Raw genomic sequence first — 125,521 nt, forward strand, 5'->3', positions numbered from 1 at the left:
TAAAGCTGAAGTATATGTAACCTATTGCACCTACAGTAAAAAAAAGAAAGCATACCATTTATTTTCAAGGATTTTAAGTCCTTCCTTTTCTCTGGAGGCAGCAGAGGGCAGTCCCAACTTCTGCACTAAACGACGCGCATGTAATGTATTTTGAGTTCCATTCAGTGCATTAATACTGTGAGCTCAGGCTACATGATGACACCTCCCAGGGAATATGTCCATGGGCTCAGAAGAAGTAAGTCTAATGATACTGACTGTTTTTCAACCCAGAAAACTTGGGCCTACCAAAACATCTGGAAGAAGTGGCTGCAGGGACCAGTCTTTACAGCCGGGAGGGAGCCTACATAGCATTGGGTAAGTGCTTTTTGTGACTCTCTTTACCTAAACAAGCTTTTAACCCCTAAGGGAGCCCCAGAGTAACAGAGCATTTTATTTTCCCTAAAGATTGGCTTTAGGAGAAATAATGGGTGCAATAATTTGGACAGCAGTGACTATTATAATGTCCTCCTTTTAAAATGAACATGTGAAATTAGAAACATAAAAGCTGCCAATGCTGACTTGTTTTTTTTTTTTTTTTCAGCTAAAAACAGAATGAATAGGCAATAGTAACATATGGTGTTTCCACCAATAATTGCTTTCACATGTTCACTTTAACCACTTCCGGGCCGCTCACTGTGTATTTACATCGCTACTTTGACGGTAGGGATGATCGAACGATTCGGGTCAACCATCGGTTCTACCCGAACAGTGGGTGTTCGAAATTCGGCCTAATTCCGAACTTTTTGCTGTAAAAGTTCGGAACTCGGCCACCAGAACCGCCCAAAATGCAATGGGACAGGAACTGGGCTTTAAAAGCCCATGATTGGCCCAGAAACATCAGTAAAATGTGATTGGAGTGACTACGGGGTCCAGAGACCAATCAGGAGTGAATAAACCCTCCATACGCCCCCCCAGTATATAACATAGCCCCGCCAAAACTCTAGCACTGTAATACAGAGGCTGTGGAAGAGAGTGGAAGCATTTGTGTTTCTCCTGCTGCTTGTAAAGCTCCAGTGTCATTTTGCAATTATTAGTGTGAGGAAAGGGATATACAGTGTAGTTAGGGTACTATATACCACTATAGTTAGATTCAAAAATCTAGTTTTTGTAGGGATAGCTTTATGTATCAGGGTGATCATAGTGTAGTTTAGGGTGACCTGACTCTGCCATGTCAGGGTGGCCGTAGTGTAGTTTAAGGTGAACTGACTCTGCCATGTCAGGGTGATCATAGTGTAGTTTAGGGGGAACTGACGCTGCCATGTCAGGGTGACCGTAGTGTAGTTCAGGGTGAACTGACTCTGCCATGTCAGGGTGACCGTAGTGTAGTTTAGGGTGAACTGACTCTGCCATGTCAGGGTGACCGTAGTGTAGTTTAGGGTGAACTGACTCTGCCATGTCAGGGTGACCGTAGTGTAGTTTAGGGTGAACTGACTCTGCCATGTCAGGGTGACCGTAGTGTAGTTTAGGGTGAACTGACTCTGCCATGTCAGGGTAACCATAGTGTAGTTTAGGGTGAACTGACTCTGCCATGTCAGGGTGACCGTAGTGTAGTTAAGGCTCAACTGACTCTGCCATGTCAGGGTGACTGAACTCTGCCATGTCACGGTGACCCCACTATGCAGATTCTGGGTTAGGGGTATACACATATATATATATATCAAAAACTACAATTTTTAAGAACTTTTTTTTGCCTGATTCATAGTCCCTGGGGCATGACCCAGAACCCTAGGCACTTTTTAGGGGCATTTATTGGGTTTTAGGGTTTCAAAATGGTGTTTTTTGATTTCAGAAGTTTGGGTCCCATTGATTTCAATGGGGTTCTGGAATCCGAAGCAAACTTTCGGGAAATTCGGGTGTTCTGGTCGAACCAAACTTTTCAAAAGTTCGATCATCCCTATTTGACGGTAAATCCTGGGGCTATGGCAGTAGATAGCTGTCATAACCCGGGTATTTTCTTACATGGCAGGCGGTCCGCATTAACATAAAAGTGGTCCCAGCAGAGGATTCTCGACAGGTTCACTTTAATAGGCAGCGGGAGAGGTGCACCCCCCTCCCGCCACTTCCCGGTCATTTTCCCCGCTTACCGGAGCTGTCGGTAGTGGAGAAAATTATCAGATTCCCTGTGTGGATGGGCAGGAAGTTGAGTAAGTGCAAGATGGGCCCCACCCAACTCTATGAACTTGGAGGAACAGAGGGACGTCAAACATTTTTTGTTTATTGCTGTTAAGTGTAAATGTGAGATCTGCGGTCTTTTTGACCCCAGATATCACATTAAAGAGGACCTGTCCTGCTTATTTATATTACAAAGGATGTTTACATTCCTTGTAATAGGAATAAAAGTGATCCAAAAATTTTGCAGGCTGCAAAAATCTAGCTGCAGGCGCCGGACCAACGTAGAGCTAAAGGAGTAAATCTGCGGCGGGCGGTCCTTAAGCGGTTATAAAAAGTGTAATTTTTTCCAAAAAATTGCGTTTGCAAGACCCCTGCGCAAAAAAGATGTGACATAAAGTATTATAAAGATCACCATTTTATTCTCTAGGGTCTCTGCTAAAAAAATATATATAATGTTTGGGGGTTCTAAGTAATTTTCTAGCAAAAAATAGTGATTTTAACTTGTAAACAACAAGTGTCAGACATAGGCCTGGTCCTTAGGTTGTTAAAGGGAGGACATTATAATAGCCAATGCTGTCCAAATTATTGCGACCATTATTTCTCCTAAAGCCAATCTCTAGTGATAGGGTAAATGCTTAGTTGCAGTTGGGCTGCCCCTGCACTGCAAGGTTTACCTGCTCATTTAAGTCTAAAGAATTTGTAAAAGCAGCTTTACTCATTCAATCTTCCTCTTCCCTTCATGTCCAATGCAGTGCTGTAGGCTCTGCATTGGACTTGATGATCATCATTAGAGGATCTGTGACTTCCGGAACATAGGGAAGAAGTGGCTGCGGAGACCAGTCTTTCAGCCTACAGGGGCATATCATCAGGTAGGTAAAAGTGCTTTTTGTGACCTTCTATACCTAAACAAGGTTTTACTCCAAGAGAGAATTTTTCCCGGGAGTTTAGGTGTCTTGAAACCTGCTTAAAACTCCAAATTCTGAATGCTACCATTTGCCATCCACCTCCACAGACATAATGGCTCTCAGCACCCTTCTTTATTTATATATTTTTTTCTAAATCTTAGAGTACTAAGGACCATCAAATTATAAAAAGTACTAAAGAAGGTAGTCTGTTCTTAACTGTCGGGTGTTAAGTAAAGAGGTATTAATTTTGAAATTGAAAAAGATATTTCAAAGTAAGGTGGTCAGATGTTACAATTGTGTGGCCAAATCTGGATGTGCGGCATTCTCTGACGATTATTTTAATCATGCGAAGGAAACAACCTGCTGGAGGTCATTTTGTAGGACTCTGGCAGTGCTTATCCTGTTCCTCTTTGCACAAAGGAGCTCATACCGGTCTTTCTGATGGGTTAAAGTGGTAGTATACTATACTATACTATACTATACTATTATATATTATAATGAAAAAAAAAAAAAAAACCCTGCAAGACAAAGGCATAATGAGCTAGTATGCATCACATACTAGCTCATTATGAAAAACTTACCTTAGAACGAAGCCCCGACACCGCTGTGGGAGCGGACATGATCCCTCGGCGTCTCTTCCAGGTTCGGCGGCTCCGGCGCTGTGAGTGGCCAGAGCCGCGATGACGTCACTCCCACGCATGCGCGGGAGTAATTTTCCGGCAATTTTCGGGAAGGAACTCTGAAGGTCCGCCCATAGACACACTTCTAAACCTCGTCAGCGGCTGCATGCAGTGGTAATATCTCCTAAACCGTGCAAGTTTAGGAGATATTAATTGTACCTACAGGTAAGCCTTATTATAGGCTTACCTGTAGTTAAAAGTAAAAAAAAGCGGTATAATACTGCTTTAAGGACCTTCTATGGCCCTGTCCAGCTCTCCTAGAGTCACTGCCTGTCTCCTGGAATACCCTCCATTCTCTTGAGACTGTGCTGGGAGACACCGCAAACATTCTGGCATTGGCATGTATTGATGTGCCATCCTGGAAGAGTTGGACTGCCTGTGAAACCTCTATAGGGTCCAGGTATCTCCTCATCCTACCAGTAGTGACACTGACCCTAGCCAAATGCAAAACTAGAGAAAAACAGTCAGAAAAGATGAGTAGGGAAAAAAAAGTCAGTGGCCTCCATCTGTAAAACTACTCCTGTTTTGGAGGTCATATCATTGATGTCCATCTAGTGCACCTGTTAATTTCATGAACACCAAAGCAGCTGATACTGATTAAAACCCCCCCCCCCTCTTCTACTTAACTGACCAGGAGTTTAATTGACTTGATGTTATACTCTGATTTAAAATTGTTCCTTTAATTTTTTTGAGCAGTGTATATAGAATAAATGTATAGATAGGTAGATTTACAACGTAGAAAGTAATTTACTCATCATTTTCAGGTAGGAAATTCATATAGCTTCCGTATAAGTGCCAGTTTCAGGCAAACTATCTCTAAAACATTTTACCTAGTTACCTTAAAGGTAATTTGTCAAAGCAAAAAAGATAGAATTTTCTATTGCTGGCTTGTTTTTAAAGATGCATGCTTCAGGTCTATTATGCTCATCTTTCCTTCCCAGCCTATTAAGTCACTGATTGGGAAGGTTCAGTCCTGCCCTGGATCCTCTCTGCTGTCAAAGACCCCCAGCATGGACGTAATAGCCTGTAAGCTTGGCTGAAAGCTCAGCTATGTAAGCTGCCAGGTCTGTGAATTCTCTATATTCCTATGGAAAATCCATTAAAGAGCGCATGATACAGAATTTCTGTGTCCTTCACGTGTTCATGGATTCTCCACAAGAATTTTTGGAGAATTCTCTCATGCTGATGACAGCTCTCAGTCTGTCAGATATGTGCCATGGGTGGGGAAAAAGTACCCCTGGGCATACAGGAATATCTAGCAGGGACCTTGCCATATTCAACTTAGTATGGAGAAATATATTATTTCAAACTTTTCTGTTTAACCAGTATCCAGGAGTGGGGCTACAGAAACCAAAGTGTGCCAGCCAAGGAAAGAAAACATTGACGTTTTTGTGATTCATCCAATACTCACATCCTAAGCAAATTAGTATGTAGGGCAGGGATGTGAACAAAAAAAAAAAAAAAAACCAAGAGTCACGATCCTCCGGGGTCCCCAACCTGTTCACTTTTCCTAATAAATAATTTGGCAACTTGTGCTGATGATTCATTTCCGAGATTGGAATTTTGGGTGGAAGGGAAATGAATCAGCAGCACATTTACAGTATATGCAGTTTTTTTTACTGTATTTAAATCTGGCTTCTTGTACTGACCTCTGGCATGAATATGCCTACAACACTTCACACCAGGTATGGTTATCATTAGGTTTTGTACCAGATATAAGCTTGTCTATGTATAATGATGTGGCAAAAGATACACTGAAGGTTCAGTATATGTTGCAATAAATATAGTTTGGCATACTGTGTGTTGGCACCAGATATACACTATACAAACCCCAAACCCGCTCAGCCACGTATTTATAGACCTTACTTTGTGCACTGGTGCGCAGTCATTTTGGAACAGTAAGGGGACATTCCCAAACTGTTCCCACAAAGTTGGGAGCATGAAATTGTCAAGAATGTCTTGGTATGCTGATGCCTTAAGTGTTCTCTTTACTGGAACTAAGGGGCAAAGCCCAACTCCTGAAGAACAACCCCACACCATATTTCCCCCTCTGCCAAATGATTTGGACCAGTGCATAAAGCAAGGTCCATACAGACATGGATGAGCTAGTTTGGGGTGGAGGAACTTGACTGGCCTGCACAGAGTCCTGACCTCAACCTGATAGAAAACCTTTGGGATGAATTAGAGAGCAGACTGCGAGCCAGGCCTTCTATCCAACATCAGTGCCTGACCTCACAAATGTGCTTCTGGAAGAATGGTCAAACATTCCCATAGACACACTCATAAACCTTGCGGACAGCCTTCCCAGAAGAGTTGAAGCTGTTGTAGCTGCAAAGGGTGGGCCAACTCAATATTGAATCCTATGGACTAAGACTGGGATGCCATTAAAGTTCATGTGCATGTAAAGGCAGGAGTTCCAATACTTTTGGTAATATAGTGTATATTTATTACCTCTTTCACCTGACATGATTCTGTACATAATATTTTTAGAAACAGACAGGGTCGGGACGGGACATTTGTTTTGACATTAAACATGACATGTTAGATTTACAGCAGATCCAAGCTTAAATGATATCCATGTTTTTCATTTTGGTTAGATTAGTGAATTGTTAAAGTGGTTGTAAACCCTTACATATACCACTGAAGTGACTAGCCTCAAGTGATACACAGAGAAGGCAGAGGGTGGGGATCTGATGTCACACACTTTAAAGCATAAAGCTGAGTGTAATCTGAGACATGAGTGGACTGAATGGGCACACCCCGCTCTACGCTGTCTCTACAAAAGAGAGAGGAGAGAGCAGATAAGAACAAAACTATGTGCTTTAGATTGAGGCTAGTATACACTATAGAGGGATATGCTTTTTTCGGTTTTCATTTCAGAGCTTTCCAACCACTTTAAAACCACTTTTTTGTCATCTGCCATCCCATTTGAAATATTTCCCTTCACTTCCTGTCCTGTAGACACACCAGTTAGTGAGAGGAAAAAATCAGAAGTGAGGTAAATCCCAGACAGTGGTCACGGGAACACGTGTACCCACTTGAGATTTTCCTCTATGCCTGTTCTAACTTGAAAATGTGTATTTTTCCTGTTTTCTTAGTCCCTGTTTGTGGTCAACAGGAAACGGGAAACTCAGATAGCAGAAAAATCCAAAATAGTTTCCAACCCCGCCCTGACCACTCAAAACTCAAAATGTAAAATTTGACTGTCTAACATGGATTCATTAGCAGGCAGTTATTAAGATAAAACAATATATAACTCCTGAGAAAAAAGCACAGCATTTCCTCAGGGCCTGAGCAATCTCTATTCTTTGATCCTCACAGAAACCTACCAAGACTATGACTTCAGAGGCAATGCCTGCCCATTCCTGCCTTTGATAGGTGTATCATATGGTGTTATCAAGGGGCAGGGCCTAAATATTTCTATCATAGCTCAATAATAGTTTGCATCTTCACCAATATAGTGGCTGCCTTGCACCGATACAGAACTGAGAAGTGAACTATAAGTTGGCTTGGGCAAAACAGCAACTGCAAAATGCTTATTGTCAGTGCTACATCACCCACAGATGACTTGTCTTACACTTTTCAAAAGGCAAGGCTTGCTTGAGTCAAGGTTCACTTTAAAAGCAAAAATAACTCTGTACTTTACATTGTGCTTTGTCTTCCCACATGACACCAACCTTTTAAACTTACAGTAATGGTAAATAACATCCAACATCTTAACAGAAAGTCTGCACTTCCCATAAAACATACTTTGATGTGAGACTTTCATTAACATCAATAGCACAATGATCAATTCCTTCCCTCATGCCAAGGTGCCAGGTGTAATCCTGGATTCTGATCTCTCCTTTCACTCCCACATCCAGTTTCAATTCAAATATTGCCACCTTTACCTTTGTAACATCTCCAAATTATGTCCCTTCTTAACCAGCACGCGCCTTGACTACTGCAACTCTCACCTTGTTGGCCACATGTTACACAAGCTATCCATTCCCTTCAGTTTATCATAAATGCTGCTGCCAGACTAATCCACCTCACCAATCCTTTAGTGTCTGCCGCCCTTCTCTGCCAGTCCTTCCACTGGCTTCTGTTCGCCCATATAAAAATTCAAATGACTAACATACCAAGCCATCCACAACTCTGCCCTGGGCTAAATTGCCAACTTTGTCTCAAAAATTACCCAAACCATCTTCAACACTCCTCCCAAGACCCTTGAAGACCCATCTTATCCGGGAAATCTATCCTGCTTCATTCCAACAACTGAGCTTTTACTATCTCTATTAACTTATTGCCTCACAGCTACTACCTTTTGCATCATTTGCCCCTCCCTTTTAGACTGTAAATACTCATGAGCAGGGCCCACCTAATCTTGTTTTGAATTTTTTTGTAATTGCCCTATCTCCTTTCATTTTATGTAAAGCAAAGTTTGAACTGTTGACGCCATATAAATCCTGTATTATTAGAGTAATGAAACCAAAGATGATTTGAAAAGAGTAAAGCCTCGTACACACGCACAGATTGTTGGCCGACCGATCGGCCGTCTTTTGTCCAGTGTTTGTTAGTTGAAATGTGGACTTTTGTTGGCCAACAAAAAACAACTTCAGAAGTGATGTCATGTGATGGGTGACTTTCCGTGTGTTTTTACTTCTCTGAGCATGCCCAGTCTTGCTCATCTGATTTTTGTCTGCCGAAATCTGTACTGACTGAGGAACAATCGGCCGTTCTGTTGTTGGCCAACAAAAATTTTATAGCATGCACAACAGATTTTTTTCGGACGAAAAGTCGCAGTTGGTTGTCGGAAGCATCATACTAACAAGCCTACAATCGGCCGATCAGACGTTGGCCGACAATTTACGGCCAACAATCTGTGCGTGTGTACGGGGCTTAAGAAAGTGTTTGAACCCGTCAGGTCATTACTGCTTATGTGTCCTGGCTAGGGAGATTTTCCTTCTCTATATATCCCGATGATCATTACTGCAACAGAAATCGATGAGAAATCCAAAATGTAAGTTGTTATCAGCACCAGAAGTGAGGGTTTCAACTAGCAATTCCCTCTCACTTTGTAGAGAAATTCTTCCACTTTCTGCTGCACCTCCGGGGTGCAAAGTGTAGGGAAATCAGTCAACAAAACAGACAGCAAAAGATAAACCTTTAGCTTTTCCTTTGATGTGATCAGTGCCTATTTTTCCAAATATCCCTCCATTAAGTGGGAAATACAATCCTTTTTCCAAAAAAGATATTTGGCAAAAACAAAGTCTGTTTTGCCAAAACACAACTTTCTGATTACAATATCAGAATATCAGTTGTATTACCGCTTACTTTTAAAATTGACCATTTAAAAAAAAAAAAAAACAAACACCAAAAGAATGATAGAAATGAGTTTTATTTCATAAAAAGTTAAAAAATGAATATAGTACAAAAATAAAGTTTGTAGAGAACTTTGGTTGCATAACACAAAAGAACCAAGACAACAAAGGTATGTGAAATTTTAACATTCAGATAAGCAAATGGTTACAGCTTTATACCATTTTTGGAGGAAAACCATCACAAACTTTACCCTTTTTTTCCAATAAAAGCTAGAATCAGAAATGCACAACCATCTGTCGGATGTTAAAAAAATAATAAAACTTTTGGAATAAAGACTGTTTAAATTGTGTACTAAAATGTTCATAAAAATACTAAAATGTTGCAATTTGTGTCAGTTTTGTAAATTTTTATTTGCCAATTTTTAGTTATTTATTTTTAATAGTTTTGTAATTTGTGCCTTAAAAAAAGAAATACATTTTTTATATCTTTTGTATGTTTAGGCTATTTCTAAATCCCACTGTCAAAAACAATTAACATGACAGATGGGGTAAAACCAGAACTATGCAATTCCATCTTTATACTACAAAAAGTTGTATCAGTAGCATTGACTGATGAGAGTTCTGTAAAAGGGTTCAGTGGAGCAGTTCATTTAATATCTGTCAGCTAGAGATGTATACTGCTGACTGGATGGAGTCACATTGTTCTGTGTCTACACTGCACTCTAGACAGTGTATAGTGACCAAGTTAGCAACAAATGCATGGGAGGTTATTTAAAGTTCTGTACTGTCTTCTGCTGCTGCTCAAGGTGAGGAGTTCCGTGACATGGACAGACCCTGTTTAAGGACCACTCACTAATCTTAAATACAGATTCAGTTAGAACCGCCAATGAATATGCAAAGTTTTTGAATAGATAATATAGGATATGTAAAGGGAATGTATAGTGTTTTTCTTGCACACTTTAAAAACTTCCAGATCAATAGCTTTCTCAAACTTATTATACATCTCTGCCGTTAACTTTAACTAGGGACCACAAAAAGTCAGGATACAAAAACCGCTAAATGACTCCAGGATCACACCTACCCCCTCTTCCAGCAGAGACAGGACCTTCTAGCCAATCCAGCTACAAACAAGCCACCTACAAGCATGCAGGCAGTGCTAGACTTTCTATCTAGAAAGACCAGCAGTTTGTGCAAATATTTATGAATGCACTGACCACGTTCACACTGGGGCGACGCTACTTGCCGGGGCGACCTCACAGGTCGCGGTGCGCAGCTCGCACCGCGACCTCGGAGCGGCCGGCATGGACTTCATATCATTGAAGTCAATGCAGGTCGCTCCAGGTCGCCCCAAAGAAGCTCCGGACCCTTTTTCTAAGTCGGAGTGACTTGTGTCGCTCCTATTAGAACGGGTCCACAGCTACTCTATGGCAGGCGACCTGTCAGGCAACCAGGTCGCCTGACAGGTCGCCCCAGTGTGAACGGAGTAAATTAGATGTTTATGTGTAAAGATTATATAAAGAAATAAACACATTTTTAAAAAGATGTCAATTTTGAACTGTCAAATAAAAAAAATTACCATAAAGCATTAAGCTTTCCCTTTTAAATATCGTATAGCTGGAGCTCATATTTTCTAACACACAAAGGGTCCATGCACACCGGCATAAAAATCGCTGTCTTTACAGGAGTTTTGTGTTTTGCCCGTAAAAGCGGCTCAATGTTATCCAATGCACATTAGGACCTTTAAAGGCATATTTTAGTCTCAGCGCTTAAAAGCAGGAAAATAACCCTTCTGGTTTGTGTTTTTGATTGGAGTTTTCTGGCAGAAAAACACTAAACGCACCTAAACATGTGTACTAAAAAATTCTCTATATGAGTCAAGTGAACTGGCATTTTTTTAAGCCCAGTGTGCGTGGAGCCTAACAGTCATTTTGATAGATGCCTACAATGGCAGCTATCAGCCAAAGGATGTCCATTTGATAGATGCCTACAATGGCAACTATCAACCAAAGGATGTCCATTTGATAGATGCCTACAATGGCAGCTATCAGCCAAAGGATGTCCATCAAAGTTGACCAAATATCAAAAATCCCACTTTCTGTTTTCTTTGAACTGTCTAGCTTAAGTCAAGTTAACTTTTAAAGTTTAAAGAATGTAACCCTTGTGTACATATAAAACCTACATTAAAACCCACAGTTGATAGGCAGTGCACACATGTCCAAATACAAGGCCAAGCATTTTAGAACCACATTATTTCCACATATTTTTGTAAAGGGAATTGGTACAAAAAACAGGATCTGGGTCATATCTACGTATTTAACTCGTAAAAATATTCCATACCAAATGCCATTTTTTTACTTCTAAGCTCTCCCTTGGCTCAATGATTCAAGATCCTAAAAAAAAAGCAAAATGGGACCCAACAATTTTTTAGAACTCTTTGGAACTTTTATTTTTTTCACCTCTTATGGATGGCAGCAGAGCAGAGAAGGACAAAGTTATTTAATGACTGCTGATGGTAGAATTTGAGATGAAACAGTTGAACTCAAACCAGCCAAATTGGAGATTGGCAAGCGCTTTCATAAAAATGGGAAAAATTGTGAGTCAAATATTAAAAACAGAAACATAAAATAATGTTGCTGCAAAACATCTAAATAGCTAGGCAATTCTAGGGAAAACATTTTGTAACATTTCATACTTCTCAGTACCAAAACAGATGTTTGATGCAAGTTCATAAAAGGCTGTAATCCAAAGTGGTAGCAGCATCACACAAGTGAAAAACAATTTTTAATTTCATTGAATAAACTTTTCTTACTGAAATGTGAGAGACATTTGTTGGTTCTTCAGATAATCTAGGACCTATGAGCCTGTTCCAACACAACTGGAACAGAGACAACTATCAATGGTATACCATGTATTTTTAATGGAAGGAAAAGCTTGTTTTAATCAAAGAATGAAAATGCTTCACGTTTGTTAATGTTTAGACTGTTTTCCCTGATCACCCTCAACCCTAGCCTCACTATGATTAAACAGACCATACCAAACTCATTTTTGAACTGGAAGAATCAGAATAGCCCCACAAGCCAAGGAACTGCTATGTGGTACATATTAGTTTGTTGATAGGATATTGTTTTAAGCTCTAACCAGTGCACTCAAAATGCATACAAATATACCAAAAAAAAGCATTTTTGGAACTTATTATATCAATGATCATTACTAAAGTTTTGACTACTGCATTTTTTTTTTTTAAATATGAAGGATGCCATTGCTGAGTTCCTTGTTGCCCTTTGCAGACCATTTGCCATCATACTTTAATTCACTGATCTGAGACAAGCATGAATATCACAAAAGCTAGAGTACAGTCAGAACTCAATGCCTGCTTGTCCTTGGTTAGTGACTCAAAATAGGAAATATAGAGGACCTGCATGACAGCCAAGCAGTTTTAATTCACAGAATAAAAAAAATCAGCAAAGGCACTCTACACATTTCTCTGATGCTTCCTTCCATGTTACCATTCCTAGGCTGGTAACTGGTAGCTGAGTTGGACAAACATATTTACTGGTGCGTGTGGCACCTTTTGTGGACTTCTACCTGGTTGCTACCTCTTACAATTGGCCAGTAAATTTATTTAGTATGAAGCAGCTTTTCAAATTAACCATGTAAACTAATTTGCCACCAACCACCTTTATGTGTCACCTGTAAAAAAGGGTAAAGAATGTGATTCGATAATTTGTTTGCATCGGTCTCATGTGGCCCTTGAGAGCATGCTTCACTTTGGCACCATCAAAGAAGAGAAAATGCAATAAATAGGAAAAAAAAAACAGGAAACATTCATAACTGGACTGTAATAAATAGCAATAACTTAATTCTCAATAAATATCTCTTATATATTCATGTATTTGTGAGGATGCATGGCATCAAGTAGTCCTTTTGGCCTCATGGACCAATTACTAATGTACTGTCAAAGAAAAACAAAAAAGACAAATCTTCTGTAAACCCAAAATAACAATCTATATAACCTGTGTTGAGTGGTTGATCCATAAATGTTTGAAAACAGCCCTCAAAGAACAGACAGACCATAAATATAGACAGCCTTTCTAGGCCATACGTGAGTTCATTAGATATACGTTTTTTTTAATAATTAACCTGCTTATCTACAAGGCAATTTTAAAGGCTAATTCCACCCATAATGATTATTAAGAAAATGTGCATATTATTTTCTTTTGGGAAGCCTGCGAAGCATTTTATCTTCAATCAGTGGATTGAGGGTGAAATGCTCAGGCTTCTGCAGACTATTTTACCAGCTGCAGATCCTTAATGAAGGTACAGGCCCTCAGTTATGGGGCTGGAAGAAGTATCAATACAAAGGTCTACAAGGGTGGTGACGTCACCACACTTGTGCTCAATTTGGAAATATAGGTTTCTCTTCAGATGGGACTTGGAATTCTTTTCGTTCATAGATCCTGGGAATGAATGACGCGGCTATGCAGACAGAGGCTCGCACAGCCGCACTGAATTCCAATATTGACAGGAGCCTGTGTAAAGAAGAACCCCAGGGTTCTGTAAGGGGTGGGGGGTTTTCGGAGGTGGGTCCCTGCTAACTGACTATGTTAAGTGTTATGCCCTTATATGGCTGCAGCATGAAACAGGTTCTGAAAGGTGGACCCGCTTTTAAGGTTGCCTTTTGGCCTCTCTTGGGCTAGTTGACTGGCTGTCATGATTATCCAATGAGGTTAAATAAAGGTGTATAAGTGTTCTTTTAGAAAAATGAATGTGGTGGAACATTGTTCCCTTTGAATACCGAATCATTTGCAAGGGAAATAAAAAGAAAGATAAAAAAAAAGATTTTTGCTGCCAAATAACAGAATGAAAGTTCACCCTATTAGCTAAGCTAAGTGAACATTCACTTTGCAAAGTGAAAATTCTCTTCTTGATTAGGTAATCAACCCAATTAAATGAATACAGTTGCTAACCCAGAACAAGTAGCCAGATTAATGATTAAAAAAAATGTATATTCATAATATAATTGTATACTTGTAAATTGCATATTCAACTAACAAGAATTAAGGAGGTCAGCAATAGCAGGTTTTCCCTCCATTACTGTTCTGGAGACGACCCAAAATGTAGGATTTTCTTTTAATTTCTCTTTTAATTATAACAGTAATCAGGACAGATAGAGAGGGTGAATCTCCTGGGGGCACAGACAGCATTAAGAACGTGAGGTGTTCTAATCCCTCTCCACTCTATACAAAATTAAATGTTTTGCTTTTAGGTATACTTTAAGTTGTGGAAGAGTTGTGAGCTACTTCTGAGGATGTTCTGAGACTCTACATGACAATTAATGGAGTTAATTTTCAGTTTGAATGTCTAGTATGCTAGAGGTGTCATTCTTTTATGGGATGTTTATTTGAATATAGTAAATTTAGTACCAACTACTTGGCTCTCATTTTTAAGATTTAAACAAGCATTGGAATGCTTAATCTCCACCTCTAAAGAACAGAATAAGATGGGTATCTACTAGGTTTTTCTAAAAATCTATAAAATGTGTACAGTTGAAAGTAGAGATTTCCTTTTTAAACAGACCTTTGTCTTGGAAAAATATTCACTCTAATGCTTTGTCTCCAAAAACAGGTCCAAATTATCCCCTGACAACTGTGGCATGGTGTAGCATACTTAAAATGCCTTTTTTAATTTTGATATTAGGTCTTAAGCTGGACATAGATGGATTGAAATGTGGCTGGTTCAGCAGGGACCAGATGAATTTCAATCCATGTATGGCCATACCCGTCGAATGGGAATGTTGGAGAACTTCTCGATTAAAGGAGGAGTCCCGCCTTCAGAATACGTCTCAGTGGGGAGGATTCCTCTATCCACTTAGCTTGTTTGAATAGAGGAATTCATTTGTTTTTTAAATCAGCCCGCTGGTCATCTATGGCCACCTTCATAGTATACTGATGACTAAGCAGTTAAAACAGCTACTGACAAAACAGTACTTCTGTCAACAGCACCATAGGGATTGTCATCAAGAGTCAACATGAACCTACTATAAGAGATAACTTGGTTGGAAAAATAAATCTGTACCTGCTAGGGAAAAAATCCTTAAAGTTTTGCTTCCTAGTGCAAATACATACTGATCCAACAATAAAAGATGGGGTCTATCATCCTGTAATACACTGCATGAATGTCCTGGTCAAACCTGCAGCATCTGCCCTTGATGTTCGTTTCACATGTGCCAGTCACATAAAAGATTATGGGGAAATCTATTTTAAAAAGAAAGGTCCAAGCTGAAGGCCTTGTAGGTCAACTTGATCAGGAGTTTCGAACGGCATATTACAGGATGGATAGACCAGTGGCAATTTATGCACTAAACACCTTTACCACTTGAATCATTTTCTCTAGGTAAATTAACTTGGATTTGCCCTTTTATCAGTAGCGCTTGGGGGATGTGGAAAGTTACACACTAGCCTAACCAAATCTAATAAATTTCATTGGCTGTTCTGGGTTACAGAATACCCTTAAAGTCCAAATTGATTATTAAAAAGCTTGAAATCCATGTACCCCTTGCCTGCTGGTCTGGGGTTAAAGAAGACAAATGACCTCACATGGCTATAAACTGGAGGTTTTCTATGGTTTACAGTTACAGTATTTGAAGAACTGTATTACCTAACGTTCTGTTATAAGGATGCCAATGGATTTAAAGTGAACTGAATTAACATGTACTATAATAGCAAATATTTTAATTCAACCCCAAAATACAGAGCTAATGGATTATGTAATACACTTGTTTGTTGTACAAAAAAACATACAGGAAAAAACCTGACATGCACGATGTATAAATGCCTGTGTTTAAAAGCTGGTTATTGACCTTTCCAGTCAACACTGCTGGTGAGTCATATATATAATGGTGAAAACACAATCCTCCTACAAGAGCGCATGACTGGGCGCCACGATTGCCATTTTTTCCCCCAGAGCCATTTCTAACTCTCACACTTGCAGGACAAATCCCTCAGCGGGTCACCAGGATGGCACCATGCCCAGCTCTCCTTGGTCCTCTTCTTCATCCTTAACCTCAGGATACTGTAAAGGGAATCTTGATCCCTGATCCCTTCCTTTGTGTTACATCAGGAATGCGACACACACTGCCAAGCGGCCTTCCACAAAATGAAAATCAAACACATCCACATTTCTTGGCGGAATGTTGTCTCAAGGTGTGGTAAACTAAATTGTCATCCAAGAAGGAGACATCATCATCGAATGCAATTGGCCTGCAACATGCTTGCTTTACCTTATCATTAACCAACTTTTTCTTGATAGTCAAATTTTTGAGAATTTGGTCATAAGTTGTCTCTGGGTTACTGCAGGAGCCACTGCAGTATCGAAATTTTAGTTCTTCCTTGGCTTCATATCCCAAACCCAAGTCTGTCACATTCAGGTGTATTTCCCGCAGGACACAGCCTTTGTTTTTACGCTTTTTATCTTTGCCTGATTTTTTACTGGAACTTTGAGTCTCTGCAGCAACGTGTCTCCCTCTGTCTCGCCGGGAGAGAGTTTGCTTGTTGGATGACCTTCGAAGTCTTTTTATGGTGTCTTGAATGAACTCCAACACATCGTCAACCTGATCTGGATAGTCATCAGGTATTTCAGCTGCAAAAAAAATCCAAAAACAGTAGATTAGAATATCATGTCAGAAAAGCAAAATAAATAAAATAGATAGAAAAAAGAGCAAGGCAACAGGTTCACTTAGCAGCTCCACCAACACATTCTTTTCCTGCTACTCTGTTCAAATGCAAAGAGCAAGACAAATGCTTTTGAGGTATAGGGGAGGTGGCGACTCACTCCCCTTCCTCCCACATGACAGTGCTGGTGCTAGGCAATTTTCCACTTAAGCACCCAGCACTGTAATTAGAGGCAGTGAACAAATGCTTAGCTCTATGAAACCCCAGGTTGTTAGTTACACAGGGTTTACTCTTACCCGTGCCAAAATAGAGATGGTGGAGCCACCAAAGTGAACCTGTTATTTTGCGCTGCACGGACCAAGCACAGAATTACTATGAGTGAAAAAGACTACAGTGTTCTGGGATATTAGATTCCTTCAACATGTAGCCAATGGTCCACATGGCAAATTTTCCACTTTGAGCAATTCCCAGTAGGATATATTATGCATAAACCGAAACTTGATCAAGATTTGTAAGTTTTTTGCACATTGGAGTTGATTGACTAAAACTGCAGAGTGCAAAATATGGTGCAGCTCTGCATAAAAACCAATCACCTTCAAGGTTTTATTGGTAAAGCTTAATTGAACAAGCCGAAGTTAGAAGTGGATTGGCTACCATGCACAGATGCACCAGATTTTGCACTTTCCAGTTTTAGTAAATCAACCCCTAGGTGCTTGTGTCATTGTTTCAGCTAAGCTTTGTGGAAAATATGAACAGAACTGATCTGACGATGCCTAAAAAAATGGTGTGCAGAAACCCAAGTCAATAAGCCAGGTAGTCTCATCCACAATGGATTATTCATTAATACCAAATATTCCAGCCAACATTGAAAAAATTGTTCAGCAGATTTGAGCTTTCAGTCTATCAAAAACGATTTACTGTGAGCGTGTTAAAAGGCATTTGTCAATGGACTTTTTTTCATAAGTAAACACTACTTCACAACACGAACGTTAATGATGTATCTTATGACCTTCATTGAAGTACCAGTGTACACCTCACCTGCATCACGGAATCATGCAGACTCCTCAACACGCAAGAAATGTCTTGACATTTCACAAATGTGCCCAGGCCAGGATTGTGTTTATTCCCTTTCTTTTGCCATGCTGTACATTGATTGGAACAACAATTATATGAGCTCTTATACCCCCCCCCCCCTCCCAGGATGTAGAAAAAATGGATTAATAAGACCTCACACATGATGCTTCAAGGAGGAAACTGGAGCACCATACAAGCATAGGTAGAATATAAAGAAGTTAAGCCATGATGTGTGGGTTGCAAGTTAACATCGCTAACTTAACCACCTTACTACCTTAAAGTGTTGCATTGTAATGTTTGGTTGTCAGAGAACAAAATTGAAGTGCAGCAGAGCAGGCAATTTTAATCATATACCAACCATAAGCAACAAGTTTAGAGTTGAGGTCAAATCACTCAGCATACAGCCCTGAAATGTTGTATTCGTTTTTATGCAATAAATGACATTACTGGCAAATGTTCTACGCTTGACAAAAGCGATGTAATGAAGACCACATGAGTACCATATGTTTGATGACTGATCCACATTGTGACTTATGGCTGTGTTTAAAATCTATCAATACATTCCATTAGAACAACTATATCAAGTGTTACTTGTGTTTTGCGACAAAGAGTGATGGGTCATTAAAATGTACCTGTCACAAATCTATAATGGAAAGTTACTCCCCCCCCCCCCCTCCCCCTCATTTCCAGGGCAGCCATCTATTCTAGCACAGGTCAGACACAATTTTTTGCCTGAAAAATCTGCTTAGAAGTGACTAGGTATGAACCTGACTGCACTAATCTTTTTTCCAAATGGCATATTTATAACACGCAAATTGTGATATTTATAGCTTGGTGGTGTGTAATTCAGCATATGCAAATGTAGATTTTACAGTAAACCTGATTTGCAGGGTTTCAAAAGTGTGGCTGATTTGGCACATTGGTGAGTAAGCGGGACCAAAAGAGAAAGGTTTTCCACAGGAATCAATCACTGATCGCTGGTAAAACCAATGATTCATTACTAGAAAAAGCTCATTTTGTGTGAGTGGTCAGGGGTGGCAACAGTAATATAGGCTGTATTATAAATATGGCAAATTTTGCTCTGGGCTGGATTGGTTTCTATTAATTACTGTACATTGAGCATCAAACATGAGGCTTACATCCTGTAACTATCCTGGTGCCATAGTTATTAAAATTTGGATAAGACAAATAACAAACCTCATCTAATAACTCATGCAAAAAATATGCATGGAGATTTTTTCATGAGTTTCCTTCCACAATCCAACTATATACTGGTAGGTTAAAACTGAAGTCCAGACAGATACAAAACAAAACCAATCCACATGCCTCAGGCCTTAGTTCTCTTTTCTACTACAGACATCCTCTTCCCAACAACTCCCCTCCTACACGCAAAAATGGTCCTCAGATCTTGGACTCGACTTGGACACATGTGATTGAAGTCATACAGTATATGGGAGACAGCTTAATCTTGCTCAACTTATACATTAGTGGTCAAGACCCTCCAAGTTTATGACATGATAGTATCTAGTCCCAAGTACAATCACCCACTATGTTCCAGGCTACTTCACTCTGTGCTTGTGCTTGTGCTTTCAGTGATCACTCAATGTTTCCCAAATTATTTTGGAACTATTAGATTCCCTGGTCTTTTTTGTTTTTTAACTCATCCTTCTAAATCTAAAACCCCCAAGCATTTTCAAACGTGGCTTATAATGCTGGTGCATGCCTTTACTGTGGCCAAACAGACAATTGTTAAAGCCTGGTAAACACCCACCCTCTCCTTGGTAGGGACCAAATCTAGGATTAACTTTGTTCTTTTACACAATACAATAGAGCCTAAACTTCATGATACAATGGACAAATTTCTTTGTGTTTGTGGATGTCACAATTCTTATCAGTGGGATTCAATCAAGATCTCCTGACTTTTTAGGGGGTGCAGGCCTGATGTTGCTTCCCCATTGGCCCTGCTACCACATACGACAACTCTTTTTTTCCTTGTTACTCTACTCCTGCTTTGCCTTAAGGCCCGTACACACAAGTGGAGATTCGGCCGGGAATTTTCGCCTGATGACTGATCTGCCGATTTTCGGCTTGTTGGTATGATGCTTCCGACAACCGACTCCGACTTTTCGGCCGAAAAAATCCTGGTGTGCAGGCTATAACATTTTTGTTGACCATCAAAACACGACCGATTTTCATCTCATTAGTACAGATTTCGATGGGGAAAAATCTTATGAGCAAGACTAGTCATGCTCAGAGATGAAAGAACACTTACAAAGCAATCCAACACATGACATCACTTCTGAAGTAGAATTCTGTCATGCGGGAAAATTCGTGTGCAGTCTAGAGCACATTCCAACCAACAGACACCACTCTGGACAAAAGACGGACAACCAGTCGGCGGAAATTCGTTGCATGTGTACGAGGCTTTACTTTCCTTCCCATCATTGTTCTTTGGTTGAAATTTTCATATCCTACCATATTTGTACATTGATTTATTACTTAAACTGAATAAGTTGATGACTGTGCCGCTTACACTAATTTTGACCTTAATGTTTTGTAGCCCAACCATTACCTTTAGGCCTTCATTATTTCTGTACAATAATAAACAAAACTCATTTTTTAAAGCCAACAGTATAAGCACTCTACCGGGGAGAGAGGGGCAACACTAGGATCAGATGTCCTGAATGCAATATACCAAAAATTATGATGACAGGAGCAGAGGTCAGAGGGATGAGTACATCGGTCTATTGCGGTTTAATTACAGGCTTGGGGCTGAAAAGTGACCACATTATATTTCCTAATTGCCATAGAAGACACTTGGTAGTGCTGTCTGCCCAAGTTACATGTTACATCTCAGAACTTGGACAGAAGTACAAATGCTTTTGATAGGTAGAACTGGTCCCATATAGGCATTTCATCCATGTATTTGGGCCTCCCACCATATTGGTTCTAGATGTGTATGGGGTTGTGGGGACATTAAATTGTCCTCTGGGACAGAGACTGGTGTAAATGCTGCTGTGTATTCCCCAAAATACTGCATATTACATTGTCACTGTACAAATATGAGAAATAAAAGATTCATCAAGTAAAATAGAATGCTGTCTGTTATCTCCCTGGTGCCCTGGTATTACTTTGCGTATTTCTATGCTTAGGTTATTCAGATTTCATTAGCTCTCCGGAACGACTCAGGAAATGCAGCCGACCAAGTCTCTGAATGACAGCAATGACAGAACAGGTGCACTGCAGTCAGATTTTTTGACAAGGCTGTGTAAAAGCCAACAGTAATGTACAGGGACACACAACAACAACCAGTTGTTGCAGCAGTTATCCTAAGGAAAGATCGTTTCTGGTACAGTTTTACTCTGTTTGAGCATGTCTGTACAGTTACAGGGCTTCAAGAAGTAGTAGAGTATTGTGCTGTGTTAACCATCATTTAGGCTACGTTCACATCTTGGCGTTGCTATTTACAGGAGTTTTTACAGGCATTTTTGTGCAGGCATTTTAAGGTTGACAAGTGAGCAATGGAAAAAAATAAAAATGCCTGTAATCTGCCCAAAAAGAAGCTCATGTACTTTTTTGAGCGTTGGGCGTTTTGCTTAAAATGTCAAAACGCTCAGATGTGAACAGGGGGCCATTGAAATCAATAGGTTTTGTCTTGTTGGGCGTTTTTTGAGCTGATCCTAGAGCAGAAAAACACCCCAAAAACGCCCCAAAATGCCTACATGTGAACGTAGCCTAAGGCTACGTTCACATGTCGGCGTAACGATCGCGGGCATAATCACCGCGATTCTGCCCGCGATCCGGAAATCATTGCAAATCGCGGGACGCCTGTGTGTTGCTCGTGATTTGCAATAGCACCCCAAACGCTATGCGATGTTGCCATGATTTCCAACTGCCGAATCGCGGTAACATCGCGCCAAAAAAATTCCGGGACGCATGATGCCCAAAAAAGGTACAAGAGCTTCTTTGGGGCGTCATCCGTCTTGCGATTTTTTTGCTCGATGTTACCGCGATTCGGCAGGCGGAAATCGCGGCAACATCGCACAGCATTTCGGGTGCTTTTGCAAATCACGGGCAACGCACAGGCGTCCCACGGTTTGCAATGATTTCCGGATTGCGGGCAGAATCGCGGTGATTCTGCCCGCGATCGCTACGCCAACATGTGAACGTAGCCTAATGCAGAAGGTTAGCAGTTCAAGTGATGCACTTTATTGTTTTACTAAATAAAAATACAAGCTTTCAAGATAGCTTTGATTCCTTCTTCAGGCTTAATACATTTAAATAAAAAAAATGTTTTACGTTATCCCAAAAGCTTGCATCTTTAAAAAAAGAATGTTTGCTAATAAAGGGTATCACTTAGGGCTCTTTCACACGGGCGTTCCGTATGTCCGTTTTTCATCCCATCCGTTTGCAGATGAAAAACGGACATAATGTATCTCTATGTAAATACGGATGTCATCGGATGATCATCCTCTGACATCCGTTTTTTTGTCAGTTCAGTTCAGTTCAGTTCAGTTTTTTTGAACGGAGGAGAACCCTATTTTTTCTTCCTTTCAAAAAACGGAACTGAAGCAAAAACGGATGTCAGTGGTGTCATCCGCAGACATCCGTATTTACATAGACATGCATTATGTCAGTTTTTCATCCGCAAACGGATGGGATGAAAAACGGACATACGGACCGGATGACACAAGTGTCATCCGTGTCCGTTACAAAAAAAAAAAAAAGGACCTGATCGGGCAAAAAAAAAAGGAACGCCGTGTGAAAGAGCCCTAAAAGACCAGGACAAAACAGAAATATACCCTTACATTGGGGTCCCTTGCATTGACAGGGTTACATGTGTATTATTTAATTATTTATTTCTAGGGGGTAGAGGAAGAGGCAGTATTAAGCCCTTTGCATATGGATGTAAACATTTACTGATGTTTATTAGACATGTGCAAAACGTAAAAATGTGTTTTGTTTCATTTCGGATAGGATTCATTATGTTGCTAATTTTGTTTTGTTAATTTGTTTCATTTTGTTTGGTTTCATTTAATCTCATTTAGTTTATTCATTTTATAATGAGTTCCAAATTTTCGGAACAATTCGAATCGGTTGAAAAATGATCAACCGATTCTGATTGAGTGTAAAGATAGCTGGTTGTTAAGCAGCAGTCCAGGAAGCAGACCACAATGTCCTTAACAACCAATGACTCATCAGCTGTCAGCAGGCTTCCCCACTGACAGCTGAAATGTAAACTAAAGAATTCCAGCAATGAAAAATTCAGAAAAAAAAGGCGAGGAAACGGGGGGGAGGGGTGGTAAGCTCATTAACATGGGGACATGAGCCTCTTCCACACAACCCTGGCCGGTGGTTGTGGGGGTCTGTGGGCGTGGACTTATTGCAATCTTGCAGTCCCCTCTAACAGGGGGGCCCCCAGATACCACAACCACCTATGTGAATGAGTAGGGGGTACTGCCAGGCTTTATGCTCGGATAAGGGTCTGGTATAGATTTTGGAGGGACCCCATGTGTGTTTTTTTATTTTGCCATGGGGTTCCCTTTAAAATCCATACCAGACCTAAGGATCTGGTATGGATTTTGTGGGGAACCCACTCAATTTTTTTAAGGTGGGTTTCATCTTAAAATCCTTTTTTTTTTTCAATGTAATGCTATTTTAAATAAAAAATGCTAAAAATACAAAACAAATTGGTCCATTGACGTAATATTGAGCCAATTTGTTTTCGGAATTTCGGAGTTCGTTTTGTATCTTCGGTATTCCTTTTGTTTTGTATATTCAGAAATCAGAATTGCTGGTTGTTAAGAAGTAGGCAGCTGCTGGTGTCCCTAACAACCATGACTCATCTGCTGTCAGCAGGATTCCTTGCTGATTTCAAAATGTAAACAAAACAAATGTAATTTAAAAAAAACCAAAAAAAAACAGTGTGGGGCTCCACCCCCAATCCATACCAGGACCTTTGGTTCTAGTATGAATCTTAAAGGAAACCCCATGTGCCAAAATAAAAAAAAAAACAGAATGGGGTCCCTCCCAAAATCCACGCCAGACCCTTATCCGAGCATAAAGCCTGGCAGGTTCAGGAAAGGGGGGGACCAGGGAGCGTCCCCCCTTCTGAACCATACCAGGCCACATGCCCTTAACATGGGGGGATGTTTTGGGGCATCTTTTTATCTGCCCCCCCACCCCAAAGCACCTTGTCCCCATTTTTTCTTCTCACAGCCTTAGCTGGTGGTTGTGGGGGTCTGCAGACGGAGGGCTTATCAGAATCTGGAAGCCTTCTTTATTAAGAGGGCCCCCAGATCCTGCCCCTCCATGTGAATGAGTGTGGGGTACATAGTACCCCAACCCATTCACCAAAAAAGTAAATGGCCCTTTCCTGGCCTGCCAGACTGCATGGTCGGATAAGGTTCTGGTATGGATTTTGGGGAATTTTTTTTTCTTAAATTTTGGCATGGGTTTCCCCTTAAAATCCATATCAGACCCAAATAGCTTGGTATGGATGGGGGGGGGGGGACCCTACACTGTTTTTCTTTTAAATTTTTCATTGCTGGCATTCTTTTGTTTACATTTCAGCAGCCAGTGGAGAAGCTCGTTGACAGCTGTTAAGTCATCCGTTGTTAAGGACGCGGTGGCCGGCATCCTGGCCTGCTCCTTGACAACCAGCGATGCTTCACACAGAATTTGAATCGGCTGATCATTTTTTAATCAATCTGAATTTGAATCATTCCAAAATTTGGAATTCATTAGAAAACAAATACACACAATGAAATAAATTAATTTCAACAAATTTGTTACTTCATTTGGAGATTTGGATACATCCGAATCTCCGATTAACCAAAAATTGGTCTGAATTTATATTTGGACTGAAACAAATTGTACATGTCTAATGTTTATACTATACAATATAGAATCTTGTTGACAGAAAGATCCTGAATAGGGCTACATTCACATGGCCGTAACATAACGTAAACGTTTTACTGATTAGCCAAGGAACAAAACGTCCTGCGTAAATAGACGATTTTTAATTCCTAAAAAATGTCCTGCTTTTTTTTTTTCCAATGGTGTACGTGTATACGCATGGCACAGAGACAGATTTTTTGGAATGTCTCCATTAAAAACAATGCAGCTGCATTCAGATCTGTAAATAAAAAAAAAATTATAAATGCATTTTTTTACTGAATGAGCCAAGGTGTTGACACGTGTCCCTGGACATATGTATCTATTAATATATGTGCGTGTTTAATTTTAAGGCAATTTCATAAATTCCTTTTTTGGCATATTAGATTCATGTCTTATGATACTTCAATTTTCTCTGGGATTTTACAGTGACTGTGACAAATGTAAGAAGTATTTATATACAATGTAGGAGATCCGATATAATGGAGAACATGGTGTACTGTGGCCACCCCAATTAAAGTGAATCTATAAAATACACCTGGAAGTGATAACAGACTGTTGCAGCTATGCAATGTAGCAATATACAATGTAGGAGATCCAGTATAATGGGGAACATGGTGTGCTGCTGCCACTCCAGTTGAAGTGGATCTATAGAGCATACCTGGAAGAGATTTTAGCCTGTTGCAGATATGCACAAGGTCCTCTGTTCCATGGGAAAGGTAACTGCAGTTGTAGATCTGTAGGGACCACTCTATGGCTTTTGTCATTCCATAGTCACAGTCCAGTCCCGAGGTGTGTGTCATCACCTGACAACTTTGCAAGTCAAATGAATGGATGATGATAGTTCAAATAATAGTCAGCTCACGTATCACCAGGAGCTTTCCTGTACACAGGCAGCATACAAATGCGGATCAAGTTATTTCCACGTCTTTTTCTTACTCAGTGGGGTTTATTATTAGAATAGAAAATTCATTTATGCCTGTGAACCTGTGCTCACTTCAAATACCCCACTGCATGCAAAGGATTAAAAACAAATTATGGGAAAAGTGTAAAAAAAAATGGTGGGGGGGGCATTTCTTTTGCACACGATTGGATGACTGAATTAAACTCAAGATTCACTGGGCTATGGGAACATTCTACTTTCTTTACAAATCAAATCAACAAGTCCAATTCATGACTTATTAAACCCTTTTGGGGGAAAAAACATAAATATAGCAGGATACTTTATATAGTTCCTTCCTTGCTGTCCCCTTTTTGTGTCATTTCAGCAACCTGAGCCATTCAAATTTCTGTGCATTGTATTTCCTTCTATAGGGTGGCTACACTGCCTTGGAGAGATTTCCTTAAACCCCAGCCTTGCCACCCTGACATGCATGTGTAGCCACCCTGTTGGCAGAGGTGTCTAGTAAATTTAGTTTGCTGGGTAATAGTTGCCCAGGCCAATTTGTAGTCTTTCCTATTTGGCTCTTCTCGGAGTTCAGGGTGTTTACTGTTCCTTGCTGCCGCCACTGGCGCTTAGGCAATAGTCATGGAGGCAGTAACAATCCTGGATTTATGAGTATTTATGTCCTTTCTGGCAACCACTAGTAGGTTCATGGCCAGAGGTGCATGCTGGCGGAGGATATAAATGTTTGGGAAGTGGCCTGGTGAGTTTTCTGCCCTGTGGAGTGTGGACTGGAGAGGTGTGTGTAGTGACTTGCGTTGAGTAGGCCAGGACCTGTTTGGGACCTAGCTCAGATTCCTCAAGCTACCCTGCTAGTTCAGGAGGGTAAAGCACCCAAGGGGGAGAGCTAAAGGATAGAAGTCTTGCTGGAGGGGGGAAGCGGTCCACCCTCAGAGAACCCAGGCACTCTCTTGGATGGAAGGGAAGTGTGGTGGAGTATTAAACCCATATTACTGGAGGAATCTGAGACCCTAACCCTCTCTCCCTGTGAATCAGAGCAATAAAACCAGAAACAGACAAAAATGACCGGCACCTATCATTGTTTCTTTCTTCACTGCAGCCATAAATCCACCCTGGGGTAATGTAAGACCACCTTTGCCTGGTGGTTTTCTTCCTTTCAGTCAGGAGGGGCATTATACACACTTCTGTCAGGGACTACATCTTGATGTGCTTAAGTTCTGTGTTGACATAGGTGGCAGCAAAGTCCTACATTCCAACACAAACTGACAAGCCTCCTGTTCAATAACTTGTCCAGCTACACAATGTATGGATACACAAAGCCTTCTAAAAGGAAGATATTTAACCACTTGCCGACTGCCGCACGACTATTTACGTCGGCAGTCAGCCCCTCACAGGCAGAGGGACGTAGTACTACGTCGCTAGCCTGGGAGGGTCTAGGGAGCGAGCGCGCGCCCCAGAGGCGCGCTCACGCACGGTCACGGACCCCCCGCGCGTGTGACCGGCAGACCCGATGTCCGCCGGTCACTCGGCGATGGTCGGTGCAGAGGGAGAAAGGCAGGCGGCTGATGTAAACAAGCCGCCTGTCATTCTCCCCTGTGTAGAAACAGTGATCATACGGTTCTACTATGTAGGACCGTTGATCACTGTTCCTACACCTCAAGCCACAGCCAATCACAGTTATAATCACGCCCCTAGGGACACACATAACCCCTCCCTCTCAAAAACGTTAACCCCTTCACTGCCAGTGTAATTTTACAGTAACAGTGCATATGTATAGCACTGATTACTGTACAAATGTCACTGGTAACCCCAAAAGTGTAAAAAATGTCAGTCAAGGGTCCGATCTGTCCGCCACAATGTCGCAGTCCCGCAAAAAAAATAAAATCGCAGATCGCCGCCATTATGCGTTAAAAAAAAAAAACAACAAAAATGACAAAAATCTTTCCCTTTGTTAGTAAACGCGATAACTTTTGCGCAAACCAATCAAAATACGCTTTTTGCGATTTTTTTTACCAAACATATGTAGCATAAAACAAATTGTCCGAAAATGTTAAAAAATGTAGATTTTTACATTTTTTTGGGGGGAATTTCATATAAAAAAAATTTGAAAAATATTGTTATTTTTGCAAAATTGACGCTCTTTTTTTGTTTATAGCGCATGATCAAAAAATTTTGCACAGGTGATCAAATACCGCCAAAAGAAAGCTCTGTTTGTGGGGAAAAAAAGGACGTCAATTTTGTTTGGGTACAGCGTCGCACGACCGCGCAATTGTCCGTTAAAGGACAGTGGACAAAGCCATGAAAATCACCTCTATGTCTACATGACCAACTTTGCATCTAAGACTGCTAATTTAATACACGCATGCAGTACAGATAAACCCTTGCTTTTGCATTGATGTAAGAACCAATACATTTTAGTATTCATTTCCCAGCAATTTGCAGAGTACATAAAATAAAGAACAGTTCTTCTCCTCCTCCAAGGATTACATATTGGAGCAATGTGACCAGAAGCCAAATAAATCCATATGTTTTATAATAGATAAATAAAGCAACAGAGCATCAGGATCACGACTCCACTAATGGCTGTATGTGGAGAACATACAGGTGCCATACAGACAATGGGGTTGGTTTTCAGACAGGAGAAGAGAATATTAATTTTACAAAGTGTATGTTAGCTTAGTGAATAGAGTAAAGCTGCGAATGCCCAATCGTGTTCAGGGGATAGTAGAATTTAAAAACAATAAAATAATGGAAATGAATGCAGCTTCATCTTATTCACTAAGTTAAACATTTACATAAAAAGGGATTTTTTCTCACCCATAATGCAGATAATAGAGTTGGATTTCTAAAGTTCTTTCCCCACTATCGGCAGGAGACACCTTTCACCGTGCATTACTCCTATTGAATGTTGTAGGTTTGAATGCAATGTATATTGTTTGGGCCAACTTTGTAAAAAAAAAAAAAAAAAAAAACCTTTTAAAGTGACAATAAACATGGAATTCTACTTTATTAATAAGGCACTTCTTGTGTGACTGATATTTTATTTAAATAGCTGTTAAAATAGACAAAATGTAACTGAGACCACCAATGGCTTCCTTTAGTATATACAGATCTAGTACATATAGATATACAGTTCTCTCCTCTGTATACAACTACAGAAGTATGAAAGAATCAGATTGTAAAAATGCGCAAGTCATTTGAAAAAAAGGACTAAGGCCCCTTTCACAACACATACGGTCCGTTCAGTTCATAAGTTCAGTCACATCAAAATGTATCCGTTTTTCATCTGTTTTTTCATCCGTTTTTTTTTACATCCACTACCAGTGCAAAAACAGATGAAAAACTGACCGTTTGTCCGTTTACATTCGTTTTTTTGTCCGATCCGTTTTTTTGACAGATGAAAAATAGGGCATTCATCCGTTCCAAAAAATGGACATTGACGGAAGTGGATGAAAACGGATGTTAACGGATGATCATTCGTTGTCATCCGTTTTTACCATAGAGATGCATTGATGTCCATTTTTCATCCATCAACGGCTTAGGCCCCTTTCACACACTCCGTCCGTTGGACGGAGTCCGTTTTTCTCAGCGTGGGGGATCGATCCGCTGATCCCTCGCTGAGCAGGAGGATGACAGCTGTGTCTCCGCGCTGTGTGCGGAGACACAGCTGTCAGTTCCCCATGCATCTCTAGGGGGGAAGTCAGATGGGAACTGACCGTCGGTCCGTTCTCATCCGATCCCATCCGATCCGATCCGCTGGACGGATGGAAAATAGGGTTTCCATCCGTCCAGATTTGACGGATCAGATCGGATGTCAGCGGACATGTCTCCGCTGACATCCGATGCCCCATAGGGATGCATGGGGGGACCATTCAGATCCGCCAAAAAAACTGACAGGCGGATCTGAACGGTCCGCCTGTGTGAAAGAGCCCTTAAGGTACATCCACAAATATGTGCCATTGCATTCAGGCATCAAGCTTGAAGCAAGTTGATTGCATACTGTATGCCTTCAGGGGCTTCCAAGTTGCTTAGAGAGATAATTTGCTCTTGTTGAGCTGCTTTTGCTTTTACAATGACTTGTCTTAGCATCACCTTTAATAATTTAAGTTAGTCAATAATGGGTATCACTTTAACTCCAAATGGTCTACATCGACTTGTATAAGGGGGAAAAGCAACTACGACACAAATGTAAGCCCATATTCATAAGCCCTATGTCGAAAAATGTCCCTTCTATCACATAAGGCTGCATGCCAATGTTTCCAATTCCATTGAAGAATATCTTTGTTCCGATGTAAATTGATGGTTATATGCCCTGATATGAAAAATATTTTTTCTTTTTAACATGTAATTGTGCTTGGCATGTACCTTCTGAAAATGAATAAAAATGTTTAAAAAATGTCTTTACTAAAAACACAATATTCTTGCTTTATAAAGGCGTGGAATGCTCTACCTGAGGTCGTGATGTTGAAATGAATGGCAGAAAAAGGGTTGTAGGATTTTCTTACATGGTATGCACAGTAATATATATATATATATATATATATATATATATATATATATATATATATATATATAAAAATAAAATTACAGTATGAAAATATTTTGATGCAGGAAATTGATCAGACTGACTGTGGGCTTGCTGCTTCAGTCGGAGAATTTTCCCATCATTTCTTGTCCCTTTGCCACTGTAACACGCCAACAAAAGAGACGCAGGCCGCCACGAGAACATGAGAGAGGTTCTAACCCTTTTAAAACTAATAAAGTTTTGGCTGGAATTGACCTTTCAGCCAACTTCACGGTGGTGCCCTGCCCTTTTCAGTGAAAGTGCCCCCTCTTCTTACTAGGCATGTGCACTGTGTTCCTATGGATGAGCTGTACTCATTGCAGCCATCCAGTGAAGTATGGATCACCCAAAATGAATGGGGCTACAAAAAACATGCGCAGTAAAGAGGACCTGGTGGGAAGTTTTTCATGGGAAGGCTGTATAGTGCCAGGTAGGGCCACACAGTGAAGATCGCATACACTTGAGGCTCGGTTCACATTTATGCGATGCGGGAAGGCTGCGAATTCGCAGCCTGTTCCCGCATCGCACACGCACCCCCGGCAGTTCACACTGCCATATGCGATCCGCTGGGGGTGTCAATGTAATCTTAACGACACCCCCAGTTTGATCGCATATCGCAGTGCGATCGTGCAGTTCGCACAGGAGCGGATCGCACAAGTGTGAACTGCTGTGCGATCCGATCCTGCTGCAAAAATGCCTCCTGTGCGTGTTTGCTGCGGGTGCGATGCGAATTTAGCCATACAGTTTGTATGGCTAAACTCGCACCGCACAGCCGATCGCATGTAATGTCGGAGCAGTGCGCTCCGACATTACATGCGAACCCCGCACACGCACAAGTGTGAACCGGGGCTGAGGGATGGGGGATTAATTATTGGACAACTGTACAAACGGTACGATTGTCCTTTAACCACTTAAGCCCCGGAAGATTTTACCTCCTTCCTGACCAGGGTTTTTTTTGCGATTTTGTACTGTGTTTAACGGACAATTGCGCGGTTGTGCGACGCTGTACCTAAACGAATTTGACTTCCTTTTTTCTCCACAAACAGAGCTTTTGGTGGTATTTGATCACCTGTGCGATTTTTTGATCATGCGCTATAAACAAAAAGAGCGTAAATTTTGCAAAAATAACAATATTTTTCACATTTTTTTATATGAAATTCCCCCCAAAAAAATGTAAAAATCTAAATTTTTTAACATTTTCGGCCAATTTGTTTTATGCTACATATGTTTGGTAAAAAAAAAAAAATCACAAAAAGCGTATTTTGAATGTTTGCGCAAAAGTTATCGCGTTTACTAACAAAGGGAAAGATTTTTGTAATTTTTGGTGTTTTTTATTTAACGAGTAAAGGCGGCGATCTGCGATTTTTTTTGCAGGACTACGACATTGCGGCAGACAGATCGGACCGTTGACTGACATTTTTGACACTTTTGGGGTTACCAGTGACATTACTGCAGTAATCAGTGCTATACATATGCACTGTTACTCTAAAAATGACACTGGCAGGGAAGGGGTTAACTGTATTGGAGAGGGAGGGGTTAAGTGTGTCCTAGGGGCGTGTTTCTAACTGTGATTGGACATGGCTACTAGTGTAAAAACAGAGATCAACGGTCCTACATAGTAGAACCGTCTGATCTCCATTTTTACACAAGGGAGAATGACAGGCGGCTTGTTTACATTAGCCGCCTGCCTTTCTCCCTTCCCGGCGAACGATCGCGAGTGACCGGAGGACATTGCGTCCGCCGGTCACAAGCACTGACTTGTTAGGGAACGAGCTGGGGCGCGCGCGCGCTCGCCTGCTATTGGCTTACAAGCCAGTGACAGGCTAGTGACGTACCGGTACGTCACTTTGCCTGGCCGGGGCTGACCGCCGCAGTATATGTACTTGCGGCGGTCGGCAAGTGGTTAAACAAAAATTACGTAAGGTACAGTTGTCCAAAAATTATGATTGGTCACAGTGGGTGACAACGCCACTTTTGTGATCTTTTTTTTTCTAAGCTTTTACTGAATAAGCCAGACAAAAGGAAAAACAAGTGGGAAAGCCTATTAGAATTCTCACAGGTTAATAATTAGAAGCGCAGTGGAGCTCCTCCTGGTATCTCAGCTGGAATTTCGCTGCTATTTCATGGAATTCCATCAACTGTCAGAGAATCACACAAATTAAAAATTGAAAGCCTAAAGCTGAGAACATACCTCAATATCATATGTCATCTTGTGCACAGTGATACAAGTTCATTCCATGTGTTGCTGAGGGAGGTATGCTATAATAGATATCACACTTCAGGTGCTGTCAGGGAACCCAGAAGAGCATCATGCATGGTGTATGTATTGCCATGATCACTTCATTAAACAATTGTTTGAATATTCTGATCAAATTTTGCAAATCTCAAATGTTTTTACTGCTATTTCGATTGCCTTCAACGCATTTAAAAACATCTAAAGGACTCAGATTTTTTGATTTTCTCCCTTCTGATGAAACAACAGGTCAAACTAGTAGTAATAGCCATCAACGTCTGATTACCATTCGTCTGTTTGACGGACTGCAAGTGATGGTAAAGTCTTGTGTTTTTTTAAAAATAATAAACATGTTTTACTTACCTCCTCTGTGCAGTTGGTTTTGCAGAGTGGCCCAGATCCTCCTCTTCTCGGGTCCCTCTTCACTGCTCCTGGCCCCTCCCTCCTGTTGAGTGCCCCCCACAGCAAGCAGCTTTCTGTGGGGGCACTCGAGATGAGCTGCAGCTCTGTGTGTCCATTCAGAGACATAGCTGCCGTTCGGCACACCCCCTCTTTCTCCTGATTGGCTAACTGACTTTGATTGACAGCAGCAGGAGCCAATGGTGCCACTGCTGTGTCTCAGCCAATCAGGAGAGAGAGTCCCAGGCGGCCAAGGGACTCGTGGACAATGCTGGATAGAGGTGGGGCTCAGGTAAGTATTAGGGGAGCTGGGGCGGCCGCTACACAGAGAAGGCTTTTTATCTTAACCACTTACCCCCTTCCTGACCAGGGGGTATTTTGCGATTCGGCTCTGCGCGGTCGTGCGACGCTGTATCTAAACGAATTTGGCGTCATTTTTTTCCCACAAACAGAGCTTTCTTTTGGTGGTATTTAATCACCTGTGCGATTTTTTGATCATGCACTATAAACAAAATAAGAGCGTAAATTTTGCAAAAAAATAGCAATATTTTTCACATTTTTTATATGAAATTCCCCCCCAAAAAAATGTAAAAATCAAAATTTTTTAACATTTTCGGCCAATTTGTTTTATGCTACCTATGTTTGGTAAAAAAAAAAAACGCAAAAAGCGTATTTTGATTGGTTTGCGCAAAAGCTATCGCGTTTACTAACAAAGGGAAAGATTTTTGTCATTTTTGTTGTTTTTTTAATGCGTAATGGCGGCGATCTGCGATTTTTTTTGCGGTACTGCGACATTGGGGCGGACAGATCGGACCCTTGACTGACATTTTTGACACTTTTGGGGTTACCAGTGACATTTCTACAGTAATCAGTGCTATACATATACACTGGCAGTGAAGGGGTTAACTTTTTTTGAAAGGGAGGGGCTATGTGTGTCCCTAGGGGCGTGCTTTCTACTGTGATTGGCTGTGGCTTCAGATGCATGAACAGTGATCAACGGTTCTACATAGTAGAACCGTATGATCATCCTTCATACACAGGGGAGAATGACAGGCAGCTTGTTTACACAAGCCGCCTGACTTTCTCCCTCTCCCCCGACGATCGCAGAGTGACCGGCAGACATCGGGTCCGCCGGTCACACGCGTGGGGGGGGGGGGGGTGCGTGACCGCGCCTCCGGCAGCGCATGCTCCCTAGACCCTCACAGGCTAGCGACGTAGACCTACGTCGCTTTGCCTGTGAGGGGCTGACTGCCGACGTAGATCTACGTTAGGCAGTCGGCAAATGGTTAATGCATAGAATGCATTAAGATTAAAAAAATTTTTTTTAACCACTTCTGGACCGAAAGGAATTACCCCCTTAATGACCGAGGCATTTTTTGCGATACGGCACTGCATTAAGTTATACTGCCAATTACGCGGTCGTGCAAAGCTGTACCCAGATAAAATTGATGTCTTTTTTCCCCACAAACAGAGCTTTCTTTTGGTAGTATTTGATCACCTCTGCAATTTTTAAGTTTTGCGCTATAAACAAAAAAAGAGCGACAATTCTGAAGAAAAAAAAAAATATTTTTTTTTTTACTTTCGGCTATATAACATTCCCAATAAAAAAAAATAAAAAAATCAATTTTTTCATAATTTTAGGCCAATATGTATTCTGCTACATATTTTTGGTAAAAAAAAAAATCCCAATAAGCGTATTTTGATTGGTTTGCGCAAAAGTTATCGTATTTCCAAATAGGGGAAAGATTTATGTCATTTGTATTTATTTATTTATTTTTTACTAGTATTAGCGGCGATCAGCGATTTTTAGCGGGACTGCGACATTGCCGTGCACAGATCAGACACCTAACTGACACTTTTGACACTTTTGGGGGACCAGTGACATTACTACAGTAATCAGTGCTAAAAATATGCACCGTTATTGTAATAATGACAATGGCAGGGAAGGGGTGAACACCAGGGGCGATCAAAGGGTTAAATGTGTCGCTAGGGGGTGCTTTCTAACTGTGGAGGGGGGTGGGCTTCCTGCATGAACTCAGAGACCTGTACAGGTACGTCGCTTCGCGGGAGGTGCCGGCTGGTTGCTCGGTTCTCCCGGTGGGAGGGGAGAACCAGGCAGAGCCTCGGAAGGTGGCAGGAGGGGGACGTCCCCTCCCACTCGCTGGGGTAACGACCCAGCAGCTCCTGAGCCGCATCAGTCATTACCACCTGAAAGCAGACCGCCGGCTCTACAAAATGGTACCGAGATGATGCCTCTAGCTGCAAGCATCACCGGTACAACCACTTCTTGCAGCCGACGTAGAGCTACGTGAGTTTGCGGGAAGTGGTTAAAGAGAATAGGTCACTATAGTCTAGGTATCACTTGGGTCCCCTACTGTATGTGATAGCAATAAAGTTAAAGTGATTAAAAAAATTGCCTTGTAAAACAACCCATTCCGTTTAAAATAGAAATTAAAGGAAAACATTTTTGTATAGATATAAAAAAAAAAAACATAAATAATTCCTTTTTTTTCCACCTTTTTTATAAGTGATCCTATTCCCTCTGTTCTCAGCTACATAGGAGCTGGGGGAGGAGAAGCAGCAGGACCCTAAACTTCCCAGTGAATGTCTGTGCAATGGGGGCGTGTCAGGACAAGTCTGATCATTGGAGGAGAGTACACCGAGTTCCCAGCATAGCTAGAGAACTGACCATGCTGTGCTCCCCTGCTTAGTGTGGTCAGTAAGCAGGACAGGAAACTTTCTCATACAAGTACATGGTACAGAAGTCACATATCAAGAAGTGTTGGGGAAACAAACACTTTAATTGTACTTAAACCACCTCAAAAAAAGATATGAGCCCCCTTGCCCCCACGTACACAATCACACACATTGGTGGCATCTACATATGAACATTTTGATGGCTGTTAAATATTGAAAAAGCGACTACATACTGCCACACATGCCGGAATGATTGCAATGATTTTAGGGCTCTTATTTATAGTTAACTGTAACCTGATGACCAGTTAATGCCTATAAAGCATCAGCTATGGAAAATGTAGGGTAGCGAAATTAAATTGCCTTTTAATGAACAATCACAATTCATAAAAAGGTTGACATGTTGGAAACCTATTTACTGGGCACAATCTCATCTTTTTTATTTTACCCACAAATTGGCTAAAATTTAATTTGTGTGCACTAAACCTAACTTTCATATACAGTATCCCACAAAAGTGAGTACACCCCTCACATTTTTGTAAATATTTTATTATATCTTTTCATGTGACAACACTGAAGAAATGACACTTTGCTACAATGTAAAGTAGTGAGTGTACAGCTTGTATAACAGTGTAAATTTGCTGTCCCCTCAAAATGAGTCAACACACAGCCATTAATGTCTAAACTGCTGGTAACAAAAGTGAGTGCACCCCTAAGTGAAAATGTCCAAATTGGGCCCAATTAGCCATTTTCCCTTGGGTGTCATGTGACTTGTTAGTGTTCCAAGGTCTCAGGTGTGAATGGGGAGCAGGTGTGTTAAATTTGGTGTTATCACTCTCACTCTCTCATACTGGTCACTGGAAGTTCAACATGGCACATCATGGTACTCTCCAAGTATCTGAAAAAAAATGGTTGCTCTACATAAAGATGGCCTAGGTTAGAAGAAGATTGCCAAGACCCTGAAACTGAGCTGCAGCACGGTGGCCAAGACCATACAGCCATTTAACAGGACAGGTTCCACTCAGAACAGGCCTCACCAATGGTTGACCAAAGAAGTTAAGTGCATGTGCTCAGCATCATATCCAGAGGTTGTCTTTGAGAAATAGACGTATGAGTGCTGCCAGCATTGCTGTAGAGGTTGAAGGGGTGGGGGTCAGCCTGTCAGTGCTCAGACCTTACACCGCACACTGCATCAAATTGATCTGCATGGCTGTCCTCCCTCCTTTAAAGATGATGCACAAGAAAGCCTGCAAACAGTTTTCTGAAGACAAGCAGACTAAGGACATAGATTACTAGAACCATGTCCTGTGGTCTGATGAGACCAAGATAAACATATTTGGTTCAGATGGTGTCAAGCGTGTGTGGCAACCAGGTGAGCAGTACAAAGACAAGTGTGTCTTACCTACAGTCAAGCATGGTGGTGGGAGTGTCATGGTCTGGGGCTGCATGAGTGCTGCCGGCAATGGGGATCTACAGTTCATTGAGGGAAACATGAATGCCAACATGTACTGTGACATACTGAAGCAGAGCATGATCCCCTCTCTTGGGAGACTGGGCTGCAGAGCAGTATTCCAACATGATAATAACCCCAAACACAAGACTACCACTGCCTTGCTAAAGAAGTTGAGGGTAAAGGTGATAGACTGGCCAAGCATGTCTCCAGACCTAAACCCTATTAAACATCTGTGGGGCATCCTCAAACGGAAGGTGGAGGAGCACAAAGTCTCTAACATCCACCAGCTTCATGATGTTGTCATGGAGGAGTGGAAGAGGACTCCAGTGGCAGCCTGTGAAGCTCTGGTGAACTCCATGCCCAAGTGGGTTAAGGAAGTGCTGGAAAATAATGGTGTCCACACAAAATATTGACACTTTGGGCTCAATTTGGACATTTTCACTTTTGTTGCCAGCGGTTTGGACATTAATAGCTGTGTGTTGAGTTATTTTGAGGGGACAGCAAATTTACACTGTTATACAAGCTGTACACTCACTACTTTACATTGTAGCAAAGTGTCATTTCTTCAGTGTTGTCACATGAAAAGATATAATAAATGATTTACTTTTGTGAGACACTGTACTTTCCACTAAAAAAAAATCATTGTGCTAATATGTGGCATTAAAAAAAAATTGAACTACCACCAGAATTTGTTGCAGAAATGTGAATATATACTGTTTGGGGATGTATTTAAAGTAATTCTAAAGGTTTTTTTTTTTAACAAACATGTTATACTTACCTGCTCTGTGCAATGAGCAGTCCCAATCTACTTCCTTTTGGGTCCCCCACTGGCAATCCTGGCTCCTCCCCTGTCCAGTGCCGTCAATAGCAGCCTCTTGCTATGGGGGCACTTGAGCAGGCTCGCTCCTGAGCTGTGCTCCTGTGAATGGACATTGTACATTCACACATGGAGCGCGGCTTGGCCCCACCTCCCGCTCTCTCCTAATTTGCTCACTGGCTGCGATTGACAATGGCTCTCACTGCTGTGTGAGCCAGTGAAAGAAGAGAGACACGGGAGAGCCAATGCTACAATGCACATCGCTGGATTGAGATGGGGCTTAGGTAAGTATAAGGAAGGGACAGGAAGCGCAGGGAAATTTCCCCAGTGGGACACAACTAAACTGAGAGGGGTTGAATCCCCTTCCTACTAGTAAAAAAAGGTTTTGCTGCTAGACATTTTAATTCTACACTGTTGTCTCCTTGCTGCATAGACTGAAAATTCTGCCTTTGCCTTTGTAGCCTCCTATAAAGGTGCTAGAGCAGGGATTCCCAAACTATGGCCCTCCAGTTGTTCACGAACTACAATTCCCATCATGCCTAGTCATATCTGTGAATGTCAGAGTTTTACAATGCCTCATGGGATGTGTAGTTCTGCAACAGCTGGAGGGCCGTAGTTTGGGAATCCATGTGCTAGAGAATACATCGTTTTTGGGTTTCTCTACATAACAGGGGAACTGTCAGGTGAATTTAAGTACTCTGCCTAACAGGGAGCAGTGATCCATTGATAGGGTCTGCTCGTGTGATCAGATGCTGCCCATATTGTTTGCCAGTTTCACACTGGTCCAGTAGGACAGAGCGTATTGGACAGTGAGAGGGAACCTGACAAATGGGAGCATGGGTGTAGATACAGCTCTGGTCATTGGCAGAGGAAAGTGCCTCAAGGCATGCTGGGTGACTATTTATACCAAAAGAGCATGTGTGCAGGGGTCTCATCTGGTGAGCAGGGTCCTGGAGGGAGGGGGCTGTTGCCTCTCCTCTGTACAGGTTGCCATGCAGCCTCAGGTGGTCGACCTAAGAGCCGGAGTTACAGAAGATGCAACCCTGATGTCCAGCAGGACTGACCGAGAAGGGGGATATACCTGGTAGGATATGCCTGGTAGGATCTGTGTCTGGTTGCTGCGAGTACAGATCTACATCTAGGGGCCTGTTCACTGAGGACCATCTCTTCATGCTAGTGAAGTCAGTGGATGGGTGCCAGTTAAAGAGGATATAGAGTAGAGTCCAGAAGAGTCAGTGTTCATTGAGTTTGCTGCCAGAGTGAGCAAAATACTTTTCTTCCAAACAAATGCAGTATGGTTAAGCAGAGGGTCTGTTATCCAGTTCAATTAGGCGAGGTCAAGTGTGAGTTGTCCTCTTTTGTGCATAGTTCAAGTTGGAGTATCCCACCTCAAGAAGGGATTACATTCTCCTATCTTTTGTGCATAGTTCAAGTTGGAGTATCCCACCTCAAGAAGGGATTACCTTCTCCTATCTTTTGTGCATAGTTCAAGTTGGAGTATCCCACTCCAAGAAGGGATTACATTCTCCTATCCAAGTTCTACCAATAATTACAAAAAACCAAATCCCTGATCATTGGATAACGAGTGGATGAGTGTGCACCTGACTGTGTAAAAATACTCAATCATCTGGCTGCAGTATAATCAGAGGGAGACCCTCTTCATGCTCAGCAACCCCTACGGGGGCAGTGCTACACCTCTTTCAACAACCTAACAAATACCAGAGGAAATATTTCACAGCATGGCCCAGGCTGGTGATTGAAGCGCCATGTTTGATGTACACAAATATTACAGAGCCCAATCAATAGAAAAATAAAGTCTGAAAAAAGCAAAAAAACTCATTTTGAGCCCAAACAAATCTGCTATTTTATAAACCGTAAACACTTTCTAAATCAGAAACACACGCCTCGGTTCCCCAGTACCATATGTGATGGAGATATAAAATGCAGTATGTTAAGAATGCATTGAAGGGAATGTTGTGTCTATAATTGCTGGAATAAGGAATCTGCTAAGTTAAAGGGAACCATAGCCATTGAATGTTTCTTTGATACACATCTGAAAACGATCAGCTTAGTTTAAACAATCTTATTAGTTTATTAATGTATTAAAAATTTGTTTCTTGGTTTGTTGGAAATGATCTATGGATGTGGGGGCAGCCATATTTTATTCTCTGATCCCACCGTTGTAAAGGGACTCTAAACTCTAGTTAAAAAAAAAAAAAACCCTCTATTGCTATTGGCCTCCCCAAATCTCCGAATTCTTTTTGCTGCTGCTCTGACTTCCTATTAGAGGGTAGCGAGGCTCATTCTCCATGGTCACACTGTATGTAGGAAGGTACCCACCCTCTTGCGGTCTCCTGAGATGGACTATGGGATTTGTAGTGTACATTGGGCAGGGCACATGACCGCAACTAATATGTTCTGCTCGTTAGGGATGATCGAACGGTTCGGGTCAACCATCGGTTCGACCCGAACATTGACTGTTCGAAATTCGGCCGAATTCCGAACTTTTTGCAGAAAAAGTTTGGAATTCGGCAACCAGAACTGACCAAAATGCAATGGGACAGGGACTGGGCTTTAAAAGCCCGTGATTGGACCAGAAACATCAGTAAAAGCCAATTGAGGGGGCAGGAGGATGCTAGGAATGTGATTGGAGTGACTAGGGGGTCCAGAGGCCAATCAGTAGTGAATACGCCCCCCAGAATGTAACATAGCCCTGCCAAATCTCTATCACTGTAATACAGGGGCTGTGGAAGAGAGTGGAAACAGTTCTGTTACTCCTGCTCCAAAAGTGTCATTTAGCAATTATTAGTGTGAGGAAAGGGATATGCAGTGTAGTTAGGGTACTATATACCACTATAGTTAGATTCAATAATCTAGTTTCTGTAGGGAAAGTGTTAAGTGTCAGGGTGACCGTAGTGTAGTTTAGGGTGAACTGACTCTGACTGCTATGCCAGGGTGACCAAACTCTTCCATGTCAGGGTGACCGCCATAGAAAAAAGATTGTTTGTCTTAGAATTGCAGTAGAGCAGGGATGGGACTCCGCTCCTTTCGCACCTGGGCGTTTTTATTTCAGGCGTTTATTGGGCTTTTTTGTGGACGTCTTTGGAGGCAGGCATGACATCTGAACTTCTGTGTAGGGGTATATATACACACACACATATATGTATATATACACATACACACATATAGGTGTGAAAGAAGCGGAACCCCATCCCTGCGCTAATGAAATTATTTGCAGGGATAGGGTTCCGCTCCTATCACACCTGTATGTGTGTATGTGTATATATACATATATGTGTGTGTGTGTGTGTGTATATATACCCCTATACAGAAGTTCAGATGTTATGCCGGCCTCCAAAGACGCCCAAAAAATGCCCAATAAACGCCTGCAACAACACACCTGGGCGTTTTGGTTGCAGGCGTTTCTTGTGCATTTTTTGGGCGTCTTTGGAGGCAGGCATGACATCTGAACTTCTGTATAGGGGTATATATACACACACACATATATGTATATATACACATACACACATATAGGTGTGAAAGTGGCGGAACCCCATCCCTGCGCTAATGAAATTATTTGCAGGGATAGGGTTCCGCTCCTATCACACCTGTATGTGTGTATATGTATATATACATATACGTGTGTGTATATATACCCCTATACAGAAGTTCAGATGTTATGCCTGCCTCCAAAGACGCCCAAAAAATGCCCAATAAACGCCTGCGCTAATGAAATTATTTGCAGGGAAGGGGTTCCACTCCTATCACACCTATATGTGTGTATATATACATATATGTGTGTGTCCCCCTTCAGCCCACTAATACTTACCTGAGGCTTTCTCTATCCAGTGATGTTTCACAAGAGGTTCAGCTATTCGGGGCTCTCCCTCCTCATTGACTGAGAAAGCAGCAGGAGCCATTGTCTCCCGCTGCTTTGAAAGTCAGTGAGCCAATAAGAAGAGGGTGTGGGGGCGGGGTCGGGCCCCGGCTCCATGTCTGAATGGACACACAGGGCAGCAGCAAGGCTTGGGTGCCCCCATAGCAAGCTGCTTGCTGTGAGGGCACTTGGCAAGGGGGGGGGGGGTTTAGGGGCCAGAAGCACCATAGGGGGACCTGAGAAGAGGAGGATCTGGGTTGCTCTGTGTAAAACCACTGCACAGAGCAGGTAAGTATGACATGTTTATTATTTTTAAACAAAAAAAAAATGAGACTTTTTAGTATTACTTTAACTATCTCTCTACACTATGGGAACTAAATCTGTGGTCACAGCATACACTTTCATTTTATAATATCAGCATTGTATTAACAATACAAACAATAGTTATTTTTGACAATCCAATATAAGCCTACTTGGAAAATATCCTTTAATATTGTCAGTGCTGCCTATCTGCTGGTCATCTTTTTCCCCAACTTCCTGGATTCCTGCATGTTTTGCAGCTTCTCCTCTGCTGTTAACTTTCAATTTCTAAGGACTACATATCCCATAGTACATTGCTGCCTGCAAACAGTGATTCCTGTACTGACCCCACCTCCTGAACTCCTTCTATCAGCACCTCTGTAGGTCAGAAGGCAGGCTCTGTGAAATGTGTGACACAGCAGTGCCTACTCACAGGCCATAGTGAATCCAGTCTTGGATCCAGCATCTCCCACCTATATTGCCTTCTAAGCAATAAAAAGCTTGAAGGAGTTTTATCGAAAACTAAAAGAAAATTCTTGGCTAGAGATAAAAAAAAAGTAAATGAGTGCCTGTTAACCTCTTTATGACCGCCCGCCGGAAATGTACTGCGGCAGGCAGCCGCTCCTGCGCAAACAGTCGTAACTGTACGTCGATCATGAGCAGGAGGCTATGGGCGAAGCCGATGCAGTGGGCAGGTGGCTCAGATTGCCGCCTGACACCCGCGACCATTCCCCACTGAGAGAGCTGTTGTAAACACAGCTGACCGTTCTTCTCCCTGGAATGATCATAGAGCCCATGTGATCCTTCTATATAGGAACACATTTCTCTATGGTCATTTTAAAAGCCACGCCCCCCCACAGTTAGAGTTACTGCCCTAGGCTCACATTTAACCCCTTGATCACGCACAATGTTAACCCCTTCCCTGCCAGTGTCATTATTACAGTAACAGTGCATATATTTAGCACCGATTACTGTAGTAATGTCACTGGTCCCTCAAAAGTGTCAAAAATATCAGTCAGGGGTCCGATCTGTCCGCCGCAAATGTCACAGTCCCTCAAAAAAATCACAGATTGCCGCCATTACTAGTAAAAAAACAAAAAACAAAAATGACATAAATCTTTCCCGTAGTTAGTAGACGCAATAAATTTTGCACAAACCAATCAAAATTCGCTTATCGCCTTTTTTTTTTTTTTTTTACCAAAAATATGTAGCAGAAAACAAATTGGCCTGAAATCTTAAAAAAATTAGATTTTTTAATTTTTTTGGGGAAACTTATATAGCAGAATGTGAAAAATATTGATTTTTTTCAGAATTGTTGCTCTTTTTTTGTGTATAGCGCAAAAAATAAAAATTGCACAGGTGATAAAATACCACCAAAAGAAAGCTATATTTGTGGGAAGAAAAGGAGGCAAATTTTGTTTGGGTAAAGAGTTGCACGACCGCGCAATTGTCAGTTAAAGTCACACAGGGCCAAGTTGAAAAAAAGTGGCCTGGTCATTAAGGGGGCAAATCCTTCCGGTCTTAAAGTGGTTAATATGTGCTGTGACTCTGGTTATTAGTATTTTTCAGTAATGAAGTTATTTTGTTTGGGTGTGATGTTTAAAGAAGAATTCCAGGATGGTATATTTTTACATAGTTTCATCAGTCCAGCTTGGACCAATGTAACTACAGTATGTATATACCGTACCTGTGGAATCCCTCTAGAAGTTGTAAATCACTGTACAGTCGTAGGCACCCCTACTTCAGTGATTTCCATTTGCTTCTGAGTCCCATGCCAAGCGACTGATTTGCTGCACCGTGAACACAGGAGGTCACCCATTTAGCATGGGTGCCATTTAGAGTTTTCTTTGCATTCTCCCAATGCATGCAAAACATTCTTGGATTAACAGCACTAGGTTGTTGGTTCAGATCCCGACCATAGCACTACCTGCATGGAGTTTGCAAGTTCTCCCTGTGCTTGTGTGGGTTTCCGGTCTCCTCCCACACTCCAAAGACATGTTGGTAGGATAACTGGCTCCTGTCTAAATTGGCCCTAGTATATGTATGCATAAATGTGAGTTAGGGATCTTAGATTGTAAGCTCCTTGAAGGCAGTGACTGATGTGAATGTACAATATACAGTTTTTGTAAAATGCTGTGTAAATGAATAGCGCTATATAAGTACCTGAAAAAAATAAAATAAAAAAAGTGGTCCAAGCTGGGCCAATGTAACTATGAAAAAACATCTACACCTGGAATTCTTCTAATATTAAAGTCTTTTTTTTTCTTTGTTTAAAAATAACAAACATGTTATACTTACCTGCTCTGTGTAATGGTTTTGCACAGAGCAGCCCCGATCCTCCTTTACTCGGGTCCCCCACCGCTGCTCCTGGCCCCTCCCTCCTGCCGAGTGCCCCCACAGTAAGCAGCTTGCCATGGAGGCACCCGAGTTGAGCCACTGCCCTGTGTCCATTCAGACATGGAGCCAGGGCTCAGCCCCGCCCCCTCTCTCCTCATTGGCTCAATTACTTTGATTGACAGCAGCAGGAGCCAATGGTGCCCGCTGCTGTGTCTTAGCCAACCAGAAGGGACAGCCCCAGACAGCCGATGCTCTCATGCACATCGCTGGATCCAGAAGGGCTCATGTAAGTATAAGGGGGGCTGCTGCACATAGAAGGTTTTTCTTTTTTTTTTTTTATCCTAATGCATAGAATGCATTAGGAAAAAAAAAAAACCTTCTGCCCTTAGAACCATTTTAATGTAACAAACTTAGTGGTCTGTGTTGTGAATTTCTTTGTTATAGAATTAACCTTCTTAGCGGTATTCCCGAGTGTGGCTCGGGGTTAAATTTCAGAGCCAAAAGCAGTAACCCCGAGCCACACTCGGGGTACCGCCAGAAGCATCGCTGGATCCTGTAAAAGAGGTTTCTTACCTTGTCACCGGGATCCAGCGATGTATCTCAGCGGTATGCGGCGGCGGATCTTCCTCCCGATCTTCTTCGTGCCCCGGCTTCCGTCTTCTGCGACGTGACATTCGCAGGGGGGTGGAACCGGCGGCAAATTCAAATGTAAAACACACCAAACACACTGATACCATTCAAAATAAAATAAATTCACATTACATTGCCCCCCAGTGCCCTTTCCTGCAGTTTTACTATACTTTTTATGTATGTATATATATATATATACACAAACACACACACAGTATGTATATATATATATATATATATATATATATATACAAACACACACACAGTGTATACATACATACATTAACTTTTTTATAGTCATTTATTATATTATATTTTATGATTTTGTGTCTCAAACTTTATCATACCCGAGATGTTATAAAGAAGAACACACAGTAAAAAAAAAAAAAATGTAAATACAGTAGTTGGTTTGGGCTGCTCATTCTCAAGAATTACATGCAAAATAATGGTACCGCTTTCAGCACCTAAAATCCGAAAGAATCATACCGCCAGGGAGGTTAAACGTTTCCAAATATTAGCTGGTAGATACTCCCGAGGAGGTACAAATTTATTTCCAGCTATTGGGTGGAAAATATTTCGGCTAATTGGTAAATTTGCACTACTGAGCGAGTACACCAAACCTAATATTATCCATATTCTCTGTATTTTTTCCTAATTTTTCAATCTCTCCTCTACTAAGAGAGCTGAAAAGACAGCCTAAGCCTCATGTCTTCAATCTTCAGCAGTCTTTATATTCCAAGCTTTAGCCCTAGAGCCATACGGAATTGTATGGTAAAAATAAATGAGGTCTCTGCAAAATATGAAGTTATTAAATATGGCAGTTATGCCAATGATGGAAGTGTTTGGAATTTGTTATGTATATATAATTCCCAAATGCCATGACACATGTCTATGTATTTGTGAATTATTTGCTGACCTCACAGGTGTATACATATTGATAGATGACACGAGTCTGTGCAGAGTGTAACATAAACCTGCCATTGATTATAATGGTAATAACAGTGAGAGTATCAGGTGACACCTTACTACTGCTCTTCTCAGTGACTCAACCAGCACAACTATTTCACTCAAAGCAAATCTGCAGAATTTAGACAACTCATTAACTAATGTGACTCACCATAGAAAATATAGTATCAGGGTCAGATCACAGTGACTTTTTACTGGTATGTTGTCTCATACGAAATGAGAAAATAAGCAGATCATTCAGTAAGCCACAAGAACCTTTTTTTAGAACAGGAATTAAAAAAAAAAAAATAGCAGATCTTTTGGTTAGCCAGTACAGTAGTACCTTTTTAGAATAAGGATGAGAAGTACTGCTTCTTCTAGATCAGGGGCAGACATACCATTTGTGGCGGACGTTCAACAGCACAAGGACCCTTAGGGAGTCAGGGGATGATTTATACTATCCATGGGGGTCCCCCAGGATTCTGTCCTGGGGCCAATCCTGTTTAATTTATTCATAAATGATCTAGAGGAGGGGATATCTAGTACAATCTCAGTATTTGCGGATGATACTAAACTAAGCATGCCAATATCTTCTATGCAGGATGTGGAAACCTTACAAGCGGACCTGAACAAAATAATGGGGTGGGCAACTACATGGCAGATGAGGTTTAATGTTGAAAAATGTAAAGTAATGCACTTGGGTGCCAGAAACCAGAAAGCAAGCTACTCACTAGGGGGGGAACCTCTGGGTGAGTCTAGGATGGAAAAGGACTTGGGGGTACTGGTAGACAACAGGCTTGGCAGTGGCATGCAATGCCAAGCCGCTGCAAGCAAAGCAAACAGAATACTGGGATGTATAAAAAAGGGGATTCACTCCAGAAATAAAGAGATTATTCTCCCGCTCTACAAGACTCTGGTCCGGCCACATCTGGAGTATGCTGTCCAGTTCTGGGCACCGGTCCTCAGGAAGGATGTGCTGGAACTGGAGAAAGTCCAGAGAAGGGCAAAAAAAAATAATTAGGGGAATGGAGGACATCAGTTATGAGGAAAGACTACAAGCACTGAACTTATTCTCTCTGGAGAAGAGACGATTGAGGGGGGGATATGATATCAATGTACAAATACTGTACTGGCAACCCTAGCATAAGGAACAAACTATTCAGAGAAAGGGAATACAATAAGACACATGGCCACTCACTAAAACTAGAGGAAAGGCGGTTTAACCTTAAAATACGTAGGGGGTTCTTCACTGTAAGAGCAGTAAGGATGTGGAATTCTCTTCCGCAAACAGACGTATCAGCAGGGAGCATTGATAGTTTCAAAAAGATATTAGATGGGCATCTTAAGGACCACAACATACAGGGGTATACAATGTACGGTTAAAAGTAGACACACACACACACACCATAGGTTGAACTGGATGGACTGCTCTTTTTTCAACCTCACTAACTATGTAACTATGGCCCAGGTGGGTGCTGAGATCTGGGTGGTGTTCATCCCCATAGCATACTATGGACAATGAGTGGGTTTAGGGCAACTTTCTCAACCATCTTATCACAGGGGAACTCTCAAAATAATTTTCACGGCTCGAGAAACACCTACCAAAATAATCTTGGATGAGATGGGAAAATGCTCCTTATAGTGGTGGCCAAGAGGAAGAATGAAATCCTGAGGCCCCATTCACACCTGAGCGTATCGTTTTTAGGTGTTTTTTGGGCTTTTTTCCTGGCGTTTTTTGGGGCTTTTTACAGGCGTTGTTTCTGGCTTTTTTTCAGGTGTTTTTTGCAGGTGTTTGGAGGCAGGTATTGACATCTAACAAAAACTCTGATAATCAGCCAAAAAAGAAGCTCATGTACTCTTTTGAGCTTCAGGCGTTTTGCTTCAGGAGACAAAACGCTCAGATGTGAACAGGGGCCATTGAAATTAAAGGGATTTTGCTTGTTGGGCATTTTGAGACTTTAGAGATGAGCGTTTCACGAGCTGAAATATGCTCAGGTGTGAACAGGGCCCTACAATGGTGGTCAGAATTTCACCCTTAAAAAGATAATTGGTGTGATACTGCTGGCTCTGGCTAGTGGCCTTGGCCCAGGAACTATGGAGGCACCATCAAGGAGGCCAATCAGCTACAGCTCAAAGAATCTCAGGCAAACTCTAAAAGAACCCTATGATTTCTTGGAAACCTGGTTGAAAATGGCTGGTTTGGGTATCATAAAAGCTACTCTTTATCTGCATGTGTCCCTTTATTTTTCCAACGTAAATAAGTATTTGTATTTGAGTAGTAATTGAATGGGGGGTCAAAAAATTGTTCATGCACAGGGCTCTTTTGTAACCTCCTCTGCCTAATAATGGTTTTCAGGTGAAAAACAAATTGGCTAGCTAAGAGTAGATAGAAAATAGAAGATAGATAATAACAGAGTGTGCAGGAGTCTACTAAAACACCCAGATATTATGCTCAAACCATATTCCTACTCCATGTGAGAAACATCAGGTCTTCTGGAAAAATAGAGGTTTTGATTAAGGTCCACGCTAATGCAGTGCAGGAAACATTGTGATCCCTGTGAGCGCTTTTAAATCGCACTGCCCTTGCAAGCCAAATGCAGGTCACTGGATTGCATGGTAAAAAATGACCGACCATGCCATCCAGTTGCAGTGTGGTTTCAAAATTGCTGCATGCGTGTCTCTGGTGCAATGCAGTGTGATTTAAGCCCATTCAAAATGAATGGGCTCAAATCGCACCACCCTGAATTGCATGTGAATTGAACAGGAATGTGGGGTGGTTCCTGTGCAAATCACATGTGGTTCATAATGTGAGCCTTAAGCCTCGTACACACTGCTAGTTTTTTCGTTCAACCCATCGGTTGAACGAAAAAAACACCCGACAGCTCAGAAGGAGCCGCTGTACTAGCTACCAAATGCTAGTACAGCAATCTCCCCTGCTGTACTATTGTGTTCTGACAGAGGAATGGCCCCCCCCACCAGATTACTCCGGTCAGCGCTCCCAGCCATTGGCTTAGAATGCTGATCAGGAGCCGATCGTCAGTCCTCTTTCGGTCATGCCCCGGCCATAGTACAGTACAAACAGGCCGAATGTCAGCCGATTTCTATAGTTTACTAGGCTTTAGGGTGATACCATTTATTGGCTAACTAGATAGATTTTAGTGCAAGCAATCTGAGTAAGCACAGTGTAACTGTGAAACGCGTTAACCGCTGTCATCGCTACTGTCCTGTGGTGTAGTCCTTGGGAATATCCAATAAATGGACTTTCATTTATTTTGCAGCCATTCCTTTCTACAAGCAATCAAGGCACACTGGCCTCTTCTTCATGCAAGATTAGGCCAGTGTGCCTTGAAAACTACAATCTAGCTAGCAGTAAATGTTATCACTCTAAATCTAAACTTCTACTTTTATCGAATGATAACATAATACAGAACTGTTCTTGTGACAAAATAGAAAATATTTTTTCGCAATTGCCCAGGTAAACCGAAAACTAACTTCACCAATTATCTATTTGTTTTTTTGACTTGCAAGTATTTAGGCTACGTTCACATCTTGGCATTTTTTTATGGGTGTTTTTTCAGGCGTTTTTACAGGCGTTTTTGTGCAGGCGTTTTTAGGTTGACTAGTGACCAATGGAAAAAAATAAAAACGCCTTTAATCTGCCCAAAAAGAAGCTCATGTACTTTTTTGAGCGTTGGGCGTTTTGCTTAAAACGTCAAAACGTTCAGATGTGAACAGGGGCCATTGAAATGAATAGGATTTGTCTTGTTGGGTGTTTTTTGAGCTGATCCTAGAGCAGAAAAACTCCCCAAAAACGTCCCAAAACGCCTACATATGAACTTAGCCTTAGGCTACATTCACACCTGAGCGTAGCGTTTTCGCGCGTTTTTTACCGCGATTTTTACCGCGATTTTACCGCGATTTACAGGCGTTTTTTGTGCAGGCGTTTTTTGATTGAATAGATACCAATGGAAAACGCCTGTAATCTGCCCAAAAAGAAGCTCATGTACTTTTTTGAGCGTTGGGCGTTTTGTATACAGCGTCAAAATGCTCAGATGTGAACAGGGGCCATTGAAATGAATAGGATTTGTCTTGTTGGGCGTTTTGAGAGCTGATCCTAGAGCAGAAAAACTCCCCAAAAACGCCCCAAAACGCCTAGATGTGAACGGAGCCTTATACTTTCTAAAAACTGCAGATAACATGCCTTATTAAATTGTATTTACATGTAGAATAGTGGATATTTTCCATCACTGGCAGTTTTTTTTTTAATCGAAACAGTCTGAATTGCAAAGCCCCTATTTGCAAAAAAAGAGGAGAGAGAAGACCAGAGGAGAAAGGACGAGAGAGCAATGTTTCTGAACCAACTAATCAAGGCTACCTACCAATTGTCTAGGTGAGGATCTATTGGATGGAGGTGATTACTTCAGGCAAAGCAGTACCTTGAAAGGGAATGGAAGTGGTCAAGTCAGGACAAGTAATGACCAATGCATCACAGTTATTACGTTTATATAATGTGAAGCAGAGGTGGCCGGGGCTGGTCTCCTGAGTGATGTCCAATCAGTTTCCGGAAGCAGGGCGGAGTGTTTCTTCTATTTAAGTAGGTCCGTGACACGCTATGCGATCCCCACTGAGGAAGTCCCGCCCATTCTGGACGCAACGCATACGGGGGACGTCACGTGACCTGTGGCCATCTTTAATCTTTCTCTGCTTGGACACGGACAGGCATGCATACTTGCAGGCTCTGCAATATCGCTGTATTTGATCAGTTCAAACGTGAGTGTATTACCTCATCTAATAAAGCTTTTATCAAAGTATATACAGAGAGCATTAGATTGTTTTCTCTCTTACATACTATGGGGATACTGCTTGGAGGATCCTTTTTGCTTACTGAGGTCTCCAGATATTAAGGAGGATCTAAGGCGTATACACCTGGCATACTGTGTTTCAAGGAGTGAAGGAGTGGAGGTGGTTTCCATTGTTTCCTTGTGGATATTACATGCTGTTTGACCCTGTAGGGTCACAAGGATAAGGTGAGAGGCAGAGAGTGATATGGTGGCAGGATCTCTGGAGCACCTGTTTCTGATTGTCACAGAATTGTTATCTGCTCTAGAACCATTGACCACTGGGATAGTCATCTCTTCCTTTTTCTACACTGGGACCTGAGTTCTTGGGACTTTCTTTCTGGAGCATGTTAATAACAATTATGATGCATCAATAGGATTGCGCTGCACTATCTTATAACATTATCTAGCTCTTGTGGGTTCTGATCATAGACCACAATGCTCTTCTCACCCTTCGGTGCTATAAAGTGCTCACTGTGGTGAAGCCATGTGCACTGAGAAAAAAAATTGCTGGTGTCATGAGATAATGCTTTTAATTTTATGCCATACATTTCTCCTTCTGAAATTTTTGTTTTATTTTTACAAAACAACTGATCTAGGACAGTTTACAGCCAACATTAGAAAAGCCAATTTTTAACAATGGACTGGAAACAGTAATCATAACACAAGTTCAATCTGGGTTTTTCGTGTAGAGATTACGTATGCCTCATTGGATTCCATGATATCGTCCTCTGTTTCTGTCTGAAATAAAAAAAGTCAGTCTTTTTTAATTTTTGTGGTTGGATCTTGGCACCCATCAAGGTCTATTCTTCTATTAGGAAAGCCACGTGTACGCTACAGATACAAGTACAAGTCAAACGTATGCAAACTGCACCTATACTGACTAAGTGATTAATCATTATGCTAAATCCTAATCCTATCCTAAATAAAGTGTGGTGACTGGTTCAAGCACTTCTCTTTCAGGGTCAACTGCAGCCTTGCCCACCTAAAATAAAGCTCAGCAATGAACCTGTAATAAAAGGGCTACAATCCTACACTTCTGGGATCCCCCGCCGGTGCTCTCTGGTCCTCCCCTTCACCATAGCACTCCTCTTGCTATGGGGGCACTCGTGCGGGCACGCTCCCGAGTCGGGCTGCATGCTTCCATAGACACATAGAACGCGGCTCAGCCTTGCCCCCTGCACCCTCCTCAAAGGATTTGATTGACAGCAGCAGGAGTCTATGGTCCCCGCTGCTGCCAGAGCTTTCAGTGAATACAAGAAGAGGAAAGAAGAGCTGCTGTAGACGGGAGAGCGCTGAATAGAGAGAATACTCAGGCAACTGTTTGAGGGGGCTGGGGGAGGTGCTATCAATAGGTTTTTTTTTTTACTTTAAAGTGGTTAAAAATGCAAAGGTTTTTTTTTTTTTTTTTACCCTAATGCATTCTCTGCATTAGGGTAAAAAAAGCTTCCAATATCCTCCCCTCCATCTCCCCTTTAAACACTTACCTAAGCCCTCTCTCGATCCAGCGCTGGGCCTGTTTGCAGCAGCTCTTCTCCCTTCTCTTTTCTCACAGGAATCACGGAAGCCAGTAATTACTTTCAGTCAAATCCTGTAAAGCGGGAGAGAGGGACGGGGGCCAAGCTGCACTGTATGTATCTATAGACACACACCCTGGCTCAGGAGCGAGCCTGCACTTGTGTCTCCATAACAGTTTGCTATGGTGGTGCACACAGAGGAGGAGGGGCCTAAAGTTCCAGCAGGGCACCCCAGAATAGGAGGTTCAGGGCCACTCTGTGCAAAACTATTGAGCAGGTAACTACAACACGTCTTATTTTAGAAAAAAAAAAGAATTTAGGCTTTACAACTGCTTTAATGCAAAAAATGCATTGAAGTGGAGCTCTACCCAAAAGGGGAAGCTCCGCTTGTTTGTACCCTCCACTGCCACATCTGGCCCTTTGTGGAGAGGAGGGGGAGCGGATACCTGTCAAAACCAGGTACCCGCTTCCACTACCAGGTAAGATTGCCGCACGGTGATCACGGGGATGTATGACATTTCGGGCCCCCCCCCCGCATTGCCTTCTGGGAGACGCACAGGTCCCAGAAGACAGCGGGACTACTCAGAAAGCCCAGCGGGACTCGCGCATGCGCAGTAGAAAACAGGCTGTAAAGGCTTCACTTCCTGTCTCCCTTAGATGGCGGCCCCTGCACCCAAAGCCGATTGATGAATTGGCTAGGGGTGCCAACATCGCGGGATCCCTGGACAGGTAATTTCCTTATATTAAAAGTCAGCAGCTACAGTGTTTGTAGCTGCTGACTTTTCATTTATTTATTTTCTTTTTACAGGCTGGAACTCCGCTTTAAGGTAAATCTTTTGCCTTTAGAACCACTTTAATGCCATTTTGAAGACAGTATTAGCAGTTCACCTAAGGCATCTGTACATATGCAGGTGTGCTCTAATCAACGCTGCTAACACACATCTCCTAAAGCTTATATAATCTGCAGTTTAGCTTTAGTTTTTAGATTGGTTGTGTGGCGATATATTGACTGCAGAATTGCAGTGGTATGCCTTGATGCCATGCAAGACTGCACAGCAGTTACAAAGGTATCTTTGAATTTGCATATGTCAAACAATAAAATAAGACAGTAGACAACCCTTCTGAAGACATACCAGCCCATGGCTAATTGATCTAATGCATCAAGGCACCCAGTAGAGATGAGTGCATTTGCCTTTCACAAGCTGGATCTCCAACAATCCACTTAACCGTTCACTATAGCCAGAATATGCATTAGGTTCCCACCCCCCACCCTTATAATGGAAGCCGATGTAAAAGACTAGCATTGGATTCCTCCACATTGGTGACCACCAGTCATCTAATGAAATCTACCTTTAATTTGGCCATAAACAGATTGAAATTTGACCAGTTCAGCAGGAACTGGATGAGTTTTGATCAATCTATTGGCAGACTGGTTGTACTGAAGTCAATCTATTTTGCTTTCCGATCAAAAACAGAACGTATTCTTGGCGATTTTAAAGTGTTTTCGCATTGAAGTCTTTTGAGGCCAAAAACACCTGCACAGTACACTCTAAAAAAGATGTACTTTTTGGAATGTAGGGTGACTACGCCTACAAATGTAAGTGAATGTAAATATATTCGCGCCAAACAAAAAAATTAAATACTAAAAGTGAATAAATATAGAACTGCTGCTGCTTCAAACCACCATGGGCCATACAATATGTGTAAAAAATTGTCGCAAAATGATGCGATCAACAGCGCATGTTCAAAACATAAGTACTCCATCAAATATAGCGAAAAATGTACACAACCACTAATCATAATAATAATATTAATAAAGAGCTCTGTGAAAATACAAAAATATGTGTTAATAAATATTAATAATTGATATTAGAAAACAATCGTGCAATAACAGTCCCCACAAAAAAGTCCAGCATTGACACCGTGCGGATTCCTTTAATTCTTCCACCATGTGAACACACTCCTTCAACGTTTTGCGATTCAGCCCGGAACACACGCTGAATCAGGCTCTTCCAGTGCGGCGTGACTCCCCTGTGCAGTGCTGGAAGCCGCGCGGGAGAACTTTTTAAGCTTGCGAGTCCATTTGTAAACCAATACTGTATATTTTATTTGCCCTATTGGGGCCCAGTTTTTTCTATCTTAAATAAACTGGCAAAATTTTAAATATTACACCATGAGGAGAATATCTTTTTTTATGTCCGTGGTTCCTGAGATACAAGCAGCCAGTGTATGGAAAGGACCCTCCGGGAGGATACAACAAGCATCCCATTTAGATCAAGGAGATCTTACAGGCTTATCTGGACCTCTACTTGCCATATGGTAAGAGGGGTCAATATCATCCGGTAAATGTGCATTTCTGCCATCTTTCTCAGCACGGAAGGTGTCACCATTACTGCTATTCAGAAGAATTTGCACTTTGCATTTTTGAAGGAGTGTGTTCACATGGTGGAAGATTTAAAGCATGGGTGTCCAACCTTTTGGCTTCTCTGGGCCACATTGAGTGTAGAGAAATTTTCTCGGGCCGCATATAAAATATATACTGTAGTTAAGGTATATAAGTAATAAAAACGCCGCCGTGCCCTTCCCATGCTACCGCGCCTCCCCCCCCCAGCACTAATTTAACACAACTAGTGGATGATCCCCTCCAAGGCTGCCTCTGTGGCCGTGCCCCCGACTTGACTTCCTTCCTCTCCAGCAAAAAAAAAAAAAAAAATTGTCAGGGGGCAGTGGGCCGCATGCGGCCCCCGGGCCGCAGGTTGGACATGCCTGATTTAAAGGGATCCGCATGGTGTCAATGCTGGACTTTTTTTGTGGGGACTGTTATTGCATGATTTTTTCATATCGATTATTAATATTTATTAACATTTATATACATCTTTTTGTATTTGCGCAGAGAACTTTTTTATTGTTATTATTACTATTATTATTATAAGTGGTTGTTTACATTTACACTATATTTGATGGAGTACTTATGTTTTGAACATGCGCTGTTGATCGCATAGTTTTGCAACAAAGTTTTACCCCTACAAATGTAAACCTTAACCATTAGAAAGAATGTGATTCTGCATGTTGAGTCAGACATAGGGAAAGGACCTGAAAACTGCGAATAGGGGCTCTGGATAAGGTGATAGAAGGGTGCTCAGATATTATTGGATAAAAGGTAAGTCCACACCAGTCATCTGTCTGTACTATACACAATAAGTTGTGTAGTTACAGAGCCAAATAGCAAGGATTTGCAGGGATCCTCCTGCTATCCTAAAAATAGGACTTAACCATTTGATTTTTGTTGGAAGTGTGACATTAAAATAATATCTCTAAGGCCACTTTCACACGTTCCGTGCTCTGCTCAGCAGAGAGGGAGGTGTCAGAGCCCCGCTGCTCTCTATGGGGAATCGGATGAAAGCAGACCACCTGTCTGCTCTCATCCGATCCGATCCCCAGGACGGATGGAAAATAGGGTTTCCATCCGTCCGGATTTCACAGACAGGATCGGATGCGGATGGCAGCGGGTGTCAGCGGACATGTCACCGCTGACATCTGCTGCTCCATAGGGCTGAATGGGGCATCCGATCAGATCTGCCTAAAAAACTGACAGGCGGATCTGATTGGAACGCCCGTGTGAAAGAGCCCTTAAGAAAGCATGCTGTGACTTACAGTGCTTAAGGCCCCTTTCACACTATCCGTCCGTCGGACGGATTCCATTTTTCTCAGCGGGGGATCGAGCCGCCGATCCCCCGCTGAGCAGGAGGATGACAGCTGTGCCTCCGCGCTATGTGACACAGCTGTCAGTTCCCCATGCATCTCTATGGGGGAAATCGGATGGGAACGGACCGTCGGTCCGTTCTCATCCGATCCCATCCGATCCGCTGGACGTATGGAAAATAGGGTTTCCATCCGTCCAGATTTGATGGATCGGATGTCAGCGGACATGTCTCCGCTGACATCCGATCCCCCATAGAGATGCATGGGGCATCCGTTCAGATCTGCCAAAAAAAATGGACAGGCGGATCTGAACGGTCCGCCTGTGTGAAAGGGGCCTTAGAGTAAAGACATTTGGGTTCCATATGGCCCTCCTTGGGCTAAGTTGCCTAGCAGAACAGTGAGCCAGTTTGGAGATTAGGGAGAAACCTCAAGTAAATAAAAAAGAAAAAGTCAACAGTTTATTCATGGCTGGAGTTCCACCACATCATATTGGTGGCACACAATAAGGTAGAACACATTGACTCCTCTGTTCTCCTACATCTGCTTTTCACTTACACATGAAAGAAGCCAACAAGTGTTTTTTATTTGCTGTAATTTTAGGTTTATGTTCCTGTGTGTGCAAGATGCCTTCTGAAAACAACAAGATCAGTTCCTCTGTTTTTTTTTATCTGCTGTGTATCATGCAATGGAATTCTTTGAACGTGATTACATTACACCATCCAAGCACACACCTATCCTTCTGTATCCAGCTCCTTTTACCTTGAAGGTAATGGCCAAGCATGATACCCCTTGGAAGACCTATTGTTTTAAGTCATGAGAAAAGTTCTAACTTTAGGACGCACTCGATAAAGCAATGAAAAAAGTATTTAAAAAAAAAGTAATGCCAGGATGATGTACACTGTACTCTACCACAGCAACCAATACAAGCACAATTTAGAAATGAGAGCAACGAAAGTTTCTGATTTGATGCTATAGCTTACTAAACGTCATGTTCAATTCGATTTCAACAATTTCAACAGTTGATTTAGGAGTTTCAGGAGTTGATTTACTAAAACTAAAAATGTGCGAAATCTGGTGCATGGTAGCCAATCAGCTTCTAACTTCAGCTTGTTCAATTAGGCTTTGATAAAAAAAACTGGAAACTGATTGGTTTTTGCACCAGATTTTGCACTCTTCAGTTTTAGTAAATCCACTCCTAAGTGAAAACCTATCCTAACATGGCTCCTGTTGGCAATTGAACTGTTCAAGTTGGTGTGACGCTGACTTTGCGTTGCCACACTGATTTAAAAAAGTCGTTCCTGCACTACTTTTGACGATTTTAGGTGTGACTTTCACGAACATCTGTAAATAAAGTCATACAGATTTCAGCCAATTCACACCTGAAGTCGCACTGCCATGTGGCTTTTAAATAGTGCGATTCAAAGTAAAGTAGCACAATTTCAAAGTTGGATTCAGTGTGAACCAGGGCTTAGTGTTGCGGACAAAAGATTTAGAAGAACGTGAAAACTAAAACTGAAAAAAGATATACAAAACTAATATACGTTTCCTTAAAACTGAAGCTTAGGTATGGCAATTGTTTCATAGTTACATTGGTCCAACTTGAACCAATGTAAGTAGATATGTGCCATACCTGTGGGATCCCTGTGGAAGCTGGAAATGATTGTAGTAGGCCCTGCTACTCTAAAGCCCCGTACACACGTACCGATGATTGTCGGCCGAACGGTCGGCCGTCTTTTGTCCAGGGCTGTCGTGTCTGTTGAAAACTGCAAAAGACTGCACACGAATTTTGTCGGCCAACAACAGCCGACTGCAGAAGTGATGCCATGTGATGGTTCACTTTCCTTGTCTTTTTTCTTTTCTGAGCATGCCCAGTCTTGCTAATCGGCGTGTCTGTCGGCCGAAATCTGTACTGACTGGCGAACAATCGGGCGTTCTGGTGACGGCCAACAAAAATTTTAATGACTGCACGACAGATTCTGTTCGGCCGAAAATGCGCTGTCGGCTGTCGGAAGCATCATACTAACAAGCCTACAATCGGCCGATCGGTCGTCGGCCGAATATTTACGGCTGACAATCGGTACGTGTGTACGGGGCTTAAGTCCCAGGTACCTTGCATGCAAAGGAGGTCACTGTCTCAGCATGGGTGACCTTTAGGGGGCACTTTGCATTTTCTCAATGAATGCAAAACGTTCTGATTGGACAAAGTGGAGAGGTACAGTGGTGGTGGTAATCCAATCAGAGAATGCTTCCCATTCATTGAGAAAATTCAAGCTGTTCCCTGAATGGTGCCCAAGCTGAGCATCCACCTGTGTTCACAATGCAATAGTACAGCTGCTTGGCATGGACATGAAAGTTAGTGGAGATCACTGCAGTAGCAGTGCCTTCTACAGTGATTTCCAGCTTCAACTGGGATCCCACTGGTATGACACATACATACATACATACATACTTACATTGGTCCAAGCAGGATGTAAAAATTGTCATACCCAAACAGCTTTAAAATCTCTAGATGGTATAACAAGCTTCACTTATTCACCTTGCTAGTGACCACCTAAAGCAAGAATCTTACACCCCTGTGTGCTCAGCATAAAGCTCGCTAAAAACATTAACATCTCATCATACAATCTTTGTATGATTAACTTTAAATTTACCAAAACTATATATGTAATATGAGGATCTACATAAACAGTCGAATCAATCTGCATCCAAACAGATAGGTCCCATCTACATAGTTGTTGGTAGATCCAAAGAAGCTTGTACAGTCATATTGTTATAAGTGTGGTGCTATATTGTATCTGAGCACCACAACATCACATGGCAGAAACAATGCATTTAGGCATCTAGACGCGGTGAAGACAGCTTGCTGAAGTTCAAATCGAGCATCAGAGTGGGGAAGAAAGAGGATTTAAGTGACTTTGAACGTGGCATGGTTGTTAGTGCCAGACGGGCTAGTCCGATTATTTAAAAAACTGCTAATCTACTGAGATTTTCATGCAAAACCATCTCTCGGGTTTAGATGGAATAGTCAGAAAATGAGAAAATATCCAATGAGCGGCAGTTGTGTGGATAAAAATGCCTTGTTGCTGACCATCTTAATCCCTTTATGACTACAGTGTACCCATCTTCTGATGGCTCCTTCCAGCAGGATAATGCACCATGTCACAAATCTCAATTCATCTCACCACTGGTTTCTTGAACATGACAATGAGGTCACTGTACTCCAATGGCCTCCACACTCACCAGATCTCAATCCAATAGAGCACCTTTGGGATGTGGTGGAATGCGAGATTTGCATCATGGATGTGCAGCCAACAAATGCTCTCATGTCAATTTGGACCAAAATCTCTGAGGAATATTTCCAACACCTTGTTGAATCTATGCCACAAAGAAGTAAGGCAGTTCTGAAGGCAAAGGGGGTCCAACCCAGTACAAGCAAGGTGTACCTGATAAAGTGGCCAGTGAGTGTATATGTATCCATGGGTTAGAGTGTATCAGGAGTTCATGCCATCTACAACTACAATACCACTGATAAGCTGTCACTGCAACAAGCTAATAAGACCAGATATCAATTCTCACCAAGAGCACTCCTGAGCCTAGAATAGCTATCTATTAACTGTCATTACTACAAACTCAGACATCAGTGTGTAATCCTACATTATAGGGGCAAAGCAGCAGAATCAGGCTATAGGCAGATAAAATCTAGACTATCTATTTTCAGAGGCTCATTTGTTGCCCCCAGACTATGTCAATGTTTCCTGCATATGGTTTGTTCTTTTCACCATCATTAACAGGTTGGGAAGTTCACCCAGCATACAGTAATATCTATCAAACACTGGAAAACGCAGTGGGAGCACTGTAACTGCAGGGAATGAGACATCTGGGCAACAGCTGTACAGATCACCAGATGTTCATACAGGGATGAGTGCAGCTCTGATCATGGATCATCTACTACTGCTCCCATTCTGCCGCTAACCTGTGCACGACATCTACTCATCATGTTCAGCCATTACACGCATATTATAGGAAACCAGTACTAAGACAAAGTGCTGGCTATTAGGCTGATAAAAAGAATTCCAGACTTTGTGTCAATGACCTGGAAGTAGAGTTCTCACTTTACTAAATTCATTTGCTACATGCTTGTTGGAGGTCAGTTACTCAGCGTAGTGAGAGCAGAGGCAGTCAGGTAATAAACATTTTCAGGTGTTTAACAAATCACCCCCATATTAGACTTTGTAAAGACCCTGTCAGGTGTCTAAAGTAGCCCTTCAACCTTTTTTTTTTTAACAGAGGAACCCCTAAAATAATTTTCAGGTCTCCGGAAACCATCACTAAAACCAATTTGTTGGGAGGGTAAAAAACGCTCCTTACATTGGCGTCAGTAGAAAGAATCCAACCCTTAGGCCCGTTTCACACGGGTGGATCAATCAGGTCCACCTGTCAGTTTTTTAGGAGGATCTGATCAGATCAGCCATTGCCCTCAATGGATGTCAACGGACATGTGTCCGTAGCAGGGCTGGTCCAAGACATTGTGCTGCCTGGGTCCGAGAATTAAATGCTGCCCCCCCTCCCCCCCAAAAAAAATCAAGCCCAACAAAAGGCCCTCCACATCCATTATTTTATATAAATATAACCTTTAGAAAATATTATATATACTGTTATCTTCTTCCATGACTCATTACCGGACCGGTTCACCAAACACCCGCTGTCTGTCTTCAGTCCTCCTGTCACTCCTGTGTCTGCAGTGCCCACCGCCCGAGAAGATCCAGCCTGCCGTGATGTCTGATGTCATTGCACACACCACGATCACTTGAGGGGCGTTCCCCAGAGGAGACACTCCCCCTCCTCAAACTCATCAGTTTGCCCAACGGGCGGCAGTATGAGATGGGGAAATGCCGTCCGTAATGCGCCACAAACTGATGACACACAAAACTGCTGTAAAAAAAATCTTGGGTGTCAATTTGCTGCCCCTCTCCAAGTGCTGCCTGGGTCCAATGGACCCAGTGGGACCCATGGTAGGGCCAGCCCTAGTCCGTAGACACCCGCTGACATCCGGTCTGATCCTGTCCACTAAAAACAGATGGATGGGGAATCTGTTCCGTATCCATCTGGCAGATCGGATAACATTCGGATGGAAATGGACAGGTAGTCTGTTTCCATCCAACCCGCCATAGAGGAAAGCAGGCTGTTTCCGTGTCCTGTCATCCACCCGCTCAGCAGAGATCAGTGGAGAAGATCACTTGCTCAGCAGGCGGATCCTTTGCCAGAGTCCGCCTGTCTGATAGGGGCCTTACAAACCTCTAAAAAGATAAACCGTGTCATCCTGCTGCAACTGCCAAGTGGAACTATGCAGGGACCTACTTCAGGAGAAACCTTTGCAACCCTGATTGAGAATAGCTGTTCTAAAGTTTTAAAAACTTTACTTTTTTGCAGTAGAACACTAAATACTCACCTCTCCTGGGGGGTTAATTCTCCTACCTCTCCTCCTTTTTAGAGTGGCATGCTCAGACACTTTTGAGTGTATCAGATCCCTGGGTCCTCCACCTACGCACTGATTCCTTCCTTCAAAACCCTATGTCACTGCTAAATTCTGCAGTGACATTGAGGAACACGCCACAACACAAAAAATACCCTGATTTACTTTATAATACCCTTCACTAGTGGAATATTGTCCTCCCGTGTACATTGGTTAGTAACTACAGTTAACTAAAACAGTAAATAACTCATAATTCATGGTAAACTCCAAATAGTTGGATGCTTGTCTCATACACTTACATAGTAGGTCAGGATGAAAAAACACCCCTATCCATTAAGTTCAAGAAAACTCATCCTCAAAAAGCATCCACAGAATCCTAAAACCACAGTTGATTCAAAGGAAGGCAAGTACCCTGGCAAATACCCTCATATTATGTAATTATTCCAACAGGCAAAAACAAATTCTTTCTGGTTTCCAAAGGCAATCCAATACTACATTCTACAATGTTTTTCCCTATAAATACAGTACTAGTAGCTATTTGTATTTTATGCATTTGAGACTCAACCAGTCCCCCTTTAAAACCATCAACAACGTAAGCCAGAATAGGTTCCTATGAAAAACTATTATTATTACATATTCACAACTCTTACAGTAAAAAATAAACCTGTCCACTTTGAAACTTCTTCTTCCTTTTGCAAAGGTTTTTTTTTTTTGTCTCTACAGACTATTTATACATATTTTTTGTGGCGGAATAAACTAATTCAGTTAATCTTTTCTCAACTCTAAGCTCCTCCACCTCACTTTACGACTAAGTGGAAGACTCCGTGAAACGCGTCAACCGCCGTGCTTTTTTCCCATGTCTCTGTCTGTTGTGGTTACATCTTGAATGTTTTTATCCCTGGATTTCAATAAATTTGGATTTTATAATTGCACATCTTCAACCAGTGGTGCGGCTTTCTGTTCTCTCAAGTTACCAACCTCAAAAGCCCAGGTATGTCAGATATTTATATATACTGTATATATATATATATATATATATATATATATATATATATATATATATATATATATATATATATATATATATATATATACACACACACATACATACACATATATATATATATATATATATATATATATATATATATATATATATATATATATATATATATTCCCAGTACAGGGTTGGGGAACCGTATAGTTACCAAAAGCTACCATAACATTATGTATTTTATAAAGCCTAAACATATTTTCAGTCTTTTTGAATTCAGTGCAAAGGCCCACCAATGTTATCCCCCCTTGGGGAGTTATCTAACGTTCTTTCAACAGTGAGAGGCCTGGGGGCACACAAATTCATAGAGATTGTATCAGACGCTGACCAGACGGGGGCACTGTAAGTGTAATGAGTGGGCCTCCTTACAATGGAAGTGATGATAGGAAACTCTGTATGTAGTACAGGGGGCAGGTAACGTGCTTTAGGGAGGCATTGCATTTCTGATATAAGAAAATACCATTGACATGGTGTAACAGTCATCAGTCATAGAAGGAAATTGCATACTGATTTTTTTTTTTTAATTTAAAAAATTGGAAAAAAATAAAAATAAAAAAGGAACTACAGACATCCTTCCAGCTGAAATTGGCATTGCTCTCGAACAGGAAAGTCAATTTAAAGTTTACTTCACTCTGTGCTGGTGTTCTAATTTTTACAAACATTGCATTTATATTTTCTTTATATCAATGCATATAGGACCAATTATATTTCATAGAACTATGTGTTGTTCTAGCCTTGTACACCAAATTCCTCATTGTAATTGTACAAAAAGGGCATCAAAGGCCTTTGCATTGGATCTGTTTTACTACTTATTATATCATAGTGGAGATGCCAGAGGCTAATCCAGAGCTACTCCATTTGTGCTGAGTAAGGAATATGACATGAAAGTGCCGAGGTCAAAGCCTTCTTCTTTGAGATTGATAAAGACTTCTTTCTTCTGCTCTTTTCACAGATTCTTAGTGTGAAAAAGGACACAGGGTTCCCCTTCCCATGGCAGCAAAGACAGGAGGAAACTGACACTGCTAACAGTATCACTTGGCCTCCCAGCCAAAAAAGAGATTGGATAACCAGGTCTCTGTCCTGTCCACCCTCATTCACATCCACTTAATCTAACACAATAGGAAGGGGTCAATACCAAGCAAGAGCGGAAACCTGAAGCCTATAAAGAGGAGACACACCTCTGCTGTATGAACCAATCAGATTCAACCTTCAGCCATGGCAAAGCATATTTTCGGTAGCCGCTTTGCCTAATATCTGACTGAAGTCACAGAATAAGATAGGCAGTCAGACAGACGTACCAGTAACTTCTATTTAAATAGTTGCACTCCCCCACCTCCCCCTTCTAGCAGTAATATTATGAGGCCACTATTTACTCTACACCGCAGTAACTCCACAGTGTGACCGGCATTTATGGCCTATTCATAAATGTAGACAGTAGGGTATCTTAGACTTGTGGTATCTCATGGAGTTCTCTCTGTTCAGAAGCAAGTGATGCGAAATACATCTGTAAAGCACACCAATGTGCCCTAAAAATGTTCAGTGCTTTTTCTTATAGTATTGGCTTGATTGCAACAGGCCATACTGCTGATTTATGGACCTCTAGGTTACTGCACTGCCCAACAGGCCCTAGAGTTTGTCTGCATTGCTCAGTACACTACATAGTCTTATCAGCCTTGTCAGGCATTAGTAGTACAAGGTACAGACCAATGTTTTCCAAACTGCGGCCTATGGGTCAGATGTGACCCTTTGCATGCCTTTATCCGGCCCTTGACAATTCCTCCCACAGATATGAAGCACTATTCCTCCCACTGATACAGACGATGGGGCATTATTCCTTCCACTGACACCAATGATGGGGGACTATTCCTCCCACTGACACCAATGTTGGGGCACCATTCCTCCCACTGACACCAATGATAGTGCACAATTGATACTGACTGTGGCGCACTATTCCTCCCACTGATACTGACAATGAGGCACTATTCCGCCCACTGATACTGACAATGAGGCACTATTCATTTCACGGACACCAATGATGGGGGACTATTCTTCCCATAGATACCGACGATGGGGCACTATTCCTTCAACTGATTCCAATGATGGGGCACTATTCCTTCCACTGACACCAATAATGGGGGACTATTCCTCCCACAGATATCAACAATGGGGCACTATTCCTTCACTGACACCAACGATGGGACATTATTCCTCCCACTGACACCAACGATGGGACATTATTCCTATCAATATTACCTAATATTGGGCACCATCCCTCCTCCTACTGGCCAGGGGCGCTATGTAATTTTTTTACTCTGACCACAGTCTGGCCCCCTAAAATCTGAAGGATGGTAAACTGGCCCTTTGTTTAAAAAGTTTTGAGACCCCTGGTATAGACCATAGGCAGACCATAGGTATATAATACACATTTGTAGTACAGTCACAATATATATGAATCATGGAATATTACAGTTAGTCAGAAAATCATGAAAGATATCAATAAAGAAACTGCAAAACAATTCCATTTCCTTTTTAAAATGTTCAAATTCAAATCAAAGTAGGGTAAGGCAAAGCAATATCTTAGGGATCTGTCTTTTAGTATAAGGCTGATTCAGATTCTACCATTCTCAACAGGCCAATAAACGGATGGCAATTAAAATATATCTAGTTAACTAGGATGCCTTGTACCAAGAAGTATATTTAAATATAATCATTACGTCCTTAAGTTAATGTTAATTCTGTCATAAAAAAATTAGATCATGCCTTAAAGAGTTTTGAGAAAATATATTTTAGAAGAAACAGTAGTAATCTAATTTTCTACACCACCCTTTGCAGAAAAGTGAAATCAGCATCAATTAGATTTATCAGGTTTTACTCAGGTCTTGCTTGTGCCCCAGGCTGCAAGGAAACACTAGATATGGATGGCTGTGGGAGAAGTCATAAAAGGCAAAAGAAGTCCGAGAACCACCAACTGGGCATCCAAAGTCAAATGTTTTAAAAAACAAAAAACAAACCAAAAACTTGACTTGAAGACCTGTTCTAAAAGAACTCATAATGTGAAGTCTTGCAGTACAGTCTTGGTTATGTGATATGATAACAGAATGAAAAGCCATACTTACAAAGGTTTTGCACATCTTGCTGGCCGTTTACGGCAGTTGGAAGCTCAGGAGCTGCTTCGTACATCCCCAAAGCCGTGTCCTCGTCCTCCAGCTGGGACTCTTGATTAAATCTCTTTTTACCAGCTAACCAGTGTGAGGGCAATGGAGTGTTGGACACAGAGCTCGACAGCAAAATGCAGACAGCCAGAACAGCCCATAACTTCATCTTAGAAAGACTTCCAAGAAAGGGACCTTATGGGAAACAAAAAACAGTAAAGAATATGACATTTCAAAGGATTTCAAATGAGTTTCTTATTTATATTAGGTTTGTTATTCTTCACCTATAATAGGATCAGAGGAAGTTGATATTGACCTTGCTTCCTTTAAAGTCGATGTTCATCCTAGAATTAAGCCTGGTACACACTGAGTTTCCTTCTGTCCAACCCAGTGGTTTGAATGAAAAAAAAAAACATTCAGTTCCAGTCGGAGCCGCTGTACTAAAAATCTGACGTTAGTACAGCAATCTCCCCAGCTGAGATGTTGTGTTCTGACAAAGGGGACTGAACCCCCCCCCCCGCCCGCCAGAACACTCGGGTCAGCGCTCTCAGCCATACACACGGGCCGAATGCTGGCCGGTTTTTATTGAACCAGTCGATGTTGCACGGCATTCGGCCCACGGGGCTTTACTCTATGAACTTTAAACAGCCATATAACACATGCACCTTGATAAATGCATAGTACCATGTTTGCTTCTGTCCATGGTTCGGTTGTCTAGCAATCAGCATTAGAAACTGGCAGTCATTTACCAGTGATATCATGCAATTCATGTTGTTCTTCAGCCCTCTCGTGCTATCTACAGTTTAAACAGCATCAGGGCCCACTAGAAGCTGTTCCTTTGCCATTACAAGCCATAGATGGCACGGGGGAAAGGGGAGAGTGACACCATTAGTTGCACAGGGTCACTGGTAAATGGCTGGCAGTTTCCAGTGCTGATTGCCGGACAACTGGAGCACAGACAAAAGTCTACTATAGTGCTATGAATTTATTAAAGTACATGTATAAATCAGAGATGCACAAAGGAGACAAACACCCATATACGAAAAAAAAAAAATAAATAAAAACTCTTCCTCATTCCATTTTGAATTAGGATTTAAGGTGTATGTCTGGTCAAAATAAAAAATCCAATGCAATGCATCTCTGCAGTACACAAAGATTATCCCCATGTTATAATAAAAATGCTGAATGTATAAAAACACACCTGTAGATCCTGCCAGAAATCCAGTGAGCTTTTACCTTCCTGCACACTCTGCCTCTGCTGCACTGTAATCCCAAGCAAGTGTTCATCAACTGGACTACAGAACACCTCCCCCATTCATTGAGCAGATGAGGAGAGGAACAATTGTTCTGCAGTGGAGAACTCCTACAAGGCTGACAACACTGCCTGGGATTTTAGTTTTGTCAGCTCAGACAGGAAGTTAGGAGGTTACAGAGTCTCTGGCAGGATCAGCAAATATGTTTATTTACTTGCAAATTTTTAAAGAGACAAAACATAAGGAAATGTGCATATATTGCATAAATGAAGTGAGTATGTTCTTTTTTATTGCCCTGGCATACAGCATATAAAGCACCAGTCTGACCTAACCCTACTCTGCAATGGTCTTAGAAACTGTGTTAAAGGATAGGTTTACCTTTAGTAACATATTACATGGTACCAAAACAATAAAAATAGTACAGCTCAAATGCCCCCCAAACGCGGCAGATGATTCGGCATGTGAATAGACTGGTACATGATTGCCAGGATTGGCTTGTCAGACTCTAGTAGACTTCCACAAAATGGTAGTTGTCTGCAGTGCTTTAAGTGGGCCGGTATGCACTGGTAAGCATACCGCCACCTCTCTGTGTGCCTTAGCGTACCAGTACGCTCATTTTGGACATCTGCCCCCTCAATTGCCCCCCCCCCCCAAGAATATTTCCCACTCCAGAGCCAGACCAGTCACCACCAGTGAGTCCCCCTGCTCCGGAGTCCCAGGCCAGGGGGGGGGGGGGCGCTCTGTGGGGACCCTGATGCGGGGAGGGGAGCGACAAAATTTATAGGCTATAATAGAGTACCGGCACCTCTTTTGGGCACTGGTTGTCTGCATATGCCAACTCAGTGTTGCATAAATGTGGATTGGATTGTTATAACATGCCTTTGGCTCCTGTTCACCTGTAGAGAATGCCTCAAATGCGCTTCGTCATTTTTGGAATCTCTACAATTAACCCCCAAAAAGAGTAGGAACAGGAGCTGAAGCCATCCTATACCTATCCTATTGACATTTATGCAACAGGCCACAGTTTTCTTGAAGAATGACATTGCATCCATCATTCAAAGAGTTCTGCGAGTGAGTGAATGAATAACAAGTTCTGTCTTCCACTGCGGCAGATGGCTTGTAGTTCTCAGTGAACTCCGAAGGGCACTGGTGAGCACCCCCAAAGTTCACATTGATTCCTCCTGGTCTTCAGTAACTTTCTGCCCATACAGGAGGTATGGGCAGACAGCTATACTGAGATTCTGCAGGATCCTGGCATTTACCCACCATCTGCTGATTGTGAGTCCAATGCCCTGCAGGCTCCTTAGAAAAAAAAAAAAAAAGCACATTTTACATGCAAAAAATCTGCATTTTTTTTCCTATAAATGTAAACTTATCTTTTAACACCTGTACAGTTAGCGCCCGGCAGGAAATGTACTTCAAACATACATACAACATCATCAGCCCTTTGAAGATAGTCATGTTTACACAGATTAATGGATTATTAGCAGTTTTTTTTATATTCATTTTATTTGTCAAGACCTCCACGATATTTGTAATGTTGCCTTATTCACTTGAACAAAGGGTTTACCTTCACCGAGATCTTTGCATTTCATCTGCTGTTGTCTCCCTCTTAAAATAAAACAATCACCTGACAATGGGCCCCACTCTCTACATGTGTGTGAACTTGCCTTGGTGTTTCAGGCTTGATAACTCTGCTAAGATTTGTACATAGGGCGGTCCGCGGAGTGATTGCATGTCTGGAAGAATGCAGTAAAAGCAAAGTTTACACTGCGAAAATACTCTGTGTGGGAAACGCAGGAGCCAAGTGTATGCAAAGCTAAAATAGTCAGTCATCCCTCTCGCTTGGTTAACCCTTTCCACCTCTGTACAGCGCTACAGTGCTTGATAGAAATGTAAACTTTTTCTAATGAATTTTCTCTTTTCTCTAATATGGTCTAGATAAAAAAAAAAATTGGAACCCAGCGAGTATACCGTTATACAGTATAACCATACAGGTTATGGATGGCTATTAGATTCCTTTAGTGCAGGGATCCTCAAACTACGGGCCTCCAGCTGTGGCGGAACTACACATCCCATGAGGCATTGTAAAACTCTGACATTTATTGACAAGACTAGGAATGATGGGAATTGTAGTTCCTGAACAACTGGAGGGCCATAGTTTGAAGACCCCTGGTATAGTGCCTTCTCACCATAACTCGTTGGGTCCGAAACCCTACTCCATAGTTACATAGTAGGTGAGGTTGAATAAAGACAATAGTCCATCCAGTTCAACCTGTGTAGGTGTATGTGGCTGTAATCATCTCACATACCCCTGAATGTTCTGATCCTTGAGATGTATGTCTAATAGTCTTTTGAAAGCCACCATACTACCTGCAGAAACCACCTCTTGTGGTAGAAAATTCCACAATCTTGTAGCCCTAACAGTAAAGAACCCCCCACGTTGCCTGAGGTTAAAACGCTTCTCCTCTGATCGCATTGTATGCCCCCGAGTCCTCATGCAATCCCTTCGACTGAACAGCTTTTTTTCTAAGCCTAGATCCCCATTGAGATATTTAAAAATTGCTATCATGTCCCCCCTCATAAAAGCCAAGGTTTCCATGCTTTGCACTGATGATGACCGAAAAGCCTGAAATAGCTGTATGAAGTTTGGAGTAAATGACTATATTATTAGGTTATACACCAATCAGTCATAACACTATGACCACCCACTATAACTCAACGAGGCATGGAATCCACTGGACCTCTAAAGGTTTTCTGTGGTATCTGGCACCAAGCTGTCAGTAGCAGATACTTTAACTCCTGTAAGTTACAAGGTGGGGCCTACATGAATCAAAATAGTTTTTCCATCATATCCCACAGATGCTCAATTGTAATGAGATCTGGATAATTTGGAGGCCAAGTCAACGCTTGTTGTGTTCCTCAAATTATTCTTGGATTTATCAGACCACTCCCCCTTCTTCCATTGCTCCGTGGTCCAGTTCTAATGCTCACATGCCTATTGTAGGAGCTTTTAGCTGTGGACACAGGTCAGCATGGGCACCCTGACCGGACTGCAGCTACGCAGCCCCATACGCAACAAACTGCGATACACTGTGGGGTTGATTTACTTAAACTATAAACTACAAAATCTCGTGCAACTCTGCATAGAAACCATTCAATTTCCAGCTTTTTTTGGTCAAAGCTTAATTGAACAAGCTGAAGTTAGAAGCTGATTGGCTACCATGCACGGCTACACCAGATTTTGCACTTGAGTTTTAGTAAATCACCCCCTGTGTGTTCTGACACCTTTCTATTACAACCAGTATTAGCTTTTTCAGCAATTTGAGCTGCAATATTTCATCTATTGGATCAGACTAGGCGGGCCAGCCTTAATTCCCCATGTGCATAAGTGAGCCTTGACCGCCCATGACCCTGTTGCCAGTTCACTGGTTTTCCTTCCTTGGACCATTTTTGGTAGGTCCTGTCCACGAACACTGCAGACTGGAAACGTTGCACAAGAGCTGCAGTTTTGGAGATGCTCTGACCCAGTCGTGTAACCATTACAGTTTGGCCCTTGTCAAAACTGCTTAAATCCTTATACATTTTTCTGCTTTCAACAAATCAATTTAAGGGACAACATGTTCACTTGCTGCCTAATATATCCTACAGATTTTTAGATGCAATTGTAATGAGCCCAAAATGTCCCCATGCTCTCTTCACCAGAACGTCAAACGCACCCTCAACAATCCTATTAGGTATCATTATGACTTTTGTAGCCAGGTGCTTGGCTAAGAATGGTGTGTGAGTTAAACACTGGCTGCAGCTGTTTTCTGTTACTGCTGCCCTGCAATGTTGAACTGGTTAAATGGCTGTGTGTGACTGGATGGTGAGCTGCAGTATCGATGGGACTGGTGAGCTGCTGCTGTGGGAATTTACTATCAGCTGCTAGAGAGTGAGCCCTTTTAGGAACTGAACATACAGCCATCTAGTAGCCTTGTTTACTGCCAGTGGGTGTGACTGGTACTGTACTCAAGTGAGCCAACAGTACAACTGTGCCCAAACGCTAACCGGCTGATAAGTTAGGAGTAAAGACTGTTCATTTACAGCTGCCACATAGAGATCTTCACCTTTTGCTTATGCTAAGTGGTACCTCTCAGGGGACATTGGACCATATCCTAGCCATTTTCCTAGAGTGCAGTCTAGACTAGGCATAGTATTATTATTCCCATTCAGTTATTGCTTACATGCGCTGTTTATTGCAGACTTTGCTGTTTCAGGAGTTAATCCCAGTCTAGTGGTACAAAACTTTATTCTAAGTTACTTTGGCATAGTGATTACACTGTCTAGCAGACTGTCTGAACCTACCTTCTGTGTGTTTATTTATTCTGAAACCACCATTTCCTGGTACTAATTCACAACCATGCTTGTGTTCTTTTAGGTACTTGCATTAACTTTCATTCTACAAGGTGTGTGAGAGAGACTGAGGTTGTTGTTGGATTTGCACAACAGAGAACACAAATTACTAAGCGGCAGCTACAGAGGGTAGCACTACAAATATATGCCGATTACTTGGTTTCATAAATAGTTTGTAAAGATGGGCTCAACACCCCCCCCCCCCCCTGTTTGGTTCCCACCAGAACTCTTGAACAGGGAAAAAGTTTGGCCCCGAACTGTGAACTCCATTAAAGTGGGACCTGAACGTGTAAAATCAAAGTCCCCATTTTGAAGGCTTATATGCAAGTTATTGGCCATAAAAAAGGTATTGGGGCCCAGGTATTGCCCTTGGGGACATGTCTCAATGCAAAATTTTTTTTTTAAACAATCGTTTTTAAAGGAGCAGTGATTTTAATGATGCTTAAAGTGAAAAAGAAAATGCCTTTAAATATAGTGCCTGGGGGTCCCTTTAGTCTGCCTGTAAAGTGGCACACCTGTACCATGTATAGAACCTGCTACAGCAAAAATTACATTTCTAAAGAAATCAAATCACATTTAAATTGACTTGCAGTTGCAATTGCTGGCTGGCAATATTAAAAAAAGGAAAAAACAGCGTGGGGTCTTCCCCAGTCCTCCTTGTTAAAAGGGGCTTCCAGATTCCGATAAACAACCTGCCCGCAGACCCCCACATGCTACTTTCAGAGTTGTCAGGAAGAGGCCCTTGGGGTGGGGGGGGGCAGAGTGCCCTCTTTCCTGAAGCACCCACCCCCCCATGTTGAGGGCATGTGGCCTGGTATGGTTCAGGAGTGGCCAGGGGGCTCGCTCATCTCCTCCCTTTCCTGGCCTGCCAGGCTGCCTGCTCGGATAAGGGTCTGGTATGGATTTTGGGGGGGGGGGCACATCATTTTTTTTTTTTTATTTTGGCTCCGCGGCCGGCTTCCTGGTCCCATTCCTTAACATAATTTTGACTGCGAACAGCCCAATGAACGCACAGAAAATTCAGGTATTCAGAGTACACCCGAACGGCAAAGTTTGGTCCAAACTTTTGCTCGGCCAGAACCATTCGCCCAACACTAATAGTTGGGAACTGAAAGAAAATGTGGAATTTATTATATTTATTTGGACAAATGACAAAAAACACAAACTAGCTACAACTAGTAGATTTTTGCTGTTTTTGTGCAATCAAAATATAACGTCAATCTCGAGGTCTGATTTTAGCCTGGAATCTTCGCAGTTTATCAGCCTGGTCAGTGACTATGAAACCGAGGCCAGCAACAGCTAACCTGAATTTGATTTGGTCTTCCCCTCTTGCAATCCTCTGTAGAACGGAGCTTAGACAGATTGAAACAGCACAATGAGCCAACCAATGTGCCGCAAGGCTCATTGGCCAACAAAGAATATGTTGATTGGAGGCAAGAGCAGAATGACAAAGATGAGCTCATCAGTGTCCTGCTTCTCCTTCCATTGTTCAGTCCAAGGCTGGGGGAGGGAAAAGACCTGTAGTTGTCATTTAACTGCAGCAAAGCAAAATCAAGTCTCCTGCCCTTCAGACAGGACTGTGATGGAGGCAGAGCTGTGTACATCTCAAGACTGGATGGACAGAAGTACAAATCCTGTGTCAGAAAACAGCTCCATCATATGTATTTCATGTGTGCATTTAGCCGTTTGCCTGGAGTTCATCTTTAATGCTCAGGGTCTCAGTTTCACCAGTCTTGCATCTTGCTGGCATTCGAGAGGCTTGTACAGGATGCCCCGGCTTGTGGTTTGTAAGAGGAGATGTTGAGTTAATCTCAGCTGAGCATGTCGCCGACAGAAAAATTAAACACAAGAGTGTTTAAACAAGTTATATACCTTTCCAACACATGACGAACGAACACAAGCTTCAGTTTGCTGCTACTATTTTAATCACACTGCCAGCCATGTAGGCTTAATGTATAGTATTCAGAACACGCTGTATACTCATGGGCAGATTTAGAGCGGAGGTTCATTAAACACTCTTTAAAAAACTCTTTGAACAACATATATAATGTAGTTTGTGACCAATGGGATGTCCAGTCACTACTTACCAACCAGCCAGCGACCAACCGAATGAACCTGTCTAACAGTATGCGTTAAAAGCAGGGGTTTAGTTGCACATATTTGCAAATACATGCGTAAGCTACAGACTACGGCAAAGCACCCTGATATCTGCAGACCCTAACTCTACATTCCGCTGAGCAGGCGGATGACAGCTCCGTCTCCGCTCTGTGTGCGGAGACGGAGCTGTCAGATTCCCCGCTGTTCTCTATGGGGAGATCGGATGAGAACGGACCACCTGTCTGTTCTCACCTGATCCCATCCGATCCGCCAGAAGGATGGAAAATAGGGTTTCCATCCGTCCGGATTTCACAGACAGGATCGGATCGGAAAGCAGCGGGTGTCAGCGGAGATGTCTCCGCTGACATCTGCTGCCCCATAGGGATGCATGGAGTATCCAATCCGGTCCGCCTGAAAAACTGACAGTCGGATCGGATCAGATCGGATCGGAATCGCCCATGTGAAACGACCCTTACAGTGAAACACAAATTCAGGCCTAACTCCAGCTAACACTTTGTAGGCAGTTACAGTAAAAAAAAAAAAAAAACCCTCTTGCTATATTCCATCTGTGCTCCTGCTATGTCGCCTCATTTTATGGTTTCTCATTGAGATTACAAGAGGCCATTTTAACACACACAGGATGAATTCACAAAGCTTTAAAGGGTAACTCCACTTTTGTGGGGAAAAAAATCAGCAATTAGGGAAAAAATATAGCGTATACCATTGCGACACAAATCATATTGTTATTGAATGTTAAAAAAATTTCCTTTTCACTTTGCAGCTGCTGTAATTTTCTGAAAATGCAATGCAATATGGCTACCTGGAGGTGTTCTGTACACAGAATGTATACTGACCACACCCCAGAAACATTTCCTGCTTGTGTGATTGGCTCACCAATTTCCCCAGAAGTCTGCACTGAGATGCAGGTCAGATTTCTGCCATCCTGAGCAAAAAAAAAAGTCATTTTTGGTGCAATACTCCCAATAGGAACACATCTAAAGGGATGCAGACCCAGCAGATTTCTTTATTAGAGCCCTGCAACTGCCACAGCTGATAGATAATTATGAGACCACTCCCATTAGACCCACTTAGCACAGAGGAACAAACAATGATTTCTTCAGAACATAAGGTAGAAATCTGCAACAAAGTTTGTTAAAATCCTTGCAATGTACAGAGATCACCCAGAGGGGATTTTTTTTTCTCAACAAAAGTGGAGTTACTCTTTAAAGTAGTTGTAAACCTCTGAAATGAAAAATTAACAGAGCAGGTTCTTCTATAGTGTGTACTTGCCTCAGTCCAAAGCACCTAGTGGGATTTATTTCTCCTCTCCCTATCCTCTGCTATCTGCATTAGTCACTCCTGACAGGTTATCCTGACACCACAGAATCCCAGGAGACGGCCCTGCCACCCTTTCTGCACACAGGTGAATAACTGCCCCAGTTGTGCAGGTTTCCCTATGAGACTGTGCAGAAGGGAGGGTGTCCATCCCATCCAATCAAGTCTCAGACTACACTCGGCTCTCTGCTGTGAAGTGTGTGCTCACCTGCTATCTGGAGCAAAAAAATACAGATTTTTGAGAAAAAAAATTAAAACTATATATATATATATATATATATATATATATATATATATATATATATATATATATATATATATATATATAGGAAAAAAGAAACACTTAGATCCATAACCACGTGGTCCCAGAAACCACCTGTGTTATGTCTCCTAATATGATTTTATAGGGTCTTGGACTCATAGTAATACAGGCAAGCATATATATAAAACAAGTTTTATTGAAAAAATGTTAAAAACATCACAAAACATTAACACAATATTCCATAGTCAAAGTTAGATGAACTGTGAGGTGCCTTGTAACCTGCTGTTTTTTTTCTTATATATGAATTTAAGATGTGGGTCTAGGACTCGGATAGAGTTGATACCTCTTGCTATATATATATATATATATATATATATATATATATATATATATATATATATACACACACATACACACACACACACACACATACATTATATATATATATATATATATACATACATACATACACTGCATATATAATATATATTTTTTTTTTTACTTTCTGCCATGAAACATACCCAATAAGTGTATACTAATTGGTTTACGTGAATGTTATAGCATCTACAAACTATTGTATATATTTATGGAATTTTCTTTTTCTTTTATACTAGTAATGGCGGTGATCAGCGACTTATAGCAGAACTTCGATATTGCAGCAGACAACCAAAACACCAACTGACACATTTGACACTTTGTGGGATCAAGTGACACTAATTCAGCGATCAGTGCTAAAATATGCACTGTCACTGTACTAATGACACTGATTGGGAAGAGGTTAAACATCTAGGGCGATCTAAGGGTTAACGGTGTGCCTAGCCAGTGTTTTTGTGTAGTGTGTGAGGTGTCTTTACTAGGGGAAGTGATTGATTTTATTCTCTGCTGCAGGAACACAAAATCCATACCCTACCCCCTGTATAATTAGAGATCTGCCTTGTTTACAAAGGCAGATCTCCATTCTATGTGTTTTACCGTCGATCAGTGGGTGCCGGTGGACATCCAGTGCCCGGCACCCGCAGATCAGCAGAAAGCAGCCTGCCGGGGCGGTGCGCGCACGTCCCCTGCAGGCGGGAGTACAGAATCTTGTATATATACTGTATATATTCACATGATTCTGCACAGGAGAGCCCTCCTGTGGCAGTAAATCTGCTATGGGGGGGGTCCTGAAGCAGTTAACACAAGGATAAGGCTCTTTAATTGAGCCATGAATCTCATTTTTAAGTCTTATTGGAAATAACTCATTTTGTTTAAAAGAGTATATTTATGCTGGTGTGCTAGCTTTGTGAGTTGAGCATATTATGCAGGCATGGTTCACTGTTATCCCTAGAAAGCCAATCCTGAGAAATGCCATGCAACCATCATTGGCGTGCATATAGACAGGGAGAGGCTGTAGGAGATCAGCAGTGCTAGTATCCAAAACATAATACAAAATAATAGTATTTGTCTATAATCCACAGTGGTTTAGCAAACATTGGGGTGGAATGTAGGCTCTAACGAGCAGGGCCCTCTGATTCTGTTACTGTATTAACCACTTCTGGACCGGAAGATTTTTTTGAAATGCTGTAATAATGACACTGGCGGGGAAGGGGTTAACATTGTGGGTGATCAAGGGGTTAAATGTAAGCCTAGGGGAGTGATTTATAACTGTGGGGGGCGTGGCTTCTGAAATGATCATAGAGACCTGTGATCCTATATAGAAGGATCACAGGGGCTCTGTGATCATTCCAGGGAGAATGGTCAGCTGTGTTTACAACAGCCGACCGTTCTTCTCTCTCAGTGGGGAACAATATTGGGTGTCAGGTTGTAATCAGTGCCGCCTGACCCGTGCATCGGCTTCCCCGCTGCCAAGTGGGGACAGGAGCGCACCGCCGGTGGCGCGCGCTCGCCCCCCTAGCTGCCTGCTTGCGACGGAAGTAGACCTATGTCGATTTGCGCAGCAGAGCCACATTGCCTCAGTAAATAGGCGGCGGCCAGTCGGCAACCGGTTAAAGTGTATTGTATTTGTACTGTCTACCCTCAAGCTGTAAAGCACTGCATAAACTGTTGGCGCTATCTAAATCCTGTAGAATAATACTATTAATAATAATAATTTACTTAAGGCAAATAGACGGTGCGCGTTGCACGTGCACTCATTTTTACCATAGCTTAGTAAAGGCGGTAAAGCTCCGCTGATTTCCATTGCTCATGTGATCTAGATTTTCCCTTTATATATTTATTACCAAAATTTCTTTTGAACCACCGTGTGCAACAAAATGTGACAGTCGACTATTTTCGGATAAATGATCCTGTTTTTCAAATAGTTAATTTCTGGTGCCGAAAATATTTCCATGAAATATTTTCAACATCTTATCCATGAAATGGAATGTACCCATTCATGGAAAAAAAATATTAATTTTAATTGGAAGCAATATGTGTTATTGGTGATAGAAGAGTGGGAAATAGTTGGAAAGTTCTTCATTACTGTCAAAAGAAAAGTATGAACACCAAATAGAATTCCATAAGCCTGGCCAGCACCAAGCCGCTCCTAATTCAGACATAGAAAATGGTCTCCCTGAGGCCGCAAATTCCTTTAAAAGAAATATACGTTGAAAAGCATTACTGAAGTCATTTATCCGTATTCAATAGCATTCATTACCCTACGTCATGATGAAAAAATACCCGTTCCTCTTTCCTTGGCCCCTGTGACATGGCTGTCAGTTTGTATAATAGACTGCGTGTGGTATGGCGGTCAATGATGGGCTGACCACACATACCTAGACTGAGGGGGGATCCAGATGTGTGGCCCTCGGCTTGGCTTCCTCATCAATTGCAGATTAAATGGCTGCTTGGTAATTTACCTGGATGTAAGTGAGAAAATCTGCCATCCCTATTAAAGCTGAACTCCAGGCAGACACAAAAGACACAAATGAATGCAGTTACAGTGGGTACGGAAAGTATTCAGACCCCCTTAAATTTTTCACTCTTTGTTATATTGCAGCCATTTGCTAAAATCATTTAAGTTCATTCTTCTTCCTCATGAATGTACACATAGCACCCCATACTGACAGAAAAACACAGAATTGTTGACATTGTTGCAGATTTATTAAAAAAGAAAAACCGAAATATCACATGGTCCTAAGTATTCAGACCCTTTGCTCAGTATTTAGTAGAAGCCCCCTTTTGATCTAATACAGCCAGGAGTCTTTTTGGGAAAGATGCAACAAGTCTTTCACACCTGGATTTGGGGATCCTCTGCCATTCCTCCTTGCAGATCCTCTCCAGTTCTGTCAGGTTGGATGGTAAACGTTGGTGGACAGCCATTTTTAGGTCTCTCCAGAGATGCTCAATTGGGTTTAAGTCAGGGCTCTGGCTGGGCCATTCAAGAACAGTCACGGAGTTGTTGTGAAGCCACTCCTTCGTTATTTTAGCTGTGTGCTTAGGGTCATTTTCTTGTTGGAAGGTAAACCTTCGGCCCAGTCTGAGGTCCAGAGCACTCTGGAGAAGGTTTTTGTCAAGGATATCCCTGTACTTGGCCGCATTCATCTTTCCCTCGATTGCAACCAGTCGTCCTGTCCCAGCAGCTGAAAAACACCCCCACAGCATGATGCTGCCACCACCATGCTTCACTGTTGGGACTGTATTGGACAGGTGATGAGCAGTGCCTGGTTTTCTCCACACATACCGCTTAGAATTAAGGCCAAAAAGTTTGATTTTGGTCTCATCAGACCAGAGAATCTTATTTCTCACCATTTTGGAGTCCTTCAGGTGTTTTTTTAGCAAACTCCATGCGGGCTTTCGTGTGTCTTACACTGAGGAGAGGCTTCCGTCGGGCCACTCTGTCATAAAGCCCCGACTGGTGGAGGGCTGCAGTGATGGTTGACTTTCTACAACTTTCTCCCATCTCCTGACTGCATCTCTGGAGCTCAGCCACAGTGATCTTTGGGTTCTTCTTTACCTCTCTCACCAAGGCTCTTCTCCCCCGATAGCTCAGTTTGGCCGGACGGCCAGCTCTAGGAAGGGTTCTGGTCGTCCCAAACGTCTTCCATTTGAGGATTATGGAGGCCACTGTGCTCTTAGGAACCTTAAGTGCAGCAGAAATCTTTTTGTAACCTTGGCCAGATCTGTGCCTTGCCACAATTCTGTCTCTGAGCTCTTCAGGCAGTTCCTTTGACCTCATGATTCTCATTTGCTCTGACATGCATTGTGATCTGGAAGGTCTTATATAGACAGGTGTGTGGCTTTCCTAATCAAGTCCAATCAGTATAATCAAACACAGCTGGACTCAAATGAAGGTGTAGAACCATCTCAAGGATGATCAGAAGAAATGGAAAGCACCTGAGTTAAATATATAAGTGTCACAGCAAAGGGTCTGAATACTTAGGACCATGTGATATTTCAGTTTTTCTTTTTTAATAAATGTGCAACAATGTCAACAATTCTGTGTTTTTCTGTCAGTATGGGGTGCTATGTGTACATTCATGAGGAAGAAGAATGAACTTAAATGATTTTAGCAAATGGCTGCAATATAACAAAGAGTGAAAAATTTAAGGGGGTCTGAATACTTTCCGTACCCACTGTATGCAAGCTTTAATTATTAAACAATTACCTTTAATTCTTTTTACTGCTGCTAGTGTAAGTAGCTGAACTGGACTTGCTAACCTCCCAACTTATTGTGATGGGAATGAGGGACACGTATTACCAAGGTATGTGGAAATAGGACACACCCCCTGCCACGCCCATTAAAAGGAGAAATATAGAAAAAAATGATTAGTTAAACCCACAAGTGCTTTTTTTTTTAACCACTATTATTCCTTTATGCTGGCCTTTGACATTTACAAATGCAATAATTTAGTTTAGCACTGGGAAACACTTTTTAAAAGATAAAAAGTGCATTATATATATATATATATATATATATACGTAACTATATAGATCAGACCAAAATGAAGGACAAATGAGTTGGAAAGAGGGAGAGAGGGACTTTGTTCCAAATCAGGGACAGTTCCTTGAAATCAGGAACAGTTGGGAGCTTTGGACTTGGTATCAGCCTTCTATAATGCCCTATACAGCAGCATCTGGACTAGGAGAGGGAGGGGCAGGACTCTGAGCCAATCAGATGTGCTCAATCCAAATGTGCTAACATAGAATATGCTGATAGGAGTAGAGATCAGAGAGTGCATATAGAACAGAAGTCTCCAAACTTTTTAAATAAAGGGCCAAGTTTACTGTTTTTCAGACTTTAGGGGGGCCGGAGTGTGGCCAACAGAAGTACAAAATGTTGTGACATCGGTGTGAGTAAATAACGCCCCATCTTTGAAATTGGGGGGGAGGAATAGTGTCCCATCATTGGTGTCAGTGGGAGGAATGGTACCCCATAGTTGGTACCTGGGGGGGAAGTGCCCCATTGTTGGCATCAGTGGAAATAACATTTCCTGATTGTTGGTGGAAGAAATAGTGACATAATCTTGGTGTCAGTGGGAGAAAAGGTGCCCCAAGGGACAAATAAAGATAAGCTAAGGGCCACAGTTTGGAGACCACTGTTCCAGGACATTGATTTAGATCAGGGGTCTTTCTTAATAAAGGGCCAGTTTACTGTCAGTGGAAGGAATAGTGCCCCATCCTTGGTGTCAGTGAGAAGAATAGTGCCCCATCATTGGTGTCAGTGGGAAGAATAGTGCCCCATCTTTGGTGTCAGTGGGAAGAATAGTGCCCCATCATTGGTGTCAGTGGGAAGAATAGTGCCCCATCATTGGTGTCAGTGGGAAGAATAGTGCCCCATCTTTGGTGTCAGTGGGAAGAATAGTGCCCCATCGTTGGAGTCAGTAGGAAGAATAGTGCTCCATCCTTGGTGTCAGTAGGAAGAATAGTGCCCCATCATTGGTGTCAGTAGGAAGAATAGTGTCCTGTCGTTGGTGTCAGTAGGAAGAATAGTGTCCCGTCGTTGGTGTCAGTAGGAAGAATAGTGTCCCGTCGTTGGTGTCAGTAGGAAGAATAGTGTCCCGTCGTTGGTGTCAGTAGGAAGAATAGTGTCCCGTCGTTGGTGTCAGTAGGAAGAATAGTGTCCCGTCGTTGGTGTCAGTAGGAAGAATAGTGTCCCGTCGTTGGTGTCAGTAGGAAGAATAGTGTCCCGTTGTTGGTGTCAGTAGGAAGAATAGTGTCCCGTCGTTGATGTCAGTAAGAAGAATAGTGTCCCATCATTGGTGTCAGTAGGAAGAATAGTGCCCCATTGTTGGTGTCAGTAAGAAGAATAGTGTCCCATCATTGGTGTCAGTAGGAAGAATAGTGCCCCATCGTTGGTGTTAGTAGGAAGAATAGTGTCCCGTCGTTGGTGTCAGTAAGAAGAATAGTGTCCCGTCGTTGGTGTTAGTAGGAAGAATAGTGCTCCATTGTTGGTCTCAGTAGGAAGAATAGTGTCCCGTCGTTGGTGTTAGTAGGAAGAATAGTTTCCCGTCGTTGGTGTTAGTAGGAAGAATAGTGTCCCGTCGTTGGTGTTAGTAGGAAGAATAGTGCTCCATTGTTGGTGTCAGTAGGAAGAATAGTGTCCCGTCGTTGGTGTTAGTAGGAAGAATAGTGTCCCGTCATTGGTGTTAGTAGGAAGAATAGTGCTCCATTGTTGGTCTCAGTAGGAAGAATAGTGTCCCGTCGTTGGTGTCAGTAGGAAGAATAGTGTCCCGTCGTTGGTGTCAGTAGGAAGAATAGTGTCCCGTCGTTGGTGTTAGTAGGAAGAATAGTGTCCCGTCGTTGGTGTCAGTAGGAAGAATATTGTCCCATCGTTGGTGTCAGTAGGAAGAATAGTGTCCCGTCGTTGGTGTCAGTAGGAAGAATAGTGTCCCGCCATTGGTGTCAGTAGGAAGAATAGTGTCCCGTCGTTGGTGTCAGTAGGAAGAATAGTGTCCCGTCATTGGTGTCAGTAGGAAGAATAGTGTCCCGTCGTTGGTGTCAGTAGGAAGAATAGTGTCCCGTCGTTGGTGTCAGTAGGAAGAATAGTGTCCCGTCGTTGGTGTCAGTAGGAAGAATAGTGCCCCATGATTGGTGTTAGTAGGAAGAATAGTGTCCCGTCGTTGGTGTTAGTAGGAAGAATAGTGCTCCATTGTTGGTCTCAGTAGGAAGAATAGTGTCCCGTCGTTGGTGTTAGTAGGAAGAATAGTGTCCCGTCGTTGGTGTTAGTAGGAAGAATAGTGTCCCGTTGTTGGTGTCAGTAGGAAGAATAGTGTCCCGTCGTTGATGTCAGTAAGAAGAATAGTGTCCCATCATTGGTGTCAGTAGGAAGAATAGTGCCCCATTGTTGGTGTCAGTAAGAAGAATAGTGTCCCATCATTGGTGTCAGTAGGAAGAATAGTGCCCCATCGTTGGTGTTAGTAGGAAGAATAGTGTCCCGTCGTTGGTGTCAGTAAGAAGAATAGTGTCCCGTCGTTGGTGTTAGTAGGAAGAATAGTGCTCCATTGTTGGTCTCAGTAGGAAGAATAGTGTCCCGTCGTTGGTGTTAGTAGGAAGAATAGTTTCCCGTCGTTGGTGTTAGTAGGAAGAATAGTGTCCCGTCGTTGGTGTTAGTAGGAAGAATAGTGCTCCATTGTTGGTGTCAGTAGGAAGAATAGTGTCCCGTCGTTGGTGTTAGTAGGAAGAATAGTGTCCCGTCATTGGTGTTAGTAGGAAGAATAGTGCTCCATTGTTGGTCTCAGTAGGAAGAATAGTGTCCCGTCGTTGGTGTCAGTAGGAAGAATAGTGTCCCGTCGTTGGTGTCAGTAGGAAGAATAGTGTCCCGTCGTTGGTGTTAGTAGGAAGAATAGTGTCCCGTCGTTGGTGTCAGTAGGAAGAATATTGTCCCATCGTTGGTGTCAGTAGGAAGAATAGTGTCCCGTCGTTGGTGTCAGTAGGAAGAATAGTGTCCCGCCATTGGTGTCAGTAGGAAGAATAGTGTCCCGTCGTTGGTGTCAGTAGGAAGAATAGTGTCCCGTCATTGGTGTCAGTAGGAAGAATAGTGTCCCGTCGTTGGTGTCAGTAGGAAGAATAGTGTCCCGTCGTTGGTGTCAGTAGGAAGAATAGTGTCCCGTCGTTGGTGTCAGTAGGAAGAATAGTGCCCCATGATTGGTGTTAGTAGGAAGAATAGTGTCCCGTCGTTGGTGTTAGTAGGAAGAATAGTGCTCCATTGTTGGTCTCAGTAGGAAGAATAGTGTCCCGTCGTTGGTGTTAGTAGGAAGAATAGTGTCCCGTCGTTGGTGTTAGTAGGAAGAATAGTGTCCCGTCATTGGTGTCAGTAGGAAGAATATTGTCCCATCGTTGGTGTCAGTAGGAAGAATAGTGCCCTATCGTTGCTGTCAGTAGGAAGAATATTGTCCCATCGTTGGTGTCAGTAGGAAGAATAGTGCCCCATCGTTGGTGTTAGTAGGAAGAATAGTGTCCCGTCGTTGGTGTTAGTAGGAAGAATAGTGCTCCATTGTTGGTCTCAGTAGGAAGAATAGTGCTCCATCGTTGGCGTTGGTGACAGTAGGAAGAATAGTGCTCCATCGTTGGTGACAGTAAGAAGAATAGTGTCCCGTCGTTGGTGTTAGTAGGATGAATAGTGTCTTGTATCAATGAGAGAAATAGTGCCCCACTGATATAGAAGATTGTGTCAGTCTTCTGCTTCTCCTTCATTGTCCAGTCAGCAGACTGGTAGCCCAAAGAGGATACCACTATATCCTGTCTACTGTCTATAGCGCCAACAGAGAAAGTGGTGTCATCTGCCTGGCTGTGCATTACAATGGGTGGTATAAATTCCAGAACCGGATTGAAAGAAATCTGGCAGGTAAATCTTTAAAGAGTAAAACTGCTACATAAACAGTATGTGGGTGCTGCTGCCTCCCTTTAGTTACAGGCCTTCTTTACTGACATTATTTATAGACAAGCCAACAAAGGCTCCATAAGAATACATTATTAATTCATTTTATACTGACCATGGAAAATGTCTATCCTGCTTCACTAATGATTGCAAATGGAATTCATTACTGGTTTATAAAGCATCAACATATTCTACAACACCATTTACATCAGTCTGCTGCAATGGAGCATAAATCCAACATCCTTACCTTTATTTGGGAGCCAGTAAACATTATGTTTGGGTAATAAATTGAGTATCCACAGCAAACCCACAATAAAAAATATAAATAAATAAAATCCTATGCAGATTGATACATTCATCATCTCTTCTGCATGTTGTATGTTCTCCCTATGTTTACATGGGTTTCCTTATGTGTTGTCCAGATTTATTCCAAAGTCCAAGGTCCCATTCACACCAGTGTGCAGAGGTGAGGTGCAAATTTTATGAATGCACATTATGGGGGTTCTTTCTGAATAGCACCCCAAATACTTTGGCCCCACTTCTTTAAACACTTAAGGACCAGAAGGTTTTACCCCCTTAATGACCAGGGCATTTTTTTTTTGCGATTCAGCACTGCGTTACTTTAACTGACAATTGTGCGGTCATGTGAAGCTGTACCCTTATTTCCCACAAATCGAGCTTTCTTTTGGTGGTATTTGATCGCCTCTGCGATTTTTATTTTTTTGCGCTATAAACAAAACAATGCCACAATTTAAAATAAAAAACAAACAAAAAAAAAAAAACAATATTTTTTACTTTATGCTATAGAACATTCCCAATAAAAAAAAAAATTAAAAATCTAAATTTTTCATCATTTTAGACCAATTTGTATTCTGCAACATATTTTTGATAAAAAAATCCCAATAATTGTATATTGATTGGTTGGCGCAAAAGTTATCACGTCTTACAAACTAGGGGAAAGATTTATGTCATTTTCATACATTTTTTTTTTCTACTAGTAATAGCGGCGATCAGCGATTTTTATCGTGACCGACATTGCGGCGGACAGATCGGACACCTAACTGACAGTTTTGGGGGGGGGGGGGCAGTGACATTACTTCAGTAATCAGTGCTAAATATATGCACTGTTACTGTACTAATGACACTGGCAGGGAAGGGGTTAACACCAGGGGCGATCATAGTGTTAAATGTATGCCTAGGGGGTGGGCTTATGGAATCAACATAGGGACCTGTGTTCCTAAATAGGAGGAACAAAGGAGCCCTGTGTTGATTGCTGACAGAACAACGGTCTGCAGTGTTTATAATGATGTTCTGTCTCCCTGGGGGGTGATCACAGGTGCCCGGCGACAATCGCGGCCGCGGGCCTCGCAAATCAGCTTCCCCTCTCGCGAATCGCAGTGCGTGAAGTATGGGTACGGTGATTCGCGCAGTATATCTGCAGCGGGTGGTCGGCAAGAGGTTAGAACTCATCAAAGTTAAAATGTAAACCTGGCCATCACACCAGTAAAATGCATTGTGGAAAATGCAAAGTTTTTGGTCATTGTGGCGCTTTAGGGTTTGTTCACACCATTATGGTTGCGCTGCATTAATCAATGCAAGGGCACATAAAAAGCGATTGTTGTCTGTGGTGCCCGGTTCACACCTTACATAGTGCTCTTCATAAAGGTCTGCAGTGCAACAATGCAAATTATCCACTGTAGTGCATCGAAATGTGTTGTTGTGCATAGAGTTGAATATAATGTTTCTTAAAAGAGAAGTGCGGGTTTTAAAAAAAAAAATACTCACCTAGGTGGATACAGCTTCAGAGCGATGCTGCATCTGTCCCCCGCTGCGATCAAATACTGCTAATCGATCAGTTCTCGGTCTCCACTGAGCAAAAAACTCTGCTCTGCCCCTTCAGAGCTCACTGGAGTGCCCGGCTGTGGAGGGGGTGGGAGAGGCTGGCTTAGTCTCCCAGTGGTGTGCTGAGAGGCTAAGCCAGCTGTCAGTCCAGGCATCTGGGTGCAGTGGTCCTCAACCCTGGCCTACAGGGCCCACTAACAGGCCAGATTTTAGGTATTACCTTGGGGAGATGCAGGCTAGAGTACTGCAATCACTGAGCAGCAAATGATATCACCTGGGATGTATTTCAGTTATCTTGCAAATCTGGCCTGTTAGTGGGCCCTGTAGGCCAGGGCTGAGGACCACTGTCTGGGTGGATCCTGACATTAAAGTCAGGATCTCTATTCCCTCTTTAGACAGGAAGGACTGGGAGGACTGCCTTGAGCAATGCCCTAAATTGGTAATCTCCTCCACAGATAAATTGATTTAGAGTAGATTATACTCCTGTAAGATTGCTTATCCAGAGACCCTCACTGTCCTCGCTGCCAGACTCAATTGGATTCCAACTTTCACATGTTCTGGGAGTGCCCTGCGATCCAAGTCTTTTGGGTGAAGGTTTTTGACTTTCTCAATATTGGACCTCGTCTGGCGGTCCCTGTGACTCCAGAGCTGGCCCTGCTTGGGATCCCTGATGATGCTCAAAGATCCCATCATAGCAAATTGTTGATATCTTACTTATTATTCTATGATAAGAAGGAAATTCTATGTAAATGGTCATCTCCCACCCTTCCCACTATATCATCCTGGGAGGCCATGACTGATGCTGTGCTGCCCCTTTATAAGTTGATGTATACCGTATCAATCGTGGATGTCCTTGTGAATTCCATAAGGTCTGCCAACCATGGATCTCCCAGTAGAGAGATCTTCCTAAGTACTGATAGTTGTGATTAGTCCCCTGGCTGTATTTGTAAACCTTGGTGTGAACCAGCCTAATGCAATACACATTGACGCGTGATGCAACACTTATTTATGCAAATGTGGTTTTCACTGCCTGGGCTGCTGTGAATGCATCTTAACTGCCGTTTGAGGAAAAAAATTGGTCTAGAACTGTTCCTCAGGGTAAGGACTGAAATGAACAGGAAAATAAAATTTTGTAACGTGCTACACTCTACATACATACATGTATTAGAGTCGGTTCACACTAGCGCGACTTGTCAGGCGACTTGTCAGCCTGACAAGTCGCGCTCCCTCGCGGTCCACTGACCACCACAGGACCCGTTCTAATAGGAGCGACACAAGTCGCTCCGACTTAGAAAAAGGGTCCTGTACTACTTCGGGGCGACCTCGAAGCGACTTGCATAGACTTCCATTATGTGAAGTCCCTGCAAGTCGCTCCGAAGTCACGGTGCATGGTAATGCACAAGTCGCCCCCGAAGTAGTAAGGAGTCGTGTCGCCTCAGTGTGAACCGGCTCTTAAAGGGCCAGTTAACCAAAAACAAAATGTTTAGTAGACAGCCAAGCCACCTAATGACTATGGGTGTTCAGTGGCAAGAGTTTCCAGATCTGCACTCATGCCAGTATAAGGGATACCCATTGTCTGTGTGATTTTTCTTTTATTTTACATTAGGTAGATAATAGCTGGAGGGATGGAAATACCCCAGGGGAGGTGAGAATGTCAAAAGGAACAGAACCAGAAACTTGTAGACAGGTGTAGACTTTCTCCACTGCAGGTGGTGCTCAACCGCAGCAGCATAGCAGTAGGAGAGGAAGTCAAGACAAACATGGTTCCTCTATGGTTTCCAGGGTCACTGGGAAAGCTATCTGATTGGATGCTGCCTGCCATGTTACTCTACCAGCTATCTTGGGTCAGGCAGAACCTATTTAAAGTGGTACTAAACCCTGGACTCTGCATTCATATCTGGTCTCCCACAGTACACAGAATGCAATTATTTTAGAAAATATAAACTGCTAAATATCTTTTCTCATCACAGTATCTAGCAGTCTTGTGACTTCTATCAGTGTCCAGCCCAGCACTGGTTAAAGCTTGTAGGAGCAGTTCTCATTCTCTCCTGATTGTCCCTTGAAGCTGCAGGACTCCTGACCCTCTGTCTAGACTGTGCTGATTGGCCTTGTGCTGATCACATGCACCCTCTCAAAAACAAAAACAAAAAAACCTCTAGTAATACACACCAAACTGAGCATGTGCAGAGTGCGTCCTAGGACTGTGTTCTATCAAGAGATGGATTGGGGACAGTAAAAGAAGTAGAGGATCAGAGAAGACAGAATCAAACAGCCTTTTTACACAATGCAGAGCATTAACTCCTAAAGTTCCACAGTGAGTATAACATGCATGCTTTTTTGCATATACAGACTATTTACTGTTGTGGGCTTAGTAACATTTTAAGGCCCTGGCTCCCTGGTTTTTTTGCGCACATTGGCATGTGGGTAGCATAGGGACAGGTCACCTGTCTGCCAAGGACAGTATAAGCAGCAGGGAAAGGTTCCAGATAAGAAGGTAAAGCTCTGGGCTCGCAATCTTCTTGGGCACCTTTCTGGTTGGGTACGAGATGGCCAGGCCGCATTCTGCCCCTCCAAACAGATGCTTTCAGTTTGGCTTATACCCGCTCTATTACATGCTGTTGGCATCTGTAAGTGTTCTGGGTTGGGCCTTCTCCCACTGGGATTGTTGTGAACTGTTTTTGCCTTACAATACAGGTTCTACTAATTGAACTTGGACTTGAGAGTTACTGCCCACCCCACGCTGCACCCCCCCGCACATTGAATAGATATTTTGTCACTGGGGTCCACCAAGTTGTACAAAAGGCTAGCAGAAGACAGGCCAAACTCCACCAAAGACTCAACGTAACTTCAGTGGCTTGCCCCTTTATTTATAAAATAGAATGCTGGCTAGAAAAAGACTAAGTAATTCTTCTTGAACTGCAAGGCAGGAGTACCAACCACCGAGTCATTGTGCTTTATAATAATGCTCACTAATTAATGGGGCAACAGTAAAAGATGGATGGTGATAGTACATACATGAAAAGTTTACAAAGAAAGGTGATAGAAAGTAGAATAAATTGTAGCTTGCTTGGCTTTCAGCTTATGTTATTTATTCCTGTTTATTACGTGAAGAAGAAAAAAAGCGGGCAGGTTGAATAAGGGGTCAGGTCGGGATCAGGGTGTGTATGTTTTCTGTTTTGAAACGGAATACGTTAATGAAAACCACTCACGCTGCTTCATTGACAAAGCAATCCCCCAGTGAGGGCTCCAGATTAGGATTCGGCACTTGTTACACATTTTCTTTGGCTGCTGTGCTTGCTGTGTGGCAAGACTCGTTGTATATAACCTCCGCTAATGTGAAATGAAGATTACAGTCCTCTTACCACACAGGCCTGAGCTTCAGCTGCTTGTGGTCTGGATAGGACAATCCAACTGGCCAGTGGCCACATAAGGAGCTCTTTCACGCTCCATAAATGCTACAGATTTTCCATCCTTATAACCCAGAAGCTATTAGGTACAACAAATATTCTGTATTCACTTTGATTTCTAAACTGTAATGTTCTATGGTAGCCTATTAAAAAGTCGAAAGGTTCTCATTTAACCAGGTTATGGTAGAGCTAGTAGTAGTCACATGCAGATGGACTTGTTTTTTGACGCTGAAGACGTTTCATAGCTTCCCCAAGCCACTTCTTCAGAGAGTCCCCGAGAAAAGGGAGTGTCTGGCGACGTAGGTCTACTTTGCTGCAGTACAGCTCTAGTGAGCAGTCGGCAAGTGGTTAAAGAACAAGTCCAGTTCAATGTCCAAAGAGAACCCTACTTTTCTCCATACTAGGTCACCCTACTGCCTATGAAATACATGAAAACTGTACTCTTACAGATTCAAGCCCAATATATGCCTTAAGGGGTGTGTAAACCCAAACAATGAATGCCTTTTATTTCCTCCTTTTTGTCTGCTAAACAGGGCTTTTTTTCTCAGAAAAAGGGTGCGGGAACTCAATCACAACCCCCCCCAAAAAAAAACTCCCTCCCCAAACTGGTCAAAATTTCACTAACAGTGGGAGGGTCTTAACCACTTAAGCCCCGGAGGATTTGGCTGCTGAAAGACCAGGGGGTATTTTGCAATTCGGCACTGCGTGACTTTAACGGACAATTGCGCGGTCGTGCGATGCTGTTCCTAAACAAATTTGACATCCTTTTTTTCCCACAAACAGAGCTTTCTTTTGGTGGTATTTGATCACCTGTGCGATTTTTTGATCATGCGCTATAAACAAAAAAAGGGAGTAAATTTTGCAAAAATAACAATATTTTTTCACATATTTTATATGAAATTTCCCCCCCAAAAAAATGTAAAAATCTAAATTTTTTAACATTTTCGGCCAATTTGTTTTATGCTACATATGTTTGGTAAAAAAAAAAAAAAAATCGCAAAAAGCGTATTTTGATTGGTTTGCGCAAAAGTTATCGCGTTTACTAACAAAGGGAAAGATTTTTGTCATTTTTGTTGTTTTTTTTTAACGCGTAATGGCGGCGATCTGCGATTTTTTTTGCGGTACTGCGACATTGGGGCGGACAGATCGGACCCTTGACTGACATTTTTGACACTTTTGGGGTTACCAGTGACATTTCTACAGTAAATCAGTGCTATACATATGCACTGTTACTGTAAAATTACACTGGCAGTGAAGGGGTTAACTTTATTTGAGAGGGAGGGGCTGTGTGTGTCCCTAGGGGGCGTGATTCTAACTGTGATTGGCTGTGGCTTGAGCTGTAGGAACAATGATCAACGGTCCTACATAGTAGAACCGTATGATCATTGTTTCTACACAGGGGAGAATGACAGGCGGCTTGTTTACACTAGCCGCCTGCCTTTCTCCCTCTCCCCCGACGATCGCTGAGTGACCGGCGGACATCGGGTTCGCCGGTCAAACGCGCGCGGGGGGGGGGGGGGCGGGGGTCTGTGACGCTCCCTCCCCAGAGCCTCACAGGCTAGTGACATACCGATACGCCACTCTGCCTGTGAGGGGCTGACCGCCGCAGTATATGTACTTGCGGCGGTCGGCAAGTGGTTAAAGGGCCATCAAGTACCAGGAGTGCATTATATACAGAGTGCAGAGTTTGGTGGGGTTACACACAGAGTGAAGAGTTCAGGGGTGCACTACACACAGAATGCAGAGCTCAGCCTTCTTCCACAGCTGCTTAGCTCTGCATCCCCCATCCACATCTCACTTTTACCCCTCTTCTTCTCTAGTACCTTTCCTCACACTGTAGATTGCTTTGCCTATCTCACTTGCAGGGAGATCATTCAGTGGGGTGGTCAGCATTCGCACTGCACCCCAGGCAGCGGCATCTCCTTTGTCCCCATACTGCACTTGGAAAACACAGGAAGCCAGACCTCTGTGTTTACACAAGTGATAGAGATGAGCAGGGAGCAGAGGGCCTGAGCCAAAGGTGGTGGAACTGAGTTCCACCATGTTCCAGCTGAAAAAAAGCCCTGCTGCTAAATATACCATTGAATATTTTTGGTTATAACTGCTTGATACTTGCAAACAATACCTATTGATTTTGCCAGAAATCTTGTGAGCTGATAACTTCCTGTGCCCTCAGCCTGTGCACAAGGAAAGGTTATGGAGATGAGGAAGTTGAGGACATATAGATAGGTCTGTGTTCTTTGTAATCCATCATAAAAGAAGTAGGCTGGGTTAACAATAAGTGCTTTAAAATTCAAAGGCAAAAATATGCTGTGCTGTCATGGTAGGTAGACACCATATTTCTGGCACATTAAAAGGTATCTTGCTGTACTTGCAGCATGTTTAAAGGGATAAAATATGGGGAAATGTGCAGGTACTGCAAAGATATACTAAATGTGCTTTTTTTGTCATTTTGCCCTGACATATGAATACATACATGAAATTTGTATTTTTGTCTGTACCAGGCCACTATACCTTTCACCCCACCAGAGTTGTATAAAGTACTCAAAACCCATACTTGAGTAAAAGTACAAGTGCTCAATCAAAAAGTGACTTGAGTAGAAGTACTAAAGTATTCAACATTTTTTGTACTTAAGCATTGCAAGTAGTTTTTTTAAAAATTTTGCTACTCAAGTACTGAAAGTAAAAGTACAAGTACTGTGTTATGTAGTTATTAAAGAAAGAAGTCAAAAGTTTGAACATCATATTGTTTTTTATCATTTCAAATGCAGCTTTTATTTATACATACAGTAGCATTTATTTTCGTATGCGCTGATAATACACATGTTTTGAGCTTCATGAAACCTGTAATCTACTGTTCTGGCAGTGGTAATTTTTATAATAGTAACGAGTAACTATGCAGCACAAAAAAAAAAAATTGGAGTAGAAGTATTGAAATCATCGAAAAAATGTAGTAAAGTAAAAGTGGAAATAGGAGAAAAAAATTCTACTCTAGGAAAGTACAGATACCGCCTTTCGGTACTTAAGTACAGTAGTGAAGTAGTTCTACTTAGTTACTATACATCTCTGCACCCTACTTACACTTTTGCCAATACTAGCCCACCAGTCCTAACCAAGAAATATCTGAAACATGCTCTTATACCCAAACTTTACCCCCGTGTCTTTTAGTACATACCCGGAACCTGAACTTTAGTCCATATCTGTCAATTATACCTCCCAAGAAGTATCTGGAACATGTGTTTTTGCCCATACTAGACCACCATACCTTCCAAGAAAATTCTAGAACCTATAATTTAGCTCACACTAGGCCTTTGTGGTTGATGCTAGTTAGCTTTATACCCTTAATCTGATGATATGCAAAAGTTAGTGGATATGTCAACTAACTGTAACCCTACACCAATTTAATGAGTCTATTTAGCCATTGAATTTAAAAGGGCATGCAGCTTTAACATGCATTCTTAATTGTGTATTTAATGCATTGTTATAGATCTTTCATACATTTTCCAGAATGAAAGGTAATTTGTGTGCAAATGCATTTGTATTTGTATTTAACATGTGACTATGAAAAGCTTGGTCTACCCTAAAGTGAAATTTTTAATTATACATAGAATCCCAATGGACTGAGCCAGCCTCGGCCTTTTAATTTTTCTGGCATACTCAGTGGAGGTCTCTCTGCCATAATACCCAACACTGAAATTTGGGTGATCCGACATCTTCGGGTTACATTTTCAATTAATATACTATAAAATAGGTAATCCAGCAGTGAGAGAGACACCCTTACAACGGCCACAGCTTCTGTCTAACATGGGAACTCATCACAGTGAAGATGGGAGAAAAATTGTCTAAAAACGATTGGTACAGGAAACTCCATAGCCTTTAATTGCAATTTAAGGAATATTAAAGCATGCCCTTAAACAGGGGTCTTCAAACTATGGCCCTCCAGTTGTTCAGGAACTACAATTCCCATCATGCCGAGTCATGTCTGTGAATGTCGGAGTTTCACAATGCCTCATGGGAGGTGTAGTTCCACAACAGCTGGAGGGCCGTAGTTTGAGGATCCCTGCCCTAAAATGTTTCTCAAGCTGAGACTATATATTTTTTAAGTGGTTTTGTATACAGTAATGAAGCGTTTTAAATGTTGTGTCCCAGTTAGGAAGATTCATCCCCTCCATTTGTCCTGGTGATCAAAGTCGCTGGGACTGAAAGTGTGGGAAAATCTAAAATTTTAAATTATCATTGAAACAGGGGAGAAGTTTTACAGTTGGATTGTCTTTTCCAGTGGCAACTTTCTAAGAGGGGATTTCCTCTTCTTGTCATATCTAAGGGAAAGGAAGTGTAGGGAAATCCCTGCAATAGAACACAGATGGCAAAAAACAAAATATGATGGGTTTTATCTATGCCAATGGTGCCCAACCTTTTGAAGAGAGGGCCATTTAGGCGACTTGGTAACTGGTCCTGGGCCACAATGAGCGGAGTGGGTGGATGACAGATCTGTGTCCACTCTGCAAATGCAGAGAAGACATGGACACAGCCCTCCAATCTGATCTGCCCAGACAGAAGGGGATGGATCCTCAACTGTTTTTTTTTTAGTAGTCCGGATTAGAAGTGGGCGGGTGTAAACGGACACAAGTTTGTTTACATCTGCAGCTCCGTAGAGGTAAATGGAGGGTCTAGTTGGGTCCACTTGAAAAAACAGAGAGACGGACCTGATCGGACAGATTGTGTGAAAGGGGCCTAAGGCTGCTTTCACACTGATGCGCTACCGGTTCACCGGCACCGCGGGTTCAGCGCAGTGCACCTGTGGCTTTCCTATGGGTTAGCTGCACTTTGCCATATTATATTCTGCAGATGTAGTGCATTTTTCGAAAGCACACCAAAACTACCACACTCAGAAAGCACATCAAACCTGCAGGTAATAACAGAAGTCTATGGCTTAGTGCAGGTAACTGTGGTGCACCTGTGGATCAGTTTGAAAGCAGTCTGGTAACCACTGCAGAAGAGATAAGCCCATATATATATATATATATATATATATATATATATATATATATATATATATATATATATATATATATATATATATATATATATACATATACACACATATATATATATATATATATATATATATATATATATATATATATATATATATATATATATATATATATACACATATACATATACACACACTGATTTTCCAGTTTACTTACCTTGTTCCTCCGGAATGATTGGCGGTGGTGGCGGCTTCCCCCTCAGGCTCCTTCATGTCCCTTCTCGGCGGCCGTCTCCTCCCCCCTTCTTGGCCAAAAGCATGCCTTCTCCCTTCCGCCAATCGGGAAACGGGTCTCGACCCGCTTCCTGATTGGCCGGGAGGAAAATCAGTGTGGCAATAGCGAATATTCATTAACTATTGTCACACAACTGGGTGGGCTCAGGGCGCAGTGCTCTGCGCCCCAAGCCCACTGTTTTTTGAAGCCTATTAGAGCCTCTGGCTCTAATCAGGTGCTTAAAAAAAAAACCCATTGGAATCCATGTGTCCAGCGCCCTGCATGTAGATTAGCGGGCAGATGCATGGATGGGGGGGGGGGGGTGGTGCCCCTGTGCCCCCAATGGACGGGCCGCCACTGAATAAACCTTTGTTTTTTTGTAATATTTTTTATTATAGAAGAAAAAGAGGGAAAAAGAAAACTATATGATATTTGTCACTGTTTTTGATAAAGTAAGGCTGGCCATACATGTTCAAATTATTTGTACAATTTTCCTTTAGATTTACCAAAAACCATATAATATAAAAACTGAACAACTTTTAATTGTGTCCAATTAGTGCAGGCCCTTGCACTTTATAGTTTGTTAATCTAAAAGAAAATTGTACAAGAGAATTGAACGTGTTTAGCCAGCCAAACGCATAAATATCTGGTCTGAAGAATGTAGTTGCAATTCTCCAGGTGCTCATCAGATATTTTGGTTCTAATTTTGCTCTTCGCGTGCTTCATCCTTGAAAATCGTTGCTCACAAATATACGTAGGTGCTGCCGAAAACCGATGACATGAATAAGGCGTGATTGTGAAGAGTGGGAGCTTATAAAAGTCTAGTAAAGAGACAATGTCAAGTTTTTATTCTGCCACATGTGCTTACTAAGTATATATATAAAAAAAAAATATTACATTTTTTAGGTAAGTTTATAGTTTTGTGTTGGACAACGTTCATCGTTTAGTCATCTTGGGCCAGATGCGACCCCCCCTGGGCCAAAGGACGGAAACCCCTGCCCTACTTTATTTAAAATAAAAAAATAAAAATTGTTATATACAGTATACTAAAAAAAATTGAATTGTGTGCCAATCAACTTCCAGGGGTTGGCCATCTTACTGCTTTAGCAAAAAATGTATTTTGCTTTTTATTTTCAATTCATTTTTATTGCAATTTCAAGGAAATGAACACGTACAGTGCAATGGGAACAATTCCAGAGAGAGGATGCACGGTATAACAAAATGAATAGTGTATGGAAGAGATACAAACCTCAGAAGTATAAAACAACAGAATATCAATGTGGAATCAAAGTCGGTAGCAGGACCATACTGGTTAACCTCTCACCCGGAGAGTTTCAGGTGATTGATAAAGTCCCATTTAACCGCTTGCCGACTGCGCACAGTATATTTACTGCGGCAGTCGGCCCCGGCCAGGCAGAGTGACGTAGGTCTACGTCGCTCGCCTGTCACTCCTTCCAGAGCCAATAGCGGGCGGGCGCGCGCCCGCCTCGGCTCGTTCACGGAGGAGTGCGGGAGTGTGACTGGCGGACCCGATGTCCGCCAGTCACACTACGATCGCCGGTACAGCGGGAGAAAGACAGAGCGGCTTATGTAAACAAGCCGCCTGTCAGTTCTCCCTGTGTAAAAGTGAAGATCAGACAGTTCTACTATGTAGAACTGTTGATCTTTGTTTTTACACTAGTAGACCTGTCCCTGCACAGTTAGAATCACGCCCCTAGGACACACTTAACCCCTCCCTGTCCAATACTGTTAACCCCTTCCCTGCCAGTGTCATTTTTGCAGTAACAGTGCATATATATAGCACTGATTACTGCAGTAATGTCACTGGTACCCCCAAAAGTGTCAAAAATGTCAGTCAAGGGTCCGATCTGTCCGCCGCAATGTCGCAGTACCGCAAAAAAAATCGCAGATCGCCGCCATTACTCGTTAAAAAAAAAAACACCAAAAATGACAAAAATCTTTCCCTTTGTTAGTAAACGCGATAACTTTTGCGCAAACCAATCAAAATACGCTTTTTGCGATTTTTTTTACCAAACATAGGTAGCGTAAAACAAATTGGCCGAAAATTTTAAAAAATTTTGATTTTTACATTTTTTTTGGGGGGAATTTCATATAAAAAAAAGTGAAAAATATTGTTGTTTTTGCAAAAATTACGCTCCTTTTTTGTTTATAGCGCGTGATCAAAAAATCGCACAGGTGATCAAATACCACCAAAAGAAAGCTCTGTTTGTGGGAAAAAAAGGACGTGAAATTCGTTTAGGTACAGCGTCGCACGACCGCGCGATTGTCCGATAAAGTCACGCAGTAAAAAATCGCAAAAAAACCCCTGGTCTTTTAGCAGGAAAATCCTCCGGTGGTAAAGTGGTTAAGGGGAAATTTGCATCATATCTTCTATCCCCTCCAGTGATATAGCAACCTTATTTTACTTTTTAAAGGTATTATACATCTCCAGTGCATGTTCTTCCAGCAGCTCTGTGCTGCACTTTCAGGATGAAGTACTCCAGTCTTGTTTAGTTACAAATGCCAAAATTGCTGCCAGGCTTAAATTCCACACTTACAGCAGAGCCACATGTTGCCTGAATATAAACAAGAGAAACACCTACCAATCACTAATACAATGACCCAAGGACTACTCAACTGGAACGACATTGCTCAGAAGTCAATTCATCTTTTTGCCATGAAATGGCTAAAGCTAATCTGTCATATGATAGGTGAGATCACAACCTTCTGCAGAGGGCTGAGACAGAACACAATTCTACTTTACATAAACTGAACAATTCTCAGTGGGAAATCATCAATTTTAGCAACCAACAGGCCAAACTCTACAGCAATCTTGACAGTAGCAAAGTTGGACCATACCATATTTCATTGGCAGTGGTGTTAACAGCTCACCTGTTGTAGTAATTAATGCAAATCTTTCTTAAAGTGCAACTGGAGAGAATGTATTTTTTATTGATAGGGTGGAGAATGATTACAACACCTGTCAGGTTTTTATTGGTGACAATGACCTTATTAGGCAGATTTGCCTTCTCTATTTGTTCTGGTGACCCTTATCACCAAAAGTAAACAAAAAAAAATAATAATTAAGTTGTCACTAGAACAAGAATAGAGGGAGATTTTCCTCACTGTTGTGGCCATGGGACAGGAAGAAAAGAGAAATCCCACCTATGCACAGCCATTCACCGAGAAGATCAGTGCACTGCTGTTTCCCCTCCCCTAGCTCTTATGCATCTGAGGACAGAGGGAATGTGATCACTTATAAAAAGGGGACAAATATTTATAATATATATATCTATACAAAAATGTTTTGCCTTTCGTTTCTATTTCAAACTGAATGGGTTGTTTTACAAAGTGGGGGTTTACAATCCCTTTAAGCCTAGGGTCACACTAGTGATGCTAAGTGTGAATGTGCTTTTCGGTGTGTTTTTGTAGTGCAACTTTGCACGTTTTTACATGTGTTTTTGATGCATTTTTCATGCTGCATGCATTTTTTGGGTAGGAGGGGGAGGCTGGATTTTATACAAAAAAAAAAAAAATGCACTAAAAATGTACGGTATGTACGGGCAGTTTCCATGTGCTCCCATTGATGCCTATGGGGCAAAGAAATGCGCTGCACTGCACTAAAAGCGCCTGCACTTTAAAAAAAAACATGCTACATTTGCACTGTTTTGATGTGAACGGGCACCACAGAGAATAATGTAATTTCCATTGTTGAGCAGTGCCAGTGACAGCAAACACAGAATAAACAGCACTAGTGCGAACTGGGAGTTAAACTATAAGTTTTTTTTTCACAGGTACTTATATAGCGCCATCAATTTATGCAGTGCTTTACATATACAGTATATTGTAAATTCACATCAGTCCCTGCCCTCAAGGAGCTTACAATCTAAGGTCCCTAACTCACATTCATACATATACATACTGGATAATAAAGGATTAAAGTGTTTGATATACGAGACATGTTAATAAAGTACCGACATCCCAGTTGAATACTCAATATGTGGTAGAAAAGGACTACCAAAAGAAGTGGATGGGGGCTCGAGGTGTTCGAGCCTTCATCCAGAAAATACATGGAGAGTCATGGAGGAGCATAGAAAGGAAAGAAATGTAGGGAGGGGGAAAAAGCGAAGGCTGGGTAAAAAAAAAGGGGGGGGACAAGAGACAGAAAATGGAGAAGAAAGGAGAGGGAAGGGAAGAGAAGGGGAACAGGAAAAAGGGGGAAGAGAAAAAAAATATATAGAAAAAAAGGAAAAGGGAAGAAAAAAGAAGAACAAAGGGACAAAAAATAGAAAAATGAGAAAAAGAGAAAGAAAAAGGAGAAAAAAAAGGAAAAAAAAGGGAAAAAAAAGGGAAAGAAGAACAGAACAGAGTTCCAAGAAAGAATATGAATGAGGGCTGGTGGGATTTTAATGGTACCGTAGAAAAAATCATAAAAAAGGTGATAAAATCAAGTATTTTATTTATACATCATTAAAAACCAGGTAGGGGAAAACATTTGTATATGTATAAAAACATATCAGCGGATACAAACAGTACAGTAACAAAGGTATAGACAATAGGTGATGATAGATTTATAGCTCATCCGGTGTGCAAGACCTCGGAGAATTAACCCAACATGTTTCGCAGCCTGTGTAGGGCTGCTTCTTCAGGGGTCTGTAACATGCTAAATAAGAGGAGAGTTTTAATAAACCTATGTAGAAACAAAACAAATAATGATTAAACAAATAAAATACAGCTTAATGGTTAAACATGCACATGCGGCTCCTGTGTGTACAATGCACAGCCCATCACCACAAAACATCACATAACATGATGTGATAACACGTGATGTTTTGTGGTGATGGGCTGTGCATTGTACACACAGGAGCCGCATGTGCATGTTTAACCATTAAGCTGTATTTTATTTGTTTATTCATTATTTGTTTTGTTTCTACATAGGTTTATTAAAACTCTCCTCTTATTTAGCATGTTACAGACCCCTGAAGAAGCAGCCCTACACAGGCTGCGAAACATGTTGGGTTAATTCTCCGAGGTCTTGCACACCGGATGAGCTATAAATCTATCATCACCTATTGTCTATACCTTTGTTACTGTACTGTTTGTATCCGCTGATATGTTTTTATACATATACAAATGTTTTCCCCTACCTGGTTTTTAATGATGTATAAATAAAATACTTGATTTTATCACCTTTTTTATGATTTTTTCTACGGTACCATTAAAATCCCACCAGCCCTCATTCATATTCTTTCTTGGAACTCTGTTCTGTTCTTCTTTCCCTTTTTTTTCCCTTTTTTTTCCTTTTTTTTCTCCTTTTTCTTTCTCTTTTTCTCATTTTTCTATTTTTTGTCCCTTTGTTCTTCTTTTTTCTTCCCTTTCCTTTTTTTCTATATATTTTTTTTCTCTTCCCCCTTTTTCCTGTTCCCCTTCTCTTCCCTTCCCTCTCCTTTCTTCTCCATTTTCTGTCTCTTGTCCCCCCCTTTTTTTTTTACCCAGCCTTCGCTTTTTCCCCCTCCCTACATTTCTTTCCTTTCTATGCTCCTCCATGACTCTCCATGTATTTTCTGGATGAAGGCTCGAACACCTCGAGCCCCCATCCACTTCTTTTGGTAGTCCTTTTCTACCACATATTGAATATACATACTGGAGTCAAAGTAGACAGGGGCCAATTAACCTCCCAGCATGTCTTTGGAGTGTGGGAGGAAAACAAATTCAACCCACGCAGGCACAGGAGAACATGCAAACTCCATGCAGGTAGTGCCGTGGTTGGGATTTGAACCGACGACCCTAGAGCAAGCATAAAACCTACGACCCTACCGACAACCCTAGAGCAAGCATAAAACCGACGACCCTAGTGCAAGCATAAAACCAACAACTTTACCGACGACCCTAGTGCAAGCATAAAACCGACGACCCTAGTGCAAGCATAAAACCTACGACCCTACCTACGACCCTACCGACGACCCTAGTGCAAGCATAAAACCTACGACCCTACCGACGACCCTAGAGCAAGCATAAAACCTACGACCCTACAGATGACCCTAGTGCAAGCAGAAAACCTACAACCCTACAGATGACCCTAGTGCAAGCATAAAACCTATGACCCTACAGATGACCCTAGTGCAAGCATAAAACCTTTGACCCTACAGATGACCCTAGTGCAAGCATAAAACCTATGACCCTACCAAGAACCCTAGTGCAAGCATAAAACCGACAACCCTAGTGCAAGCATAGAACCTACGACCCTACCGACGACCCTAGAGCAAGCATGAAACCTATGACCCTACCGACGACCCTAGTGCAAGCATAAAACTTACATCCCTACCGACGACCCTAGTGCAAGCATAAAACCTATGACCCTACCAACGACCCTAGTGCAAGCATAAAACCTACGACCCTACAGATGACCCTAGTGCAAGCAGAAAACCTACGACCTTACCGATGACCCTAGAGCAAGCATTAAACTTACGACCCAACCGACGACCCTAGAGCAAGCATAAAACCTACGACCCTACAGATGACCCTAGTGCAAACATAAAACCTACGACCCTACCGACTACCCTAGAGCAAGCATGAAACCTACAACCCTACCGACGACCCTAGTGCGAGCATTAAACTTACGACCCTACCGACGACCCTAGAGCAAGCATAAAACCTACGACCCTAGAGATGACCCTAGTGCAAGCATAAAACCGATGACCCTAGTGCAAGGATAATAACCTACGACCATACCGACGACCCTAGAGCAAGCATAAAACCTACGACCCTACTGTTGACCTTAGTGCAAGCATAAAACCTACGACCCTACCAACGACCTTAGTGCAAACATAAAACCTACGACCCTACCGACGACCCTAGTGCAAGCATAAAACCTATGACCCTACAGATGACCCTAGTGCAAGCAGAAAACCTACGACCCTACCGATGACCCTAGAGCAAGCATTAAACCTACGACCCTACCGACGACCCTAGAGCAAGCATAAAACCTACGACCCTACAGATGACCCTAATGCAAACATAAAACCTACGACCCTACCGACTATCCTAGAGCAAGCATGAAACCTACAACCCTACCGACGACCCTAGTGCGAGCATTAAACTTATGACCCTACCGACGACCCTAGAGCAAGCATAAAACCTACCACCCTACAGATGACCCTAGTGCAAGCATAAAACCGATGACCCCCTAGTGCAAGGATAATAACCTACGACCCTACCGACGACCCTAGAGCAAGCATAAAACCTATGACCCTACTGATGACCTTAGTGCAAGCATAAAACCTACGACCCTACCGATGACACTAGTGCAAGCATAAAACCTAAGACCCTAGTGCAAGCATAAAACCTACGACCCTACCGACGACCCTAGTGCAAGCATAGTTTGTCCGCAATGTGACAACACTATTGTGTGTTTCCACTGTAGAACAAACACTGTTGTCACCCTATAACTGGAAGGATCAAAAATCAAAGATCTACTGGCAGGTAATCTAATACGAGGGAGATTCAGTAAAACAAAAACTGCTGTGTTAGTGCTAGAGACAAACCGCATCAATCATAGTATTTTTTATTTGTCTGTAGTAGTTACACTTTAGAGACTTGTTCACACAGGAAGAGAGGGGGGGGGGGGGTTCAGTAAAAAATAGGGAGTTGAGCCATGGCGTTCCTGCTTGCTGACCACTCACCTTGACCTAACACAGCGGAGGAGTAGTGTGTTCATATGGCGAGGCAAAAATGATACCCCCTTTTTTTCGGTAGGCAGTACCACCGCTCCATGCAACCAATTCAAGTTATTGTGGCTGTGCCACAACCGCCCTGAAAATGCATGCAGTGCTCAATGGTGCAAGCTTTTCAGGTTTAAAATAGGTGGGGAAGAGGTGTCATCTCACCTCCCAGCCACCTGTTAACCATTGTCTGGAAAGGGATTCACTATGGATCGTTTTTCAAAGGGGCGGCAAGGGCTGTAAACAAGCCCTGTCCTTGACACTCTGCAGTTAGGAACTGCAAAGGATTATTCAACCTGCCAGCCCCCATAGTGAATTTTCCATTACACTGTTATATTAATCCCCCCGACTACCTACGACAGTGCTGAGGCCAGATGTTAGGTCACTCAGTGGCTGAAAAAGGGGGGGGGGGTGTTTGTATTCTCTCTATACTCCGTTAATTTCCATATTTCAGCAGCATTGCCAAAGTACTTATTTCAATGATCAATGTAGAGCTGGATACTTGATGGTGCAGCAGGTATCACAGCATAATATGATTTTCCATGCCCTGGCAGAACATTGCACTGTTGCAATCTGAACACTAGAGGTCAGGAGAGAACAATGTCATCATGTCTAATCATACGCTTTTTAGAAGTCTCACCCTGGATCCTAGGAATATGTGATCAGAAGAAACATAAACCATGTTGTCATCCTTTTTCAATCACAGACTGACATGTTACATACAGGCAGTAGCCCTAATAAACTTGCAAGGTGTTGTACTGAAATACAAGCAGTTTCTTCCATCCAGGATAATTAAGTTTGTACTTTAATGAACTGTGAAATTCTGAGAAGTCAGAGTTTTGTTACTGTGAATTTCAGCAGAAGTTATTGGAATTTTTGAAGTTCATAAGTTTGTATTCTTTGCAACTTAAAGTAAAAATAGAAATGAAAGTCAAAAAAAATTTGTGTATAGATATAACAATACCTTATAAATACATTAAAAAAAAAAAAAAAAAAAAGTGGCCAAGGACCCTCTGTTCTCAGCTGGGGGGGAGGAGAAGTACCAGAAAACTGATCTTCCCAGTGAATGGCTGTGCAGCGGGGGCATGTCAGGACAAGTGTGATCATTGGAGGAGAGCAGCCTGAGTTCCCAGCATAGCTAGAGAACTGACCAGAGTGTGCTCTCCTGCTTAGTGTGGTCAGTTTTTAATAGGAAAGCAGAGGGACTGGCAGGAGCACCAGGGATTTCACACAAAGGAAGCAATACAAAGAGAACAGGAGACTTTCTCATACAAGTACATGGTACAGCAGGCACATATCAGGAATTTGAAATTTTGGGGTAACAAACGCTTTAAGTCTGCAAAGAGGCAGCCAGAGACTGTTTTTCTTGCCACTGCTGATAATGGGCATTTCAGACAGCAAAGGAGAAATACTATACATTCAAGTGGTCACTAAACATAAGTAAAAAATAGCGCCGCTCCAATGCCTCCCATTCATCAGTTCTCTTCCCGCTTCATGGAACAGCCACAATAGTAAAATTAGGGACGCACAAGACATAGGTCAATCACATCTGCTGGCAAGCTAGAAGAGACTTCAGCTTGGCCAAGATGCAGGGACTGTGGTTGAAGCCTCTACTGGTTTACCAGTGGATGTGGTTGATCTATGTGGTGTGTGTCCCCTAATTTTACTATTGTGGTTGTTCACTAAACATAACGCACAAGTTGGCTCCTGTCAAACGGTTTTTTATACATTTTATGGATGTTCACGCTTGTTCACACCAGTTCCATTGGACTGCAATGCCCAGTGCAAACACAATGCATAGAAAAGGCCATTTACTTTATGTCTTATTGCTTGCTGTGTTGTTGTATGCTGAAGAAAAGGCACGTTGCATTTTTTCACAGTGCATTTCGAGTGCCGTAACAGATTGGAACACATTATTGTGCTCAGAATTAAAACAGTTAAACAAATAAAGCGCTGCCATGCATTTTACTATCAAATTTTATCACGTATGCACAATAGAACACCAGCATGTGCGTGTTACTTGAACCTTAACGCACACCTGCTGGTGTCATTGAGCCCCTTCAGGTTTCAGAAACTTCTGAGTGCAAAAGATACTTAGGATGAAAGTGGTCAGGTGGTATGGTGGGCACATCATCAGGAGCCTGCCCCCTTGCTCCTGAGGTTGAAAGTTTTCAAAGTAAGTTTGGTGCAGGCAGAGAGCACCCTCTCAGCACAGAAATTTATACATATAACATATGACTTCGTCAGCACCCATCATCACCGGTGAGGAAAAGAGATTTTTTTGGTTGCACATGATTGGACTATTGATACAGGTACATCTTTACATTATGCACAGTGCTAAATCTACTCTATGGGGTTGATTTACTAAAGGCAAATAGACTGTGCACTTTGCAATTGCAGTCACAGTCTGCAAGTCTCCAGCATTTAGTAAATTTGGTAAAGCTTCACTTAACAAAGAATACCCAAACAAATACAGGAAAAATGTAGAAAACAGCATTTTTGCTTGCATGTGATTGAATGATTGAAGTCAGCAGAGCTCTGTCATTTACTAATCTCTAGCAACTGCATTTGCAAAGTGCATATTCTATTTTCCCTAGTACACAGGTGTCAAACACAAGGCCCGCGGGCCGAATGCGGCCCCCCAAGCCATTTCATGTGGCCCTCGCACCTCTCCTGCACCTGCAGCACCCCCCTTGTCTCTCCCCCCGCTTTGTCTCATTAGTCGGCAGCAGAAAGGACAGAACTCCTTTGCCAGATCCTGTGCTTCTCTGTGCTGCTGCAGAAAGGCTTTTCTTTGCCCCCCCCCTTCTCAGCAGTCTACAGCAGAGAGGAGGGCAGAACTCCTCCTACAGATCCTGCACCTCTCTGTGCAGCCACAACACCACCTTGTGCCTGCTTCCCCTGGTCTCAGCATTCAGCAGACTCTGTAAATGGACTCCAGCGCTTCTCTGGTCCTCCTCCAGACCTTGCACTTTCTTCTTCCCAGATTCTTCCTGGCAGTAGCACAAGGTAAGGGGGTGCATTGTGATGTAGGGAAGGGTGGGTGACTCTTGATTTATGATGGTGGGGGGCTCTTGACATCTCATGTAAGGGTGTGGGGTGCTCTGGACATCTAAACTTACTGATAAAACCGGCCATTTTAGGGCAACCATAATGCTAATGCGGCCCCCGATGAAATTGAGTTTGAAACCCCTGCGCCTAGTACATCAACCATTATGAGTCAGTGGTGGTAAGAAATATAAATCCATTTCCCTGTACATGATTGGGTGTTCAGATTAAATAAAGCCTCACTGAGTTATGGGAACATCTACTTTTCCAAATTAAAAATAAATTCTCTACACCCTTAGTATATCAACCCTACAGAATGCTTGTGTCTATGAAGCATTCCAGAGACAGCAGGAAATAACTGGGCAGATGAGTCTATAGCTTCCCCTTGGTAATCGGCAAATTAGGATTGCAGGGAGAAATATCAACAACCTGAGATATGCAGATTAGATACCACACTAATGGCAGAAAGTGAAGAACTAAAAAGTCTCTTAATGAAGGTGAAAAAGGAGAGCGAAAAAGCAGGCATGATATTGAACATTAAGAAAACTAAGATCATGGCAACCAGTCTCATCACTCCTTGGCAAATAGAAGGAGAAGAAATGGAAACTGACAGATTTTATCTACCTAGACTCCAAGATCACAGCAGACGGTGACTGTAGCCATAAGGTTAAGAGATGCTTGCTTCTTGTGAGAAAAGCAATGGCAAACCTAGACAACATTATAAAAAGCAGAGACATCACCCTACCGACAAAGTGCCATATAGTCAAAGCTTTGGTATTCCCAGTAGTAACCTAAGGCTGTGAAAGTTGGACCATAAAGAAGGCTGAACGCCGAAGAATTGATGCTTTTGAACGATGGTGTTGGAGAAGACTCTTAAGAATCCCTTGGACGGCAAGAAGATCAAATCATTCAATCTTTAGGGAAATCAACCCTAATATTCACTGGAAGGACAGATCCTGAAGCTGAAACTTGAATATTTTGCCCACCTAATGCAAAGAGAGGACTCATGTGGAAAAAAACCCTGATGCTGGGAAATTTTAAAGGAAAAAGGAGAAGAGGAGGACAAAAAACAAGATGATAGATAGCAGCATCGAAACAATGAACATGAAGTTAAACAAGTTCTGGGAGGCAGAGGAGGACAGAAAAGCCTGGTGCGATATGGTCCATGAGGTCACGAAGAGTTGGACACGACTAAACAACAACAATCTGCAAAACGCTTAACATGTCAATGAGCTCTACAAGTTTATTAAAGATTTTCAAAGAATATGTAAGGGTGGCTTGGCTTCACACTGCCCCGCTGAGCTTTGGCCACAGCGCATGCTTCAGCAGTTTTGGTGCGGGTTGGCTGCGCTTTGCCATAGACTTCTTTTTTGTCCTATGGTTTTGGTGCACCAAAAGTCCTGCATATACATTAGAAGCCTAAAGGTGTGGGTACACTGCGCTTGACCCATGCTGCGGCCAAATCTGGGCAGTGGTAGTGTGTCAGGGCAGTGTGAAACCATCCCAAAGGGAAAAGGCAATAAGGATACTAAGTGGGGGATTTCACTTTCTTGCTTTGTTCCTTCACATTTGTTAGGATAGCCATACACACTTAGATTTCTGTTTAGCGTGGTTGGAAGAATCTATTAGACTATTTTACCCTTCAACCAGTGGACCAAATAAACAGTTTTGATGGAGGATTATTGTATTCTCACAGCTGGGCCCTGTGGCTGTCAGAATACCCAAACCGTGATTATATCTAACTGGGTACTTTTCGGCCAACGATTTTCTACCCAGCTCATCTGAAAAAAGTGATTAACCGCTTTACCACCGGAGGATTTTGCTGTCTTACGTCTGGGCCACTTTTTGCGATTCGGCGCTGTGCGAATTTAACTGACAATTGCACGGTCGTGCGACGCCATACCCAAACAAAATTTACGTCCTTTTTTCCCCACAAATAGAACTTTCTTTTGGTGGTATTTGATCACCTTTGCAATTTTTACTTTTTGCGCTATAAACAAAAAAATAGCGTTTATTTTGAAAAAACAAAAATATTTTTAACATTTTTTTATATGAAATTCCCCCCCAAAAAAATTTAAAAATCAAATTTTTTTTTAAATTTTTGGCCAAATTGTTTTCTGCTACCTATGTTTGGTAAAAAAAAAATCACAATAAGCATATTTTGATTGGTTTGCGCAAAAGTTATTGCGTTTACTAACAAAGGGAAAGATTTGTAATTTTTGGTGTTTTTTTTTTAACGCGTAATGGCGGCGATCTGCGATTTTTTTTTGCGGGACTGCGACATTGCGGTGGACAGATCGGACCCTTGACTGACATTTTTGACACTTTTGGGGGTACCAGTGACATTACTACAGTAATCAGTGCTATATATATGCACTGTTACTGTAAAAATGACACTGGCAGGGAAGGGGTTAATTTTATTGGAGAGGGAGGGGTTAATGTATGCCTGGTGCTTACTAACGTCTGGGGGGGGGGAGGTGACTGAGTGAGTCAGGGACAGATCGGATGCTGAACCCTGCTATCTGTCCCTGCCTGTCACTTAGGAGATCCGCCCGCTCTGTTTACACAAGCGGGCGGATCTCCTCACTCGATTCCCCGAGGATCGGGGAAGAGCAGCGGCGATCGCCGCCGCTCCTCCCCTGGCCCGACTCCCGCTGTAACTGAAAACAGCGGGAGCGCGCCTCCGGCGGCGCGTGAGCGCCGCCTACAGGGGGAGGAGTCCAGCGACGTAGATCTACGTCGCTGGACGGGAACGAGCCACATTGCTGCAGTAGCAGCAATGTGAGCAGTGGTAAAGTGGTTAAAAACCGACTTTTGTTTATCTGGGTGGTGTGGAATTTGAGTCACGCTTAGCAGGCTTCAGAAGTGAAACATTTTGGGGGGTATAATGGTAAGCCCTGTGGTTCTAAGTTGTGGGATTCCAAGTTCAGTTCACCCAAGTACTGCTTGGTGTTTGAATGCTGTGTGGTCTAAAGATTCAAAAAGTGGTAATCAAACCGGCTTCAAATAAGAATTGACTCCAACTTCATGTGACATGAGGACTGTGGTGGGGAGAACAGAATTTCTAGGTTGTAGCTGAAATAAATGGTTGTATACACCCTCTGTTGTGCACCATGGTACATCATCACTATGCAACTGGAGCATACGGTAGACGTTTAGTCTAAAACAGACTCTTAAACTTTTTAACATGGAGGAATCCTTGAAATAACTTTCTGGTCTCAGGGAACCCCTGCTTTAAAATAACGAAATCTACAGCTTAGAGTACATTAGTGTGATAGTCAGTGGGAGGAAGGATCCCTCCATTTGTGGTCAATGTTCCTTAAATTGGTGGTCAGTGAAGAATGTTCCTTAAATTGGTGGTCAGTGAAGAATGTTCCTTCGTCCTTACGTCTGGAGGAAGAGATTTAATCTCCAACTACGGAAAGGTTTCTTCACAATAAGAGCTGTGAATATGTGGAATAGACTCCCTCAAAAGCTGGTTCTGGTCAGCTCAGTAGATTGCTTTAAAAAGGCCTGGATTCTTTCCTAAGTGTGCATAATATAACTGGATACTAACATTCATAGGTAAACTTTATCCAGGGAATATCCAATTGCCTCTTGGGAGATCAGGAAGGAGTTTTTCCCAAATTGGATCATGCTTTGCTGTTTTTTTTTGCCTTCCTCTTGATCAACTGTGGGTTTAGGATTGTGTTAAATGGATTGTATATCCCCCCCCCCCCTTTTTATTGGTTGCACTAGATGGACTTGTATCTTTTTTGACCAGACTATGTGACTATTTGTAACTATGTTCCTTACAGTGGTGGTGAATAAGAAGAAGGTTCCTTACAGTGGTGATCAATGGGAAGAATGTTCCTTACAGTGGTGTCAATGGGAAGAATGTTCCTTACAGTGGTGTCAATGGGAAGAATGTTCCTTACAGTGGTGTCAATGGGAAGAATGTTCCTTACATTGGTGGTCAATATGAAGAATGTTCCCTGCATTGGTGGTCAATATGAAGAATGTTCCTTACATTGATGGGCAATGTGAAGAATGTTCCTTACATTGATGGTCAATGTGAAGAATGTTCCTTACATTGATAGTCAATGTGAAGAATGTTCCTTACATTGATGGGCAATGTGAAGAATGTTCCTTACATTGAAGGTCAATATGAAGAATGTTCCTTACATTGAAGGTCAATATGAAGAATGTTCCTTACATTGATGGGCAATGTGAAGAATGTTCCTTACATTGGTGGTCAATATGAAGAATGTTCCTTACAGTGGTGATCAATGGGAAGAATGTTCCTTACATTGGTAGTCAATGTGAAGAATGTCCCTTACATTGGTGGTCAATGGGAAGAATGTTCCTTACATTGCTGGTCAATGGGAAGAATGTTCCTTACATTGGTGGTCAATGGGAAGAATCCTCTCTTACAGATAACTAAATTAATCAATGTCAGTGGGAAACAGTGGGGGACAGAAACTGCTCCATGCTCAGGGAACCCCTAGGAACCTCTGCAACAGGGTTTCTCAACCAGGGTTCCATGGAACTTTGGAGTTTCTCAGGAGGTTGCTAGGGGTTTTTTGAGCAAGGTGCAATTTCTGCCTCTCAGATAAGTTCCCACTGACACCACTGATCCTTTTATCTATCTGTAAGGGGGTCATTTTTCCCAATGACCATAAGTGTGAGGAACATTCTTGTCCCGAGCATCACACTAATGTATCATGAGTTGTAGATATAGTCATTTATAGCAGGGGGTTCCCTGAGACCAGATAATTATTTTAAGGGTTCCTCTGTGTTGAAAAGGTTGAGAAAGGCTGCTCTGGAGGAACCCTAAGTTTCCATGGAACCATGATTAAGATAGCCTGCTCAAAATAATACAATTAATCTCCAGTTAATAAACAGGTGAGTGAAATCAGCATTATGTCAAAATATTTACATGTATTATCTTACTTCTGGCTCCGTGTATACTTTTCAATGATATATTTACATGGGAAAGCATTTTGTTTCATAATACAAACTCAGCTTCCTGCTTAGTAGCCCAGCAAAGTGCTGATTCTTTTTCTGTGCCTAATGACACTTTTCCACTGCAAGTACCGGCTCGGCTCCACTTGGCCCTGCTTGGCCCGGTTTGGTTTTCCACTGCATGGTACGGTGTTGGAACAGTTCGGTACGGTTTGGTACGGTTTGCTTTTCCACTAAAGTAGTACAAAAGTAAGTGGGTGGGATAACGATTCTCTGACCAATCAGTGGCTAGTAGTGACAAACAGTCAAGGCTGCATGCAAAGGATTGTGGGATATGGTACTGGTACGGCCCTCTTTGAAACACAACTGAGGTGGTACTGTTTAAGGGAGCCGTACCGTTCGGTTCCATGTAGTGGAAAAGCGCCGCCGTACCGTACCTTACCGAACCGTTCCAACACCGTACCATGCGGTACCATGCAGTGGAAAAGCACAAAAGCGAGCCGAACCGTTCGGTTCCATGCAGTGGAAAAGCGCCATTATTGTATTGCAACTCTTTGGTGTGAGTCCTTTTTTCCACACTGTCTGGTTTGTCCTGTTATTCATTTTATCTCAGCAGGTGTTCAGTAACAATGTTGACTGCACTGTCTGATACTAATGCATGGTTTCCACTGAGCGGTACGGTTCGGTACAGTTCAGTACGGAACAGTACCCCTTGATCAGGCTTGCGTTCCCACCGCCAACAGTACCTCAGCTCAACAGTACCTCAACAGTGTAGCTCCACCCTGTTGGTACGGTACTAATGTGCTTGGTACCCCAACGAAAGGGTTCCATAAAAGTGGTACGGTACGGTTCGGAATTAGGGGACCATTCACAACTTTTAACAATGGAAACAGCAAAAATTGTGTACCATACCGAACCGCTCAGTGGAAACGAGGCATAATAGCCACTAGAGGGAAAACCTAGAAACCAGTCCATCAAATACAATCTGCAAAATATGGCACAGCAAGTGAAAATATGAACACTAGGCTGGAAACAAGTGAGGATGAGAGATTAATGCATAGTGATGTGTTGATTCAAACAGGCAATGTGCTTTTGTTTATTCAGGCATGTGTTTGTCATTGCAGAGGCCAGTAATGCATACAGAGATGGACTCATACCAATGAGAGGAGACCACACATTGATTCTTTCACTGGGGACATCATGCAGCGAGAAGCCCAAGGCTTCCACAATACCCGATTACATCTTGACAGGGGTGCAGCTATGAGTGACAACCCTCTTCATGTATACATGAAAACTCCATGGGGGAGATAATACATTATAGGCAACCTTTGGCTCCCAGTCTGTTCGCACCTAGAACTCCTTGTAACCATGCCGAGATTTGTAGTTCTACAGCAGCTGCAGAGCCAACAGGGGGCTTTGTCTGACATTGCAAGCTGCAGAATTTGTTAATCTATTAGCAATGCATGGCTTGCTTTCACTTTAACCTCCGGCAAAATATTTCTCTGCCCACTGGGTAATTATAACGCAGCTTCTTGACGTGTTTACAACTTTTCTCTGTTTGGGGTGGCAATTGTCTGTTATAGGTCACCGGCTGTAGAGCATATGAACTACAAATGCTCTGTATATAGAGAAGAGTTGTCTGTGCAAAGGAAACTTAGCGATACTGCTTAAAGAATAACCAGCTGAGGTTTATTTTTATTCTCTAGAGCAGCCTCTCTCGATCTTTTACTAGAGGAATCCATGATTTGATTTTCAAGTTTATGGGACCCCCTGCTAAAACCAATTAATCAAAGTTCAGTTGGAAGGATGCCCTTTATGATGGTGGTCAGTGGGAGGAATGCTCCTTACATTGGTGGTCACTAGGAAGGATGCCCCTTACATCAGTAGTGAGGGAAAAGAATGCCCTCTTACATTTGTGGTGAGTGGGAAGAATTTTCCTTACATTGGTGGTCAGTGTAAAGAATGCCCCTTACATTGGGGGTCCATGGAAGAATACCCCTTAAATTGGGGGTCCATGAGAAGAATTCCTCTTACATTGGTGGTCCATGGGAATAATGCCTCTTACATTGGGGGGTCCATAAGAAGAATGCCCCTCACATTAGGGGTCCATGGGAAGAATGTCCCTTACATTGGGGTCCATGGGAAGAATGTCCCTTACATTGGGGGTCCATGGGAAGAATGCCCCTTACATTGGTGGTCCATGGAAGAATACCCCTTAAATTGGGGGTGCATGAGAAGAATTCCTTTTACATTGGTGGTCCATGGGAATAATGCCTCTTACATTGGGGGTCCATAAGAAGAATGCCCCTCACATTGGGGGTCCATGGGAAGAATGTCCCTTACATTGGGGATCCATGGGAAGAATGTCCCTTACATTGGGGGTCCATGGGAAGAATGCCCCTTACATTGGGGGTCCATGGAAGAATACCCCTTAAATTGGGGGTCCATGAGAAGAATTCCTCTTACATTGGTGGTCCATGGGAATAATGCCTCTTACATTGGGGGGTCCATAAGAAGAATGCCCCTGACATTGGGGGTCCATGGGAAGAATGTCCCTTACATTGGGGGTCCATGGGAAGAATGTCCCTTACATTGGGGGTCCATGGTAAGAATGCCCCCTTACATTGGTGGTAGCTGGGAAGAATGCCCCCTAACATTGGTGGTCACTTGGAAGAATGCCCCAGCAGTTGTCAGTGGGAAGAATGTCCCTTACATTGGGGGTCAGTGGGAAGAATTTCCCTTACATTGAGGGTCGGTCGGAAGAGTGCCCCTTACATTAAGGGTCAGTGGGAAGAATGCCCCTTACATTAAGGGTCAGTGGGAATAATGCCCCCTACATTAAGGGTCAGTGGGAAGAATGCCCCTTACATTGGGGGTCAGTAGGAAAATTGTTCCTTTACATTGGAGGTCAGTGGGAAAATTGCTCCTTTACATTGAGGGTCAGTGGGAAAAGTGCTCCTTTACATTGCGGGTCAGTGGGAAAAGTGCTCCTTTACATCAGTGGTAAGAGTGTCACTCTTACAAGCACCTTAGAAGATCATTGATACAACATTTCAGGCTCTTCCAAGTGGCTTTAGCCCCCAAGCTGTGAAGGCACCATCAGATGGGAGGTCAATCAGCCATAGCTCAAGGAACCGCCAGCAACATTTGGAGGAACCCTAGATATCCATGGAACCCTGTTTGAGAATGGCTGCAACAAAGTGCTCTAATGTTAGGTCTAGGGTTGCTGGAATAAGAAGTAATATTTACCTTACTCCTCGCTCCTGTAAGCTCCCTCCAGCCATGACATCACTCCAATGACACCTCCTCTATAGAGTGCTCCTGGCAGAGGGCCGCACGCCTGCCTCCTTCACATGAAATGCAAAGTTAAAAGTCCTGCATTGTCATGATGACACTTGAGGGTCCACACACAACTCAGATCACCACAGGGAAGAGACAACAGTACCAAAACCAGCTGGAGTAGGGTGTAAAGCTAAGCTATATGACCTCTTCTGTCCCCCCTAGACCTAACAAGTATTTACTCTTGCAGTGGGGGAAGGGGGGCACTGTAAGGGTAGATTTTGACTTATTTCTGAAGTTGGGCGTAAGACAGGAAGGGTGAATCACCATCTTTTTAACCAGTGCAGTTTTATGTAGTATCCATATTGCTTTATGGGAGATATCCAGTTTTTGATGGCCATCCTTTGAGGACATGTACTTACAGACACGTGTACGCAGAGGCGTAACTTGAACCTTCAGGGCCCCGGTGCAAGAAACCATGAAGGGCCCCATGGACCCCTGGCCGGGGCCCTTTCCTTCTTCCCACTGATCCTGGGGCCCTTCACTCTCCTTGCGGGGCCCTTTATTACAGTCCCACAGCGGGCCCTTTCACAAGATCTGCAGTGGGCCCCCTTCCTGCCATCTTGGGGCCTCCCCACGTTGCTGGAATGCCAGGGCCCAGTCGCAAGTGTGACCTTTGCGTTCCTGGAAGTTCACCCACTGGTGTCAGTAGTATTTATTTTTTGGTATTTTAGTTGTATTCTTTTTTTATCATTTTATTTTTTTACAATGTCACTGACTATGACTCTGTCCATTCAGAAAAGGAAGGAGCTGGTAAATTACATATTTACCGACCCCTTCCTGGTTCTCTATCGTGACACATCCCCTACAGCAGCCATCAGGAGAGGGAAGGGAGCACAGTGGGGGGGGGGGGGGGGGGGCAGCACAGTAGGGGGGGGGGGGGGCAGGGGAGCACACAGGGGCCAGAGACAGCAGAACACAAGTGTACTGGATAGGAAGAGTGGCGGGGGCAGCATACAGAGGAACCAATCTCCTCCATTTTCCTCCTGCAGCTACCAGAGGTAAAGGAGGACACTGATTTCGCTACATGCTGCCCCCGCCACCCCTCCTATCCAGGTGTACAGGGGAGCCGCACAGGCCCCCTTGAGCATGGGGCCCGGTTGCAATTGCAACCCCTGCAACCCCTGTAGTTACGCCCCTGCGGTGTATGTGACCTGTAGGGCTACACCTGATGAGTGAGCTTTTGCTGGCAACAATTCACCAGCAACCAAAACGCTAAGGCCTCATTCACACAGAGAATAACATCCAAGAGTTTATAGGACATTTCTCTAAAGTAATATAGGTCAGAGCTGCACTCCATACAATGCTGGGATCAGTAAGATTAGATGGTGCTCATAATGACATCCGGGGATGGAGCCGTGCAACAGAAGAAGAGTCACCAGCACTCACTTGTTCCAAAGATCAACAATTTTCATGGTTTTATTTGTGTCACATCATACATCAAATATAGCTGACGTTTCGGTACCTCGCAGGATCCCTTCCTCAAGGCGATAAAGTGTCTTTGATGTACAAGTGAGTTCTGGTGACTCCTCTTCTATAGAACATTTCTAAACACATACTGTATGTGCATTCAGGTGCATTTAAAGCATATGGAATTCTGTGCGTCCAGGGCAAATGCGATACTCTGAACGCGTCTAAATGCACGTAAGTACACAAGTACATTTCAATGCAGGAGACGTGTCCTGAGAGGCATAAGTATAAACTTTCTCCTGCATTTATATAAACCAACACAGGAGGCTATAATGTGATGTAGCCTTCAAGAGCTTTTCTTGTGGAGTCGCTCCCTTGTTGGCTGAACCAGTCAGATGTCGCTCCCTAGCTAGCAAGTGAGGTTTTGCAGTGTCCCAGGCCAGCAGGGAAATGGATACCTTACCACTGCAATCCCCAACAGAAGAATCACTCGTCCGACATAGCCCTTATATAAACATGCAGTACTGTGTCTATGTGAGCATTCCGTACACAAATGTCAATGTGCATTCTGTATGCAACAGCTCCTAATGCAATATGCCACGTATCAGCTACTATTCATACACCTGAACCTTCCAGATATAATTGGAGATTGCTGCTGGCACTGTGCAAAATTGAAACAATTCTCTACCACTAGCACCCTTAGACTCAGACTACCCCTTCTGAAGATACTAGTCCATTGACCATCTAGGTTCAGTAAGGTCTGAGCAAATGACCTGAAACTAGTATGCACATCTGTAAAGTCAGGCATCCCTATTTGCATGCTAGCTAAGGGATCCAAGAGGGTAAATATGACAGCCAGCAAACAAGTAGTTTCAGAAAGGGGAAGTATCAACAACAATGTTTATATCTCTCAAGAAAAGTTTCCTCTAAAGTGACCCTGTTGCTACCTTACACTAGATACATCCAGTGATCTAGCAGGCGGCCAGTCCAGCTATGGCCCTTGGTATTATCCAAACACTACCAAGTGTGTGTTGATAACCTGCCCCCCCCCCATGCATGCTCTGGTTTCATCCATTGACCACTAAGTCTCTACTGTGTCTTATAATAGTGGGTGAAACCACAGTGCTCCCTGGGGGACTAGGCAACTCTTGTTAGATAGAGCTCAGAAAGCTTAGACTGAAGAGGTGGCCATCTACCAGATAACATACAATAGCGGTGCTGCGCTGTCGAATACCAACTCATGTATAATTTAAAGTGCACAAGTGACAAAATAAAAAAGTGCCTGTGCTGGCAATAAACAAATGAGAATAGATAGTAAAATAACAAAATATAAAGCAATAGATATTCCATATGAAATGTATACAAAGATGCACAAATACAACTAAAGAACATGGGGATGTAGATAAACCCTAATGTACAAGAGTGACAATGTGTACCAATTCAAGGTGAGACCGTATACAAAAAAATGTGAAATAACAAAGTATGAACAGTCCAATGCACAGAGAGTAATGTGAAATCCCTTCACCCAAAAAGGAGTGGTGACTGATGTCTAAAAAATCCAAAGGGGTGACACTCTATGTGTGCTGGCGAGATCGTAAGGTTACAGCATGAATGGATAACTTTCACTTTAGATTCCTATGCTTCCCGCTGCTTCCAGGGATCATCTTGTTGTGGACCCAGCTGGTGGTAAACTATGATTGGATGACGGGTGTCCTGTCTATGAGGGCCTGGTGGCCTCTCCAGATGTATCCTCAGTAGGGTAATACGAGTAAGAAAGAAAAGCTCCAAATAGTGTAAAATAGTATCAAAATAATGCTGACCAAAAGGCTCCATTCACACCTGAGCGTATCATTTTCAGGTGTTTTTTGGGGCTTTTTTCAGACGTTTTCTGGCCTTTTTTCTGGCGATTTTCGGGCGTTTTATGCAAGTGTTTGGAGGCAGGCTTGGATAACTAACAAAAACGCTTGTAATATGCCAATAAAGAAGCTCATGTACTTTTTTGAGCTTCAGGCGACAAAAGGTGATAACGGGCCTTTGAAATAAATGGGATTTTGCTTATTAGGTGTTTTGAGACTTCAGAAATGAGTGTTTTACGAGCTGAAATACGCTCAGGTGTGAACAGGACCAAAATAACATAAGGCAATGCCTCCCAGGTGGATGGACACACGTTATTTTTGGTCAGAATTATTTTTATACCATAAAACTATCCTGAGCTTTTCTTTCTTACACATATTACCCTACTGAGGATACATCTGGAGAGGCCACCAGACCCTCATAGACAGGACACCCGTCCTCCAATCATAGTTTACCACCAGTTGGGTCCACAACAAGATGATCCCTGGAAGCAGTGGGGAAGCATAAGAATCTAAAGTGAAAGTTCTCCATCCATGCTGTAACCTTACAGCGGTAAGGCGAGAGGCCAACACACATAGAGTGTCACCCCTTTGGATTTTTTAGACATCAGTCACAACTCCTTTTTGGGTGAAGGGATTTCACATTACTCTCTGTACATTGGACTGTTCATACTTTGTTATTTCACATTACTCTCTGTACATTGGACTGTTCATACTTTGTTATTTCACGTTTTTATGTATATGGACTCACCTTGTATTGATACACATTGTCACTCTTGTACTTTAGGTTTTATCTACATCCCCACATTCTTTATTGTATTTGTGCATCTTTGTATACACTGCATATGGAATATCTATTGCTTTATATTTTGTGATTTTACTATCTATTCACATTTGTTTATTACCAACACATGCACTTTTTTTATTTTGTCACTTGTGCACTTTAAATTATACATCAGTTGGTATTCGACAGCGCAGCGCCGCTATTGTATGTTATTTACCTTTTGGCCAGGGATTGGCTGATCGGTGCCGGCAGCAGTTGGTTACACATATCATTATACAGTGATCGTACGGGGGTACCTATATATCTTCATCTACCAGATAGGGAAGTATAACGAATCATATTTAAAGCATATCTAAACCCCAAAACAGAAATGTAATGGATTGCATCTTACATATCCTTAGATGTGCTGGCTGCATTTGTTTTCTCCCCCCCCCCCCCCCCCCATTATTTTCTCCTGGTGATCCTTCCAGTAAGTCTTAATTTTCAACTTCTTTAACAGATCAAGCTGACCAGTAAAAGTAGAAGTTAGAGGGCTGAGACAAAGCATTTACCACTGACAGGGGTGTTGACAATGGTCAACATTTATAATGTAAAACCTTTGTCCCAAAATAAATAAATAAATAAATAAATAAATAAATAAATAAAGAAGTGATGTTTGGCTTTATTTGTTAGTCAATTATGTAAAGTCCATCTAAATCTACTAGTCTATCCATCACTAACCTCTGCACTGGGTACCAATGCTGCTGTCCATGGGTGGCTCCATTGCGCCTCCATAGATACGGTGGGGGAATGAGTGTAGCCACCGGAAGCCCCCCTTCACACCTGAGCATTTTGTTGCACATTTCCTGTATTTCCCTACACGTGACAATGCTCATCATCAAAAATCCTATTCTTTTTATTGTGGATGCTCACATGGAGATCCTCAGTCACTAAAGCGCTAAAAGGTACATGAACTTCTTTTCGGAAGTTTCTTTGCGTGTTTTTAGCCTCACAGACCTTAGCAGACACGCCTGTAAACAAGCAACACAAGGGTTTTCTCGCATATTTGTGCCTGAACAAGTGTTCTCCTCTGCTCTCCTCCTCTCCTTCCACCCACAAGCCTGCATACATACGCAAAAACGCTTTCAAAAACGCCTGAAAAACGCTCCGCTTAGGTGTAAACGGAGGCTAAGACAGGAAATTTATTACTGGCTGGTGAAAATTAATGGTGGCCATATATATGTTTTCCATAAGTGATCAGTTTCTTTTCTGATCAATCTCTTCTGATAGGAAAAAAAATCTATCGATAGTCCACATCCCATTTGATCCATATGCAACACATAGGGAAGTGGATCTTGATCATTAGTGAAGATACGATCGTAACTTGCAAATCGTGAGTTAACAATCGCATCTCTGTTTACGCAATGTAATCTCACAATCCGATCAATCGTAATGTTATCATATTCACAAAGATACTCCGCGCTGTCGACTGATACAAAATGATCAATATTATCTGATCATCTCCAATATACATTGAGTCTAAATTGGCTCTGGAGACTCACAATTGAGTCTAGCGAAGTTATTAAAATGTGATTATTTGCAGATTCCATTGTTTTAATCGAATGGCACATTGATCCAAAAAAAAGATTAAAATAATCGAAGCGTGTGTGGCCACCATAAGTAAAAAAAAAGAATTTAAAAAAAAACAAAAAACACTGCATTTAAGGATTAGTGAGCTACAATTAAATCCATTTTAGTTTTTGGGTTTAGATCCATTTAAATTATTGGACAGGATTGCTATAACAGCGCTAATGCATTCCAATGGCAGAGTTGATGAACTGGGTGCCCTGTATCATAGTAACAACAAATAGTGCGGAGTCTCACTTTAAGAATGGAGCGTTACAGGGTCTAGCTAAATACAATGTTGCAGTTTCTAGCTAAATACAATGTTGCCGTTTCTAGTTGATTACAATGTTGCATGTACTAGTTACAATGTTGCAGTTTTTAGTTACAATGTTGCAGTTTCTAGTTGATTACAATGTTGCAGTTACTAATTTCGATGTTGCAGTTACTAGTTACAATGTTGTAGTTTCTAGTTGATTATAATGTTGCAGTTACTAGTTACAATGTTGTAGTTTCTAGTTACAATGTTGCAGTGTCTGGCTGATTACAATTTTGCAGGTTCTAGTTACAATGTTGCATTTTCTAGTTATTGGTTGAACTAAATGGACTTTTTTTTCAGCCAGACTAACTATGTAACAATGTTGCAGTTACTAATTACAATGTTGCAGTTACTAGTTACAATGTTGTAGTTTATAGTTGATTATAATGTTGCAGTGTCTGGTTGATTACAATTTTGCAGGTTCTAGTTACAATGTTGCAGTCTAGTTATTGGTTGAACTAGATGGACTTTTTTTTCCCAGCCAGACTAACTATGTAACGATGTTGCAGTTTCTAGGTACAATGTTGCAGTTTCTAGATATTGGTTGAACTACTAGATGGACTTTTTTAAGCCAGACTAACTATGTAACAATGTTGCAGGGTTTTTTAGTTACAACGTTGCAGTTTTTAGTTACAATGTTGCAGGTTCTAGTTGATTAGTGTTGCAGTTTTTAGTTACAATGTTGCAGTTTCTAGTTGATTGCAATGTTGCAGTTTTAGTTACAATGTTGCAGTTTCTAGTTACAATGTTGCAGGGGTTTTTTTTTTAGTTACAATGTTGCAGTTTCTAGTTGATTGCACTGTTGCAGTTTTTAGTTACAATGTTGCAGTTTTTAGTTACAATGTTGCAGTTTCTAGTTACAATGTTGCAGTTTCTAGTTACAATGTTGCAGTGTCTAGTTGATCACAATGTTGCAGAGTTGGGGAATCTTACCGTTTGTGTGGCCTCTCCTTGAGGGACATGAATCCGATCTCCCGGCAATGAGTGACCTGTCCAGGTGTCCTCCTACACAACTTGTCCTTAGACTGAAGAATGTCGCCAGCAGTAGCAGTAGCCCCGAATGTCCCGATCAGCAGTGGGAATAATGGTGAGGGTAAAGATCCGGCTGAGGAATCCAAGGAACACACACCATCAACAACTGCGGAGAGTCAGATGAAGACATGGGGGCTCCTGTGACAGCAGCTGGTCCAGGGGGAGGTGGTGGGGGGACACAGCTGAGGGGGGGTGCAGAGAGCAATGGGGGTCACCTCTGTCCACACATCCAAGGGTCGCACTCCTCCCGCTGTAATCCTCAGTACACACACATACACAGCCTGGAGGACAGATGTGCTCCGATCCACATGAAGAACACTGAGTGCCAAGGCACAGAGCGGTGGGGATGGATTTATAGTCTCCCTGCACGTCACGTGCTCCAGGAAGGGGGGCCGCCTGTGCTGATTGGCTGTGCACACTTCGGAATATCTCTTAGGTGAAGTCAGATCTAATATCACTTTACTCTGGATGCTGCAAAGGATGCCATTCCCCTCCCTGACCCCTCACAGTCTGCTTCCAGGGACAGTCCCAGCATTTCCACAGGGGTCCCTGGAAGATCAGTCCTCTTCTACATTCTTTATGAAGTAGTAAAGGGTTAAAGTGACACTAAGAACCAATAGAATGGGTTGGAGGTTCTAACAAGAAAAAAAAAATATTTGCTGGATTGGGGCTTTAAAGTGACACTAAACCATTTGAAATAAAAAATAAATAAAAAGTCTATTCAAATGTGAATTTATTATTAAACCCCAAACCAAAAATGTCATATATTTCAGCCTAATCATTAAATGTGGTGGCTGCGTTAGTTTTCTTTTTTTTAAAACTTTTTTCCCCTTTATTTTCAACTGGCGATCTGGCCAATAACACACCTCCTGTATGTTCCTGTAATGTCCAATCCAAATCACATCAGTACGGATGAGGATCCGACTTGGATGCGATTTACATTAAAGTCTATGGGATAGAAGTCGCCTTAAAGAAGTACAGGAACCTTTTCTAAAGTCGGAGAAACTTCAGCTCTCCTTGACTAACATGGGATTTCACATCACACAACTTGGGGTCTCACAAAGCGGATCCAAAGTTACAAAGTTACATAGTTAGTCAGGTTGAAAAAAAGACATAAGTCCATCTTGTTCAACCGATAAAAATAAATAAATCATTCAATCCCATATACACAATTTTATACCCACAGTTGATCCAGAGAAAATGCTCAGCATCGGGCTGTCCGGGTAAAGTAGATGATGAACACCAAGTTCACTGTATGGACCCCTTATGTATTTATACATGGTGATCATATCCCCCCTTAATCTCCTTTTCTCAAGAGAGAATAAATTCATTTCCTCTAATCTTTTCTTATAGCTGAGCTCCTCCATGCCTCCTATCAGTTTGGTTGCCCTTCTCTGCACTTTCTCCAGTTCCTGGATATCCAGTGCCTAGGCTATATTCACACTTGTCCGACAGGTATGACTTTCATGCAACTTTTGATGGTTAACATTGAAGTCTATGGCCCTAAAGTGTCATAAAAGTCGAGAACAAAGTAGTGCATGAACTACTTTGAAGTCGCTGCAACTTTAAGACGCGCATATATGAATGGTTATCATTAGAAAAAATGGGGAACGACTTGTCATGCAACTTTGATGTCAAAAGTCGCACAAGTGTGAATGGAGCCTTACCCAGGCATTCCCTGAAAGATGAATACCTTGGTCTGTTAAAGAAAGTTGAAAAATAACAGACGTAGGCCCCTTACACACTTGCCGCTCCGTTGGCGGACTCGATCCCCCGATCCCCCGCGGAGCAGGTGGATGACAGCTGTGTCTCCGCGCTGTGTGCAGAGACAGAGTGGTCAGGTCCCCGCTCTCCTCTATGGGGGAATCGGATGAGAATGGACCACCTGTCTGTTCTCATCCAATCCGATCTGCTGGACGGATGGAAAAAAGGGTTTCCATCAGTCCAGATTTGACTGACCGGATCAGATCAGATGTCAGCAGACATGTCTCCGCTGACATCCGCTGCCCCATAGAGATGCATGGGGCATCCGTTCACATCCGCCTGAAATACTGACAGGCGGATCTGAACAGTCGCCAAGTGTGAAAGGGGCCTTAGACCCTTTCATATGGGCTTTCAGATCAGGTCCACCTGTCAGTTTTTCAGGCAGACCTGATCGGACGCTCCATTCACCTCTATGGGGCAGCGGATGTCAGCGGAGACATCTCCACTGACACCCGCTACTATCCGATCCAATCCGATCCTGTTTGTGAAATCCAGACGGATGGAGACCCTATTTTCCATCCATCTGGAGGATCGGATCGGATAGGATCGGATGACAACGCGGATAGGCGGTCCGTTATCACCCGATCTCCCATAGAGGAGATATCTCAGGATATTTATATCAGGGCCCCCCTCCCCTCATCACATCAGATTCCTGTATTTTTTTCATCACATGTGAGTCCCCCCCCCCCATCACAAAGCTCCCCATATCACAGAGCCCTCCATCACACAGCCTCTGAATAGCACAGTCCCCTCTTCACATCAGAGTCCTACTTTTTGGCTGCAGCAGCATGGCAGAGGGCAGGAGGTGGAGCAGGTCTGGAGGCGCTAGACTTCCATCCTCCCCTGAATGCTGGGGGTGGCCCTGCATGCCATCTGTGTTGGATCAGCACTATGAGTTGCCATGGATCAGGTGGATTGGTACCAGCACCATAGTACCGAATGACACCATGCATACTGCCGTAGAACATCATTGGTTGTTATGATGCCCACACCATGGCAACTCATGGTGCTGATCCAGGGTAAACTGGGTCCTTTGTTCACAGACACCCCTGTTGGCAAACACTGCCCTACGTCACTACAGGACGCAGTAATGTAGGAGTCGGAGGTAGAAAATACAACCATCTGATACTCCTGAAATTGTTGAATCCTGAAAAGTGTTACGGAGGATGCCGAGTTGGAACAAGGAAGGAAGGAGATGCCAGGCACTGGAGAGGAAAGTATAGGAGCTTTTTATTATAGGATACTTCATATAGAATTGTTTTTACAGATTGACAGGGTCTCTTTAACTGCGGTTGACAAAGATGAGGTCTGCAGCTTGGCTGTTTGGCAGGTTTGCTTTCATCACAAGACTGACTGGATAGAATTACACGTCTTTTCACAGGTGACCCACTTATATTTATATCAACCGACATGACTTTTCTACAGAATAAAGGTAGGTAACGATTAGCCGAAATGTATATAGCGGACTTAATTGAAATGTTCATTTTTCATCACTACTAATCCTGTTATTTTTAATATAAAGGTATTTTTAGATTTTTACTTGTAATAATAACTAATGTGAGTCTGTTTCCAGTAATTGGTGGTGCAGCAAACCCCTGGATTAGTAGAGAGAGGGCCGGTACTTGGAGCAAACTCAGCTCTGCTACAGAATGCTGGCAATCAAACATCAGAGTGGCGGTGCACCAACACTGTTCAGTAGGCCGGGGGGCAGGTGGGTCACCAAGATGTACCCGGTAACTTCTCTGAGTCTAAAGACTCTCACACTGTGATGTCCAAGGCTGGTAGGTGGGTTCCTGAGATTGGCTGCACAAGGCTGACATCATTGGGAACGCATCCTACCAGCTCCCGATTGCCTTTATTTGACAATGAGCTGCCCGTGACAGCTCAGTCACAATTCTGGGGGGTTGCCGATGGAGTATGCTGCAATACAAGACAGGCAGCTGGGCATAAAAGTTTTTCACCTTAATGCATTCTATACATTGCACTGCACAGAGCAGGTAAGTATAAATAGACATGTTTGTTATTTAAAAAAAAAAGCCCCGAAGGTTTAATATCACCTTAAGGCTCACCCAACCTGTGACTGCATATATATGTATAGCTGTCAGTGGCGGCCCTTCCACGCATCCGGCCCCCTAATCTACATGCATGGCGTCGGACACATGGATTCAAACGGGGTTTTCTTTTTCTGAAGCACGTGATTTGAGCCAGAGGCTCTAAAAGGCTTCAAAAAAGGGTGGGCTCGGGGCACAGAGCACTGCGCCCTGAGCCCACCCAGTTGTGTGACGATAGCGAATAAATATTCGCTATTGTCACACAGATTCTCCTCCTGGCCAATCAGGAAGCGGGTCCTGAGACCCGTTTCCCGATTGGCCGAAAGGAGAAGCCATCCTATTGGCAAAGGAGGAGGAGGAGGTAGGATACGCAGGGGAAGCCCGACCCACAGAGGAAAAGCCGCCGTTGTCTCCGCAAGGGTGAATGAGCCGGTGACTGGGGGGGGGGGGGTGCAGGCCGGAGCTGGTGTGGACAGGGGGGGGTATGGTGTGCCGGCTGGAGCTGGTGTGGACAGGGGTGGGGGTATGGTGTGCGGGCTGGAGCTGGTGTGGACAGGGGGGGGGGGTATGGTGTGCAGGCTGGAGCTGGTGTGGTCTGGGGGGGTATGGTGCGGGCTGGAGCTGGTGTGGTCGGGGGGGTATGGTGTGCGGGCTGGAGCTGGTGTGGATGGGGGGGGTATGGTGTGCGGGCTGGAGCTGGGGTGGTCGGGGGGGGGGGGGATATGGTGTGCGGGCTGGAGCTGGTGTGGATGGGGGGGGTATGGTGTGCGGGCTGGAGCTGGTGTGGATGGGGGGGGGTATGGTGTGCGGGCTGGAGCTGGGGTGGTCGGGGGGGGGGGGGATATGGTGTGCGGGCTGGAGCTGGTCTGGTCCGTCTGCCGCCCCCCACGGCCCATGGAGCACAAGCCACTGATAGCTGTTGTAAAGGAGTTAGAGGAGGTGGAAAAGTGAGTTGACTAACCTGGCTAAGATGTCTGTCAGGAGTTCCTGGGTCACAAGGCTGGTTGAACAGGTACCTAATCTTTTGCAGGAAAGACAACTATGTTTCCTGGATCTTCTATAATGTGGATTTCAAAATACTCCTTTTCTATATGAGTGTCACTGGATGTATGCTGAAATCTGGTGCTTGTACTCAACTTTAAAATATTTTTGAGCTTTTTTGAATTAGTTTAATTAAGTCCTGAGATTTACACAGCTCTGCCATACAGCATAACCCTGTCTGTTGGGGCAGAAAACCTACATTTTTCTTTGCTTCAGCTAGGTCTTGTCCCTCCTAGAGATGTAAAATTTCCAGAAATTTTGAAGCCATGGGAAAGAAAAAAAAAAAAAAAATGCCGTTTTTATTCTGGAAAAATGGAAATGTTGGAAAAATCTAAAAATTGCACAGCCATTTTCAGATTTCTCCAGAGATGTTTAATCGGTTTAAG

The 125,521-nt window shown here is 42.5% G+C and overlaps 1 protein-coding gene across 1 annotated transcript; it reads right to left on the minus strand.

Moving 5' to 3' along the window:
- Nucleotides 1–15,855: 15,855 nt before the first annotated feature.
- On the minus strand, nucleotides 15,856–120,359 carry GDNF (glial cell derived neurotrophic factor). Its single transcript, XM_082242696.1, has 3 exons — nucleotides 120,181–120,359; nucleotides 65,534–65,764; nucleotides 15,856–16,677 (listed from the first exon to the last, which is right to left on the minus strand). The coding sequence occupies exons 2-3, from the start codon at nucleotides 65,736–65,738 to the stop codon at nucleotides 16,202–16,204; spliced, it is 681 nt and encodes a 226-aa protein (XP_082098822.1). The 5' UTR covers nucleotides 65,739–65,764; nucleotides 120,181–120,359; the 3' UTR covers nucleotides 15,856–16,201.
- Between the last annotated feature and the right edge of the window lie 5,162 nt (nucleotides 120,360–125,521).

Source organism: Pelophylax lessonae (assembly GCF_965119305.1).
Source record: "Pelophylax lessonae genome assembly, chromosome: 1".
Classification (NCBI taxonomy): Eukaryota; Metazoa; Chordata; class Amphibia; order Anura; family Ranidae; genus Pelophylax; species Pelophylax lessonae.

Excerpts from the sequence above, each read along its gene's own strand:
- GDNF (XM_082242696.1), bottom strand. The coding sequence starts at position 65,738 with ATGAAGTTATGGGCTGTTCTGGCTGTCTGCATTTTGCTGTCGAGCTCT. Across the intron at positions 16,678-65,533 it reads GCAAGATGTGCAAAACCTTT|CTGAAATACCTGATGACTAT; the intron begins GTAAGTATGGCT and ends TTTTTTTTGCAG.